The following is a 132,404-nucleotide window of genomic DNA, read 5'->3' on the forward strand; positions in this document are numbered from 1 at the left end:
TAATTATGTAACTATGTAATTATGTAATTTAAAAATGAATGAACACTAAAGAAAAAAACGAAAACCCCGAAAGGACTCGTTCTACAAGCTGAAAAATTAACAACTACAATTAGATTCATAAACTAATTGAGACAAAATGTACGGCGTAGCAACCCCACCCACACGGGAAGGAAGCTACAAGGGCGTAGTAAAACATAGTAAAAGGGTGAACGACCTCAAGAGAGAGAGAGAGAGAGAAAGACCGAAGTCAAACTCGATCGCAACCCATAAAATTAGGCCGTGGTGGCCTAACTGCCGAGGCCTCCACGTAGATATCGTACACTACACACACACATCTGAAAAGGAAACTTACTTATTTCTATACTCAAATATATATACAAACATGAAAACATGTTTACATATATATTGAGTAAAAGAAAAGTAAGCGATTAAGTAAAGACAAAACAGACAATGGCTGCCAAGCGAGGACCAAGACAGAGACGTCTGTCACAGTCCGAGCCAAAAGTGAAAGTGGGTATTCACCTGTGTGTGAGGGGGAGGAGGGGTAGCTAGCTACCACTCCCCTACCCCCCCGCTAACTAGCGCGGGGGTAATACACCCTCGTTAAATTCTAATGGCTCGCCATTTCAGCTACGCTAAAAGTAATAACCCTTTGTAAATAGCGTGGTTTGTATTTCGGTTACGGAACAACTTAGCTATTTACACATATTTGCCCACCAGCCCTGTCCCCCAAGGCAAGTCCTAACTCTAAGTGAAGTGAAGCAGTTCACCGGTGTGTGAGGGGGGAGGGGTAGCTAGCTACCACTCCCCTACCTCCCCTGCTAACTAGCGCGGGGGTAATACACCCTCGTTAAATTCTAATGGCTCGTCCTTTCAGCTACGCCAAAAGTAAACCCCATGTAAATAGCTAAGGTTTGTATGGTTGGAAAAAATACAAATTATCTCTGAATTTGTCATTTTTAAGAAAAACATCATTGGTAATACTAAATCATCATACAATCAATACTTGGTAAGATAGCTGTTGCTGCAAAAGTAACCTAATCACAGATGTGCAAAGGCGTTTGTTTCTTCGCTATGATCAGAGATGAACGTAAACAAAACAACGGGTTCCGATTTTGATGGTGTGCTTTCTCGCTTGGTTAGGAAATGCATGATATAAAATTGCCTTTATTTCGTTAATTTTGGATTTTCGATGATTCAACGAAAGCTAGTCTGTACAGTGATGGTTTTATTATTCACCAGTTGTCTTATACAACAGATATGACTTAAACTTATTATAATTATTACTAATTATAGGTCGTGTGGTAAAGGGAAATATACGGTATTTACAACCTTCCTGGTTGTAATTTTAACCTTATTTCGAGTTATTAAAACTTTAAAACATTTTTAACGTTTTATCTATTTATAACAACAATTTAATATTAGGAAAAATACAGTATAGTAATAGAAAGAAATGAAAATGGGTGGTAAACGCGTTTGAATAGGCAAGTTTCTGTTTGCCATGGCCCTAATGGATTTATTTCTGTTATGTGTTTCAAAATATGCGATAGTCCATTTATGTGGGTCCATTTATCGGCCAAATTCTCGCATAATTCGGGACCCTACTGTAATTACATTTATATTACACCAGCAATGTTGCTACCCTTACATATTGTACTTACCAAATCTGGTTCCTCTCTATCTTCATCAAATGCAATTAAACCAGTCAGCAACTCTAACAAAACCTGATGAGTAAAACGGACAGAAATTATATTTATTTTATTAACCTATTAATGTTTATTATGTTAAGCCATCAAAGATAAAGAAAATCTGGATAATGTTTAATATTTATTAATCCATCAATGAAAATCCAGAAAATTACTGAAATATATATACAACAAATGAAATAATTACACCCTGTATGTCTGTATCACAGAAAAGGTACTAAAATATTTTTTTATTAATGTTAATTTGTATTTTTCTTAGCTATACAAGCTTGGCCTTTAAGGAAAATATCTCTGGAATGGTTGCTGAATTCATTAAAGAGGTAGTTAATGAGAAGTGATAAGTATGTGTGAGGTGCCCCGGCTCATCATCTGTCAGCCCTAAAATTTTGACCTTCAGTTCAGAACAGAGAGGAATGGTTGAGGTAGGAAATTTAACTTTAAAGGACTCATTTTTGTATAGCTAAGAAAAATCACAAATTAATTAAAATTTACTTGTTCCTACGTGTACACAAGCCTTTCGTCTTTTAATACAGGAAGACTCGCTGATTGGTGGGTTGGAAGTCCACTTTGGCCAGAACCAACTTACGTTCATAGGACCTACTCTATCCACGAAGATTGGTACATAATCAAAGGAAGAATCCCTTCCCCAAAAGGGACAACCATCCAAAATAATATACTTGGTATATGTTGATCAATGGGTTGGTATATATTCCACCATTCTCTTACTCGTCTAGCAAGGATTGAGGAGATAATTCTCTAGATTCTATAGTGTGGGACTAAAAAATGTAGCTTACCAGCATCAAGTCAGATAATGTGAGTAATGCATCAACCACTTCATACCGTAGAGAATTATGAAGAGCCAGTCATTCTACCTTTCATTCCAGATTTACATCTGTAAGTTACCATAGACAAGATGTTTACTGTCCCATGTGAGAGCGGGCTTGGATACTCAATTACTTGAGTAGCAACCATAGGACCAAGAACAAGATTTCTTATGAAGATTAAGGTGGGATGTTTACTGCTGACTTTGTTAGCTCTGGTCCTACTTGGTACCTACTTCCAAACCTCAATGTGAGTGACTAGGTAACAGAGACCGAGGGACTCTTATAATCTCTTGTAGCACAAAGATAGTCTTGAGGGTAAGATCCCGGTCTCACATCCTTCTCAAAAGCTCGAACAGGGTACACATGAGAACCTTGAGAATGAGGGTCACGTCCCACTCCAGGGATCTAAAGTCCCAGGGTGGTCAAGACGGCTCGAAGGTGATCGCGAGCATATACAACTCCTTTGAGGAGGGGAGGTCTTTACCCTTCTGTCAAAAGCATATGCTCAAGGCTGAACAGTAACCTTTGACAACAGCAACTAAGACTTGCTTTTCTCGGTGAAGGAAGGTGAGGAAATAAGTGATCTGTGTTAAAGATGCTCTGACATTAGAAGTATCCCTTCTATAACTCCAATCACAGAAGATGGTCCACTTTCCCTGGTAGACAGCTGTAGAGGACCGGTCGCAGGTATTCGGACATCTCTTGTGCAGTGCCTGGCAAAAAATATTTCACTCAAGGAGATACTGGATAGCCTCCAACCAAGTTCCAGCAACATCACAGATTGGTGGTACCTTTGAAGGTGCAGTTGACAGAAGTGTGGAACGTTGGGGTAAATCTCTCAAGAACTTTAGGCAATTTGGACTGTAAGCAACCAAGGTCATCCTAATTCCTGGGGTAATCAACACTGCTGATTTGTGGATGGATCAGGTTGACCAGAGGAAAGGAGTTCACATCCAGGTGATCTTATGGGTGTTCGAAGGCAACTTTGAGCATAGCTTGTGCATCTGGAACAAGAGAACAAGAAACTGGGAAGATTCCTGCTTAGCTGTGACAAACAGGTTGAGCCCCAGAGGACCCCACAAAGCAAGAAGTCTCTCCTTACGCAGGGATGTAGGGACAACTCCGACCCTATAACCCGCCCTTGGTGATTGAGTGAATTTTGCCCAGAATGTAGCTAGCGGACAACTCTACGGCATGGTGCATCCGCTTCATCAGCTAGCAAAGAGGGCACGAGACCATGACCCCTTGCTTTATAATGCAAGCTACTATGGTGGTGTTGCTCATCGACACTGGCGAGTGCATTCTCAAGCATTCTTGAAATGCTTGCATTACTGTACTAGAAAAGATGCTTGCATTGCCAGGATGTTGATATGCAGATCCCTTTTTTCTTCTGACCACTTTCCTGAGACGACCAGGTCGATCATGTGTGACCCAATCCTTCTTTGACACATCTGAGAGCAGCTGGGTATCAAGAAGTTGAGATTAATAGGATTCCCCTCGTGAAGTTTTCCTCGTTTGGCTACCAGGTATGATCGTCACAAGCCTCCTGTCCCACTGGAGCAGGAAGAAATGGGCTCTTTCAATCACCACTGAAGAGATGAGAGATTCAATCACCACAGAAGACGGGTATTTGAAAGTACACATCCTTCTAGTCCACTGAAAGCACAAAGTCTCTTGTCTCTTTGTCTAATGGAACTCTGCACAGAAAGTACTGTTACCATCCTGAATTTTTACAAACTTGTTCAATGGAAAGAGGTCGATAACTGGTCATCAGTACCCAGTTGACTTCACCATGAAGTGTCTAATTTAGAGGCTGGAGATTAATCTTAAATGACATTGAGCGCATTTTTTTTTTTTTCAACATCCCTTCTGTATCTGTCTGAAAGGCCCAGGGTTTTTGGCGATGTTGGAGGATAGGAAGAAATCTGGGGGGATACTCACTACCCAAGGTTCAGCCACTTGTCTGCCAAGTTGCCCAATGGCACAGCATGCAACCCCTACTTTAGAGAGCAGGACAAGGGCCAGTGTTATGCTTTCTCTCTGGACCCCTTCCTGGAAGAACCAGGTTGGGTGGCTCATAAGAGCTGTTTATGAACAAGATTCTTTCAGGAAGTTGTGAGTGGACTTGATCATGGTCTAGGAAAGGCCCCTGAAATCTTCCGCACTTGATCCTGCAGGCATAGCTGAGCCCAAGGGTTTGGTTATGGACCCCTTTGAAGGGGCAGGGCCCTTGAAAGAAACTACTCGGTGGATCAGGGAGTCCTGAGAAGCACTTCTCCACCGCTGCCTGCACGTGAATCCTCGAGAGAGATATAGCCGGTCTCTATCATGAGTTTTGAAGCAACAGAGGTACCGCTGGGTCAACTTGTGTTGAGACATTTTTCTAGACTCCGGGGTTAATAACCCTGTTGACTTGGCAAAGTATGTCACTTCACTGCTTGATCACTTGAAGGGAGGCCATGGCAGACCACCGACTCGGACACTAAGAAGGATGTACCTTCTGGCTCGAGTTTCAACAAGGAGAGTCCCCCATCAGTTAGCAGTTCAGCGAGTTAACCTTGAAGAGATGATAATGTGGCAATAAGGTGCATGGAACCTTCTCTGCCTCTAGAGTGGGGGGTGGGAGCCGATAACTTGTTTGACAGCCTGGAAACAAGAGAATCCTCAGATCTGATCATCAACAACACAATCCAGAGACAAATTAGTTAGATCTGACCAGGGCAGCTCCAGGGATTGCCTCAACCCTTAAGGGGCACCGAAGGGCCTAACAATTACCTACCCGTAGTCACGAAGGAGTGCAAGGATGTTCCCAAAGGAACACACAAACTCGGGATTATTTGTCTCTGTTGTCACCAATTTAAGGTCCCGGGTCCTAGGGCCGATGAATCCTGAGTACCCTCATGCCCAGTTGAAGTACAGGTAGCAGCAGGTTGCTCTGGAGACTCACGCTCCAAGTATGCGACTGCTCTGCCTAAGAGACAGAACTAACAATGTAATCGGGGGTCGGGTTGAAGTAAGTCTGACACATGCTACAGCACAAGGGGCCATTTACCTACACTCGGCACACATGGATGACTGCAAACAATCATGCCCCCCCTACAATAAGCATACAAAGACTGAATTCACAGCCGGTTAAGCCATTAACCAGTTACAATGTCCACCCTTTCCTCGACAAATAAGAATTTCTGGTTTCACATCCAAAATCACAGGTCAAGATAGCATTCAATTAAATAATGAGAAAAATATTTGGTAAGGGTCCAACAGCGCATTCGTACTTGTTGCGGCTAAAGACAAAGAGTGAAAACTTCCAACATCGGCCTGGGTTTTAAATATGTAGGGACTAACTGAAATTTTTACTACTTTCAAAGTGTAAAAATAAATATATTCACTTTATTCTTTGGATAGCATACCATGCCAAAGCTGAAGGTGTCCATCTTAATAGAAACATCTCCCCTAAATGCCTCTGGAGCCATGTAAGCCGGCGTTCCTAACATAGTGGTAGTTTTGACAAGGGTACGTGTGTTATTTCCTGATCCACCTAGTCTCACAAGTCCAAAGTCACCAACCTGGAAAAGAAAATGTTCTCTATCATTTAAGATGATCCATTATGATCACCAAGTGAAATAATTTTAAAAAATTAACTTTCAATAAAACTGTTGAGCTTTACATGGATTTCTCAAATACAGTAGTACAACAAGGTAGGAGATATCTGTATCAATCTATCATGTATATTGTAATGAAAATGGCAAATTCGGAGGTAATTTGTATTTTTCCCAACGATACAAACCTTCGCTATTTATAGGGGTATTACTTTTTGCAAAGCTGAAAGGACGAACCATTAGAATTTAGAGAGGGTTAACTACCCATTCGCTGCTTAGCAGGGGGGGGGGAGGGGTAGCTAGCTACACTCCTCACTCATACACCTGTGACAGCTTCACTTTGGTTGGAGGTAGGAATACAAACTAACGCTATTTATAGGGGTGACTCACCCATTAGGAAGATGGATGTCCCTGCCAATCTGGCTTTCAGGCCTTACCCGGGGTACTACCTATTGTGCAAAGTTTTGTGCAAAAATGAGACCCTAACACCTCGCTAAACCTGCTAAGCATGGTCTGCAACCTACACAAGCTGTGTGTGGTGATGTACTAGCTATGTGACTGTTAAGGTAAAAGTTTTTCCGAGTCTTGTAAGAAATAACTGAAGAGACCGAGACATTCTCAATACCACCTCGCTTAGGTATGGGGGCGCAACAGTACTGGAACAATACTAGGTTACACAAAGGAGCAATGGTTTACCTGCAGAGGTCTGAGGTCAGCTTGTGCAGAGGATCCAGGATGCTATTTCCCCGAAAGGGGAGGATGAAGAGAGCCAGACATTCCTTTTCATTCATTCAGACTAAAATCTGGGTAATCAATGCCCTCAACCTTCTGTTACTTGTCCAAAAAGGAGCATGAGGTACTAAACCAGCTGTTGTGCAGCCAACACAGGACCGATAGAAAACGTATCAAGGTTACTGTGTCTTGCAGGTATTGGGCGGTGAACGTAGTTTGGCGTTTCAATATGCCTACTTGCAATACCTGTGTCACAGAGTAGTTCTTTTGAAGGCCAGAGACATAGCTACACCCCTGACATCGTGGGCTCTGGGACGACGTGCTGGAGGAGGATTGGGATTCATGGCGAGGTCAATGACCCAGCGAATCAATGTGGAGATTATGTTCTTTGTGATCCTCCTCTTGTTTCTACCTGTGTTGACGAACAGTGAGGGCACTCTGGGCTGAGCTGCTGCTGTTCTCTTGAGGCAGCACCTCAAACATCTTACTGGGTGTAATAACAGATGATTTGGGTCGTCAGTTACGGAGTGGAGACTCGTTATCCGGAAGGTGTCGAATCTAGGATCCGAAACCCCCCGGATTGTGAGTCTTGGCAACAAACTCGGGACGAAGCTGAAGCTTACCTCTCCCCATCCCCTCGAATGGGCGACGTTATACGACAGACCATGAAGTTCGCCGACTCGTTTGGCTAAGGCCAAAACGAGCAGGAACACAGTCTTCCAAGTTAGGCGGCAATCTGTTGTCTGTCGTTAATGGTTCGTACGGGGATCCTTTTAGAGACCGAAGAACTCTAACCACGTTCCATGGAGGAGGTCTCACTTCTGAGTGAGAACAGTTAAGTTCATAACTTCGTATGAGGAGGAAAGTTCTAGCGATGAGAAAATCCCCATTCCTTTTAGTTTAAAGGGGAGACTCAAGGTTTAGCAATACATTTAACCACTGAAACCAAAAGATGCATTTCTTCCCTCAATACACGAGGAATTCCACTACTGCTGGAATAGTGGTATCGAGTGGATTGAGACCTCTTCCACGGCACAAACCACAGAAGACGTTCCACTAAGCCTGGTAGAGTGGAGCTGATGACTTTCGCAGTTATCCAGACACCCTCTTCACAACTTGTTGTGAAAGACCTTTCTGAGTGAGGAGATGATGGATAGTCTCCAGGCGTGAAGGCATAGCGAAACTACTGCCTTATGGTAAATGTTGACATATGGTTGTCTGAGTAGATTGTGTAGTGGAGGAAGTTTTCTTGGCGGCTCTATAGGAGCAGCAGAAGGTCTGGGAACCACTCTGCATGATGCCATAGCGGAGCTATGAGGGTCATCGAAAGATTGACCGATGTTCTGGCCTTGGTGCACACTCTTCTCATCAGACAGAACGGTGGGAATACGTAAACATCGATGTTGTCCCACCTTTGTTGGAACGCATCTTGCCAGTAAGCCTTGGGGTCTGGGACTGAAGTTCAGGGCCGTTGTGAACAGATCCACAGTCGGCAAACCCCACAAAGTCAAGACTGTTTTCTACTAGATGACCCAAAGACCATCCGGAACACACTATCTGCGATGCTCTGCTCGGATTGTCGGCGAGCACATTCCTTTTTCCGGAAATGAAGCGAGCTAATAGTCAGACTGAGTAAACTCAATATCTCTACCACTAGATGGGATAGGGGCTGCGAAAAACTACCACCGCCGAGTGACCCGTCAGGAGCAAGTTGAAATCTAGAAGGGCCAGATATACTGACATCATCTCTAGGAGATTTATGTGAAGGTACTTTTTGGACTGACCAAAGGCCTGAGACCGTGTGGTACAACACGTGGGACCCCCCACTTCTGATGCGTCCGAAAATAGCATCAAATCGGGTGGGAGGACAGAAGACCAACACCCTTCAGCAGATTCTTGTCTGCCAACCACTATTTGAGGTCCGTCCTTTCCTCTGGTCCTATAGGGATCAGTGTTCGGGGAATCAAAGCCCCAATTCCAATTGGACTCGAGGCGCCACTGGAGAGATTGAATCCTAAGGCGGGTGTTGAGAACTAGACGGGCCAAGGACGATAGGTGTCCGAGGAAACACAGCCACTTCTGGGCAGGGAGATCTTCTCCTCTAAGAACAGGTCTTGTGACCCTCCTCAGCCTCGCTATTTTGTCGTCTGATGGGAAGGCTTGTGTAGCTTAGTGTCTAATATCATGCCCAGGTATACCAGTCTTTGAGTGGGAAGCAGGAATGGCTTCTTGAGGTTAACCATAATCCCCGATCTTGGCAAAGCCTCTGAAGTTTGTCTCGGTGTTGAAGAAGGGTTGCCACAGAGTCTGCATAGGATCGGCTAGTCGTCCAGGTAACGAAGGAGATGGATGCCAAGCTTGTGTGCCCAGGATGACACCAGGGCAAACACACTTGTGAAGACCTGAGGTGCTGTGGAAAGGCCAAAGCACAGCACCCTGAACTGGTATATTTTGTCGTCTATGTTGAATCTTGAATACTTCCTTGATGACAGATGGACTGGGATGTGGAAGTATGTGTCCTTTAGATCCCATGTACCCATGAAGTCCTGCAGCCTTATCGCTTGTCTGACAGTGTATTCCGTCTCCATGCTGAACGAAGTCTGCTCAACAAAATTGTTCAGAACTGAGAGGTCGATGACTGGTCTCCAGCCTCCAGACGCCTTTTTCACAAGAAAAAGTTGACTGAAGAAGCTTGGGGATACATCAAGGACCTCCTGGAGAGGGCCCTGGTCCAACATGGTCTGAACTTTAGCCCAAAGGGCCTGCCCCTTTGCTGATCCCATCACAAAGGAGTTCACAAATACTGTACTGGATACTTGGTCAGTAGAGGGAGAGATGAGATGAACGGGACATGATACCCTGAACGGGACATGATACCCTGAACGAATTGCGGATACCATCCAAGGATTGGCCCGAGCTGCATCCACCTGAACCAGCACCTTTGTAGGTATCCCTCCACTCGTGGACAGACAGGGGGGATCGCCTAAGGAAAGGGCTTTTTAGGCACCACCTCTCCTTTCACTGCTGTCATCTCTCTGGAGGGGCTGGAGGTCTGCAGGCTCCAATGCCAAGGATCTATGAAGGAGACAGTCCTGGTTGGACTTGCTCCTACAGAACTTTTAGTACCTCCTCTGGTTGACACCGGAAGATGGGAGAAGTTTGGCGAACGAGACTGATCGGTATGACACAGAGTAGTCTGCAAGCTGAGAGGCAGTCTTATGTCGAGCAGCCCTCAATCCCCGGGACCAGGTCAGAGGTGCACTGGACTTCGGAGGCCTTTGGGTGCCTAAGACACTGTCTGGGACCATGTCTTTGCCTTCTTGCGGGGCCATCTCTGGGTCTGGTAACCCATTAAGGGCCCTCATGATGGTCTGAACCTGCTAAATGGCACGTTCCGACTCCCTCTGGTCACTGTCTGAAGCTGGGCTGGCAGCGATATCATTGTCATCCACTGCCAAGACCTCGCCTCGGGGAGGGTCGCAGTCATTAACGGGAAGGCTGATTCAGCTCCTGATGCCCTTCATGGGTCTCTTGAATCCTGGAAGAGGACTCTGGGCACTGTCTTGGCATCCTTTGATTTCATTCTCAGGGAAAACAGAGATTCCAAGACAGGTCTAGGTGTAGCGACCTTCTTGGCAAGGAGACGAGTGGGAACTGAAGGTGAAAACGTGTTCTCTTCCCGGAGGTCTTTCCATCAGTGATAGGAGGGGAGAGTCCAAAACTGACTCTTCCCTCCGAGAGCCTCTTGAGTCGGCAGGTGAGACTTTGGTGGGCAGAAGCAATGATTGATCCACTACCCGTGGAGCCCTGACTGGAGCCAATTTGACCCTTGATGATGGAAGCGTGTCCGGAGTTCCCTTCTTCCTCTACAGTGGAAAAGCAGTCGTTGTCTGTCGTCCTGCATTCGTTGAAACAGAGAAAGTCCGCAAGGAAACCCCGGGGGCTTCCCTGGCCGCGAAGGGAACAATGGGACGAAGCCCTGTGTCACAGCTCTGACCAACACGTTGAACCACGGCTGCTTGCTCATCGAAGAACTATCCGATAGCTCCCCCTGAAGAGATCGAGGTCGAAGGGTTCTTCTGCGGAGTATCTTCCTGCGCAGGAAATTTCGGGATTCTGCACCCCTGAAAACTTGTCCCCTTCCTCCTTCCCCGGGGGTCGCGCTATTATGCATTTGCGGGAAGGGGAATGGGGTCATGATGAACGATCATTGACCACCTCACCTTTTCTAGCGGCTACAACTACCGCCTTTGATGGCTGCAGTTGGTGATTTTTGCTTGCTCGAGGATGTACACTCACCTTAGTGATCGTATGCTGCGAGAGTGACAGCCTCTGATGCATTGGGGAACGTGGAGAAACCTCCTGCCCTAAACGCGTTGATGATCATTGATGTGAAGCCTAGTGAATTGACAATTGTCGAGAGGGAGAGTGTCAGAGTCGACCAGCAATACCACATAAAACGCGGGGTCGATCGTTACCGGTGTGTCGACGACTCTCGAGGCGGCGATTCGCGTGAATCGCTGGGCATGAAGGCTGAGCGATTCACGCACAAGTGGGTGACTGCGTTCCGAAGGAGATTGAAAACGCTCCGAGTAACAGCCGAACGCTGGCTTGTTAAGCGATGAATGGGCGATTCACGAAAAGGTATTGGTCTACGTGATGCTTAAGAACGCTGTCGGATAGGCGATCGCTATCGAGCAGACGAGTTAAGGTGGTGGATAAGCAGACGATTCTCGAGTCCCCAGTGATTCTCACGTATCAGACGATTTACGAGAAGTCAAACTTATAGGCGGTTCACGAGTTGTCGGTTGTTCAAGGAGAACATAAATGAAAAACTGCTGAAAGTTACGTCGGAACAAATGCGACCCTTGTGAGGAGCACATACTCGGGAGGAAAACGTGGACAATCCCTTACACAGGATGAACGAGTCGCTTTTCGTTGGAATGAGGTAGAAGACAGAAGCGATGGTCGGTAACCAGAGGAGTAAGCCTGGGCAGTTTCCTCCTAAGAAGACTGCAGTGGCGAGGAGGTGAGAGATGTCTCTTAGCCGAGAGAGAAGGAGTAGAGGAGGATGGACACGGCAAGGTCTTCTGCCCCCGACACGACAATGGACAACGAGTGTAGAATCAGCAAGCTGACTGTCAGCAAGCCTCTGAAGAGGAGTCTCTCTCAGGCTTTGTTCCCGCCTCCAAAGGACGATCATCAGGGGAAGGAGCGCAGACTTTGGCGGTGGCAGTTGACGAAGCAGAAGATGCAGCCACAGGATCCGCTGGCAGGGCAGCAGAAGCAGGAAGATCTCTGGAAGGACTCCAAAGAGATGTCTCTATGGGTGGTCTCTCGCAAACGAGAGAGGTGATCACCCACTGGAGAGATAGCAGAGAAGATGAAGGGAAGTTCTCAGAAACAGCCCAACACCTGGGGAGGAAAATTCTCCCCTGGAAGGGGAAGTAGTCCAACCCCTGGAGACGAACCTACGGGCAGCGCTATTTGCTTTCCATCAACAAGCCTTGTTCAAGTTGAAGGTGTGCATCGAGCGTGACCTGAGAAAACGTAACCGGGGCTAGTTCCTCGAAGTTAGCGTGTTGATCAGAATCTGCCACAAGCACGAGAACAAGAAAGTGATGGCGCAGTGACAGAAGATTCCCCATGAACGAAGGTGCTGCTAACTGACGAAAAATAAAACAAATTATGTAACAAAAACTCCCTCAGGTCCCTTGGGAGGAGCACCTAGTCCGCGGATGAGAAAGTTATCCACAGAGAGAACAGACAAATTAAGGACTGCGCACTCCCTTCCCCGGCCGACATTGACGGGAGAAGGAGAGCGAGAGCGTAAAAAATTGTAACAAAACAAGAATTACAAATAATAAATTCAGCTGAGAAAAATAACTACTCAGGGGACCCACTCAACCCTCTGGCGGGAAGGGGGTTACCCGCAGAGACGAAGCTAAAAATGATATTTTGATTATAGAATAAATTTTTGAATATACTTACCCGGTGAATATATAATAGCTGACGTCTCCGACGGCTCGACAGATTCCAAAAACTCGCGAGCGATCGCCGTGAAGGTTGCGGGTGTGCCCACCAGTGCCGACTATCGGCCAGATACCGCATATACTTGTAAACATCTCCAGTTCTTCTCAGTCCCCTAGGTCTCTATCGGGGAGGAAGGGAGGGCCTTTAATTTATATATTCACCGGGTAAGTATATTCAAAAATTTATTTTATAATCAAAATATCATTTTTAAATATTAAACTTAGCCGGTGAATATATAATAGCTGATTCACACCCATGGTGGTGGGTAGAGACCAGTATTAATACAATAAAGGCGTATATGCTCAAGAGTTTTTGACAATTATTCAAAAAACAGACTTAAGTATAGGTACCTGGTAAGGAAGCAGACTCTGATTATTACTCTGCCTCATTAGTCCGCTTTCCTCACGAAGCCCAGCCATCCTCTCAGGATGCTGAAAGACTCCCAGGAGCTGTTATATCCAGGGCGAATACCCCTATAACAGGACCTCATCAATACCCTTAATCTTGGCGCTCTCAAGAAACAAAATTTGACCACCCGTCAAATCAAAAAGGATGCGAAAGACTTCCTAGTCTTCCGTACAACCCAAGACAAGATTAAAAACATTTCAAGAGACAGATTAAAAAGGATATTGGAATTAAGGGAATGTAGTGGTAGAACCCTCACCCACTACTGCACTCGCTGCAACGAATGGACCCAGGGTGTAGCAGTCCTCATAAAGAGTCTGGACGTCTTTTAAGTAAAATGAAGCGAACACCGACTTGCTCCTCCAAAAGGTCGCGTCCATAATACTTCGAAGAGACCTGTTTTGCTTAAAGGCACCGAAGTCGCTATCACTCTCACTTCGTGCGTCTTGACCTTAAGCAAACAACGATCTTTCTCATTTAAATGAGAATGTGCCTCCCGGATTAAAAGTCTAATAAAGTACGATAACGCATTTTTAGACATGGGCAATGAGGGCTTCTTAACGGAGCACCATAAGGCCTCAGAACCACTTCGTAATGGTTTAGTTCGAGCTAAGTAAAAAGAGCTCTAACGGGGCACAGCACTCTTTCAACTTCGTTACCTACGATTTCTGACAGACTAGGTATTTCAAAAGATTTAGGCCAAGGACGAGAAGGCAGTTCGTTCTTGGCCAAAAAACCAAGTTGAAGCGAACATGTAGCTTTATTTGTAGAGAAGCCGATGTTCTTACTAAAAGCATGGATCTCACTGACCCTTTTAGCCGAAGCCAAGCACACCAAAAAAAAGCATCTTGAGGGTGAGATCCTTCAGGGAGGCTGAATGCAATGGCTCAAACCTGTCTGACATTAGGAACCTTAGGACCACGTCTAAGTTCCAAGCGGGAGTTGACATACGACGCTCCTTAGAGGTCTCGAAGGACTTAAGGAGATCTTGGAGATCCTTGTTATTTGACAGATCCAAGCCTCTATGTCTGAAAACAGACGCCAACATGCTCCTGTAGCCTTTAGTAGTGGGAGCAGAGAGGGAGCGAACATTTCTCAGATGCAGGAGAAAGTCCGCAATTTGGGCTACAGAGGTACTGGAAGAGGAAATAGAGGAGGACTTGCACCAGTCTCTAAATACCTCCCATTTCGACTGATAGATCCTGATGGTAGAGGATCTTCTAGTCCTCGCGATCGCTCTAGCTGCCTCCTTCGAAAACCCTCGAGCTCAAGAGAGTCTTTCGATAGACTGAAGGCAGTTAGACGAAGCGTGGGGAGGCTTTGATAAAATCTCTTTACGTGAGGCTGTCGCAAGAGATCCATCCGTAACGGCAGACTTCTTGGAACATCTACCAGCCATAGAAGTACCTCTGTGAACCACTCTCTCGCGGGCCAGAGTGGAGCAACCAATGTCAACCTGGTCCCTTCGTGAGAGGTGAACTTCTGCAGCACCTTGTTTAGGATCTTGAAAGGTGGAAAGGCATAAACGTCCAGGTGAGACCAGTCCAGCAGGAAAGCGTCTATGTGGGCTGCCTCTGGATCTGGAACTGGAAAGCAGTAAGTCGAGAGCCTCTTTGTCAGAGAAGTCGCAAAAAGATCTATGGTGGGTTGACCCCATGTCATCCATAGCTTCTCGCACACAGTCTTATGCAACGTCCACTCCATGGAGATGACTTGTCCTCTTCTGCTGAGGCAGTCCGCCAAGACATTCATTTTTCCTTGCACAAATCTCGCCAAAGGAGAGATGTTACTTGCCTTAAATGGAGTTCCTTCTGATCCGTGGATCAAAGACCCGAGCATTCCAGACTGTCCAGTGGAGCTCCCTAACCCAAAACCGAAGCATCTGAATACAACACATGGTTTGGGTTCTTGATCGCAAGAGAAAGACCTTCTCGAAGTCTGATGTTGCTGTCCCACCAAGTCAGACATGTCTAGACTGGGTTGGAGATTGGGAAAGTGACTCTCTCTAAGCCCTTCTCCTTGTTCCAATGGTTTAGGTGAAATTGGAGAGGGCATAGGTTGAGTCTCCTCAGAGAGATAAACTACTCCAGCGATGAAAGAGTTCCCACGAGACTAGTTCAAACTCTTACAGAGCAACTGTTTTCCTCTTGCAAGTGAAGGACTTTTAACAGAGCTTGCTCCATTCTTGTGGGAGACGAAAAGGCCCGAAAAATCAGACACTGTATCTCCATTCCCAAATAAAGAATAGTCTGGGATGGGGTACTGTAAGTTACGACTTCTCTACGTTCACTATGAGACCTAGCTCCTTGGTTAGGTCTAATATCCATTAGAGGCTCTCCAGACAGTGATATAATGACGACGCCCTGATTAGCCAGTCGTCAAAATAAAGGGAGGCTCTGAATCCTCAAAAAATGTAGAAAGCTTGCTACATTTTACAAGGGCCTTGTAAAAACAAGAGGAGCAGGAATGAAGCCGAAGTACAGCGCTCGACATTGGTACATTACTTTCCCGTCCACAAACCTCAGATGTTGTTGAAAGTTTGGATGAATCGGGATGTGGAAGTATGGTCTAGCTCTGAAGCCGACCATAAAATCTTGGAGCGTCTCATGGCCAGGCGACGGGGAGAGTCTATGAGGCTTGAGAAGTCTCCCTGGGCAGAGGCAGGAACTCCCAAGCCGAGAACTTCTCCCGTGTCATACCAGACGCTCGCTCTAGAAGCCAGTTTAAAAGGAGGGAAAGCAAAGGCTGTCTCCCCCAAACTCCTCCTGGTGATCAACCAGTCGCCTAGGAAACGTAAAGCTCTCTTAGAAGAGCGAGAGAGCACTAGCTTAGAAAACGACGGCTTCGAAGTAGCTAGGCCTAGCGTAAACTCTGACGAAGGCGAACGAGGAGCAGCAGTTACAAAATGGACCGGAAAAAGATCCTTAAAAATCAGCATGATTTTTTTAAAGTCCATAGAGGTCTGAGCAGCTTTAGGCTCCTCTCCGTCTGACAAAATCCCCAAAGGAATATCAGTAGGAGGAGGATCAGCAACTTCCTCATCTGAAGGAACCTCATCCGACAATTGTCTAGTCTCATGAAAAGGAGAGACCTGCCGCGGCGGCAATGCTTGACAGGCAATGTCAACAAGCAAAGGAGCAGCAGTAGCAGTAGAGGAAGCGACGTCAGGTCGCTGCTGAAAGGACTGAAAACCTTGTGACTGTCCAACAACAACAACAGGAGTTGATGGACGCTCGATGTCACGTCGGAACTGCATTGACTGCCTAGACTGAGCAGTCAAAACAACCTTCGACTGCGGTGATTGACGCTCAACGTCAAGTCGAGGCAACTGAGCTGGTTGGCAAACGTCCTGAACGTCAACACGAGACTGCGGGAGCGGCTGAACGTCAACACGAGACTGCGGCAGCGGCTGAAAGTCAACACGAGACTGCAGCGAGGGAGGATCCATGTCACGTGACTGACGTGAAAAACTCCTGACATCATGTTTCAAAGTACAAGAAACGTCAGCACTAACGTCAAACGGACGAGTAAATGCTCGTTTGGGCGGCTGACGGCCAGAGTCTCGTTTAGCGTAACGGCGACTCGAAAGCGAAGGTTCATCGTGAACCTGCTCAACGTCATACTTCTCCATAAGGGAGGCAAGCTTAGTCTGCATGTCCTGCAGGACAACCCATTTAGGATCAACGGGAGTCTGAACGGGCCGAGACGACGGTAACGTCTGTGTTGGCAAAACATTGCCTTTACCGCGACCCTCGGACCCCGTGTTACGCTTGCGTTTAATAGGCGAACAGTCTTCCGATGACTGCAAAGGGTCAGAGCTGTCACCATGGCTACAGCCAGGACGCTGGACCTGTCCTGAAGGGACTGACTTTCGCTTAAAGGGTCTAGAAACCTTGCGCCAAGGTTTCTTTTGCGAAAAGTCTTCGGATGACAAGGAGAACACAGTCTCACCCGTCTTATGGTAAGGGCGATCTTGACGAGAAACGTCCGATACCAAAGAGGGAACGTCTGTACGTTGGTTAAAGCCTCTCGTCCCCTTAAGTCCTACGACATTACTCCTCCCTGGTGCATGGGAGCCTGAAAGAGGTCTCGGACTAGGGGAGCGACAAGCACGAACAAACGAACCCTCCGCAACACAGCACATGTTTTCTTGCACTCACTTCACTGATATCGTATTTTTCAATAATTTCACATTAGGCATGAATAAAACTGATATCTACCTGAAGCACGCAATTCTCCCTTACATCAAAAGGTTATAATTGCGAAATGAGTCGTTTAAAGTAAGCACATTAGTACAAAATGAAACACACATGCAAAAATAAAAAAACATATACATATACTGTATATCGAATAAAACGGAAATATATAAAGTTAAAAAGGATCAGTGACTGGGGAGGAGACTAAACTCTAGTTCACTAAAGACTACGTTTTCAATCTCTCACCGTACAGTGCCTTGGGACGAGAATAAAAACTAAAAACGTTTTATCCTTTCTCCCCGTACAGAGACTTGGGACGAGAGTAAAAAACTGAATCGAGAACAACGTTACTCGCTCCCAAACTCCTTACTTGGGACGAGAATAAAGATCGGATCGTTCTCTCTTTCTCTCTCTCTCTCTCTCTTGTCACACACAAGAGAATGGCCCACTCACCCTTCGTCAATAAACAGGTTATTTGACCAAAGGAAAAAACTGAAAGGACTAAGAAATTGAAAATTAACAAGTTCCTTTAAATTAGTATTTAAAACACTTCAGTTTGAAAGAAGAATGAACAAAACGTCAAAATCGATTTACTCTTTCTGCAAAGTGAAACCGTGATTCTCTCTTTCTCTATCATAACGATAGAGCGCAAACTGCGTAGCATAAATAAACCAAACGTTAGTTCATCTTTGAAAAAACAGCACGAAGACTATTCAAAGAATATATTTCTTAAAATATTTTCTAAAAAATATTCATTTCATAACTCTTACAGAGCAAATGATTTAAACTTAACGAAAATAAAAGTTGAATGGGCTCAACGTTGTTTAACTTCGGTTTCCAAGTTAGGACCGCCTACATCTCGGACTAGGGGAGGAATAGGTAAAGGCCGCATATAAACAAAACATAAAATTTATCTTGATGTTTAGTATAAATGGAAAGCTAATCGAAGAGGCCTAATAAAGGCGGGTGAGATATAAAATATATAGAGGAAAATCTATAATTATCAACAATAATTTATAACGTGATAAAATAATTACTAAAAGCCTTAAACACACTTCCGTACACTGAGGGAAGGGTCGGCCATCTTTACTCTATGGAAAAACCAGAGATAAAAAAGCAAGGGCAAAACACTTTTACTCTCCTTTCAAAAGCATTTCTTTTGAAGATAGTATTGAATAATCCAACACGGCGAAAGCAATAAAACCAAAACCAAGTACTTCACCAATTCGGTAGAAAACTCGAGGTCATAAAGCGAGTGGAATCAACTTGTCGATGAAACCGACAGAGAAGAACTGGAGATGTTTACAAGTATATGCGGTATCTGGCCGATAGTCGGCGCTGGTGGGCACACCCGCAACCTTCACGGCGATCGCTCGCGAGTTTTTGGAATCTGTCGAGCCGTCGGAGACGTCAGCTATTATATATTCACCGGCTAAGTTTAATATTTAAAAAGTTAAATTACAAAAGTTATAATTTTACTTAATGAAGAAAACCATTGGGAAGCACAACCCAACCCGCGAACGAGAAAGGTGTTACCCCAGCGGAGTATTCTGCCGGCCGCAGTGAAGACCTTCAGAAAGAGCAAGACCGAAGTGAAGCTCCGAAAGGGCCGCACTCCCTTCCCCCAGCAGATTCCTCTAAGAACACATAGAGAGAAAGGCGACGATAACAGCCGGCTAGAGGAGTATCCAAACAATGACGGTTCCCCTGCGGTGGCGGCCGAGTTGCACGGAAGGCCATCAACCAACGGGATGACTGCAGTCCCAAGGGAGAATGGTCAGAAGGGAAGGTTCTCCATCCTTGAGAACCAGCCATAGTACGCTGTCACACACACAGCACATACACTGAAAAGAACACTTGCAGCATATGCTGTATATAAAAACATTAAGAATATTTTCATATATATAGAAGAAAAACATAAGTTAAAAGACAAAGATTAATGGCAATCAAAATTAGGCGAGGAGGAAGAGCGGTGACAACCACCCAAGCCAAAAGAAAAGTGAAGCTCAGCCACAGGTGTGTGAGTGAGGGGTGTAGCTAGCTATCACCCCTATCCCCCCACTAACTAGTGGATGGGTAGTTAACCCTCCCTAAACTCTTAATGGCTTGTCCTTTCAATACCCCTATAAATAGCATTGGTTTGTATTCCAGTTACGGAGCAATTCATGATTTCAATGGTACAAAAATCTTTTTAGCCTAAACAGTTAAGTTGCCCATACCAATAAACAAAACAGAAGTGCATACACCTCTCTCATATTTAATTTAATGTCTCTAAACTTTTCATTAACAGTAATTTACATGTGGAAAATTCTGAACTCTACCATAACCAACTATGATGGTAATAAAGCACTTAAAACCCTTTAGCCATTCTACATTCAAATTTCTCTTTTGAGTTTTCATGGTGTAAACTCTATAAAACATTTTTAACAGCATTTTAATTGTTCTTTCAAAGATGGGCTGGGCTGGGCTGTCTTTCATTAACCCATATGTGCCTTTTTCTCATAAAATATAATCTTCAACGTAAAATTACTGACGGGAATTTATGTGCAGTTACAGTACAGCCAAGATGAAATATTCTATAAATTACTGATTTTCTTCCGCTAAATTTTTTGAAATAAGATGTCTTCTCACTATGACTCATAACTACAACAGAATATTCCATTGTTACATATATCCATCTGACCAAAAATAAAAGTGGTTTTGATAGAAGAAAATCTTATTTTACAGGAGGTGTTGTGTGATCTCCGGCCAGTGTATCAACATGCAAAGCATGGACTCAATGTGTATATGAGAGACCTTCAAGTTCAGGCACTAGTGAACTTGACACTCCAATGCTAAAACTGTCTAGCTATGGGTGATATGTGATCACCGAGAATCCCCCTACAACTGTAGATAACACTACCTGATCATCAAGTTGGGCCCAGCCACCATCGACTGTCTCAATCCTGTGCATTTACCAAGCAAAGCTCAAATCGAAATCAAAATGTAATTCAATTTCTACATGAATAATAAAAATGTGAGTAAAACTGACTTTACATTTAATGAGACCATTATAATGTATAGTACCGTACTTATGAGAGCCGAGTATAATGTAATACAGTGCACTGTACAAAGAGATAACTACATTAATGATAAGGAGCATGTGATGCAACTTTAATATTTAATACTACTGTATAAAGTTAGATATAATTTACTTACTTTAGGAGTCATATTTTCATCTAAAAGTATGTTGGCACTCTTAATATCTCTGTGTACAAACGGACGCTCCTGGTAGGTGTGAAGGTGAACAATGCCGCGCGCCGATCCTTCTCCTATACGCAGACGTGTTTTCCAATCAAGAGGTGGTCTTCCATCCTGAAAAATTTAACAAACTTATTTACAAGACCAGTGAATAATAGGAGTGAAAAACTAGTTTTCTTAAATAATAGAATATGCTTCAAGGTATGAAAAACTGGTTTATTTTGCAGCATGTCATCAATAAATATAGGTGGGCAAATATATGCTTTGTGCTTACATGTAATATTCAGGTAGTCAGACCTTTATTATGGTTCGAGTAGTGAGAATTGTATTGTATTACACAATAAATGAAACATCCAGACTATAAGACATAGCAGTACTTCTCAGCTTTCAAGTTCTGACAATTGGAACTAAAAATATTATTTAGCTATTTTTCTCACATAATCCAAATAATTATATCAAAGAAACTAGGGAAAATTGTGAGACTTTCAAAATAATTACATCAATGAATGCATTTGAAAAGCCCAGAAAACAATAGCAAAATGCTATGAAGAAATCTGACTACATTAGAAGTACAATATCTGATAACAATATGGGTACAATTTAGTACACAAAATGAATTTCATCCTCCAAAACAATACTGTACTTACAGCACAGGACAAGCAATCTAGAAGACTACCACCTGGCATAAACGCATAAACCAGGCACCATTCAGGACCATCACAAGAGTATCCCTCCAAGGGTACTAAATTTTCATGGTTGCATCTGGAAAAAAAAAAATTCTCATTGATTTCAATTTCTATGAAGTAAAAAATTCTTCTATTTCCCTAATTATCAACTCTGAAATATGTACTTCAACTTTTGGATTCAATACACAAAAGAAAATCAAGTTATTTTCTAGGGCGAACAATTTTTACGAGATAAGAGGTCCCCGTAAGCCAGTAAATCATCATGCCATTCAATATGCCTGTGAGATGAATGATCATAGAAAAGCAGGACTTTATTTATGAATTTGGGCTATATAGCCTCGTGCTGTGAGCAGCTTGTTGCCAACGGAATGCTCTAAAGATCCTAAGCTAATGCCAACATGGCATATCGCGCACCGACAGTACTACCAAACTACAGGATGTAGTATGATGGTCTTAGCTTCCTTTGTCCAACTAGTGATTTATAAAATAGGAAGAGTACACATTATCATCAATACAAAATACATGGTTTACCAAGACCCCTGATTTCAATTTCTAGATTCACAGGGATTCATTATCAAATGAGAGGAAAATAGAGTAAGGATAAAAAGATGGACAGTAATGTATAAAGATATAAAACATATGGAAACTAAATTTTATCAAAGTCTTTTAAGTCTCCTTGGAAGAACTCTCTTGATTCTAGGTATTGTGGGAGTTTACAACAATTATCATAGTATAAAATAATTGATTATGATTACCTGTAATTTTGTCTCCTTTCAGATGTTCATCTTATGCTGATTGTAAGAAAAAAAATTCTACTTACAGGTAGTAAAAAGAACCTGTACCAGTACCTATATATGTGACACCTGAAACCTCTAAGGACTACCTGCATCTCATGGAAGATCTCTTGGATCTGGTTGTAAAATTACATGACAAATCATATATTTTCATCACTAAATACCATATTTACAATGTTACTAAAAGTCTTGACTTCAATAATAATCTATGTGCTTGAAATTGTAAGAATGAATGAGACAGTGATGATGGAGCTAGCTGAAAAAATCTTCAATTAACAGCTTATTAGTTTTGTACAAACGAACAGACGAATGGCACAATATAGGCTAAAGGGTAGTAAAAATTGACTGATATCTTGAGCAATAAGTATTAACCTGCTAAGGACTAGTAAAAAAATTTGAAGCTGATGTGTGCTACTAATCAGCAACCATGCAATTCAGCCAAGCTTTTATTTCTAAATTAGAGAGAATTAAAACCATCATAGCAATAATAAACCACTTAAAAAGCTGATAAAACATGAAGGGCATTACAAGTATGACTGTAATTTTCTATGAGAAATTGCTAAAACCCCAGCAGAGCTTTCGAGTTTCTTCTGAAGTATAGTAGCTTAGTGGCTAACATTTCTGACACACAATTTGTGGGTCAGAAGTGTGAGTCATGTTCACAGCTCCAAAAGGTTTTTACTAATGTTCTTAAGAACATTAGTAAAAACCTTTTGGAGCTGTGAACATGACTCACACTTCTGACCCACAAATTGTGTGTCAGAAATGTTAGCCACTAAGCTACTATACTTCAGAAGAAACTCGAAAGCTCTGCTGGGGTTTTAGCAATTTCTCATAGAAAATTACAGTCATACTTGTAATGTCGCTGTGAGCTTTGTTGGGTGGATTTTGGGAAGCCTAAATATGTACTGATCATATCTATATGATCCTGTCTCTTGCCTTGGCTGTTCAGCAACACTTCATAACCACTAAAATAAATTCAAAACAAACAATAACTCACTTTGAAAGAATTTCAACTTCTGTCTTGAACTGCAACTCTATTCGGGATTCTGATACAGTGCAAGCATGAAGTCTTTTGACTGCCACTTCTTTTTCTCGTCCTCTGTGAGTTATCTTTGCAAAGTACACCTTTCCAAATGCTCCTTCGCCTAGTTTATTGCCACCTTCACTGAAAGGAATATCTGAAAAGTCATTGGTTATAGTCTTCAAACACGAGTAACCAAAGTGAAAAGTGTCACCACTATCCATTCCTTCCAGAAGGTCACTGTCAAAAACAGGAGTCTGTGCTGCTTGAGATACAGGATCCACATCTCTTGAATCTATTAGTCTAGTGGAGTCATCTATAGGTTTGTTGAAATTTCCACCATTAACATTAAATGCCTCGGCAGTGGGTGCGGTCATAGGGATATCTTTGGAACTCACTACATGGGTTCCAAAAACAACATTCTCATGAAACCTCTCGTTTTCTATTGCCCAATTTAATTCCTCAACTGCATTGTGACTTTCATCCCTTGGTAAAGTCTCACCTGCAAAAAATAAAGATTACATAAGATTTAAGGAAGAATAGGTGACCTTAAACTGTGTGTTCCAATAATGTAACTTAAAAAATAAAAGCAGATTATGGAATAAAATAGCTTGCTTCAATTGCTTGTGATACAGTACCGTACTTATTATTAAATAAAATTTGAAAAATGGGAAGAAAAAGTGAAAGAAATTAAGCATTTAGTTTTGGATTTATAAAAGAAAATTATGGTACTTCTTCCTATAGAGCAAAACATTCATGTCTAATTTTAAAAGGCTTCAATTCCTTAAAAACATATGAAGGTTAGGTAAATGGTATGGCATAAAATAAAGCACAAATACAAAAAACAAATTACCATTCATAACGTTAACAGTGAGATAATCCAGAGCTCGATATAGCTTAGTTTTCTGGAGTAAATTTACTAGATCCTGCACTGTTGGCCTCTGTCTCCCGCTGGTTCCCCATTCCTCTAGCAAGACTTGAAAACCCTCGCGGCCTGAGCGGCTACATTCCTCTGTTATTGTTCTTTATAAATGGGCTGTATTTCAGTATACCAACCATGAGAAAAAGTGCACTCAATAAAAAATCATCAAGCAAGTTCTTTAAAATAAAAAGCACACATTACTAAAATAACACAAGACACTACAGTATCTCCAAGTGACAAAGATAGCAATCATCTATTTAGTGAGAATTGTACTGTATTACTTTACAGTTTGATAAAAAAGAAAAACATGCAAAGTCTTTAATATAAACAATAAACATGCATACATGGGTCTCTTCTTAAATACTGATGAGTACAGTAATGGGTGCATTAACAATTCCTATAAGTATGCATATTATAAGGATGATTTTGATTGACAAGACAAGAGAAACCAACAAACAGCATAATGTCTGAAGACACAAAAATAGGAAAGCTTCAGTACCATCAAGTACTGGTGACTGGTCCAAGAATCTTGAGGACCATCCATTAAAGCGCTAACTAAATTCTGATGAAAATATTATGAATGAGAATCAAATAAAATTAAAACTGCAAAATAATACACAAAGGATAAGAAAATGCATTTCATTAAAAGTACAGTACAGAAAATTATTATGAAAAATGGGAATACCTATTCTTTAAATCAAATAGCTATCAGTGGGGCTTAAGGTCATAGAATTTCTACCTCAGAGACAATCTGTATAATAAGAAAACTACAGTAAAAATACCCCTAAAAGGGAAGAGATTATATTATACAGTAAATAGTAATAGTGGTTCTTAATATGAGATTTAACAAAGTATAAAGTGAAAAAATATTATGTGGGAAATTTAAAGACAAAGGGATGAGGAAAAACTGCACAAACGAGGATTGGAACTGTGCTATAATGAAGAAAGTGGAAGGTATATCACAAGAATTTACAGGAAAATGTGGTGTTCATTAAGGATAAGCTACTTATGTTTTACAGTACTCTTCACCTTTGTAGGTAATGTTAAAAGCAATAAAGGAGAACTGAAAGCCGAGTTCTGGAAACTACTGCGTGGAGATGACCAAATATCAACATAATCACAAATACAGTAGATTTCTAATATGGTTCAGTAGAAGGGATAGACGCCTAAAAAACTCAGTCTAGAAGGTAATATGAAAGAGGTAAAGGTGTAGAGAAAGTATTTCACCAGTCCTTTAATATTATTGTATCCAATGTAACAGATAGTATTTCATTAAATTGTTGAGAACCCAAAATGTAAATGGAGTGAAGGATTTATGATGTTAATTACAGTACAAGAAGATTTTAGTGATAAAATGGAGGAAAACAGTTTCTTAAAGAAAGTAGACCATTTCTTGTCTTCTCATGGACATAATATTGGTATTGAGAGGGTTGCTAGAAAAACAAGCACACTGATTTAGTTGGACATTTCTGGACTAAAATTGTATCACTAAACAGATAACTTACATCAGCAATTGAAAATTGGATATTTTGCAATGGTGGGGATACAAGATGCTGTAAATCATGACTGGGGTATATGGTACAGGACGGAGTCATAAAGGAAGCTTCAGCTAACAAATGTAATATTCAAAAGTTGAAATACACTGTATAGACTGAAATATGATATTTTCATAATAAAATAAATTTTTGAATATACTTACCCGCTGGTTATATAATGGCTAAAGTCCCTGACGCCTCGGCAGGAAATTCAAAATCTCCTGCGCAGCTTAGCGCAGATATGCCAGGTGTACCCCAGCGCCCTCGTGGTACAACAAGTAGAACTATACTCAACCAATTCAGATTTTCCATGCCCCATGGTCTCTAGAGGGGAGGAGGGTAGGTCTAAAACTTATATAACCAGCGGGTTATTTTATTATGAAAATATCATTTTTAAATATAAAACTTACCCGCTGGTTATATAATGACTGATTGACACCCATTGGTGGCAGGTCAGAGACAGCTGCATAATTGGAAATTCACTTAAGAGTTACATAAACAACTTAAGCGGTACTAACCTGATAAGGAAGCTGACAGCAATGCTCTGCCTCATTTTGTCTGTTATCCTTAGGAGATCCAGTGATCCACTCGGGGCTAATGATCTCTAGGAGCTGTCAAACGGTACAACCACCTATAACATGACAGGACCTTAACTAATACCCTTGTTCCAGGCGCTCTCTAGGAACAAAATGACCACCTGACTAGGTCAAAGATTGCGGAAGATTGCCGACCAATCTTCCTGTACAATCATAAAAATATAACAGTTCCAAGAGAAGAACAGGGGTACTAAGAATTTAGGGAAATGTAGTGGAGAATGTTTCACCTACTACTGCACTCGTTGTTGCAAGTGATCCCAAAACGTAGACGTCTTCATAAAGAGACTGGACACGGTAAAAGTAATGCAAGGTGAATACAGGATTACCCCTTCACAAGGCTGTATACGCGATGCTTTGCAGAGAACAGTTTAGTTTAAAAGTTACAGAAGTTTCTACAGCTCTAACTTCGTGAGTCTTTACTCTTTCAACATCTTAAGATCTATCACCCAACCGTGTGGAAGAACCTTTGAAATCAAAGTCTATACGAGATGAAAGAATGTTTTAGACATGGATAGCGCAGGCTTCTTGACCGTGCACCCAAGAGTTATGAATAGACTCTTAACTTCTTTGTTCTTGTCCCAATAAAACTTCATCGTTTTAATCAGGCAAAAAACTCTTCTCAGCCCATCACAAACCAAATCCGAGAGAATAGTGATCCCGAAAGATTTAGGCTATGGATGAGAAAGATGTTTGTTAATGACCAAGAATCCAGGTTGCAAGGTACCTATGGCTTAACCAATGTGAAATCCGTGTTCTTGCTAAAAGAGTGAACTTCACTGACTCTCAACTATGGTAGACTTACTCAGAAAGTCTCCAAAGTTAGGCCTTAAAAAGAAACCAAGAGTAAAGGGTCGGATCTGTCACTACCGCGAACGAACCCTAAATTTCAGGCTGGCGCATCTTGCTGATGCCTCCAAGTCCTCTCAAATGATCTGAGAAGCTCTATAAAGTCTCTACTTGATAGATCCAATCTTCTGCGTCTGAAGACAGATGCCCACATACTCCTGTACCCTTTGATGGTCGAGGAGGAAAGAAAATGTGTTTTCTTCTAAGGTCTAAGAAAAAATAGGCCACTTGTGTTAGAGTTACCTAATGAAGAGCTGGCTCTAGCTCTACACCACTCCATAAAACACTCTAATTGGGTTGGAAAACCTTGAGGCAAATGTCCTTTGTACAAGCGAAAGCCTCAGCTGTCTCCTTCGAACAACCCTCTAGATCTTAGGGGTTTTCCGAAATACTGGAGGCAGCTAGACCTAAAGCTTGATGGTTTAACATAAAACGTTCGTGATCCTGACACGGGGAAAAGGACTAAAGACATGCTTCCAGCATGCACCCAGCATGGTCCCAGCATGAGTCCAGTATGGTTCCAGCATGCTGCCTACACTCAACATGTCGTGAGAGAGAATCGGGATCTAGAACCGCCTCCCAAAAACTCGTCCATATCGGTCGCAAGAAACCGATATTAAAGCTAGGCTTGTTGAAAAGAAGCATCAACAACGTGAACCTCATGCTGTGAGGTTAAGACCTGATCATGTGTAATCAGCGAGTGTTCAACAAACTTAAAGCCAAAGCTTGACACGAGGGAGCGTTAGCTGCGAGGCCAGAGAGACGCGAAGGAGAGACAATAGTCTGTTTATACTGCTGTGAGAAAAAGACTTGACTTTATGCGTCTAGCATGCGACCATAATGTCGCATGTGCTTGCATTGCTGTAAGGTGTCAGCGTGCTGTATGCGTTCACCTTGTCGTGTGGATACAGCGCTGTGTGTGTGCCCCGCTTGTAAATTTACAGCGTGCTGCGTGGAGGCGACAGCATCGCGTCCGGTCATTGACAGAAAGACGGAACTGATTGCCGAGAGTTGTCCGCGTGTAGGATGCGTCCGCATGAGTGATAGTCACGCGTCCCGCAGACCGCGAAAATGGGACAACTTGTTGAAAGGATCAACTTTGACTGTCAGCGTCCAACATACGACCAGACTGGCGTCTGCGTCTGTGACTGCGTGATGGAGAGACCAGAACTTGCGTCTGTGTCTGCGTGACGTCTGCCGTAAGAGAGACCAGACTGCTACAAGCACCCGCTCTAACGCTTCTCGTAACACAAGCATATCTCTGCGAGGAAGCATTACTAAGCATAGGAGAACTAAGCCTTCTGACACTAATCGGAAAACCATTTCTTTGATCTATGGTAGTCCTTAGACTCTTTAGGAGAAAATTTTCTCCCCCCTAGAATTGTAAACGCTAAACACAAATGAAATAGACCTCTTTTCGCTCAGACCAAATTTACACTCGCGGGGTAGCGAGTGCGCCAACTCAAGCATGGGCAAAGGCTGGGAGAGAACATCAACCGCAGTCCTGTGAGCGACCTGGGAGAGTCCCTAAGACATTTCAAACGCGCCTTGTGCGCGAACTGAACGTATCCAATGTTGTGAGATACCGTCAACAGTAGTCGCTAGACCTCAGAAGAAAGTAATAGACCTTTCCCCAAACTGGGGGAGGAGAAGAAGTGTGAACAGAAGCAAACTGAGCCCCTTTTCCCCCAAAGAACTATGTGTCTTACACGATTCTGGTGCTGACACGTCGCCTTCTTCCGAAAAGGAAAAACTTCCGGCGAACGTTAGATACTGCAGGATAAGTTAATAGAAAACATACGACTCCTGAAAGGTCTTGGACAAATTGATTGGTGACTACCAAGTCTAGGTTTTGTGTCCGATGAGGACAAAGTCTTTCCTCCTTGAAAGTGAGTCAGAATCCAGAGGAAGAGCTAGGATTGTATGTGACTTGTCTAACTTCCGCTTCTCTCGCGGAAGAAAAAACACACTCGATTGCTTCCTGTTTAAGCATCAAAACACGTCTGCTGCGAAGGTAAGTTCTGTTCGCGTGCATACATGACGAGAAACTTCCTAGTCTGGTAGACAGGGAAAACGTAGAATGTCATTCTCGTCAGGGAACTGCATTCTAATATGCAGAAAACAGTTACAAGATCCATGATACCATAGCGATGACAAACCGATTGCTTCAAGACATTCCAACTTTGCTCTTTTCAAGATACTATGTGACATGGTTGTGATGTTATAGCTCGCCAATCATAGGCGAAGAAAAGAGCATTACAGTACTTCATCATTCCAAAGTGGAGAAAGAACATCTTGAACTGCATCAACAATATCGCTCGGCGGAACAGACGTTTAATGCACAAGGTCCGCGAAGAACCTCAGCCTACCGACCTTCCTTCTCCCAAGGGTTGGAACGTAAGGAAGAGATATAGGACTAGGGGCAAGGTGAAAACGAACAAACACCTTCTCCAGAGCACTGCGCTAAGTTTACGAGTCACTAACAAGAGCGGTTTAAAAACATAATACATTAAATCATAAAGGATCTGCCCGTGGTGGGAGATATACTTTTACGTTCTATTCTCATAAAGGCCTTAATGCCCTTTCTGTTGTTGCAGCTGCAAGCGCTGTATCAATCTCTACAGTAAGGTTCTTTATTTTTCTGAGAATGATTTAATGTTAATTTATTTATTTATTTTACCATTAATTTACTAGGCCATCGTTCCCTAAAGGAGCCCTTTGGGTTAAAGCATCTTGCTTTCCCAACTAGGGTTGTAGCTGGCTAGTAATAAAAATAAAATAAAATGAATAGCGACACCATCAACTCAACTAACGAAAACTCTGAAGTCGGAACGAGGAGGAGCAGGTAAAAAATATGAGGGAAACTTTTTAGAAAAATTCTCATGAGTTTCTGAAATTTATTCCATTCCTTTTACAATCTCTATCCTAGGAAGAGAAGTCTTGATACTTAGGAATCCACTCCTTATGATTCTGAATTCAGACCTCAATACTTAGAGGTTTTAATTCTAGTTCTCACAACCAAGAGTTAGCCCAGCAGGCCTTGGTCCGAGAATATAATCTCTTTCTAGTTAAGATTTATTTCTTAATATAGCGCCTGGAGCAACAATAACTTAACACTAGACGTTCATGGTCAGGTAGACATCAAAGTCTATTGTCATAGGTAGCGAAGCGTCCACCCTGACGCTGAAGCGTCCACACTGATGCTGATGCGGCCACACTACGCTGAAGCGTCCACACTGACGCTGAAGCGTCCACACTGGTGCTGAAGCGTCCATACTGACGCTGAAGTGTCCATATTGACACTGAAAGCGTCCACACTGATGCTGAAGCGTCCACACTGACGTGGCGCTTCGCTCCCGACGTTCCGTTTCCGTTGCCGCACCGTTCCGATGACGCTTCGCCGGCTCTTCTGCCTGGCGAACGTCGGCGCGTCTGAATAGACTGATACTATGTGCTATGAGCAGTCGGTTTGCGTTGAGCAGGTAATCGAAGTAAAGCATCCACTTTCCCCCACCATTGAACATTGCGGTTGGTAGGCCGCCTGTGCGACAACGAGTCCTCATCGTTAAAGACACGTCGCCTGTGCGAACGTATCAAAGACCGGAATCGAGACACCCAACCACACTGTTAACGGCCGGCTGAAAAGACTGCATACATGAAGATAGATGCTGTTTCATGCCTAACTAAAAAGATCAACCTTAGGCAAAACGTATTCAGCATTATCTTCGTTGATCCATAGCGCTTGCCACTGTCGAGAGACGACACCCATCAGATGGAGGTGGCGGCACTGCGTCTGCGCCGCATGAAACGTAACACACGCAGAACGAATCTAATTTTGTTTTCAGCTTAGCGCCTTTGAAAACACTAATACCTCGCTTTATCTATAGCAAGGGTGAGCGTTCTGGTGATTGACAGAAAACGCTCGAGAGGACTTCAGTTCGGGTCTTAAAAGACAGTAACGCCTGGTTACCATCTCGATTCCTTTTGCCGTTCGACTTAACTTCTCCCCTGGGTCCGGGAGCTCGACAGAGGTCTAAGGCTAGGATAACGACAGGTCCGAATAGAAGCACTCTCCACTGAATAAAATTCACTGCACAATTTATCACTAAAAAATTTGCACTTTACTCTTTGGCACAAAGATAGTTTCATAATTACCTGAAAGCCAAAGTATACACTCTCTCAAAGGAAATGAACTCCGTAGGGAGAGACTTATAATTCTGTCACTGGACAATTGTTTGAATGGGAATGCAAAAGTACCGAATCCCATATAAAAGTAACAAAATATTAAATATCAAATATTACCTTCATAGATATAATATTTATAAATTAAAATAAACCCTTAAATTAAGGGGTTCCAATGAAAGATGAATCATCACTCGCATCATTGGAACATCTACAAATAATATACGAACAATTTTAGTATTCTGAAAACCACCAAGGCAACAACGATACATAGAATCGTGCGCTACGACGATTGTAAAGAATACTGCATCGTATAAAATAAACTGAACTGTAACTTCTTTTATTCTCTGACTAAGGAAAAAATACTGAAAGGATCAATCAATTGCAAAATAAAATGTTCCTTTTATAAAGTACAATTTAAAACTTGAGAAGTAAGAAGAAAGTACTATTCATAAAATCACTACAATATATTGTAACATCGTAACGATACTGATTACTGCGTAACAAAAATAAACTGAATGCTAGTTAACCTTTGCAAACAGATCGAAGATTATCTAAAGAAAACTATTAAAAGGATAAATTTTTTTCAAAATAATTCTTTTAATTTAATTTATAACTTAATACTCTAAAAGCATATTCACTTATATTCTTTGTAAAAAGCAAGACAGACTTTTAGCCTACGGAAGAGGCTGTGACGTCATCAATGGTCGAAATGTTTACATTTCGCCCCTATGCTTTCGTGAGGTTTAAAATAGGTTGAAAAACCTTCTAACCCTACCTTTTAAGTTATAAATACGTGCTCACAGATCAAATAAAACAAATATGCGAAAGCCAAAACTCAAAAACGTTAATACATCACCAAATAACGTCCAAACAGAGTAAGAAAACGAGAGAGAATTTCCAATAGTACAGCCAGCTATGGTGGCAGAAAAAATCTGAATTGGTTGAGTATAGTTCTACCTGTTGTACCGCGAGGGCGCTGGGGTACACCTGGCATATCTGTGCTAAGCTGAGCAAGAGATTTTGAATTTCCTGCCGAGGCGTCAGGGACTTTAGCCATTATATAACCAGCTGGTAAGTTTTATATTTAAAAATCAGTATATACTGTAGATGTTTAGGACATTTTGGAAAAGGAACTTCCCGTCAGAGAAATAGAATATAAAAATATGACTACCAATTGTGAATGGCAATATAGTGTTGATAATGACCTTGATCAGATGGGAATTCAAGCAGTATCGGGGGATATTGAGGAACAAGAGGACTAATTGGTAAGGGACCTGTGGTAGTGGTTCTAATACGCCCGTTATTATACCGACACTATTAGAGTGAGTGAGCTGGGTTTATTCCTAGCATTCCATGCATCCATTTTTCTCTCGTATATTTAGCAGTATTTATACCTTAGAAATGGTGCTATAAGGAGCATTTTACTGGGTGACGCAGGTCTCTCCCCCAGAAAGATTTTTCCCTTGTCAAAATCCCTTAATAGATCAAAGCAGAGAGAGGTCATTAGATATCCCACTTGGCAAAGAGGATACATTAAGGTATAACATTAATAATGCTTACAATCCTTCCTACTAGCAAACATTAACAACTAGTATTTTATAACAGCATCAAATTTCTCAATACTCTTTCACAAGCACACAACAAACAACATATTTAATTTGTGTGAAATTAAGTCACCAATAAAGCTATAACTGCAACAACATGAAGGATTCATTTTATAATATATTCCTTATCCCTTACTTCCTAAATTGAAGACAAATATTCTAATATATTTGGAAGAATAAAAGTGTAGGATAATACAGGGGGTTTCAAAAACATGTCTGAAAGAAAAGCATGAAAAAATTTATGATCACAGACTCACCTTTATGTAAATGAAATAAACTGTCATAATATATTTGGAATAAAAATAATGATGATAACTGTGCATGGACAAGATGCTTTGAGCCTTTCTACATTTTTTAATGTGCTACATAGCCAAAGACTAACATTAATATTCAGTACAGTACATCTAAATTATAACATTTAAAGAATGGGGATCTAAGTATGTACTACAGTACAGTATACTACCATCAAATTACAAAATCATTCCAATGTACAGCACAGTAAAGGAAGTGAACTTACTTAATATCGTCCCAAGTATATTTCTTAGGATACTGATCTCCAGCTGGAATAGGATCTCCTGGTTTCCATGGACTACTTGGGACGAGACCCATAATTTGTTTCCAACCAGGATTACTCTCCAGGATGCGTGACAGCATTATTATGGCATTCACCGGTAAAAAACGCAGTTCTTGTGACGCTTGCACTTCCCCAGTGCTGCTGTTGCTAGGAGCTATGGCTTGCATTCTTCTGCAAAAATTAATAAAGCAGTTAATATTTTTCACAATACGTATTTATACATTTTTCCTGTAAAATTCAGATCATCCTTTTGCGAAGATATAAATGTTTAATTGCATTTCAACAACAAAATGTAGAAGGCATACAAGATTCTCAAATTTGATACATAGTACTTAAAACTGGCAAATATTTTTTCTAACAACAGCCATTTTTCACATTTTCACCATTTCTTTCATAACTAAATTCACTCCAAAATTCTTCAGCCCAGTTACATTAGTAAAGCAAAAGTTTTAATACTTTTGCTAACTTATTTTCTTAAGGCCACTGTGATAGGTTAACCCTGTTTACTACCCCTACGTAGAATACTAAAGAAATGCTAAAATGATTTGACACTAAAACCATGCAGTGATAGGTTATCATTTTCACTATCCTCATAAACATTCTTTATACTGTAATATAATCCCAACCATTACTTGAAGCAGTAAAAATTTAAAAGGTCATCCTAACTCAGTCTATTATGAAGAGATATGGCTTCAGCAACATGCTCCTCCAACTTCTACTTAGTGATTCAGTTGCTTTCTTTATATTAAAAAAGATGACATACTGTATACTGAAGCTGTTTTAGACGAACACCTACTATAGTCCATTTCTTTTAGCGATGCATATTTGCACCGACTCGCGGCGGTGCCCTATTAGCTCGGAAAAGTTTCCTGATCGCTGATTGGTTAGAATTATCTTGTCCAACCAATCAGGGATCCGGAAACTTTTCCGAGCTAAAAGGACACCGCTGCGAGTCGTGCAAATCTGCCTTGCTAAAAGAAATGGACTGTAGTTGAGTTGAATCCCTTTTGGTTCACTTGGTAGCTTTTTTCAATGTTCTAGTTGAATATTTTCTTTTGAGAAGATATAGAATTTGTAGAAAATGTAGCAATGAAGGTAGGCTTGGTTAGCAATCATGCAAGACATTGCATCTTGAGCAAAATTGGGGATGGGTGAAAGAATATAGACTTGGCCTATTTTATCTCCTAATTCTCTGGTACAGTATTTTGCGTGGAAACCCTTTAACTATTGTCATAGAAACTAGACTAATCGTTTTCTTTATCAAACTGCACAACCCCCAGGTTCTTACATTTGTTCATTGAAATTGTTAAGAGCAATACACATCACATCATATAAAGGGGAAACAAAAACACAAGTGATTTGCACACAAATTATAACACACAAACCACAAACTTTTATCAGGAGAATAATTTTACCCAAGCTTAGTCTACACTTTACACCAGTCTTGGCATATTTTAATTTTCATAACTTATAACCAAGTACAGTATCCCCCACTCAGCACACTGCTAATTCCTATTACACGCTAGCCTATGAATTCTAACCAAACAAATCCTAGGAAATTATAATCCATATTGTAATTAGAATAAGTAACCTGACCAATGTTTCGTTAGACCATGTAGTGGGTGATCGTGTTAAATTTGATAAAGTTGCAGAATAATTGAACACTACAAGTGGGAGGAAAATCATAGACCTTATTTATGAAGGATACAGTACTGTACATCCTAACCTAAGTTGCTGGCTTTTAACCTGAATGGAAGGGCAACCCTTATTGTGGCCTCCAACGTACCTTGACTCAGCCTCTAAAATTAGAAAATACATTTTTGTTATTAAGGCAAATAGTTCCTATTGTATGATGTACATAACTAACTAGCAGTTTCGCCAAGCCTCCCTGATTTACTTCGAGTGTAAATGATGATTTTTTAATTGTATGCCACGTTACCAATTGTAAAAATCTGGATAAAATTATAGTAAAGAACAATATTCCAAATGGTGTATTTACTGTATATGAAATTTATTTTATTCTAATGGAAATATTTGGCAGAGACCCATATTTATTTCATATAGATATTTTAAAATTCTAAAAATTATGACTTAAAAAAAAACATATTTTAAAAGGGAATAAAAACAAAAGGTTACGACCTAACCTAACATAGTACTTGTATCCATACCTATAAGGGATAAGACCCATGATACCCCATCAGATCTCCACATCCTTAGCTTACCTTAAAGAAGGTTATCCGTCTTTCCTTCGTAGTTTTACCAATCCTAAAACTTGATAATAAGTTTTACTGCCAATTATCTTTATCAAATGCATGCAAAACACCTATAAACACTGGTAACACCTCTTATTCCCTCAAAATGAGAAATATCCACAAGTTTGAAATGATTCCATTAAGAACATCCTCATTAAATAAGTATCAAACGTAGAACTGTTTCAATTAGTTGGCAGCAGAGCTAGCATATGTAGGTGGGGAGGTATGCAATTGGACAAGAAAAAATGCCACACAACAGTTTAAACATAACTGATTGGAAATTACATATGGATACCAGTTCTATTAGTGAAGATAATGGGCAATCAAAGTCGGGATAGAAACACCACCTATTAGTACTTTCATAAAATGTGATGGGGAGCTTCTTGTGGGATAGGCCAAAATCAAATAATAATAGTAGTAGGTTTATGCTTACATTTTGTGTGTAAGAGTAAGTCTTAGTTTCTTTATTATTCATTTCCTCATGTTTCTATGCGATGTGCAACACCAATCTGGTCGTTTTTTGCCGTTTTTTGTCGTTAATACTTGAAAAACGGGTGCGCCCTTTTCCTGGACATTTACCATAAATTTATATATTTTGGTTATCAACTACATTTAAAAGACCATTCAATATACAGTTATTGTTGTTCCTCTGAGGGTCAAAAATACCTCCAAAATGAAGACTCACATGACTGGCATGTGCAGCTCACCCAAATACTGCCTGCCAGAACAGAGAAGCAAGGAGAATATTTAACTGTGACCCATGCAGATGATATGCATAGTATTTCCATGTACAGTTTGCCTGAACAGAGGAAGAATGAGATAATGTTTATTTGCGAGCAAATCCATCTGCGGGATGCGATATGAATTATAGGAAATTATATAGAGTCCTTGTAATTCGTGGGGACAGACTGAAAAACCATATTTTACAAACAGACACAAGAACATCACCTAACCTAACCTTGGAGCCATATCTTTACCTACATTCACCCCAATTATCAAAGTGTACTTAATTTTGCATCACATACATGAACAATGCAGTTTTCCAACTGGTTATCTTGTGTTTATTAATCATTTCTGACCATTAATATTGCTGCAAATCATTTGTTTTTGGAGTTTCCTTACCCAAAATGCCAGTTGAAGTCTTTGTATATCAGAGGACAGTTCCTCCAGCGAGCATAATATTTGAACACCAACTAACCTAAAGACCCCCCCACCTTACCTACAAGCCATGTCCTTACCTACTTATGGAGCCTTTGTAATTTATGGGGACACGCCGAGAAAAATGGACAACAACTAAACCAAACTCCCCCCCCCCTAACCTGACCTACAAGCCGTGTCCTTACCTTCCTAATGACCTAACGAGGGGTGGGGCTAACGCCCCCCTGCGACCCCCCAACCACTGTCGCTATTATACAAACCCCACAAACCCAACCTAACCGAACCTAGTAGTTCCCAGATCACAACCCCGATCCCCTTCTTGAGCTAAACTTAGAAAATATAAAATAACTTCATATTATGGTTTATCGGATCATAGTAAAGCACATCTTCCCCATAAGGAAAAACGATTGGGCTAGTAATAAGAAAGATATCGCCCTGTCCTGATAAACTACATTCACCCCCGACTTACTTAAGAGGGGGGGGGACTAACGTCCCATTGCGACCCCCCTTACACTGCCGTATTCTTAATCACCCGTCATTATACATATAGGTGGCCGCTATCATACAAATACCTCGGCCAGTTTCCCACGGGTCATCATACCTATTATTATATAGTTGCATAAATTATTACCGTTTGCCCGTAACATTCGTAGTCAGAAATGAATAAAACAGGAGATAAATATTTGGTTAGAAACAGAAGTATCAAACGGAGCCTTTGCATGTCAGCAGCCAGTTCCTCCCTTCTGGATTAAAAATGGACATCAACTTACCTCCACCTTTCCCCTCATAACCTAACCAACAAACCGTGTCTTTATCTACTTACCTACTTGGGGGGGGGCGCCTAACGCCCCCTCCCCCTTACACTGCCATATTCTAAGTTAGCCGTAATCATACATGCAGGTGGCCGCTATCATACATACACCCCCTAATATGATTCATTATTTAAATCGTAATATACCTCAGCAATAATACCAGCAGTTCATAAAAATCTGCACCAAATCGAGCTTAAAATATAAATGAAGAGTGAATATAGTTAAAACTTACAAAGGACAACTACTACGGGACACCTTCGGACTACGGTTGTTAACTTGTTTATCAACGAAAATGTTCAATGTAAACAAATAAACATCACCTCAGATTAGTTGGCTGTAAATTGCACTGAGGTTATTTTCAATTGTCAAAATAGATATTACTTCAGGTCACCGTGTGTGTAGCTCATTAAACTCATTTATTTTTCACCTATCAATGAGATATTTATATAGTAAAATATTAATTAGGGCACCTTCACACAAATTATAATCCATGTGGTTTATTTACTTTGATTAGATGAGTCTAGAATAAACTTCTTTTTGGTAACAGACATAGTAAAAGATGCTTTTACCCAATTATACTAACCTTTTAATAGAAACTGAAAGTTTCTCGAGATGTTTGCTTTCCCATCATTATTTTACCCTAACATCTTATTGATATTGAGTTAATTTCTATAATAACAACGGTAGTTCGGTCTGTGATCCAACATCTTTGTTGTCTGGATGTCCTGTATTTCCTTCACACCCCTGCTCAGTGACTACATCACCCCCCCCCCCCCCCCAGTGTTCTTTCATTTTCAAGCAATTTCTGTTCCAACATATTATCATTGTCATCTCCATTTTGTTTTCTTTTTTTTCTCTCTCTCTCCCTCTCTTTTTGTTTGCTAATATGTATGGTATCATCATTGCTAAGCGTTAATTCTAATGTGACTTTGTTACCCAAACCTTAGATCTCTGTGGTCAACCTGCTAATTGATGTTTATATATCACTGATTTCTCATTTTTTTTTTTTACCGATGTCAAAAGTGAAGATCACTGTACCCTTATTGTAACTCTGTATATGGCTTCTGCTGAAATAAAGATTATTATTATTATTATTATTATTTAGTTATGAATTTCCATTTGGGCCAGACTGAGATATTTATATATATATTGTAAATCTATTTGATTTTTTTCAAATGAAAGGTGGGAAGAGAAAACTAAAAGAATTGAATGCAGTTGGGGTTTGATTTTATTTCAAGGATTTCATTGACAGGACCAGGATGGGCCCAGGAACTGTGCAGCTTAGGGCTAAAATGTGACCGAAGGGACACCACATTAAGCTAGTCACAGTGCACAGAGTATAGCACAGTGCACACCAACAGTCACAGATCCTTTAGTTTAGGTTACTCAGAATGTATGCAATACAGGAGAGTAATAGTTTTATGCATCTCTGGCCCTCCTCATAGTTGACCCAAACCATTCCTTTTTGTTTCCTCGCTCATTAGGAGCATCCCAGAATGTAGGAGGGCAATGGAAACTCAAAGGGAATTTGAGGTTTAGTTTACACCATGCACTGAAGGTAGATATTCATTTATTACACCAAAACAACCTGGAAAATTACATAGATTATAGTTATGAGGGACAGAGGTTATTGATTGGAGGAAACCAATTTGTACAACAAACCCTTGAAACCAAGGGGGCCAGATTGCTCTCCTTACTTTAGGGATGGGCTTTGACTCCTGCAACTGCAATTTGTCTCCGTATCTGGAGTAAAACCCGCGAGTTCCACAGAGGTAAAAGTTAGAGGTTGAACAGCAAAATGGAAATTGGGAAGAAAAAACTTAGTAGATGGATATCGTACAGAGGAAGTGGAGCTAGGGGCTCAAGGAATGCTCCTAAGACCTATGCATAATGCCTAGTGCACTGGTAGCAAGGGTCTAGGCGTATGAAATTCCCAATTACTTTCAATACTCTCGCAAATATATTTTATTCAAAAGGCAGCCATCCATCAATGATGTGATCATAAAAAAATGGCTTTAGTATAAAAGCATATGGAAACAACAGCATAGAAATGTAAGTTTCAAGTAGTTCAAAGAAATAGGTAATGATACTTGATAAAAAAACATCAAACATCTACACGGTACTTGAGAATACAATATTGGAAGATGTCATCGCCACCTTTCCCAATATCAACCAAAAGCAAGAAATTCTGCATTTTCACATTTTCGTCTTTGTATATGCAAGTCATTTGTCTCTTCAGTGTTTAATGAAATTAACCTATAAAGCTTGGTACTGAAGCTACTCGGTATTTAAGTGCACCCTCAAGTTAAAGACGTAAAAGTAAAAAATGTTGAACAGCAAGAATTAAGAATGCGGGAACAGAAGTAAATACAGCGGTACCTCTACATACGAATTTAATCCGTTCCACAACCGACTTCGGATGTAGAAAATGTTCGGATGTAGAAACGAATTTTCCCATAAGAATACATTGAAATAGGATTAATCCGTGGTTGAGCCCAAAAACCTATGATAACTCCTTAATAAATTACTACACATAATTACACATGACAATATGCACTCTGAATTAAATAATAGACATGTAAAAAAGAATAATTATCAAGAAATAATAAATAAGAAACGGGTTTTTAGCGTCACTTTACCTTAGAAAGTCCAGCGCAGGTGTTGGTCTTGCTACGCAGAGGGGAGACGGACGGGTGGCGAGGAGGTATAGAGGTTGACTACGATAAACGTACACTACCGTAACTTATTCTAACTTACACTAAGTGAACTTTAACATAACTTAGCTTATTTATTTTTTTTTATTTTTATATTTTATATCTTTTTTTACATTTTCTTTTTTTCTTTTTGATGATTAATTTTAATCACTTTCACTCTACTCTTGAAATTGATTGAATTTTTTTCTCTTCAATCTTTGCCGATTTCTTTGTTTCACTTTCTTTTGCTTCACTCTTTGCCGTTTTCTTTGAACCACTTCCTTCCTCTTCATCACGAGTTCGCTTCGTAGTTTTTTTAAAGAAGCTATCGATAGAAAGTTGCTTGGTACAACTTTTCAGAATGTTTCGAAAACAAGTTAGGGAAACATCATCAAACTGCGCAACTACACGACAAACCTGCAATTTCTTTGGATGGTATTTGTCGATGAAGTCGACCGCGTCTTGATATTTTCCTAACACCTCTTTTATTTGCGCCGAACCTAACACATGTTCTACCTCCTCGATCCCTTCCTTGTCATCACTCGTGTGCTCAGACATAGCATGCAGTTCCTTGAGCTCCTCTGTAGTAAGTTCGTCGTGATGTTCTATTGCAAGTTCACTCACACTCATGCTTTTCAATAATTCCTTGCTTTAATTCTAAAGAAAGCATTTCCTTACTCCTTTTCTCACCACTACCACTACCACTTGCGAAACTAAGCCTTTTAGGACCCATGATTTACGTAAAATACCGTAAAAGGATGAACGTAAAAAATCACGATTAAATCACAGTTAATAGCAGAACGTACAGGGCACAACCACACGAAGCCAACGAGAACAGAGTAATGTCCCAAGCCATGCTAATTGAGGGTCCCTCCGAGGTAGAAATGCTGCCTTCTACCGGCGGAAATAAAAAATACATCCGGCGCTATGAGTACCATCTACGTGCACAGGTATTGTTTACTTCGGGTGTCGAAAAAAAATTCGGGTGTAGAGTAGGAACGTGTTCGACTTGTACTTCGAGTGTCGAAAAATTCGGATACAACCGGTACAACGAAAATTGCTTACTTCGTGTGTCGAAATAAAATTCGGGTGTAGAGTCGAAAAATTGCTCGAATTTTACTTCGGATGTAGATACGTTCGTGTGTAGAGGTTCCACTGTAATATACAGTACAGTAGTATAATGAAAATGCACAGGTCATTAACTTCTTACAGGGCACTTGGTACTTACCATTCAATATGGAACATGGTAAATCCACCAGCAGTTTTCTATTTCTTATAGCAAACTTGACTTTGGTGAGAAACTAAACTATCTTACCACTTATTACGGGAGTTTCTACCTATCTAACCAATAGCTTTTTTTCATCTTTTCCATTTGATATATAGGATATTTTTCTGACAAATTGGTGACGGTTAAAAGAAAATATGACAACATATCACCTTAATTAGAACTCATAGTGATTAGGATTGAATTGCATTAACAAATTTTCCCAACAGAACACAGCCCTGGGGCTAGGAGGATTTTCAGTTCCAATCTTTGAGGTTTTCCATTGAAATCTGTTGAATTACCAACTACAGTAGTGACGCTGTGCAATGCCATAGTATAATTATTACCTTGTAAATAAAAAAATCAATATGTTAATCAAGAGAAGAGACAGAATCAAATACTTTGAACGTCATCGAAAGGGTAAACTTTCAAAAAGTAGAATAACTAAAATCTGTATTGTCTTTAGAAATCAATTTCTTTATAGTTATACAACTAAGATCAGGAATTTCCTAGATATGACAAAACATTGATTTTAAAAACACAAGATACATATAACTTTTATTGATACACATGAACATACATATACATAATACATATGTACAGCAACTTCAAATTATAAATCTGGATTCTTGAGTCAACTATGATAATAAAACAATCAAGCAACAAAGGTTAAGCTACCACCTGAGCTTTTTATTGTTTCTTAACACACAACAACCAAGGATAGTGTTTAACAAGGGCATGAGAGAGAGAGAGAGAGAGAGAGAGAGAGAGAGAGAGAGAGAGAGAGAGAGAGAGAGAGAGAGAGAGAGAGAGTTTTGCTTTTCATTCACAGTGGTGAAACAGATTATTACAATTTCTACGTGATAAGCTATTTCAAGGCTCATACAATTTTACCGTCATTACCATATGATGGCGTCTAAGCATAAATGCCTTACTATGTTTGGTAACACCCTCCCACATTCAATTACTGTACAGTAATTTCATAAGTACATAAATTTTTTTTACTGCATTTCAATTGTCATCAATGTGCTGTAAATTATTTAAAAAAAAGGTTCAATAATCATATGATTATAAGATAATTTACGATACAGAATAGAGTATTGCAACATATACATTCTGAAACACCATATAGAAATAGCCCATAAAACTAATCCATGCCCTAAATATTAGGATCTAAATGTTTTAGAACCTAGTAAGCAATATCAGTATTGAGCCAAGTAATTTAAGATCTTGTATACTAGATATTAAAAATAAGTGACACTATTTTGCATTAGTAAACCCAGCTAGATTAACTTTTAGGTTTTATTATCATACTGTATTACATAAAGGAGCTTTTCATCTTTTTACTTTGCTATTTATGAAAATATGAGCTTTGAAGCTCACCAAAGGCTTTTAATACTTTTGAAAACAATATGGACAAAAATAATTAAAATTGAGTTTTGAAATGAACAGCTCCTCATACATGTTTTGTAAAGTACTTGAAATCTTAAATGTCATCAATGCCAAACAAAGCTTGACATACACATCACACGTTGATTTTGCTTCATATAAGCAGTTTGTATTTCAATATACCCGCTTTCTGAAAGCAACTGCTCAGCAGGACATAAGGTACTGTACCTTGAGATTTTTAATCAAACAAGTGATATGAACAGCTAAGAGTGCAAGCAAGATTTTAAAGTAGAAAGAATTTCTTTTACAGCAGACCAAACACAGGAATATTTTGAACCATGTGCTTGGGATTAGCTATTTATATCTTTTATTACAATATGTATGCAAACCACAAATAACACATTGAGTACATTACAGTAGTACTGTACTGATCAGAGAATTTTAAATAAATTTTTTTCTTTGCCATATTCAAACAAAAAGGGACTAACAAAGACCCTGCTATTATAACCTTTAGTGTTCTCCACAGCACTGATGATAAAGTCGGAATACATTTAAATCCATACAACACATCAAATTATTTTCAATCTAAAATACATGTATACCATTTCCATTAAAGATTTCATATTGGAAAAGTTCTGATTTAGGAGTTGACCTATACTCTGTAGTGTAAACACTTCTGCACTGAAGATGACATATTAAAATTCTCATAAATACTTATATGAGACCTGGTAATACTGATTAGGACATCATACAATACAAACCGATTTTTCAATTCACAGAATTATCCTCAAATTACAATTGTTTGGAATCATAACTCGCCCTCCTTAATTACTGCATATACCCAGGCACAGTACAAAACAAAGCAAAATACCTGTACTTGAAGAGAGATTATGATACAACACTATGAAACATGACAATGAAGATTAATATGCTACACTGTTAGGAAAATGTGCTTCCAAGGCATAAAGTAATTACTGTACATCCAACATTTATTGTCAAATTACCATATGAAAATAATTATAGAAATTCAATGCTCTTGTAATATATAATTTACTTATTTACATTTTCTTTGTCATGTGTCGAGTTTATATACATATGTACAAATACATTTACCTTACAGTAAGGAGAAACCTAACACAATTTGCTTTACCAAGCAGTAACTTGCATAATGATTATTCTAACAATTTCTTCCCCCTCAGGTATAAAAGAATAGAAAAAGCTGTAGTTGGAATGACAATAAATCAATAACAATGCCCATATCACTATCACTTACGACAACTATCTTTTGTCATAAGCAGCTAGTCATCAGTGCCATCACAATCGTGCAAATAGCAAAATCATTGTAGGAGGTACCATCCACAACGTTAACTTACGAGGCAAACTGTCTGAAAGGTTGAAGGTTCTTTGCAGTGTTATTTCAGTGCCAGCTACATTGCTTTTGGTCATTCAGTTTTCAATCTTTCCACTTGATTACTTCCAACTAATTTGTCAATCTTTAATATTGTCTTGCACTTCTTCAACTACCTAGCTTGACAACAGACCTTTCATTCTAGCCCCATGTAAGCTAGGAGACATAACTCTGTGACATTGTTAAATACTTTACAACATTAACGGAGGCAAGAAAGGAAGACTATTAGCAACACTATGTAAAGGAAAAGTCTGTCCACATGTAACCTAATCCACAAAAATCTTGTCAAGACTTTCTAATCCTTAGGAAACTAAGCAAGACTAGATTCCATCTGGAATCAAACCGAACAAACACTTTCTTAATCCTACTTTTACCTCACTAGAGGCAACTTATTTTCAACACTAAAATCCTGTACATTACAATAACTCATTCAGGATACACTATTATCTCTCTACCATTAAATTTCTTCACATGAACTGACCACTATAAAACTAAGAAATTGGTGATAAAACTACTTGACAGAAATTAGGATACTTTCCCTCATATGTATAGTTTACTAGCAGGCTCCCAGGAAGATTAACAAATATATGGTATGCATGCTATATCACAGGTACACTGGTCAAAACTATTTCTACTGGATAATCAAATATGGCACATTCAAACCATTCAATCTCAGAGATAAGACAAACTGTTGTAACCTGTGAAAAATAAGAGCCATCTAGTTAGAACTAAATCTCAAAATAATGGCAAGCAAAAGTGCAAGTCAGAATCTACTACAAAAAGTCAATTGTAACCTGGCCAATTAACCCTTTTACCCCCAGGCTATTTGGAAATTTCCAACCCTTAACCCCCAGGGTTTTTTTTTTTTTTTCAAGCACATTTTGCAGTATATCTTTTAAAATTGCTCTAACAGCCTTAATTTTTGTCATAGAGAGGTCAGGTTGGTCTCATTCTCTTGGAAAATGTCTGAAGTTTCTCAAAAAATTATCAAAAATATGCAAAAAAAAATTCAAATAGCAGTTTTTTCCAAAGACGTACTGGTACGTCCAAGGGGGTAAAGGGATGAGTTTTGTGAAATATACCAATACGTCCTTTGGGGTTAAAAGGGTTATAATATAAATATACTTTTGAATTGCTTTGAAAACAAAATTAAGTTTTAATTTGAATTCCTATATTTCACTCCTTCTTGATATCCTTATATTATCATCTTTCTATATGTAAACTATCTCGATAAGATCTGGAAACCATTAAGAAATGAGGACTAGTGAAACAACTATGTTATTCCCAATGAGGGAAAACCCTGAAGTTAGAAAATAGTATTTCAATGAACATTAAAATACTGTAATGTGACTAAATAGTTTTCACTTATCTGGAACCATACTCCTCTTTACCTTGCATTTAAAAAAAATGATTATATGAAAAATTAACAATTCTTAGCTGCTATCAAATTTCTGCATCCTTGAATTTTCAAGTACAGTAGTATCACATTGAGCGGATTTTAATCAGACAGCTTGTCGGAGTCTCCTCATTATAATTTTCCCAACAATTTTCCTTTCATATACAATTTGGCATTTTAGCATTTCATTGCAAGAAAACACACCTAAAGCTACAACCAGTATAACCTATAGTTACATTTCATAATTCTATACCATTTGAAGAAAAATACATGTGGCATTATGGAATCATAAGCTACCTTTTAATACCACATTGAAACATAATTCATTTCTTATGGCTATTGAGAGGAAACACTGTTTTCCCTTCTATCACATCCAATCTTCATGATGTTAGGTACAAATGATAAACTCGGGTGACTTTGCTACTAGAAAATGTGTAGTTGCGAGGCAAAAGAGCTGTGCAAAACTTTGCAATGTAATAAGGTGGAATATTCAAGCTAAGCAATTAACCTGCTCATACCAAACTTTACTTGAAGTATTTTGCAAAGCAAAAAAATTGCTGACAGCGATACCACATGAGAGAATGTATAGCGAGTGAAGTTATGATTGTAAAAAATTAAACCGTGTATGATATAATGTAGTAGTCAAAATAGTCAGCATAAGGAAAATGTTGCTCGTAACAGTTTTTTTCTTTCAGAGAAATGTATATATAGTCTAAATGACAAGACAAAAGCATCAGGCACACTAACCTATCAGTATAAAAGTCTTCTTGGTTTTTTAAAACTAAAGATGCACTATGCTTCATGTCTACATTATAGCTTAATCACCATTAAAAAATCTACTAAGGGTAGAAAATAACCCATTTTGAGTCAAAATGGGTTAGTTGATACATTAAATTATGCATTATATAAAAATGTAAAGCCCTCTACTGAAGGCGATTCCCACAACAAAAACCAGGAAATATCAGTTGCTCAAAAGACATTATCAAAGTTTTCTTGATAAAAAGAGTAATTATTCTATCATCACTTCTCTTCCCCATGTATACAATAATCACTGGAAGTGCTCTGTCCATGATGGGGTTTCACAAAAGAGAATATTTTTCTTGTATCAAACTTCTTTTTCAACAAAGAAATTTTACACATTGTAAATTTTTCATATGACTTCAATCTAGACCAACTTTCCATCCATCAATAATCAACTAAGCGTATTCTTCCTATGCGGCCACTGGGATCTCTGAAATTCAATGAGAAAAATACCAGTCAAATAATGTACGTTTATAAGACTCAATTCTATTTATTCTTTATGGGAAAAGCTAAAGTAAGGTAGGAGAAAGGAAGAAGAGTTAAGGGATTGACCTAAAAAGGATTTGAGGATGAAAGGTTAGAATTTAGAGAAAAATAACTAAAATCTATCATTTCCATAATAACCTGTGAATAGAAAATGCTGTTAACTCCAAATGTCAATTTCACAACCTCTGAATAGAACCGATAGTTTATTCTCCCACTGCCATTTCCTCCCCTTGATCTGTGGAACTACCATGGCAGGAGATATAGAAGGCAGCAAACCCAAAAAATTCACTGATATAATGTATCACCATTAGTTCATGTCTAATTCATACAGTAGTATGAAAAACAATGGGCCACGAACACTACCCTGAGGAACTCTAAACACTACATTCTTATACTTGTTATGGTGCCCATCAACAACTACTCTTTGTAATCTATTACTTAAAAATTCAATAATGATGTTAAGAAAAGACCCACCCACTCTTAAATGTTTAAATTTGAAAGCATGGGTTTCATGATTAACACAGTCAAAGGCAACACTAAAATTAAGGGCCATCACAAGAACTTTCCCACCATAATCAAGGGATTTCCAGCATAACATGGGAGATTGTAAGAAGGATATCACAAGTGCCAAGGTCTTTACAAAAACCAAACTGTAGACTAGGGAACAGATTACTATCTTCGGCATATCTATTCAGACGTTTTGTCAAGACATTCAAAAACTTTAGATAATATGGATTATGAAAATTAGCCAGTAATCACCAGGATTACAACTATCTCAAACACTATTACCAAATGGAGTAATTTTACTAATTCTCAATGCACAAAGAGAATCTCTTCTTGCTAAATTGTGAAAAATAAGACAAATTAGGAGCTAAGAAATCAGCAGTCTTAATAAAAAATAAAGTAGATATACCATTTAGGTCTACACCTCCATAAGCATCAAGGACCATGAGTGTTTTAATGATCACAGAAAACCGTTATTATCTAATTGTAATATATAACGTAATTATTGGGAAAATAAAAAAAATACTGACTGGTTGATTAAATTATCTTACTAATTTGCCTATATCACCAATTTTATCAATCTTGAGGAAATAGACATCAACAATATAATGTAGGCACTACATACAGAAAACTCAGCAGTCGATATCCAACCCAGATTTTAAACACACGATACCTTTACTCATAAGCTGTTCAGTGCACAATAACAATATGAATGAGACCATAACATGTGAGAATTAACCTATAACAGATATGTCAGGAGATAAATCATTACCCAACAAACATGTAACATATCTCCTAAAGGCAAGCATTTAATACTGTAATCCCAAATGTTATGGTAAACAATACATACGATATGTAGGGATATCTTCGTATGAATAATACTGATGAGTTAGATTAAAGGAGTTCATATTCTTGGCATGACACAAAATATTAACGTCAAGAGATGTTATCACTCTCTTATTAGACATTTTATGATAAGCCTATGGCAATCACTTCACAAGCACTAGTTGGTATCATGAAAGCAATGTGATCATAATCATTAAGGCTTATCCAATTTCTTTTACTTGCATCTGGATATTTTCATTTTTGCCAAGTTGTGGAATGAATTATCTTCCTGATCAGAAAGTTGAATTGGTAAAATTTCAAAAGTTCAAACTTGCTGCAAATGTTTCTATGTAGAACAGGCTGACATAAGTCTTTTTATAGTTTACATATGTAAGACCTACTTCAATGTTGCTATTTAAATTGTTCATTACTTCTCTTGTAGTTTTTTATTTCCTCATTTCCTTTCCTCACTGGGCTATCTATTTTTCCCTGTTTGAGCCCTTAGCCTTATAGCATCTTCTTTTCTAACTAGGGTTGTAGCGTAATAATAATAATTAACTAATTTAAAAAAGCAGTTAAGCAAGCATCCTTGCCAGAAACTACCACTGTATTTTTATAGGTAAAAATTGACGAAGATTGTAAAACATCATCAATCAAATCTAAAACTGAAATTTAATCAGAAAATGTAGCAACAACAGAAAGATCTAAGCTATCTTAACCATACATTGCATCATGGTGCCTACTATGGATGAAGTTTCACAATTTCTAGAAGGCATAAAATTACAATTGTGGTCTAATTAGACTTGCTCAATTGTTGCATATTTTTCTTTTACCCTGACTTTAGTTATTTTAAGATATGATTTCATCTTTTTTTTTTCTTTTCATCAAGGTCTACACATTACATTAAAGGGCAGCAAATGGATAAAAATGACAAATTCGGAGATAATTTGTATTTTTCCTAACCATACAAACCTTAGCTATTTACATTGGGTTTACCTTTTAGCGTAGCTGAAATGACGAGCCAATAGTTTTTAACGAGGGTTAATTACCCCCGCGCTAGTTAGCGGGGGTAGGGGAAGGGATAGCTTGCTACCCCTCCCCCCCACACACCGGTGATTTGCTTCACTTAGAGGTAGGACTTGACTTGGGGGCCAGGGTTGGCGGGCAAATATGTGTAAATAGCTAAGGTTTGTATGGTTAGGAAAAATACAAATTACAGTATCTCCGAATTTGTCTTTTGTTCCGTAACCGAAATACAAACCACGCTATTTACATTGGGTGACTTACCCCTTAGGAAGGGAGGAAAGTCCGCAGCCTTACTGACTTCGGCTTTGCCCGGGGACTCCATCATTCAGTGAGTAGCACTTGAGAGAAGGAGCCCCTGCACCTCACAAGTTCCTTGCATAGCCAGGAACGAGTGGCCTACATAAGTTGTGTGTGGAGGAAGGTGTGACTCGTCCTATGAAGTTGACCTTGAGACCTTTAGATAGGAATCTAGGATAGGACGTTCCCAATACCACCTCGTCAGGGTATGGGAGACGCAACAGTATTAAGCTTAATACTAGGAGCACAAGGAAGCATGGGTTACCTGCAGAGGTCGAGGTCAGTTATGCGAGGACCAGGATGCTGCTTCCCCAAGAGAGGGGAGAATGAAGAAAGAAGTAAGGGTCAGACATACTCTTTCATTCACGCAGACTAAAACCGGGTAACAACGCCCTCAACCTACTGCTACTTGTCCATAAAGGAGCCTGAGGTTAGACCAGCTGTTGTGCAGCCACCACAGGGCCGATAGAAAACGTACCGAGGCTCCTGTGGGTCACGTCTTGCAGGTAGTGGGGTGTGAAGGTCGTCTGACGCTTCCAGACCCCAGCTTGAAGCACCTGCGTCACAGAGAAGTTTCTCTTGAAGGCCAGGGACGTAGCAACACCCCTGACATCGTGTGCCCTAGGGCGACGTGACGGAGGAGGGTCTGGATTCAAGGCATGGTGGATAACCCTTCGAATCCAAGCTGAGATGGTGTTCCTGGTGACCCTCCTCTTCGTCCTGCCGGTGCTCACAAACAATGCTCGCACTTGAGGACGGACTGCAGCCGTTCTCTTCAAGTAGTACCTCAGACATCTCACTGGACATAGTAGCAGCTGGTCTGGGTCGCTTGTTAAAGAGCGGAGACTCGCGATCCTGAAAGAGTCGAACCGAGGATCCGGCACTCCAGGATTCTGAGTCTTGGCTACAAACTCAGGGACGAACCTGAACGTTACCTCCTCCCATCCCCTTGAATGGGCGATGTCGTATGAGAGACCATGAAGTTCACTAAACCGCTTGGCCGAAGCCAAAGCGAGCAGGAAAGCCGTCTTCCAAGACAGGTGGCGATAGGAGGCCTGGCGTAATGGTTCGAAGGGAGGTCTCTTAAGAGCCCTGAGGACCCAAACCACGTTCCAAGGAGGAGGTCTCACTTCCGACTGGGGGCAGGTAAACATATAGCTACGTATGAGTAGAGAGAGTTCTAGTGAGGAAGAAATGTCCACGCCTTTCCGCCTGAAAGCCAAGCTTAAGGCTGAGCGATAGCCTTTCACTGCCGAGACAGAAAGGCACATTTCCTCCCGCAGATATACGAGAGAGTCCGCTATTGCTGGAATAGTGGCATCGAGTGGAGAGATACCCCCCCCACGACACCAACCACAAAAGACTCTCCACTTCGCCTGGTAGACTCCCTCAGAGGACCTTCGCAGGTGCCGAGACATTTTCTCCGCAACCTGTTGCGAAAAGCCTCTCTCCGCGAGGAGACGCTGGATAGTCTCCAGGCGTGAAGCCGAAGCGAGGCCACGGCCTTGTGAGGGACGTTGGAGTGGGGTTGTCTGAGAAGCTCGTGTCGTGGAGGAAGTTCCCTCGGGAGCTCCGTCAGGAGCTGCAGAAGGTCCGGGAACCATTCCGCGTGATGCCATAGCGGAGCTACCAGAGTCATCGAACAGTTGACCGATAGTCTTGTCCTGTTGAGCACCCTTCTCATCAGACAGAACGGTGGGAAGGCGTACACGTCGATGTTGTCCCACCGTTGCTGAAAGCATCTTGCCAGAGTGCCTTGGGGTCTGGGACTGGGGAGCAGTACAGAGGCAGCTTGAAATTCAACGCTGTCGCGAACAGGTCCACGGTCGGGGAACCCCACAAAGTCAGGACTTTGTTGGCTATCTGAGGATCCAAAGACCACTCGGTACTCACTATCTGCGAGGCCCTGCTCAGACTGTCGGCGAGCACATTCCTCTTGCCAGGAATGAAGCGAGCTGATAGTATTATCGAGTGGACTTCGGTCCACCTCAGAATCTCTACTGCAAGATGGGATAGCTGCTGCGAAAAAGTGCCTCCCTGCTTGTTGATATAAGCCACTACCGTGGTGTTGTCGCTCATCACCACCACGGAGTGACCCGCCAGGGTCCGTTGGAACTGTTGAAGAGCCAGAAAGAAGGCCTTCAACTCTAGCAGGTTGATGTGCAGGCACTTTTCTGCCTCTGACCAAAGGCCTGAGGTCCTCTGGTTCAGAACGTGCGCCCCCCACCCTTCTTTTGACGCGTCCAAAAACAGAGTCAATTCCGGGGGGAGGACGAGAAGACTCACTCCCTTCCGCAGGTTCTCGTCGACCAGCCACCACCGCAAGTCCGTCCGTTCCAAAGATCCTATCGGGACCAGAATGTCCGGGGTATCGGATCCTTGATTCCACCGGGACTTGAGCCGCCACTGCAGGGATCTCATCCTGAGGCGGCTGTTTAGAACGAGACGAGCCAGGGAGGACAGGTGACCTAAGAGACGCAACCACGACTGGGCGGGGAGCTCTTCTTGCCTGAGGAAGGGTTCCGCCACCCTTCTCAGCCTTGCTATCCTGTCGTCTGATGGAAAGGCTTTGTGGAGATTGGTGTCTATCAGCATGCCTAGATAAACCAATCGTTGGGACGGCTGCAGAGAGGACTTCTCGAGGTTTACCACGATCCCCAGATCCTGGCAAAGACCTAGAAGCCTGTCTCGGTGCCGAAGTAGGGTCAACTCCGAGTCTGCTAGGATCAGCCAGTTGTCCAGATAACGAAGGAGACGAATGCCGTTCCTGTGCGCTCAAGATGAAATCAGGGTGAACACTCTGGTGAACACCTGAGGAGCTGTGGAGAGACCGAAACACAGCACCTTGAACTGGTAGATCTTGTCGTCTAGGCAGAATCTCAAGTACTTCCTGGAAGACGGATGGATTGGGATCTGGAAGTACGCGTCCTTTAGATCCAGTGTGCACATGAAGTCTTGTGGTCTCACCGCAAGTCTGACCGTGTCCGCTGTCTCCATGCTGAACCGGGTTTGCTTGACAAACCCGTTCAGAGCTGAGAGGTCGATGACAGGTCTCCAGCCTCCAGACGCCTTCTTTACAAGAAAGAGTCGACTGAAGAAGCCTGGGGAGCCGTCGACAACCTCCTGGAGAGCACCCTTCTTGAGCATGGTCTCGACTTCAGCCCGAAGGGCCAGCCCCTTTGCCGGACCCGTGGCATAGGAGCTCAACGACACTGGATTCGCTGTCAGGGGAGGTTGAGATGTTGTGAATGGAACGCGATAGCCTTGGCCGATCACCGAAACCGTCCAAGCATCGGCCCCGTGTTGCTGCCACCTGCGGACGCAATGCTGAAGGCATCCCCCCAAAGGTGGACACGCAGGGGGACTTGCCGCCCCTCTTGACCTTGGCTGGAAAGGGCTGGGGCTTAGACACCACTTTCTTAACTGCCGGTGCCTGCTTCGGAGCCTTATGAGGCTGCTGCTGCTGTTGCGGCGGAGCTGGAGGCTTATAGGGCCGAGCTGTAAGGGCCCTGTGGAGGAGGGAGTCGGTGCTAGATTTCCTCCACCTCTCAGCCGTTCGCTCCATATCCTGTGGCTCGAACAGATTCTCCTCAAAAAGGGAAGCATGTCTGAGCCTACAGACATCCACGGCGGGGACCTTCGGGTGGAACCTCTCGGTCACCGCATCGCGCCGCTTCAACACCGAGTTGGCCCACAGGGTGGTGACCTGGTGCGCCAGGAACTCGATGGAGCGGGTGCCCGAGAGTAAGGAGGTCTCCAGGGCCTTCTTATTGGTCTCCTTAGACAAGTCCTCCGAGCGCAATAGGATGCCCAGAGTTCCTAGCCATATATCCAACCACGAAGTGGCCTGCATGGCGCACTTCGCGACCTTCTCATGGCTCAGGATCTCCGACGCCGAGAACGACACCTGCCGGGCAGAGAGCTTCTCGAGGGGAACTCCCTTAGCCAGCTCCTCCATGGAGTGATGGAGAGGAAGAGCGAGACTGGACTCACCCAAGATCTCAAAATACCTCCTCTGCTGGAGACGAGGAGGAGGGATGAGTTTGTTCCCGGCAGAGGAACGACTGGAGGAGGCAAGAATCGCGAGCTGGGCGTTGGCCCTGGCTCTGGCACTCTTCAGACCCCGAGACCAGGGCAGAGCCGCACTGGACTTAGGGGCTTTCTGAACGTCGAACACTTCGTCCAAGACTGTGTCCTTGCTTTCTCGGGGGGCGATCACGGGGTCCATGAACCCGTTGAGTTGCCTCATCAGGCTCAGGACCTGCCAGAAGGCATGTTCAGATTCCTGCTGATCTCCTCCTTGCGAGCTGGCAGCTAAGTCTCCTGTCCCCGGAATCTCTTCCTGGGGCGAAGCGTGGACGTTCCCCCGGGGAGCTGCGGGTTCCTGGCGAATCCTTGAAGACGATTTCGGGATGGTCTTGGAGTCCTTGGGTTCCCTCCTGGGAGGGATACAGGATCCCAACAAAGAGGTTCGAAGAGCCCCTTCTGCACGAGACGATTCTTCTCCATGAAGAGAAGGCTTCCCCCTTGGTGCTGAGGGTAAGACTATCGCTTCACTGGACTCACCCGAGGACGGAAAAGCCCCGTCCACGGGAGGAGAAAACGCTTGCGCAGGGGAAGGGGCCTTCCAGACAGACCTCCTAGGAACCAACTTCTCCCTGGGGGAAGTCACCACGAAGTCCACTCCTCTCTTTCTCTTCAGCGTAGGTGAGGCAGCCGTTGGTTTGTTGCCCTGATCGGCGAGTGCTGGCTTCATTACCCTCACTAACGCTCGCATCAGAGGACCAAACCAAGTCTGTTGTTCCACGGACACAGAGTCCGAAATCCTCGCTGGAGGAAAAGGGATCGGCGATCCTTCGGGCGTGCAGGCGAGTGGGCGTGAAGGCGTACAGGCGAACGAGCGCGTGGGCGAGCCGGTGAACGAATGCGTTGGCGCGATGGCGAGGGAATGCGTTGCCGCGTGGGCGAGTGAGAACGTTCCGAAGATCGCTGGCGACGTTGGTCAGGAGACCTGTAGCGCGAGGGAGAGCGATTGCGAGCAGGCGATCGGTGGTGCGCTGGCGAACGCTGGTGCCCAGGCGAGCGATGGCGCGTTGGCGAGCTAGCAGAGGGCGAACCATGTCCTTCCAGAACCTCTGGGCGACGGCGCGTTGGAGAACGCATGCGTGCAGGCGATAAGTCACGCGGGCGATCCGGAGATCGCCGATGTTCAGGTGATCGCTGACGCGTAGGAGAATGCTGACAAGCAGGCGATTGTTGAATCGTCTGTGATCGCTGGCGAGCAAGAGGGCGACGCGTGGAATCCTGTGAAGGAACAGTCGGCGCGGCGCGTTCACGAACAGGAAGCGCGTAGGCGCGTGGGCGAACATGTGCTTTAGAAACACGCGCTGGAGAACGCGGGCGATGTTGTGCAGGAACAAGCTGAGGATCGCGAGAGCGCTCAGGAGACTGATGGCGCGCAGGGCGCACAACAGGAAGAGCGCTGACGAACAGGAGAGTGCTGACGAGCAGGAGAGCGCCTGTGCGCTAACACTGCAGAAGGGCGAGCAGGGGAATGCTGGTGCGCTGGGCGCTCTTCAGGAACAACAGGTTGAAGGATGTCCTCAGGAGAGCGCTGGCGAGAAGAAGGGCGAACATCAGGAGAGCGCCGGCGAATAGGTGAGCGCTGACGAGCAGGAGAGCGCCTGTGCGCTAACACTGCACGTGTAAGGGAAGAATCCCTTTGCCCCGAAGGGACCGTTGCCCATCGAGTGACGAGGTCAGGTTGCTGAACATTTGCCCCAGAAGGTGAAGGTCTAGCAGGCGTAGGAGACCGATCCCCAGAGAGGTCTAATGAAGCTGGAGCTGCAGGCTGTTTACGGCGAGGAGAGTCCCCTTCGGAGGAAGGAGATCCAAAAAGGCGCCTCTTAACACCCTTATAAGGAGACGGGAGGCCCTTGCGACGCAGCAGACGGTGAGCCTTACGGCGAAGGCGGCCACGAGGAAGATCATCAGGACCATCAGTCCTCCGAAGGGGAGTCTGAGTCAAGGCACTCCCCTTAGAGGGAAGCTGGACAGCAGAAGAGCCCGTAGGACTCCCTTCCCCCTTCGAAGGATGTACGGAAGGGGGAGGAGAGCCGTCAGCACCAACATCCCCAACTGCACCTGCAGAGGATTGCCCCGCCCCGTGGGAGGCCTCTGCCACCACGACGTCGACGATAGACAGAGGGTCTACCTCTGCTATCACCGGCGACTGCTTAACAGCGGCCCCCAACTGGACAAGGTCAATCAGGGAAACCCTGGAGGGCAAGCCCTTAAGCCCCGGGGAAGCCCAAATCTGTAAAAGATCATCATTAGACAGTGATTCATCAATAACCTCCCCCGGAGGAGGAGGGGGAACCGCCCCGCTATGGGAGGCGACACTCTCTCCCCCCACCCAAGGTCGGGAAACAGAGCTAGGGCCTGCGCTACCACTCGGCCGACTCTCCTTAGGAGCCGAACTAGGGGGAGCTTCGGAGGAGGTTTGGGCGGCGAAAGAAGAGTCCCGAGAACCTTCCTCCTTCAAGGCAACCCCAGAAGGAGAACGGTCTCTCTTGGACTTCTTCTTACGCCGGTGGCCAAACCTCTCCCACTGGGAGGCAGACCACTCCCTGCACTCACTACACATTTTCCTGATCACACCGTCAGCCTCGACACTGCGGGCAAAGGGTGTGAGGATCCGTATCCGTGGCCGACATAAAGGTACCACAAGGGCGGCCAGCAATTCCAGGGCACGTACGCATAGCAATAATAAAGGTGGTCAACTTCTAACACACACACACACTGTAGAGAAAAAGCAGAAAAAAGATTAAAGGCTGTCAACGAGGACGATGGACAGACACGTCTGTTCATCACCGGAGCCAAAAGTGAAGTGAAGCAAATCACCGGTGTGTGTGTGTGTGTGTGGGGGGGGGGGGGGGGGGTAGCAAGCTACCCTTCCCCTACCCCCTGCTATCTAGCGCGGGGGTAATTAACCCTCGTTAAAAACTATTGGCTCGTCATTTCAGCTACGCTAAAAGGTAAACCCAATGTAAATAGCGTGGTTTGTATTTCGGTTACGGAACAAATAAACTGTAAAGCTAAGACAAAAAACAAGTGAGGATCAACAGTGTTCAAACACTTGTCCTACATTAAAGACAAAACCTTGGTGGACATACCAGAGTAATATAAAAAAGTATATTACGGTAATATAAAACAAGCCAGAACTGACAGCATACACACAAAAACCATCAATAATAAAGCATAGAAATAGCAGTCCGGCACAAATTCTTTGCTGGGTCCGCCACCTTCATCTCCAACCATGACAGTAGCAAATAGGGTGGCAGTCCCTTGGAGGGAGAGGAAGAAATGGTGGCAGGAGAAAGCTTTACTGTTTTCAATCAGAGGTCATCAAGTTGGCACTTGCAATTAATAGCATTTTCTATTCATAATAAGATTCAAAGAGAAGTAGGATGAGAAGTCCACATTGTAATGTGTAATTCTTGATTACAAAGATTTTTTTATCTGTGATGTTAAAGTCCTTATCATATACATAAAAATTCGATCCACAAAGAATGTAAGGTTTCTGATTTGAACTTATTTTTGTAGCTATTATTTTCATTACCAAACTTATTTCCATAATTATAACTTACATAACTATGAATTCAATCCACAAATAATGTCAAGTTTCTGATTTGAACTTATTTTTGCAGCTATAATTTCCATTACCAAACCTGTTTCCATAATTATAATTAACATGACAATGAATTCAATCCCCAAATAATGTCAGGATTCTGATTTACCCTATTTTTGTATCTATAATATCCATTACCATGAATCTAATCAACAAATTTAACTGTAGCAGGTTTCCTTCTGATTATGGACAACTACAGCAAATGCTAAGGCATAAGTAGTACAGTGATACCTCGGTAGTCGAACGACTCTATACTCGAACAATTCGGAGTTCGACCAAAATTTTCGAGAAATTTTTGCTGCGGTGCTCGACCAAAAATTCGGTACTCGACCAGCCGAACACGTGACGACCGCATGGGCTTTGTGATGATCGCGCCATCTCGGCCACTCTCGCTTGTTCGGGAAGCATCAGTTCTCTCGAGAGCGTCACTCAGACAACGCGCGATCAGCATTCGTTGTGATTTAGTGATTTTCAGTGCTTTTAATTGCTTTTTTAGCTTTCATAATGAGTCCCAAGAAAGTAATGAGTGTTAAGGGGAAGGAGAAGAGGAAAACAGTGCGAACAACGATCGAGTTGAAGAAGGAAATTATAGCGAAATATGAGAATGGTGTACGAGTGTCCGATTTAGCGGTAGAATACGGAATGGCGAAGTCGACCATTTCTACGTTTTTAAAGCATAAAGAAATGATTAAGAAGGCGAATGTTGCAACGGGAGTTACGGCGGTAACTAAGCAAAGGCCACAAGTGATTGAGGAGATGGAAAAGTTGCTTTTAATATTTATTAAAGAAAAACAGTTGGCCGGGGAAAGTGTTAGTGAAGCGTTCATTTGTGAAAAAGCGTTGCATATCTATGAAGAATTAGTGAAGAAAAGTCCGAGTACCAGTGAAAGTGATTCATTTACATTTAAAGCGAGCAGGGGTTGGTTTGAAAAGTTTCGTAATAGAACAGGTATTCATCGTGTTACTAGGCATGGGGAGGCAGCTAGTTCGGATCAAATTGCAGCCGATAAATACGTGGGGGAATTCGATCGGTACATAAATGAACAAAATTTGATCGCACAACAAGTCTTTAATTGTGATGAGACTGGGTTATTTTGGAAGAAAATGCCAGCCAATACGTACATTACCAAGGACGAGACGAAGATGCCAGGTCACAAGCCAATGAAAGATAGGCTAACATTGTTGCTGTGTGCAAATGCAAGTGGCGATTGCAAGATCAAACCCTTGTTAGTGTACCACTCGGACAACCCCCGGGTGTTCAAACGAAATAATATTTGTAAAAGTGCACTACCAGTTATGTGGCGCTCGAACACTAAATCTTGGGTCACAAGACAATTCTTTACTGAGTGGATAAACGAAGTGTTTGCCCCCCAGGTTAAGGCTTACCTCATTGAAAAGAGCTTGCCAATGAAATGTCTTCTGGTTATGGACAATGCTCCTGCACATCCTCCAGGTCTCGAGGATGACTTGAAAGAAGAATACAGCTTTATCAAAATCAAATTCTTGCCCCCCAATACTACTCCCATACTCCAGCCCATGGACCAACAGGTCATTTCAAACTTCAAAAAACTCTATACCAAGGCCCTTTTCAGAAAGTGTTTTGAAGTGACCAGTGACACGAAGTTGACCCTAAAGGAATTCTGGAAGGAACACTTCAGCATCCTCAACTCTGTTAACATGATTGACCAAGCTTGGCGAGGTGTGACCTATAGGACATTGAACTCTGCCTGGCGTAAGCTGTGGCCATCATGTGTCACAGAGAGGGAGTTTGAAGGTTTCCAACCAGAGGCGGGTCCAAGCACTGCTACCCCTGTAATTTCTGATGACACTGATGTCGTTGAGGAAATTGTTGTCATGGGCAGGAGTTTGGGGCTTGAGGTCGACAAGGATGATATTGATGAGCTTGTAGAAAGCCATTCTACCGAGTTGACTGTGGAGGAATTGTTGCACCTGCAACAACAACAGCAGCAGGATCTGATTGTGGAGCAGGAATCTTCAGAAGAGGATGAGGTAAGGGAGGATGTTCCAAGTTCTCTCATCAATGAAATTTGTTCCAAGTGGGCAGATGTGCAGGCTTTTGCTGAAAAATACCACCCAGAAATTGCAGTAGCAAACCGGGCAGTGCATATGTTTAATGATAGTGTCATGTATCATTTTCGAAGAATACTGCAGAGGAGGAAGAAACAATTAACAATAGACCAGTTTTTCACAAAAGAAAAGAAAGCTGCTACATCAAAGCCTGTTTCTCCTCCAAAGAAGAGACAAAGAAGAGAAGAAACCCCTGAAATAGATCTGCCCACCCTTTCATTGGAGAGAGAAACAACTCCTGAAGGAGAACTACCCCGCCACATCATGGAAGGGGACTCTCCTTCCAAGCAGTAACCTCCCCCTTCCATCCTCTCCACATCCATCCCTGTATGCCATCGAACCGCTGCTCAAAGGTATGTTCACTACAGTACAGAAAATGGTTTAAAATTGTTTTATTTTAGTACAGTAAATGGTTTAAAATTGTTTTATAGGATTTTCTGACCAATTTCATACACATTTAGATAATTATTGTTGTTTAGGTACACGTTTTATTAATATTTTGGGCCTGTTCGAGTGCTTGGGAACGGAATAGAATATATACCATTATTTCTTATGGGGAAAAAAAATTCGGTACTCGAACAAATCGGAGGTCGAACACGGATCTCGAACGGATTATGGTCGAGTACCGAGGTATCACTGTATGCAGATCTGCTATACTACTGTACACTAATTTGTGAATATTCTTGGTAACAAGTGGAGAACTTGAAACCTTCCACCACCAAAAACCCATATTTGCATTCAAAATTTCCAAGTCTGTTATATACAATGACTTCATTATAAATGGGTTGACCAGCAGTACTAAATTCCATCTCGCCATATTTTTTTAATTAACTAATTATGGTCCAACTAACTTTTAAGCTCTATTCTATTTTCATTATCAACCATTTCTAACAATTAGTATCTATATGCCAATTACCTTCTCTGTGGTCAAAACTACTAGAGTCAATGATAAAGATTAACAACAACAAATCAAGTAAGAACATTGGCCCTGTACTGTACAAGTTTATCACTAACCTGTCCTCTGCTCCTGAACTTTGACTTGCAGGCTGATGTTTACTTTGCTGAGAATAATCCCGGTTATAGTCACGGTGACTTTCCCTCGAACTTTGGTTGTCTCGATGGTGGTAGCTTCGGTGCTGATAATCCCTGTGTGAAGTATTTTGATGATCTCTGTAGCTGTCACCTCGATCACGCTCAGAACGCTCTTCCTTTGGCCTTTCGTACTCTCTACTTGTTTTTCTTCTAATGCCGCCACTACTGCTGCTATTACTGATTCTACCACCAGAAATGTAATCGCGACCACGACTCCTACTACGACTACGTCGATTACTGTAGTGGTCTCTTTCTCGGTCCCTAAAATAGTCAGAAATAACAAACCAGTTAAAAATCATATCTATTTTCATCCTTGATATTTTGACTCATATTCCAATTTTTGGGGATGCGTAGACCACGTAAGACCCTATCATTATGTGAAGTGAGATTGTCTGCTTATGGTTGTCAAGATTTGCATCCAATTTTAATAAGTTTACTAATGTTAAACAAACATGAAATGGAAAGGTAAAAAATTCAGCCTCAAAGTTTACATAACCTATATACAGTTAAGGAAAAAAAATCACATCCTTAAATCTATAATAAAAATAAGTTAATGAGATAATATAAGTTTTTCTTAATTGTATCAAAACTTGTATGTATTCATATAACTTGGCTTCCTATCCATGTCATATGAATACATATTAAGTATTTGGAAATCAAATCGCCTGAAATTTCATATAAAAATCATACTATATATCAGTTTAGTGAGATCGATGTTACTCTATGGACATGAGTCATGGTATGACAATGAAACAATCCCCAATAGATTTAGTAGATTTGAGAACAAAGCCCTCAGGACAGGATTAGAAATGAAACTATAAGAAAGAGTACTCGGGTGCCTTATGTGGATGAGATCATGATGAGGGGTAGATGAGATGGTTTGGGCATGCTCTTCGCACTCCCCAAGAGAGATTAGTTCACCAAATGTTCAGCTAGGCTCTATTAGGCACTAGAAGAGCTGGAAGACCCAGAACTACATGGCTGAGGACTATGAAGTGCCAAGTAGGAGATAATGAATGAAGAAGTATTGAATTAAAAGCTCAAGATAGAGGTGACTGGCGAAATCTAACCGAGGCCCTTTGTGTCAATAGGTGGAAGAGGAGATGATGATGATGATAACTTGGTATTTTCAATGTATTCTGGTCATTCATCTACTAGAATTTTTTTTTCTTCCTTAAAATCTGCATTTTGAGTAATTGCCTAAATAAATGGTTTAATTCTTTTTAATTACTTGAAAACTACATTTTTCAAATTGATTATTTTACAGTATGTACTTCTTTCCAGTAGGAAATTACTCAGGAACTTTCATATAATCAAGTTCAAACTATTTTGTTTTGGAAATTGAAAAAAAATTGGAGGTACTGACTATGGATTTAAAATGACAAATTCAAAGATAATTTGTATTTTTCCTAACCATACAAACCTTAGCTATTTACAAAGGGTATTACTTTTAGCGTAGCTGAAATGGCGAGCCATTAGAATTTAACGAGGGTGTATTACCCCCGCGCTAGTTAGCGGGGGGGTAGGGGAGTGGTAGCTAGCTACCCCTTCTCCCCCTCACACACAGGTGAATACTCACTTTCACTTAGAGGTAGGACTTGTCTTGGGGGACAGGGCTGGCGGGCAAATATGTGTAAATAGCTAAGGTTTGTATGGTTAGGAAAAATACAAATTATCTTCGAATTTGTCATTTGTTCCGTAACCGAAATACAAACCACGCTATTTACAAAGGGTGACTTATCCCTTAGGAAGGGTGGAAAGTCCCCAGCCATACTGGCTTTGGCTTTACCCGGGGACTCAGAATTCGAGTGAGTCGCACTCGAGAAAAGGAGTCCCTGCACCTCACAAGTTCCTTGCTCCGCAAGGAACCATGTGGCCTACGTAAGCTTGTGTGTGAAGGAAGAAGTGTGACTCGTCCTAGGCAGTTGACCTGGAGTTCCAGAAGGAACTCTGGGTTAGGACGTTCCCAATACCACCTCGTCAGGGTATGGGGGACGCGACAGTATTGACTCAATACTCGGAACACAAGGAAGCATGGTTTACCTGCAGAGGTTCGAGGTCAGCTATGCAGAGACCAGGATGCTGCTTCCCCGTAGAGGGGATGATGAAGAAAGAAGTAAGGGCCAGACATACTTCTTTCGTTCATGCAGACTAAAACCTGATAACAATGCCCTCAACCTTCTGCTACCTGTCCAAAAGGGAGCCTGAGGTTAGACCAGCTGTTGTGTAGCCACCACAGAGCGATAGAAAACGTATCGAGACTCCTGTGGGTCACGCCCTGCAGGAAGCGAGCTGCGAAGGTCATCAGACGCTTCCAGACTCCAGCTTGTAGCACCTGCGTCACAGAGTAGTATTACTCGAAGGCAAGGGACGTTGCGATGTATCCAACATCGTGCTGTAGGGCGACGTGACGGGGGAGGGTCTGAAGACAGGACGAGATGAATGTCCTTGAGTCCGGGCTGAAGAGGTATACTGGTGACTCTCCCCCCATGTCCTCCTTGTGTTCCCAAATCAGCTGCAACTGAGGACAAACTGCAGCTGTTCCCAGCGCTAACCTCTCGATTCCTTACTGGCAAGAAAGAGAAGGTCTTGGGACATCAGACACAGAATGGAGACTCGAAATCTTGAATGAATCGGACCGAAGGGCCGGGACCCTCAGATTCTGAGTCTAGCCAACAACTCAGGAGCGAGCCTGAATGTTGCCTTCCCCTCTTCCTTAGAAAGGGGGGAGTAGTAAGAGACCAAGAAGATTGCTTACACACTGGCCGTGGCCAGAGTGAGCAGAAGACCCAAGGCGGAATACAATCCGAGGCCTGTCGTAAAAGGGGTCTTGAGAAGATCTCTTAAAGGACTAAAAGTCCGAGCCATGCTCCAAGTTGGAGGTCTTCCTCCGACTAGGGCAGGGACGATCGTAGTTTCGCATGAGCGAGGATAGATCCAGCGGGCAGGAAAGTTATCCCTTTAAGCCTGAAGGTCAGGGAAAGGCTGAGCGACAGGCTTCATTGCCGAGAGCGGAAAGGAGTTTCCTCCCGCCGAAAGGCAATAAGACTGTTATTGCTGGAGAAGAGGCCTCAAGGGAAGGGGTATATCTCCCACGGCACCAACCACCTTAGACTCTTCACTTTGCCTGGGAGACCCCTGTGGATGACTATCGCAGATGACGCGACCTCCGTAACGCGACTGTAGCGGGTTGTCTCTTCTAGAGGAGGAAGCGTGGTGTCTCCAGGCATGAAGCCGAAGCGACGTCCCGGTTCGGGAGAGATGTCGCAGTGTGGTTGCTTGAGTAGTCTGCGCCGTGGGAGAAGCTCTCCCGGGAGTTCCGTCAGGGGAAGCAGAGGGTCCAGAAACCGTTCTGCGCGTAGTCCCAGTGGAGCTCTCCCATTGAAAGGTTGACAGACAATCTGGTCTTGTTGAGGCCCATTGTCCGCAGACAAAAAAAAGGAGGGAAGACGCAGGCGTCGAAGTTGTCCCACCATCACCGGAATGCATCTTGCCAGTGTCTCGGGGACTGAGACTGGGGGGAAGACTAGCGGAAGCTTGAGGTTCCAAGCTGTCGCGATCAGGTCCCCCAGACCAGCACTTGCTGGTTACCCAAGGTCAAAGACCCCTAGGTACACTCTCTCTATGAGGCTCTGCTCGGATAGTCTGAGAGAAACATTCCCCTGCCTGGAATGAGAGAGCCGATGGTGGTATTGAGAGAATCTCAATCATCCCGGTATCTCTACTGCAAGATGTGAAGGTGTGAAAATGCGTCCCCTGCTGGTTAGAATGAAGTCGACGCGCAACGGGGACACTCGGCAGTAGCTGTAGGATCTGAAGAGGGGCCAGACTAAGGTCCCTAAGCCTGCCTGAATGATGGAGAGGTATCCTTCAGGTCTTGACCATAGGCCTGGACCGGAACATGCCCCCCCCCCCTTTCCTTTGACGAGTCCGAGAACCGCATCAAGAATGTGGGGAAAGGACGAGAATATCCACTACCATCAAGAGGCTCCATAGGTCAACACCCATTGCAGGTCTAATAGTTCCGCTGGTCCCATAGGGCCAGGGAGTCCAGTTAAACATTGCCTGAAGCCACCGGAACTTGGATCGCCCCACATGGAACTTATCCTGAGGCGACCGTTCGGACTATAGACGGGTCAATGAGGAAAGAAGAACTAGGAAACGTTTCAAGGTAGGGCTGAAAGCTCTGCTTGACTGAGAACAGGTACTGCGACTCTCCTCAGTCTTGCCACAGTCAACCGAAAGGAAGGCTCGGAGGATGTGGTAACAGAATCTGGCGTCCCCAGGTGGTCACCCATCCAAGTACCAACGTTGCTTAACCTCGCTGGATGGACGAGAAGCGGGGTTTCCAATGTGGTAAGGCGGTTGACTCAATATCATGGCCAGATACTCCAGATGTTGAGGCAGAGGAAGAGAAGGCTCTAAGCAAAATACCATGAGCCCACACTCATGGTAAGCATCCGGAAGCTTGTCCCGGCGCTGAAGAAGGTCGAAACCTGAGCCTACGGGAGTTGACCAGCCCTCCAAACAGCAGAGGGGGCGGAAGCCTGCCCCTGAGCGGCCAAGAGGAAGGCAGGGAGAGTTCTCTGGGGAAACAAACCTGCTATGCCACGGCGGGATAGCCACACTGCATCATAAGCAGGAATACTTGCAGTCTAGGCTGAATTCGACGAGCACCCTGGAAGATGGATGGAATGGAAACTGAAAGTACCCGTCCTTCCGATCCAGGGTTTTTAAGGAGTCCTGTCGCCTCGTTACCAGTCTGATCGATTCTGCTGGCCGAAGTTTGTTCGACAAACTTGATCTGGGCTGAGAGGTCGACTATGGACATCCCCTCTCAGATCCTTCCTTACAAGAAAGGATCGACTGAGGGGGCCGGGGGTGAAGCCGTCGATGATCCTAAGGAAGACCTTCGCCTAAGGTATGGATCATTCTGCCCAACCGGGCAATTCTGCTGACGCTATGGCATAGAGGTTCAGAGACACTGAATTCGCTGACAGAGACGGCAGGCGCGATATCCTTGGCTACTCACAGAGAATATGCGGGAATGGGCATCGGGAAGGTGTCATTCGGATGAGTAACCTTAAGCATCCTCCCAGCGAAAAACCTGCAATCCTAGAGTTCGTGAACTCCTTTTAGGACTATGCCCCCCCGGGGGAGTCTCCCGTGCCATCTGTTCCTGACAGGAGAAAACTGCAATTGGACACCTTGTCCCAGTTGTCGTAGCCGATAACTTAGGCCGACGTGGTTGAAAGAAAAGGCGCTGGAGCCCTGCAGAGTCTGGAAGAAAGCGCCTTGGAGGAGTGAAACCGGAAGTCGATTTACTCCGCACAGCAGCTGTCTAAGTCTCTGTCCTTGGGCACAAACAAACTCTTCTCAAGGATGGAAGGGTGTCTGAGGTCGTCGACCTCCACAGATGAGACACCCGAAGGAAGCCCTCAGTCAGCGCGTCCAGATGGTACAACATCGAGCTTGTCCGCAAGTTAGATACTAACGACGAAAGGCCAAGGTGCCTGAGCTCGAGAGGAGGAAAGTACCCTTGATCTTCCTGTAGCTTCCTTGAACCAAACCTCGGGCCGTAACCGAGGAGGGAAAGAACCTGGTAAGCTCCCAGAGGAAGAGGTAAGCAGTCACCCCTTGTCCGATGGAGAAATCTCGAACGGAAAGCCCCCCCCCCCCCCCCCCCCCAAAAATCCTTCCAGGGAATGACGGGGAAGGGCTAACCCAGGTTCAGGAATAGAGGAGTGTTGTTCAGATCTCTCTTAAGTTTCTCCTATTCTGCAAGACCATGCTCTGTGTTTACGGGGTGAGACAGTGTTCTGGAAATACGCTCCAGAAGAACTCGCCAGGCTGGTCATGCTGCGAAAACCCCATTGGGAATCGTGGTCGCAATTGCCCTGGAGCTCGCGCGACGGGAATTCCTGGTGGTCGGCGGGCGATAACCCATAGACGAACAATGGATACTGCAAGAAATAAGCCGACATTTGTGCGAAGAAACACTGTAGGTTCGCGCGACGGAACATCATCCGTCTGTGCGATGGAAAAAAACTGTTGGTTCGCGCGTGGGCGAACATTGGAGAGCATGAGCGTAGACGTGCAGGCACGTGGGCGTGTGGGCGCGCGGGCGAGTGGTCGTGCGGTTGCACGGGCGAGCGGTCGCGCGGTTGCACGGGCGAGCGTTCGCGCGGTTGCACGGGCGAGCGTTCGCGCGGGCGAGCGGGCGAGCGGTCGCGCGGGCGAGCGGTCGCGCGGGCGAGTGGTCGTGCGGTCGCACGGGCGAGCGGTCGCGCGGTTGCACGGGCGAGCGTTCGCGCGGTTGCGCGGGCGAGCGTTCGCGCGGTTGCACGGGCGAGCGTTCGCGCGGTCGCGCGGGCGAGCGGTCGCGCGGGCGCGCAGGCGAGCGGTCGCGAGGGTGGGCAGGTGGATGAGAGCGAGTCCGAGGCGGCGAACGCAAGCGTTAGCGCGATGGCGAGGAAACGCGCTGCCGCGTGGGCGAGGAGGACTGCTGGCGATATGGATCAACAAGCGATCGGTGGTGAGCGCTAACTCACAGGTTGGCGATGGCGCGTTGTGATATGCCGACGCGATGGTCGAGCAGTATGCGCAGGTGAGCGATCGTGCGATGGCGAGCAGTATGCGAAGGTGAGCGATCGCGAGCAGTGATCAGCATGGGCAGGGTCGCGCGATGGTGGTCAGCATGCCAGGGTCTCGCGATGGCGATCAGCATGCGCAGGTTGGTGGTCGCGCGATGGCGAACAGCCTCTGCAGGTGGGCGATCGCGTGATGGCGATCAGCATACGCAGTTGAGGGTCGCGCGATGGTGATCAGCATGCGCAGGGTTGAGCGATGGTGATCAGCATCCGCAGGTGTGCGGTCGCGCGATGGCGATCAGCATCCGCAGTTGAGGGTCGTGCGATGGCGATCAGCATCCGCAGTTGAGGGTCGCGCGATGGCGATCAGCATCCGCAGGTGAGGGTCGCGCGATGGCGATCAGCATCCGCAGGTGAGGGTCGCGCGATGGCGATCAGCATCCGCCGTTGAGGGTCGCGCGATGGCGATCAGCATCCGCAGTTGAGGGTAGCGCGATGGTGATCAGCATCCGCAGTTGAGGGTCGCGCGATGGCGATCAGCATCCGCAGTTTGAGGGTCGCGCGATGGCGATCAGCATCCGCAGTTTGAGGGTCGCGCGATGGCGATCAGCATCCGCAGTTGAGGGTTGTGCGATGGCGATCAGCATCCGTAGTTGAGGGTCGCGCGATGGTGATCAGCATGCGCAGGTGAGCTAGTAGCTGGCGAACCATGTTCCTTCAGAAGTGTTGGAGAACGTTGGCGCGCCGGCTGTAACACACGTGGGCGATCCGGAGATCGCTGGCGGGCTGATGATCGCTGGCGAGCTGATGATCGCTGGCGAGCTGATGATCGCTGACGAGCAGAAGTCTACGCCTGGAAGCCTGCGCAAAGAAGAAGAGTCCTTGACCCCGACCTGAACCGAAGTTCTAGATCGCGAGGGCGAACGTGGGCGCACAGGGCGCGTAACAGGAACCAACAGGAACCGCAGGGAAGATCATCTTGAAAGCGCTGACGAACAGGAGAGCGCTGATGAGCAGAAGGGCGCGCAGGGAAACCCTGACACGCAAGGGAAGAACCCCAGTGGGGGCAACCCTTTGCCCCCAAGGGATCGTTGTCCGCCGGGAGACTGATGTCCGTCGGAAGACCGCTGTCCGTCGGGCAGACCGTTGTCCGTCGGGAAGACCGTTGCCCGTCGGAAGACGAGATCAGACTGCTGTCCATCTGCACCAAGGCGGAAGATCGAGAAAAAGGAGTTGTAGGCTGCAAACGGAGATCCAAAAAGGCGCCTCAAGCACCCTTATAGGGAGATGAGAGGCCCTTACGATGAGGCGGACGGTGGGCCTTACGGCGAGGGAGGCCAACAGCAACAGCAACAGAAGAAACCTCCGAAGAGGAGTCTCTATGAGTGTACTCTCTCGCGAACGAAAGAGAAACACTTCGTGGAAGAGACTGGTCAGCCAGTGACCTAAAAGGAGCAATCCTCCGAAGAGGAGCTCCTGCAGTTGCCCAGCCCCTTGAGCGAAACTGCAGGTGCGACCGCTCAGCACCAAGAGCGTAGTCGCACGGAAAAACTGGACAGGAAAAACTTCCCTCGGAAGGAAAGTTATCCGCCCAAGGAGGCAAGCCTCCTGACTGTTCTAAAATGAACTGGAGAGCTGTCCGTCGACACGGGAGTACTACCAGTAGAAGGAGACACGCCCCTGACGAAAATACAAGGGGGGAGGCAGCAACAGCCGAATCCCCAGGACTCCACCAGACAGCTCACACTGTTGCTATATTACAGAAACGAACTATATCGGTAACTGTAAAAAAATAAAACAAATAATATTAGTACACATTCATTCCCCCGGGAAGGCTCCGAAGAGGAATCCCGAGGAAAAGGAACAAGAATTACACAACAGGCACGTGCCCTCACAACCACTTACACTCGCGGAAGGAGAGCTGTAACCAAAACAGAATTATAACAATTATAATTATGTAACTATGTAATTATGTAATTTAAAAATGAATGAACACTAAAGAAAGAACGAAAACCCCGAAAGGAATCGTTCTAAACAAAAAACAACTACAATTAGATTCATAACTAATTGATACAAACGTACGGCGTAGCAACCCCCCACACGGAAAGGAAGCTAGGCTACAAGGGCGTAGTAACACGTAGTAAAAGGGTGAACGACCTCAAGAGAGAGAGAGAGAGAGAGAGAGAAAGACATAAGTCAAACTCGATCGCCACCCATAAAATACGCCGTGGTGGCCTAACTGCCGAGGCCTCCACGTAGATATCGTACACTACACACACACATCTGAAAAGGAAACTTACTTATTTCTATACTCAAATATATATACAAACATGAAAACATGTTTACATATATATTGAGTAAATGAAAAGTAAGCGATTAAGTAAAGACAAAACAGACAATGGCTGCCAAGCGAGGACCAAGACAGAGACGTCTGTCACAGTCCGAGCCAAAAGTGAAAGTGGGTATTCACCTGTGTGTGAGGGGGAGGAGGGGTAGCTAGCTACCACTCCCCTACCCCCCCCGCTAACTAGCGCGGGGGTAATACACCCTCGTTAAATTCTAATGGCTCGCCATTTCAGCTACGCTAAAAGTAATACCCTTTGTAAATAGCGTGGTTTGTATTTCGGTTACGGAACAAAGTTACTTTTGCAGTAGATATAATTTATACTATAGAATAATAAAATTATTATAAAGTATCAGTGTTGTGATGACATATTTTGTATGAATACTTTGGTTACTCATACATTTTGCCAAAATTCATGAACCAAGTTTCCTGACTTCAAAATACTGCAAGACTAAATTATAGATATTTTTTGAATTTTTAGGGGTTAATTGTCAACTGGGGGTTAGGGGAATTGCTAGATAGTAAGAAAAAGAAAATCCTTATCTAATGCTATCAGAAAAAGACCTGAGCTATAATTCTCTAAGATGATGTTTATTTAAACATAAAACTATTCAAAACATTAAAATAATTTCAGCTCTAAAGGTTTTTGGCAAACTCCTACTATGACTTTTCTATTCATGAAGATTGCATATAGCAATAAACACTAAACTGCTTTAATTTAAACTAAAACCATAGACTAAAATGTTCATAACTTTAATATGTTCATGGTTAGAATTAAAACAATTTCTTTCTTAGTACAAACAATATTCAATGATGGAGACTCACCAACGACTTGCTGGACTATGGGACCTTGATCTTCTTTTAACTACTTCTCTGTATCTCTGCGAAGACAGGGAATCTTTGTGTGAGGAATCCCACTGACGACCCGAGTGTTCGCGGGTGTATTCAGCAATATTACGTTCTCTGTTACGAGGTCCCTCGACTCCCCATCTGCCAGAGTTAGTCTGGAAAATAAAATCAAATATAAAAAGGAATCCACAAAAATTTTCTATTATCACACAAAGACCTTTCAAGTAAGATTCATGGTGGTTACTAGGTTATCAGGACAAGTAGAACGTTTTTTTTAAAACAAGTTTTATTTTAAACAAATCAGTTTTTGGTACTTTACAGTATATTATTTTGGCAGTTAGGGTGATCCTGAAATAAGAAGGGGCCCCAAATTTAGGGACATTTTCAGTTTTATCTCTTATCTAAAGTATAGGACAACTTAACCCTTTTACCCCCTAAAGACGTACTGGTACGTTTCACAAAACTTATCCCTTTACCCCCTTGGACGTACCGGTACGTCCTTGCAAAAAACTGCTATTTAAATTTTTTTTGCATATTTCTTATAATACTTCGCGCATTTTCCAAGAGAATGAGACCAAAATATACTGCAAAATGTGCTTGAAAAAAAATAACCCCTGGGGGTTAAGGGTTGGAAAGTTCCAAATAGCCTGGGGATAAAAGGGTTAAAACTACAAAACCCTCTGCACATAGAATGTTTTAAGAAATGGCATAAATACAGATAAAAGTTAATCTTATCTAAAATAGAAAGATAAAAAGCCAGAGATACCTAGACTTTCCATATCAAATACCACTAAAGGGTAAATCGCTAATATAACTTGGCATTTATTTACGAGCTTATGTACCTAACTTGCACAATAGAGAATAAAATAACTTCAATTAATTTAAATAGCAATCACTCTTTCAGCTGACAATTAAGTAATTCAGTATTTCAAAACAACGATACATTGGTTTAAAAAGCTGTAGACAAAAATATTTGTTTGTCTGTATACTTACTGGTTTTTGAGAAAGAGGTGATTTTGATCTTGACCTCGACTCATGTCGTGACCTAGTTTTCTGCTGAGACCTTGACCTCTGCCTGGATCTTGATCTCTGTCGAGAAGGTGAGCGTGATCTCGAGGGAGAATTAGATCGGGAACGAGAGCCAGATCGAGACCGAGAACCGACACTACTGGAATCTTCACCTTGAAGTCGGTGGCGTTTTTCTCGTTCTCTGTTGAAACAAAAATATTTGTAAACGTACAGCAATATTGACAATGTAATATTCATAATATGGGGAAGAATACTTTTAGTGTGATGTTTATGTTATTGATGTATAGAACTTCTAAACTCATAAAATAGAAAGAATAAAGTGATGAAAATACAAAAGGCTATTTGTGGTACTGTACTGTGGTTTACTAATTTTCATAAACTGGTAAAAAGATGGATTTTTCAAAGTTTCAGGTCAAATCTTCCATTAACCTATAAAAGTAGGTTATCTACAAACAGAAAAATAATATACATAAAGTATAAAGACTGACAAACTTGGTAAATATACATATAGTTTCATAACTGTACCAAGCTGAGGTATGTTTTCAATTCCTCTCAGTTATTGTTACATCTATAAAAATACACTAAATCTATAAATTTTTCATATGAATTTATTTTAAAAATTTCTCTATGACGAGGGGAGTGAAGAAAAACAAAAATCAGCCGCTAAAGTCTATCCTGATATGTAAGGGGGATTTACCTTGATATCAGTTCCACATGTTTGGGGAAGGAGATTACCTTGATGATGTCTTCCCCTGTGATGACTTGGATATTACTGTACTTGTAGTTATTGAAAGGAATGTTAGATTTGGTTTTGGATTTATGAATTTGGGCCATGTGGCTCAAGGTGGAACATGGAAGACCCTTCAATGCTGAGGGGCAACTGGGGAAAACTTAACAGTTATACTGTGAGGCTATGTTGAGAAGTTGGACAGTATGATGGAAGATAAGAAGCGCCAGAATATAGTAAGAATTGTGGCCTGCATTAGGGTTGCTGAAATGGCTTAGCGGAAGTGCACCCTGGGTTCTCTATCAGGATATTGTTCTGTATCTATGAACTATTCTATTTTATGCTTAGATATGTAATAGTTTTTTTGTGATGGTTATAGCACAGTGAGGTATTTCTTTACATAGGTTATAGGTTGTGAGAGCAAATGATGATGCACAAGCAATCTCAGAAGGGTTATGCTACAAACTGGGTTGGGTTAGGGAGCATCAGACATCAGTTCTAGGATTGTGAAGGAATAAGGCATTCCCATTTAATTTGGCCGGTTGGTAAACTTGGACTAAAGCCCTCTTTGATTTGTAAGTGTAAAATTCTATAAACAGCCTACACAAAATACATGTCTCATTACCTGCATACTCAGCACTTTACCATGTAGCATGGTCTATAATTGGTATACAGTGCTTGACATCACAAACATAATGGGCATGGTGCTGTGTCTTTTGACAGGCTGCTCACAGTATCCATGTAAGTACTCGCAACAATTTGCCATAATTTTGTCAATACTAATGGATAAGATCAAATTAGGACATAAGGACCTTTCCCTGATGCTTCATCATAACATTTTTACTATATTGATTAGGAAAGACAAATATTTGCAATTTCTTACTAAAGTGCGGGTTCAAATTTGTCTGTATTAAAGGTAGCCTTTTTCTCTGTGCACTAGGGTAGCCTATTATGCGACTCCCTTCTAAACTGACCATGTTTTCTCATGAGTCTGGTATGGTAGTGACACATGAATTATCTGCAAATACAGGTGAGCTCCACATTATCAATATCATTAATCTAGAGATAAAAGAGAATAGAACCAGGAAGTTTCTTGTGAAGCAACTGATATAACAGGATTTTTTGGGGGAAAAACTTTGTTAGATGATACTTCAAGCATTCAAGAGGTATAGGTTCCACCAGGACCAATAGAGTAAGCTGAATATATATTTGATGCGATAATAAATTCACCTATAACGTCTGTTTAAGGATGTAAATTTGGTAGCTTTAGGAGGCTCCTGGATGATTAAAATTGTACAAAATAATTTAGGGAGCGTATTTAAGCCTTCCCTCATGATATTAAAACAAAATAATATTGACAGTTCTTGGCAAATTATTTGTCATATTTACGAAATGAGAAATTTTTCTTCCTCAAACTGATTTTAATACAGTTTCTATCACAGTACTATCTAAACGAAATGACCACATACAGATTGTCTTCCTTATCCGGGGAGGTTACATTCAAGCCCATCCTCTGATAAGGAATTCCTTGAATAATAGACCATAATCTCTAGGGATAAAAACTTTTTGTAGTGCTTGTAAATACACCCTACAGCACTGTAAATTTACTTTGAATTTATAAATATAAAACGACTACAGCCCTGGAATGTACATTAACAATCTTTCCCTCAACTTACCAACAGTCAACATTAAACATACTGTATATGAATTCTAGAATACATCTTTCTCCTACCTAGCATTAAGAAAATCAAAGTATATCATTTAGTGCTGAATTTCCAACATAAAACTATCCAGTATATTAATATCAAAATTGAAACCTATCAATAACATATACTATCAGTTTAAAAACCCACAGGTAAGTTAATTATTTACTGCCAAGGATTTTGTTTCAAATAAAGCTCTAATATGGAATATGCTCAAAACTACCACAAATTATTTGCAATGGACCCTAAAAATTCAGGTTAACTTTATAACCAGTCTTTTCACTTGGTTGGAAGGAAGCTCTTCCATGGGGCACGTACAGGGAGGACAGACTGACCGACGCCTGCAAACTCATTGAATTAGGCACAACCTGTACCACACAGTATCAAGACAATACCAATGAAAATTCTCAAAAGGGCTCTACATCAGTGGTTCCCAACCTTTTTTTCTGTCATTTTCCCCCTGCACCCATTTCAACCATCCAGATTTCCCCCTTCATGCCCCGCCCAGCCCTCAAGCCCACTCGCCTGCCTCAGAAATGGGTATGACACTCCAATTTTCCCCTTGAATATCATGTCTGTGAGAACTGATATGATCATATCACAATTGAATGGCTAACAACAAATTGCCGCACGTACTATGAGGACATTTTCCGCTTGTTTTAGTTAGTAGGCAGTGTAATTATTTCCCCCCTGGAAGCTTCAAATTTACCCCCAGGGGGAAATTTCCCCCAGATTGGGAACCACTGCTCTACATTCATGCAGTATATGTTTATGGAACATAGGATCATACAAAAATAAATAGCAAAATATTGTAACAGTATTCTACATGAAAAAAGGTAATGTTTTGGAATTAAGTCAATTATTATTATCCATTATAAGTTTCAATAGTTTTCTTTTGAAATACTGTAATTTTTGGTTATAAAACAAGGGGGGGGGGGGTGTAGTTGGAATTTTTTAAAATGTCTCAAAATCAGATCTCTTATTTGCCAGTGTAAAATTGTATTTCTTTACAGACAGCTCTTTTAAAGATATTGGATGATAAAACTATATATCCTAATCTCTACTCACCATGTTTTTTCAGTGAAGAAGTGATTTTCTCCATATAAATTTTTCAAAATGGTATCAAATAGTCAACTGTAAAGAGGCGAATCCGCAGATAAGGATGGCGGACTGTACTACTGATTTCTAGTATCCAAAAACCATGACTAAAATTAAATCTTTAAAATCTACCTTGAAAGATTAGCTGAATTCTTACTAAAAATAATTAAGTAAATAATTTAATAGGATAAACTCACCTTCGACGCAATCTGATGGCCATTTCTCTCAATTCCTCTTCTCTATCTTGACGCTCCTGTTCGGCTTTTTCTGCACGTTCTCTTTCAAGACGCTTATCCGCCTTGACTGTGGGTTGTGTCATGTTCATAATAAATTGTGAAATAAGATATTTCAAATATCACCTTGCGTAAACTATTTGAGCAAAACAGATGAAATTATTAAAGAAAATCTAAACCTATTCTTCCATTTTTATTAAATATGAAAAAATCTTTAACTATATAACCTGAACTTACTAAATGAGAAAAAACAACTAAAATAATTTCTGCAACATATACCTAAATTACTTCCTAGCCTAAGAATGTAAATTTTGAAAAGCACTAATAATGAACATTTTATTAGTGAGTGAAAATGAGAGAATATACTTTTAATTCATAATCAAAATGAAATGCTGTAATATACAAGAATGGTACAAAAAGAGATTAGAATAACATGAGTAAAGTATAAGTTGGTAAAAGAGAAATAGAAATTTAAATTCTCCCTGAAGATTTAAAAAAAAAAAAAAAACCATCACATACACCACAATACCCTAGCAGGCTAAATATACTAAATTGTTGACATAAAACAAAACTATGGTAGCGTGTCCCATGTATCAACATCAATAACATACATACCACGTACTCTTTTAGCAAGCTTCCCAACACACACATACTATCTCCTATTTTTTGAGGTCCTATTAATTTTGCTCCCTTCAAAACCTTTCCACTTATTTTTACACACATCAGCAACTTAATTTCATTATTGAGACCCTTCCTCAGTCCATATTTGATGTGCAATCTAGGATCAAAAAGGAAAATTCAACTTGATGTGACTGAGATACCTTCAGACATTTATCCTCAACAAGATGTAAAAAACATCAGCTATTCACTCCTGAACAGCGAGTTAATTTGTCACTATTTTTATTCCTATTGTTAATTATTTTGTACTCCCATTTTTATGTTAGGGGTTACAATTTTCAGTTTATAAAACATAAAAATCTTTAAAAATTAGTGTATATAAGTATTTTTGGACATGTGGAATGGGTCAAGTGGTCTTCCTGTATTTCTTATGGGAAAGTGTTTCAGATTGAGCTTGCTCCTGGAAAGGATTATGCTCGTATACCAAGATACCACTGAAATTCTAACAAGACAAAAATCAGCGGGAAAGGATAGGAAACCAAGGAAAAGGTCCCAGATGAAGCCCAGACTACATGGAAACCCAAACAGAAAGAGACCAAGACAAAACAGGAGCAAATGTTCATTCCACACCTGTCCCCAAAAAGGGAAAACCTGGTGTAAAATCGTAGATGATGAGAAATATATAAAAAATCTACATGTGTGGAGAATTCTGAACAACAACGAAATTGGTATACATTAAAACCCCAAATAAGATCTATAAAATACACATGACTCGTACATAACAACAAGCACTTTCATCTCCGAGACATATAATACACCTAGAACCTCTGACTTATGTTTCACTCACGACTGTAATCTGATTACAGACCATATCTTTTAAATGTCATGCACTCTAACTTATAGATGGCTAAATTAATATATTCAGCTGCATACTTCCAACGATAAAATAAACCACTGCAGACTATTTTGCATTTTGTTGAATAAGTTGTAAATTATTAATAGGATAGAGTAATTGGTAATAACAGAGCAATTTGTCAATTTTGCTGAAAACCCCTGTGAAATTGATGGAATTTTAGTCAAACAGAACTGATAAATAAATAACAAAAATTATGGTTAGCAATGGTTGATCTACTGGGGACCAATATAATCCATTAAGTTCACTATGTCACACACAAAAACCTTAGGCAAATCCAAAACTACCAATGAGCATTACAATAAATCAGTAATAACTATGCTAAGTTTCAAGGAAGTCATAAACATAAAACAGTAACATCTACTTTAAATGTTTAAATTTTGTTTGGGTTACCCCATTAGTCCTGCAGCATTTGACCAGCAGACCATGTAAAAATTCTGAAAAGCATACCTTGTATGACATTTATAACATGAAATGAGAGAATATATACTACATTGTACTTATAAATAGGAGTGTTAAAATCCACTCACACTGCTTTCTGAGAAGAGCTTGCATCTTCTTTTTTAATCTTTCTTGGGGCGTCAATTTGGCTGCAGCCTGCAACAAAAAGTCAGCTTAGAAGAAACCTTTTAAGATAAGTCTTAATTAAAACCTGAATATCCTTTGCACCTGACTGCTAATAAAAAAATAAGTGATAAAAAAAAAAAGAGGGGCAAAACCTTCCAGCATATTCCTATGCAGAAACATGAAATCTAGGTTAACGACTCTTTTACCTTGTGAGGGAAACGTTCGAGAAGTATGTATTCTTTACAATAAATTAACTACTGAACAATTCACATCAGTCTCACACAGGTTTAAATTTAGAGTATGATTACTGTGCACTATTGGCAGTCATTAAACACTTATTTTCGATGTAAAAATTAGATAGATTTATCACATAAGAGGGTACCAATTACATTGCATCTTGTGTGGGCAACTGTTAACGGTGCAGAAGGTTCTTTGAAGCTTCTGTCCAAGCCCAAATATATTTCCTTCTGCCTTTTTATTTTCTTACATTACCTTTTGTTTCTTCTCACCTAGTTGAGCAACTTCTTCCCTTTAAATTTGCCTTTATTCAAATCACACCCCTTATTCATTTGCAAAGGTGGGTCCAAATACTTTTACAATAGCTGGATGCCAGTCCTGATAGGGTATTTGTTGACTTTGTAAAAAAGTTATAAAAATAAAAGGACAGGTTCAAAAATTGAATCAGTCCCTACCGATCCAAGACATGAAGCACTTCGGAAAATTTATCCCAAGATTTATTACCTTTAATTAACCTCGTTCCCAGCGACATTACTGTACACCTGGAGTGCACTGCGCAGCACAATAATTATCATAGGTGGAATTGCGAATAAAATCTTGTTTAAAGGACCACATTTGGCCATTCAAACATATGATTCAATACTTTATTTATTACCAACAACCCACATTTAATTATGATATTTAACCTGCCCCTACACTTTTTATATCTTAAATGAAAAATTTGGACCGCAACCTTGCTAATTTCTAAGTGTCTTCAAAAACTTTTGTCTTCACATATCCAATACTAACCCATCCTCCACAGTAATCTGGCTAGTATAGCTAGTCTTTACCTACCACCTAGATAGGATGATTCTAGTTACATGGTACTTAAAACCATAGAACAGACAGGGGGTACAAAAAAAGAATATTCAACTGCAAAGAATGGCAGCAAAATAAATACTGGTCCTAGAGCCAATCCAATACATCACTTACATTTAACAATTATATGGTACACTTAAAAAGTTATAAATTTTCATCATACATACCTGAGTAGTTTCTAGTAATACTAAGGCCTTTTTAAAAGCAAACAGTGCCTTATGGGATGCATAATGCAATGTAACTGTGTACAGCAGAAAACTGTCACCTCTGTGAGACTTTACCCGTAAAACTTCAACACTGCATTTTATCAATTTGATTACGAATCTTCTAGATGACCACATAAAAGCACAGTAACTTCAAATTACTCATTATACAGTCCTTTAATGGCATTTTTGAAGATCTAAAGATATTTAATGCAAAACTTCATGCACAAGTGACCCTTATAAGGATATAAATGACCTCAAAGCGAATATCAAACTTCTCTCACCACCTATAAATTCTATAATTAAAAATATCAGATTCCCAAAACAGAAAACTAGAAAAAAATTTTTACCTACATCATCTTGTTTATAGAAAAACAGTGAGGCAGTTAATTATCATTTATACTCAACACCAAAATAGCCCTAAAATCTGAAAGAACTTGGCCTTTAACCTTTTTCAAGTTCCTTTCTCCCGCACTACAAAAACCAATTTTTTTAAACCTTAACAACAAAAACACAGAGATCTTTTACCATTACAGTATACTGTTAAGTAGAATGACTTTCACTGCAGTATCACAAACAAAAAGTATCCAATAAATGATTTCCATACTCAGAATCAAAATCTTGTTCAAATAACAAACCTCATTTCTAGTACAATCTTACTAGACAAAACCTGCCTGAAAACCCATTGCCAATTAATGAATAGGTATTTCCTTTTTCAACATTCACCACTGAAGCAAATGCAAAAAAATGAGGCTTGTAAGAACCTGGAACAAAACTGTTAAAAGCTTAAAAACTACTTATTTTGCATATTTATCACTAAATTTTTCAAATACCATGCAAGGAATGTTCAAATTATAAAGCATGCTGATGTATTCATGAATTTTAAAAGGGATAAGCAGCCCCATGTTAAGATCACCAAGCATGTAAAGACAACTTTGTGAAAGTTTGGCCTTCCCAATAAAAAGAAATAAATGTGAGAGACTAGGACTAATTAACATAGACAACAAAAACAGGTTCTTACTGACTTTGGCGGCAGAGGACCCATTACCCACAGTTGATGAGGCCACCCTGTAAATAATGCACACATTATTATTTGTTAAGACTCGGTTGACTTGCATGAAGTATAGTCCATTTCTTTTATCGAGGCATATTTGCACCGACTCGCAGGGGTGCCTTTTAGCTCGGAAAAGTTTCCTGATCGCTGATTGGTTAGAATTATCTTGTCCAACCAATCAGCGATCAGGAAACTTTTCCCAGCTAAAAGGGCACCCCTACGAGTCGGTGCAAATATGTCTCGATAAAAGAAATTGACTATAGTTGTTCTCTAATGAGAAGCAACAACTGCTGCAAGACGTAATTTGAAAGAATTAGTCAGCAAGGTAACAAAAGACTAAATAAAACGGACAGAGTACGACAGATGGAACCAACTGTACTCTGCAAAGTACCTTCACTGCATTCCATAGTGTACTGTACAAGGCAAAATGTAGGGAGTATTTTTTATGGAATACAAATAACACTTAAAATTAGTTGGTTTCCCTTTGCCAGAAACTGCATTGCAATATGTGTCTTACTTTTCATTTATATTATAGTCCCTCCCAGCTTAGCTGTCCCACTTCAACATTGTCTTCCCATAATTTTTAATTCCACAAATCCTGTGGAAATTTGACTTGCTTGTCTCATGAAACTAAATAAATATATGCATCACTGTAAAATCAAATACTGTAAAATGTGCAAAAAAAAACTCACATATTGTTAGATTTGACACCGGCACTGTTTTGTGGTTGTGTTGCATTTGTACTTGAAGCTTTAGAGTCTTCTGTCTCTGATTCAGAGGCAGTTTCTGAGTGGCTCTCTGTACCACGTCGTCCATAATAACGACGGCATGGCGGAGAAGGCAGTTTCACAGGGGGGTCTGGAGAGACCCTGAGACCAATACGAGGTGCTGTAGTTACAGCAGTACTGTTATTGCCCTGTCATAGGAATAGTAAATTAATCACAACTCTTTTTAACGGTAACTGTCAAATGGTATAACAGTATAAAAATTCATCCAAATCAAAGGAGAAACCAACACATTACGATTTGATACATCCAAATCAAAGGAAAAACCAATACATTACGATTTGATAACTAAGTGAAATAAATATAAACCAACATACACTAAAACTATGTAATGAATTAAACAACTTGATCAACAAAGGAGTATTTGCACCTTAGATGAACAGTAGAAATTCCTGACAGCTGAGCAATTACAGATCTGCTATTTGCATTACATTTTTTCTCAGAAAATACAGCATAAATATGATTAAGTCATTAACACTGCTTTAGTGACCATTATAGAATTCTACAGACATTTAAAACTTCTACAGATATTTTTCCTTTAATTTCAACATCTTTTTAAATATTTCCCATTTGTTAGCTAAAACACATAATGAGTACTGTATGACTTGGTCAAAACCCATAAGCCTCTCAAACTAAGATCATACAAGTTTGTTTGCTTTTTACGAAACATATGAGAATACAAGTTTGATGTGTTTGTAATCATCTCATCCATATTTCCTTTGAATACAGCTAAATGACAAAAGAATAAGATCTAAAATGTGAGTAACTATTGATGCAAAACCACAAAATATAAAATAATTCATTAGAACCCTTCCAACACACATGTATAAAGAATGTGTTAAGAAATGACAAATATGAACTTTTCTCTCTTATATTGATTGAGAGATCAAAAGGAAATCAATTTGGAAATCCTCCTAATTCAATTCATCAATTTTCTAATTTGGTGTAAATCCCAAAACTTTATGAATAAAAACATCTATATTTCAAATTCAAGAGTGAGAAAAAATATAATAATTTTGAAAGTAATTTGTATTTTTCCTAGCATACAAACCTGAAGCTATTTATAGGGATATTACTTTCATAGTAGCTGAAAGACGAGCCATGATCATTTTTAGTGAGGGATGACTACCCATTCCGCTAATTAGCGGGTAGGGGTGGGGTAGACTGGCTACCCAGCTCACTCACACCTCTCGGCTGAGTAACCACTTTGCTTTAAGGCAGGACTTCTCGGGGGACAGGGTGGAGGGCCAATTTGTGTAAATAGCTTCAGGTTTGTATGCTAGGTAAAATACAAATTACTTCCAAATTTGTTATTTGTTCTGGTGCAAATACAAACCCTCCGCTATTGATAAGGGTGAATTACTCTTAAGAGGGAGGAAGTCCTCACCAACGGGCCCTGGTCATGACCCAGGGTTCTCTCTATTTCGATCTGTGATCGATTGTAGAAAGAACCCTACCCTCGCTAAATTAAAATGCCGATATGAGGTAATGCACTAATAGCAGCCTGCAGAAACTTGTGTGTGAGTGAAACTAGCAGTGTGGATCGTCTTTAACATAAGAACTCGAGTACAAGACCTAAAGTTCTTAAGAATTACCCAATACCCTCCCTCAACGAGGTACTGGGGATGTAACAAAGTATTATTCTGTACTTCGGAGCTACAAGGGAAATGAGTCTTACCTGCAGCGAGGTGATGTCAGCTATGCTGAGGCTTGCGGAGCTGTTTTCCCCAGAGGGGAGAAGGTGAAAGGAAGAAAGGAACCAGTCATTCTTACTCCTTCACCCCAGATTAACCTGCGTCACATCAGCCCTCAACCCTCTACTACTTGTCCATCAAGGAGCTTGAAGTGTTTAGTCCATTTGTTGTGCGACAACCACAGGACCAATGGAAAAGGTCTCCATGTTCCTGTGTGTTACGTCCTTGCAGGTAGTGGGCAGTGAAGGTCGATTGACGCTTCCACACGCACACTTGCAGTTTCTTGAACGCCAGGGACGTAGTAATGCCACCGACGTCATGAGCTCTGAGTCATAGGATGGAGGAGGGTCTGGATTGAGAGAAAACTCAATTGCCTTCCAATCCAGGGGGGAAAGGAAATCTTTGTGACTCTCCTCTTGACCTTCCACGTGCTGGTCAACAGAGTTGACACACGGGCGCGAGCTGCTGTCGCTCTCTTAAGGTAACGCCACAGACTCCTCACAGGGCAAAACTCCAGTTGGATTGGGTCTTCGGAAGGAGAGCCCAGAGGCTCAGTGTAACCAGTGTAGCGAGATCCCGAAGGGTCAGCGCAACGGGAAACTGAGGTTTCCCTGCTACGAGAGCCTGAGGACTCAACGTGATGAGAGGTACGAGAACCAGAGGGCTCAACGAGACAATAGGCACGAGAGCCAGAGGACTCAGCGTAACCAAGGTTGCGAGATCCTGAAGGGTCAACGCAACGGGAAACCGAAGATTCCCTGCCACAAGAGCCTAAGGGCTCAACGTGACATGAGTCCGAGGACTGTCATGAGAGTAGAACTCAGCACGACGAGGGTCATGAGAACCGACAGGTTCAGCGCGACCGCGCAAACCCAAAGGATTTGCATGACGAGGAGGAGAAGACTCCCAGTTACGAGAACCCGAAGGTTCAGCGTAGCGTCCGGCACGAGAGATCACAGGCTTACCGTAACCGGGATTTCCTAACCCCGAAAGATCAGGGCAACAGGAAACCGAGGTTTCTCTGCCACGAGAGACCGAGGGCTCAACGAACCAGTGTTGAGAGACCCAAGGGTTAGGGCAACGGCAAACCAAGGTTTCCCTGTCACGAGCCCGAAGGATCAACGTGACAAGAGGCACAAGAGCCCGAGGGCTCAGCGTAACCAGGGTTGCGATAGCCCAAAGGATCAACAAAACAGGAAACCAAGGTTTCCCCGTCATGAGAACCCGAAGCATCAACGTGACGAGAGACATGAGAGCCTGGGGGCTCAATGTAACCAGGGTTACGAGACCCCGAAGGAATAACATAACAGGAGACCAAGATCTCCCTGTCACGAGAACCCGAAGGTTCAGCATGACTGATGGCACAAGAGTCAGAAGGCTCAACATAACCATCGTTACAAGAGCCCGAAGGCTCAACATAACCATCGTTACAAGAGCCCGAAGGCTCAACGTAACTGGAATCCGAAGTTTCAGCGCGACGGAGACCTGAAGGACTCCCATAGGTTCCCGATCACGACAGCTCAAAGGATGATCGTCACGAGATCCTGAAGGGTTAATGTGAGGAGAAACAGCAGGTTCAAAGGGATGACTCCTCACAGCCCTAGGAGGAGAACGTCCAAAATGGAGAGGTCACAAACTCTTCCACCCTACGAGCCTCCGGAGAGGAACGTAAAGCTGACTCTGCCCGAGGGAGAGACTGCTTCAACTCGAGAGCTATCTCCCCCGAAGGGAAGGTTTGTTCTCCTGAAGAACATCGCTAAGGCAAGGTACTACCTCCGTGCCTGGAGGAGAACAGTAAGCATACAGGGACCGCAATGACCCGTGGCGGTCTTCTTTCGGGAACGAGAGACGTGTTCCCACGAAGGGAAACCTGCCTCGGAATGTGCTCTGCCATTACCCCTGGTGGATCAGCAACTTCCTCAGCGTCGGATACAGACTCGAGGTCTGACCGACAGGCTGTAGCACCTGCGACAACCAGCAGCTCTGCCACAAAAGTTGAACACAAGCTTTCTCTCGCGAACAAAAGGAAAGTTCTCCCGAAGGAGAACATCACCTAGAACATGCTATCACCCAGCCCTATGGGAAAAAAGCTTAGCCATACAACATATGTTGGACACTGAACAATCTCTCTCGCGAACGAGAGAGAATTCCTTCTGAAGGAGGACATCTCTCTCACAAACAAGAGAGAAGTCCTTCTGAAGGAGGACATCTCTCTTGCGAACAAAAGAGAAGTCCTTCCGAAGGAGGACATCGCCTAGGACAAGTTTTCTCCCAGTTCTATGGGAGAAAGCGTAGGCATATGGCATGTGTTGGTCTCTAAACGATCTCTCTCACGAACAAGAGAGAAGTCCTCCCGAAAGAGGAACTAGCCTAGGACTTTGCTTTCCCCCAGCCCCAAGGGAGAGAAGCACAGTCTTCGGCGACGAGAGAGCAGAAGCTGATCTTTGTCAAGCTGTCAGCAATTCTTCCCGAAAGAGGGTAAGGTTGCTGAATGGCTGAAGAAGGGAAGCTCTCCCTCGGAAGGGAAAGAAGCCCAACTAAGAGGAAGGTTAACTATCCCTCGTAAGGGAAGGTTCCCATAAACAAGCCTTGTTCAAGTTGAAGGTCAGCAATGAGTGCTACCTCGTAAGGTGAGGTAGCCCAGGACATTGACTGGAGAGGCTGAATCCATCGGACTTGCTTTTTATGTTGGCTGCTATCTGAGAAAAAATAAAAGATGTGATGGATTACAAGTCATAATTCTGCAGCAAAAAAATTAACTACTGTACTCAGGGAATAACTCAACCTTTTTTGGAAGAGAATTCCTCGCGAGGGAGCGGACAAATTAAAAGTTAAGGACTCGCTCCGCCAGCAGAGGAAGGCATTTGCCCATCGCCGGCAATAGGAGTGGAAATGAGAGTTGAAAAGTTGAATTATAAGCAGTTATAAATTTTAACTTAAGTGCTGAATAAACCAACAGAAGCACCACCAAACCCACGAACGGGAAAGGAGTAACCCTGCTGGGAAACTGCCAGCCACCCACACTGGGGAAATGGCGGAAAACCCCGGATACGATGTCAAAAAAACTGCAACTGTAGAGAAAGTTATAAATATTAAAAAATATGAGTATGATAAAAGATATAATGTATGTACAGTATATATATACGAGACTTATGACAAATGCTACATGACGATTCGGCTTTACGACAATTTTTTTTTTAGGGTGAGGTGATGACGTCATAAGTCGGAAATAGTATGCTAATAGGACAAATATTTTCTTGTATAAAAATAAACCAATTCATCTTGGTAAATTATCATTTTTTTTTATTGATAATATACAGTATACATTTTCAGTAAAATGTACATCAAGAAAAGTTTTAATATCTGTCGAGTTCATATCATCTGTCTCGTGACATCATAATACGGCAGAAAGCAACCTGGCAATAAAGTTATTTCCTTCCAAAAGGCTAACGATTAGTGTTAGTATTCCCATTATCGAAATATCAAGTAATGTTACAAAGTATTTTGTGGGTCTGTATCGGTTGTTATGAGTACTACGTAGCATAAATTTGACTCTACGCTCGTTTTATTTAATCTCTGATACAGGAATTGATTGATATTTATCTAAAGAAAAGTACACTCATGGGACAAATATTTTCTAAAAAAAAATAATATACTTCCTTTTTCATTATGAAAATCAAATACTTTTGCTTGGTAAGATGACAAATTCAAAGATAATTTGTATTTTTCCTAACCATACAAACCTTAGCTATTTACATTGGGTTTACCTTTTAGAGCAGCTGAAATGACGAGCCAAGAGTTTTAACAAGGGTTAATTACCCCCGTGCTAGTTGGCGGGGGGTAGGGGAAGGGTAGCTTGCTACCCCTCCCCCCCCCACACACCAGTGACTTTCTTCACTTCACTTAGAGGTAGGACTTGACTTGGGGGTCAGGGATGGCGGGCACATATGTGTAAATAGCTAAGGTTTGTATGGTTAGGAAAAATACAAATTATCTTCGAATTTGTCATTTGTTCCGTAATCGAAATACAAACCACGCTATTTAAATTGGGTGACTTACCCCTTAGCAAGGGTGGAAAGTCCCCAGCCTTACTGACTTCGGCTTGCCTGGGGGCTCAATCCCTCAGTGAGTGGCACTAGAGAAAAGGAGCCCCTGTACCTCACAAGTTCCTAGCATCGCTAGGAACGAGTGGCCTACATAAGCAGTGTGTGGAGGAGAGTGTGACTCGTCCTATGAAGTTGACCTTGAGACCTTTAGATAGGAATCTAGGATAGGACGTTCCCAATACCACCTCGTCAGGGTATGGGGGACGCAACAGTATTAAGCTTAATACTAGGAGCACAAGGAAGCATGGGTTACCTGCAGAGGTCGAGGTCAGCTATGCGAGGACCAGGATGCTGCTTCCCCAAGAGAGGGGAGAATGAAGAAAGAAGTAAGGGCCAGACATACTCTTTCATTCACGCAGACTAAAACCGGGTAACAACGCCCTCAACCTACTGCTACTTGTCCATAAAGGAGCCTGAGGTTAGACCAGCTGTTGTGCAGCCACCACAGGGCCGATAAAAAACGTATCAAGGCTCCTGTGGGTCACGTCCTGCAGGTAGTGGGCTGTGAAGGTCGTCTGACGCTTCCAAACCCCAGCTTGAAGCACCTGCGTCACAGAGGAGTTTCTCTTGAAGGCCAGGGACGTAGCAACACCCCTGACATCGTGTGCCCGAGGGCGACGTGACGGAGGAGGGTCTGGATTCAAGGCATGGTGGATAACCCTTCAAATCCAAGCTGAGATGGTGTTCCTGGTGACCCTCCTCTTAGTCCTGCCTGTGCTCACAAACAAAGCTCGCACTTGAGGACGGACTGCAGCCGTTCTCTTCAAGTAGTGCCTCAGACACCTCACTGGACATAGTAGCAGCTGGTCTGGGTCGCTTGTTACACAACGGAGACTCGCGATCCTGGAAGAGTCGAAGCGAGGATCCGGCACTCCAGGATTCTGAGTCTTGGCAACAAACTCAGGGACGAACCTGAACGTTACCTCCCCCCATCCCCTTGAATGGGCGATGTCGTACGAGAGACCATGAAGTTCAATAACTCGCTTGGCCGAAGCCAAAGCGAGTAGGAAAGCCGTCTTCCAAGACAGGTGGCGATCGGAGGCCTGGCGTAATGGTTCGAAGGGAGGTCTCTTAAGAGACCTGAGGACTCGAACCACGTTCCAAGGAGGTGGTCTCACTTCTGACTGGGGGCAGGTAAGCTCATAGCTACGTATGAGTAAAGAGAGTTCTAGCGATGAAGAAATATCCACGCCCTTCAGTCTGAAGGCCAAGCTTCAGGCTGAGCAATAGCCTTTCACTGCCGAGACAGAAAGGCGCATTTCTTCCCGCAGATAAACGAGGAAGTCCTCTATTGCTGGAATAGTAGCATCGAGTGGAGAGATACCCCTCCCACGACACCAACCACAAAAGACTCTCCACTTTGCTTGGTAGACTCCCTCAGAGGACCTTCGCAGGTGCCGAGACATTCTCTCCGCAACCTGTTGCGATAAGCCTCTCTCCGCGAGGAGACGCTGGATAGTCTCCAGGCGTGAAGCCGAAGCGAGGCTACGGCCCTGTGAGGGACGCCGGAGTGGGGTTGTCTGAGAAGCTCGTGTCGTGGAGGAAGCTCCCTCGGGAGCTCCGTCAGGAGCTGCAGAAGGTCCGGGAACCATTCTGCGTGATGCCATAGCGGAGCTACCAGAGTCATCGAACAGTTGACCGATAGTCTGGTCCTGTTGAGCACCCTTCTCATCAGACAGAACGGTGGGAAGGCGTACACGTCGATGTTGTCCCACCGTTGCTGGAAAGCATCTTGCCAGAGTGCCTTGGGGTCCGGGACTGGGGAGCAGTACAGGGGCAGCTTGAAGTTCAATGCTGTCGCGAACAAGTCCACAGTCGGGGAACCCCACAAAGTCAGGACTTTGTTGGCTATCTGAGGATCCAAAGACCACTCGGTACTCACTATCTGCGAGGCCCTGCTCAGACTGTCGGGGAGCACATTCCTCTTGCCAGGAATGAAGCGAGCTGAGAGTGTTATCGAGTGGATTTCGGTCCACCTCAGAGTCTCTACTACAAGATGGGATAGCTGCTGCGAAAAAGTGCCTCCCTGCTTGTTGATATAAGCAACTACAGTGGTGTTGTCGCTCATCACCACCACGGAGTGACCCGCCAGGGACCGTTGGAACTGCTGAAGAGCCAGAAAGACGGCCTTCAATTCTAACAGGTTGATGTGTAGGCACTTTTCTGAATCTGACCAAAGGCCTGAGGCCCTCTGGTTCAGAACGTGCGCCCCCCACCCTTCTTTTGACGCGTCCGAAAACAGAGTCAATTCCGGGGGGAGGACGAGAAGACTCGCTCCCTTCCGCAGGTTCTCGTCGACCAGCCACCATCGCAAGTCCGTCTGTTCCAGAGACCCCATTGGGATCAGAATGTCCGGAGAATCGGATCCTTGATTCCACCGGGACTTGAGCCGCCATTGAAGGGATCTCATCCTGAGGCGGCTGTTTGGAACCAGACGAGCCAGGGAGGATAGGTGACCTAAGAGACGCAACCACGACTGGGCGGGGAGCTCTTCTCGCCTGAGGAAGGGTTCCGCCACCCTCCTCAGCCTTGCTATCCGGTCGTCTGATGGAAAGGCTTTGTGGAGATTGGTGTCTATTAGCATGCCTAGATAAACCAGTCGTTGGGAAGGCTGCAGAGAGGACTTCTCAAGGTTTACCACGATCCCCAGATCCTGGCAAAGATCCAGAAGCCTGTCTCGGTGCCGAAGAAGGGTCGACTCCGAGTCTGCTAGGATTAGCCAATCGTCCAGATAACGAAGGAGACGAATGCCGTTCCTGTGCGCCCTAGATGAAATCAGGGTGAACACTCTGGTGAACACCTGAGGAGCTGTGGAGAGACCGAAACACAGCACCTTGAACTGGTAGATCTTGTCGTCTAGGCAGAATCTCGGGTACTTCCTGGAAGACGGATGGATTGGGATCTGGAAGTACGCGTCCTTTAGATCCAGTGTGCACATGAAGTCTTGTGGTCTCACCGCAAGTCTGACCGTGTCTGCTGTCTCCATGCTGAACCGGGTTTGCTTGACAAACCCGTTCAGAGCTGAGAGGTCGATGACAGGTCTCCAGCCTCCAGACGCCTTCTTTACAAGAAAGAGTCGACTGAAGAAGCCTGGGGAGACGTCGACGACCTCCTGGAGAGCACCCTTCTCGAGCATGGTCTCGACTTCGGCCCGAAGGGCCAGCCCCTTTGCCGATCCCGTGGCATAGGAGCTTAACGACACTGGATTCGCTGTCAGGGGAAGTTGAGATGTTGTGAACGGGACGCGATAGCCTTGGCCGATCACTGAGACCGTCCAAGCATCGGCCCCGTGTTGCTGCCACCTGCGGACGCAACACTGAAGGCATCCCCCCACAGGTGGACACGCAGGAGGACTGCCACCCCTAGGGTTTGCGGAAGCGGCCGCCACCCCTAGGAGTCTTGCCTCCCCTGGAGGACTTACCGCCCCTCTTGACCTTGGCTGGAAAGGGCTGGGGCTTAGACACCACCTTCTTAACTGCCGGTGCCTGCTTTGGAGCCTTACGAGGCTGCTGCTGCGGAGCTGGAGGCTTATAGGGCCGAGCTGTAAGGGCCCTATGGAGGAGGGAGTCCGTGCTGGATTTCCTCTACCTCTCAGCCGTTCGCTCCATGTCCTGAGGCTCAAACAGGTTCTCCCCCAGAAGGGAAGCATGTCGGAGCCTACACACATCCACGGCGGGGACCTTCGCATGGAACCTCTCGGCTACAGCATCGCGCCGCTTCAACACCGAGTTGGCCCACAGGGTGGTAACCTGGTGCGCCAAAAACTCGATGGAGCGGGTGCCCGAGAGTAAGAAGGTCTCCAGGGCCTTCCTATTGGTCTCCTTGGACAAATCCTCCGAGCGCAATAGGATGCCCAGAGTTCCTAGCCAAAAGTCCAGCCACGAAGTGGCCTGCATGGCACACTTAGCGACCTTTTCTTGGCTAAGGATCTCTGCTGCCGAGAACGACACCTGCCGGGCAGAGAGCTTCTCAAGGGGAACTCCCTTCGCCAGCTCCTCCACGGAGTGATGGAGGGGAAGAGCGAGGCTGGACTCACCCAAGATCTCGAAATACCTCCTCTGCTGAAGACGAGGAGGAGGGATGAGCTTGTTCCCGGCAGAGGCAAGAATCGCGAGCTGAGCGTTGGCCCTAGCTCTGGCACTCTTCAGACCCCGAGACCAGGGCAGAGCCGCACTGGACTCAGGGGCCTTCCGAACGTCAAACACTTCATCTAAGATAGTGTCTTTCCTTTCACGGGGGGCGATCACGGGGTCCATAAGCCCGTTAAGTTGCCTTATCAGGCTCAGGACCTGCCAGAAGGCATGTTCGGATTCCTGCTGATCTCCTCCTTGCGGACTGGCAGCCAAGTCTCCTGTCCCAGGAATCTCTTCCTGGGGTGAAGCGTGGACGTTCCCCCGGGGAGCCGCGGGTTCCTGGCGAATCCTCGAAGATGATTTCGGGACAGTCTTGGAGTCCTTGGATTCCCTCCTGGGAGGAATACAGGATCCCAACAAAGAGGTTCGAGGAGCCCCTTCCTCACGAGACGATTCTCCTCCATGAAGCGAAGTCTCCCCCCTTGGTGCCGAGGGGAAGACTACCGCTTCACTGGACTCACCCGAGGACGGAAAAGCCTCGTCCACGGGAGAAGGAGAAAGCACTCGAGCAGGAGAAGGGGGCTTCGCGACAGACCTCTTGGGAACCAACTTCGCCCTGGGGGAAGTCACCACGAAGTCCACTACTCTCTTTCTCTTCAGCGTAGGAGAGACAGCCGTTGGTTTGTCTGATCGGCGAGTGCTGGCTTCATAACCCTCACTAACGCCCGCATCAGAGGACCAAACCAAGTCTGTTGCTCCAAGGACACAGAGTCAGAAATCCTCGCTGGAGGGAAAGGGATCGGGCGATCCTTTGGAGTGGACACCACAGTACCTGCCTGAAAAGAAGGTGGGGAAGAATGATGCACTAACCTCTCCGCAGTGTCTTCCTTGTCCTGCACTACAATCCTGCGTTTGGATGGAGGCGATCCCGAGCGCTGTCTAGGAACACGCGTTCCTGCTGCTACCACTGGCTGCGAAATTCGCCGCGAACGATGGTCGCGCGAGGGCGAACGGTCGTGCGGGCGCGCAGGTGGATGATCGAGCGGTCGCGCAGGTGAATGATCGCGCGGGCGCGCAGGCGAGTGGGCACGAGGGTGTACAGGTGAACGAGCGCATGTCCTAGTCGGCGAACGAATGCGTTGGCGCGATGGCAAGGGAACGCGTTGTCGAGTGGGCAAGGAAGATCGCTGGCGGTGTAGATCAGCAGGCGATCGGTGGTGAGCTGGCGAGCGCTGACGCGCAGGTGGGCGATGGCGCGTTGTCGCATGGTGACACGTTGGCGAGCGATAGCGCGCAGGTGAATGATCGCCCGATGGCGAGCTAGTAGATGGCGAACCATGTCCTTTCAGAACCTCTGGTCGACGAAGCGTTGGAGAACGCGTGTGCGCAGGTTGTAAATCACGCGGGCGGTCCGGAGATCGCCGATAAACAGGTGATCGTTGACGCATAGGAGAACGCTGATGAACAGGCGATACTAGCATCGTCTGTGAACGCTAGTGAGAAGGAGGGCGACGCGTGAGATCCTGTGAAGGAACAGGTGGCGTGGCGCGTTCACGAACAGGAACAGGATCGTAGGCGCGTGGGCGAACATGTGCTTTTGAAACACGCGCTGGAGAACGCGGACGCTGTTGCGTAGACACAGGATGAGAGAGCTCAGGAGACTGATGGCGCGCAGGGTGTCCAACAGGGACTGCAGGATGGTCAGAGACCACAGGAGAGCGCTGGCGAGCAGGAGGGCGATGATCCTCAAAAGAGCGCTGACGCTCAGAAGAGCGCTGACGAGCAGGAGAGCGCCTGTGCGCTAACACTGCAGAAGGGCGAGCAGAAGAATGCTGGCGCGCTAAGCGCTCTTCAGGAACCACAGGATGTAGGAAGTCCTCAGGAGAGCGCTGACGAGGAGGGCGAACATCAGGAGAGCGCCGGCGAACAGGTGAGCGCTGACGAGCAGGAGAGCATTGACGAGCAGGAGAGCGCTGACGAGCAGGAGAGCGCTGACGATCAGGAGAGCGCTGACGAGCAGGAGAGCGCCTGTGCGCTAGCACTGCGCGTGAAAGGGAAGAATCCCTTTACCCAGAAGGGACCGTTGCCCGTCAGGTGACGAGTTCCCCAGAAGGTGAAGATCTAGCAGGAGATGGAGAACGGTCTGCAGAGAGGTCCAAAGGAGCAGGATCTGTAGGCTGAGTACGACAAGGAGAGTCCCCTTCGGAGGAAGAAGATCCAAAAAGGCGCCTCTTAACCCCCTTATAAGGGGAAGGGAGGCCCTTGCGACGCAGCGGACGGTGAGCCTTACGGCGGAGGCGGCCACGGGGAAGATCATCAGGACCATCAGTCCTCCGAAGGGGAGTCTCAGTCAAGGCACTTCCCTTAGAGGGAAGCTGAACAGCAGAAGAGCCCGTAGGACTCACTTCCCCCTTCGAAGGATGTACGGAAGGGGGAGGAGAGCCGTCAGCACCATCATCCTCAACTGCACCTGCAGAGAATTGCCCCACCCCGCCGGAGGCCTCTGCCACCACGACTTTGACGATAGACAGAGGGTCTACCTCTGCTACCGCCGGCGACTGCTTAACGGCGGCCCCCAACGAGACAAGGTCAATCAAGGCGACCCTGGAGGGCAAGCCCTTAAGCCCCAGGGAAGCCCAAATCTGTAAGAGATCATCATTAGACAATGAGTTATCAATAACCTCCCCCGGAGGAGGAGGGGGAACCGCCCCCGCTATAGGAGGCGACGCCCTCTCCCCCCACCTAAGGTCGGGAAACAGAACTAGGGCCTGTGCTACCACTCGGCCGACTCTCCTTAGGAGCCGGACGAGGGGGAGCTTCGGAGGAGGTTTGGGCGGCGAAAGAAGAGTCCCGAGAACCTTCCTCCTTCAAGGCAACCCCCAAAGGAGAACAATCTCTCTTGGACTTCTTCTTACGCCGGCAGCCAAACCTCTCCCACTGGGAGGCAGACCACTCCCTACACTCACTACACGTTTTCCTGGTCACACTGTCGCCCTCGACACTGAGGACAAAGGGTGTGAGGGTCCGTATCTAAGGCCGACATAAAGGTCCCACAAGGGCAGCCGGCAACACCAGGGCACGTACGCATAGTAAAGATAGTAATAAACGGTAAGCCAACTTCAAACAAACACACAAGCTGTAGTAAAGAAAAAGCAGAAAAAAAGATTAAAGGCTGTCAACGAGGACGATGAACAGACACGTCTGTTCACTGCTGAGCCAAAAGTGAAGTGAAGCAAGTCACCGGTGGGTGTGCGTGTGTGTGGGGGGGGGGAGAGGTAGCAAGCTACCCTTCCCCTACCCCCCTTAACTAGCGCGGGGGTAATTAACCCTCGGTAAAACTATTGGCTCGTCATTTCAGCTGCGCTAAAAGGTAAACCCAATGTAAATAGCGTGGTTTGTATTTCGGTTACGGAACAATTAGTATTTTCTTTAATTTCTTGCAAGAAAAAAGAAAAGGGATTCACATATTTTGCAAGTCATTCTTTGTAGTTTATGTCACGTACCTTGTGACATCATGTTCTGGCGGAAGCGCGCTGGCAAAAAGAATTATTTCCTTTCGGCGTGGTACCAAATAATCTTATTACAGTATTCCCATCATCGAAACACCGAGTAACAATATCAAGTGTTTTAGTGGTCTGTATCAGTAGCTGAGAACAGTACTACAAACAATAAATTCAAGAAAAAATAAGTCTGTTGACATTATATTTCTGGTGGAAGGCGAGTGGCAAATCAAATGATTTCCTTTCGATGTGTTACTAATATTCGCATAATCAAAATATCGAGTAATGATACAAAGATTTTCTAATATTGTCCAAAGAAATTTGAAGATTCAACAGTGAATTAAAACCAAAAATATGAGAGAGAGAGAGAGAGAGAGAGAGAGGAGAGAGAGGAGAGAGAGAGAGAGAGAGAGAGAGAGGAATTAGGTACATATTTCCCACACATGGGGTCATCAGAGGAGACGTGACCTGCTTGCACCAGGACTCCGTCTCCCGTACACACTCCCGCCCCTCCCTCAGGCCCCTCACTTGCCTGGAACGACGCCACAACCCCACTATCCTGAAGCTCAGACTCTTGGGGAAGGGCCGCGGGCCTCTTCCCCGCAACGGACTTACCTCATCCCCTACTCTGGGTAGGGTAGGGGAGGGTGGAAGGGAAGCTCGGTCCAAGAACGCCCGGCGAAGCAAGGGAGGAAGGAACGCTTGGCTCCTTAGGCAACTTCTTCGCCGCCGCATTCTTCTTGGTGCTATACCGCACCCACTGCACCTCATTCCAGGACTCGCACTCCGGACACGTGGTGGAAGGGGAACAAACACTGCCCCTGCACGAGAAACACAAGGAGTGCGGGTCAACTTCGGGTTTCGAGAGGAACTCTCCACACGATTTACCAGCCATAGGCCCAGGACAACGGCGGGGATGCTCCATGAGGCAGGAGAAAGCATCACGAGACACAAGAACGCACAGGGAAAGCACAAAGGGACCACATGGGTACCGCGTGAGACACAAAGGGGTCGGGGACACACACAGTCACACTGGGATTAGGAGAGCGGCGAGATGATATCGCGACGTGACCAGAGAACTTACTGAAGGTCGAGACCTGAGCAAGCATGCTCTCTGACCAGGGGTTAGCCTCAGGGCGCGTATCACTCCGCCTGAGGTTACCCCTCATAGAAAATGGGTTTAGGGTAAACTACACAAAACTCTGGTCGGATGGGAAGGAGATCCCAGATACTCCTAAGAAAGTAGTTCGAAGTAAGTACTTCGTGTTGGAACAAATATATATATGTAAATTAAAGGAATAAAATAAACAGAACTTTACGGGAGAGAAAATCAGCATATCCGTCCTCTCCCTAGCCAAAACATAATGAGGTTACTCAGCCGAGAGGTGTGAGTGAGTGGAGTAGCTCGACTACCTGACCCCGACGTGCTAACTAGCGGAAGGGGTAGTTATCCCTCACTAGAAATGATCATGGTTTGTCTTTCAACTACGCCGTAAGTGATATCCCTATAAATAGCGGAGGGTTTGTATTTGCGCCGGAACAAAAGTTAAATATACAAGTACCTGGTAATATTCATTATAAAGACGTTCCCCAACTTTCAAACATTTGGAGATACAAGTACAATTCCAAAATAAATAAATATTGTAACAGTACAATATCATATCATTTAATACAGTAAGCAAACCAACATTTGTAATAACCAGAAATTTATTTCATATGAAACCCAACTATTTATTGACATTTGTAGCTGTAAATCATAGGCATGAGACTCAGATCTTAAGCTTACACTAGGACAAAATTTAACAAAATTTGACTTAAAAAGCTTCTTACAACTTTCAAGTTTGTAAATTGAGGACCTTCTGTAAGTTTAGTCTTAACACACTTGATTGTACACAGCATTCACAAAAAACTAATCGATAATCTCAGATGTAACATGCGGCTACCCTTTGAATGCAGATACATGTACTTACTTTGGGAGAGGGACTCTTCTTATTTACACTTTTTGCTCTTGAATTGGATCTAGAACGGCTATACGACCTCCTGTGAGATACTCCCGCATGCCTCCTCCAGCTGACACCATGCCTGCAGAAGCAAGAAATGAGGAACAACCGATAACGAGACAGTATCAGGCTTAACATCCACACCATCGTCATCATAAACGTCTTAGTCATATTTTTCCTTTGTTGGGTTAGATGTAAAAGGGCTCCCTCAACTCCAAGTCTTATGTATTGTATATGTTTTGCTCAAATTCTAGAGTTATTCTTTGTCTTAGTACTTACATACTTATCACTTATTTGACTAAATGCTCCTTGCTGCTTTTCATGAGTTAATCATTTTAATCTTTTGAGTACTCAACCTATTTTCTAACCTGTGAACATCACATCTCTCAATAACTATTCGTTGTAAGGGGATCCTCTCTTCCCTACACCCAGTTTGTCGTTAATGAAGTATTCAAACAAACCATAGAATAGCCAAGTTCATCTGCTGTGATGAATTCAAGCAACGACTTTGGAAACCAACTATAAATATAATTACATAAATAACATGTTCCTTATTTCCCTAAAATAATGACCATAAAATTACAAAAATTTCATGCTCCTTACTTTCTTGAATATGCAAGTCCAATGGCTCAAACTAACAAAGATCTCCTTACCTTTCCCGAGATCTTGATCGTGAACGAGACCTACTGCAAGACCTAGTTCGACGGGATCGGCGGGTGCGAGACCTGGACCTGGAGTGACGAGAGCGAGAACGGGAATATCGGGATCTCTGTCGACGACGGGACAAATTGGTGGAACCGCTTCGTGACCTTGATCTGCGGTATAAAAGATTTAGGAAAACAAATTAATAATAAATATGAAACCTTTGGTCATTGACATAGCATGAATAAATGTTAGTAAACCCTGTACTAAATTAAGAAAGAAAAATGTATCAGTCACGAACATACACTTTATCGCAAACACCTAAAGATTCAGTTGTATTAACCTATTTTTGAAGTGGAAGCGCTATAAATTACATCCCTATCTACCTTATAAAATTATAGCAAGTCACCTGATGAATTTACATGCTAAATAAAATGCCCTCATCTTCTTTAATATATGCTTTCGCAAGAGCCATTAGAGAGAATCTACAAAAACTTGGCATATGATTATGACAATGATTTATCTAAACATCCATTATGCTAGCCGAAGAAATCACAACAAAAGTCCATTATGTCATCCCCTCCCAACTTACCATCATAACATTGCTGGGATGATTCATGGGCTAAATCCATCATAATATTTTCCCAGTTCTCACTCATCAAGCACAAGATTTTACAATAAAAAAAATTCTAATTCACATGCTTTTATAACTTCACAAGATATGACTGACCAAGAAACTAACCTAACGACTCAACGTATCACGCTTTTACCACTCATGAGAAATGCTTGCTGTGGATAGCTTTAACCAGTCTGATTGTTCTTGGCAAGTTCAAATAGACATCCTTATTGCCACATTAAATTAAGTTACTTTAGCTTTTTCAAAATTAGTTACATAACAGCCAAGATAAAACAAATGGCTGAAATATCCTGGCACATTAGACTAGCGCTGTTCATGACCAGTAGTCAGGAAGACTTAAAGTCTGTGTATTTGGCTGAAGAGACAAAAGAGGGAGCCACGCCAGGGGGATTTAGCCACCGCCTGGGGGAGATACCGACCGGCTTCGAGACACGTGGCGGCGTTTCTTTGAAGAGGAAGAGGAATGGCCTGAAGATGTTCCGTGACTGCCGCTAGGACCGGAGCTGCCAGAGCGCTGATTCATGCTCTCTCTCGACTTTTGATCCCAGCGATTCTTGCGCCGATCGCGAGCTGATCGCTGTTCCTTGGGTAATATAATGACACCTGTAACTCCTTCGTCATCTGTTCCGGCCCCATCAGATTCCCCACCAAAGCTAGTGATAAATTTTATGGTACCAGCAGCGGTGGTGTTGGGGAAGTGTTTTAGAACGAGACGATGACCTTCGATAGGGTGCGTAAGTGGGGCTCGCCCTAGCGATAACTGAAAAGAAAACACATTCCCAAAAATTAAAGTGTATTATTGCACTGTAACAGTAATGAAATTTAAATACATAACCTAGTACGTATATAATGACACACTAGTAAGACAAAAATATAATCTTATTCAACTGAATGAGTCCACAACACATCTTCAAACATAATTCACATAATATTGAATTATGTTCTAGATCTGTCAATTCTAGCATACCTTGGAGGACTAAATTTCCGATCCATATGTTTCTTTTTCAAAGCACGCCTTTCCTTCCGTGATTTGCGACCCTGGAACATTAGATAGCATTATTAAAAGAGTTCCAAAAACATCAAAAGGTAACAAAAAGGTTAAACTGTAAAAACAGTCACTGTGTCCAAACTTCACTGAACAATAAATCCACCCGATACTGACTGAATACATAGCCTTTTCATCTTCATGTTCCTTTGCTACCCTCAATTCCTCAGCTTCCTGAAGATCACGACTTATGAGCGACATAAAATCCTCTTGGTTGAGGCCGTATTCTACTCCTGAAAGATTCATCTCCTGCTGTTGTGTGTTGGAGAGCGACATCACATCCACTGTTAAATCTGTAGAAAGAATAAAATCCATTTATCATCATATTATTAGAATTACTTCTGAAAAAAACAATTATCATGATAGTATTATTTGAATTACTTCTGAAAAATACATAAAATATCCTCTACAAATGACATCATTGATTAAATCTAAATGCAACAAAAGTAGCCAAAAATTTAGTAGAAAAATCCAGTCATCATTTTCACTTTTACAACAAATATGCCCCTGGCGATGGGGATAAAGAAAGATGACACGGTAGGTTTACTCCACTGTCTCCAGCACTCATAAGGTGATTTGTTTACAGTGCGATACATATCATACTTTACACTGTAATAAATTAACTATTCTAACACATTATAATAGTCTTATCTTTACTGCTCAAGAATTATCAATGATTAAAAATATTTCTAGTGTGCATTATTCTTCATTTTAGTATACCTTTTATTCATAAATATGAAACTGTACTGCTGAAATTTAGATACTAAAACCAATATTGCAGACTATGATAAACATTTTTTCCCCAAAACATTCGCTCAGCTCCCTTAAAAAAAATATAATTGAAACATAAAAATTATACATAATACAAGGAGCTAATCCAAGTTATGAAGCCCAATTTACAGATATAAATAATAGAAAATAAATCAAGAGAACCACTGCTTGGTATAACTCGCCTAAATCAATATCACTGTCGCTATCATCATCTGATCCTTCGGCGACAACTTCCTCCGCACCATCTACCAAAGGATCAGCATTGGCCGAGCCAGGCCTTTCCTCATTCTCTTCCTCCAGTTCTTCCGTATATGTGAATGCAATTGCAGCTTTTTTGGGTGCCAATGCTTTTTTCTCTTCTTCAATTGCTTTATTAACTATCGGGCCAAATTGCTCTTCCAGTCGAATCTGATGCAGGAACTTCTCTTCTTTAACTGAAACATAAATTGTCACATTTAAGAAGGCGATACCTACAAATAACAAACCTTTAACTACACGCTAATCTCTGGGAATCAAAATCAAGGTAATATTTTAAGCAATTCCCAGAAAAACATCTTAAAAGAAATTTGAAATGAGATTAAAGTACTTAAAGCAGCCTTTTATAAACAATTTCTTTAAATAATGAACCTTTGTCTACGAGCTAATTGATAGGAATTAAAGTCAAGGTAATATTTCAAGCAAATTTCCTGAAGAACACCTTAAAACAAAATTGCAGTACTTACACAGCCTTTTATAAATACAATTTGACATGGAAGAATGAAATGCAGAAGATATTATCCTCATTAAAAACAGTAAAAAACATCTACTTACTCCCAAGAAAATCATTTTGAATGAGAATCCTATAGCGTTCATAATTTGCTTGGCGCTCCTCCCAATCCTCCTCTGGAGTAAGTTTAGGTGAGGTGATGGAAGTTGGTGGCAAGTCATCCAAATGAGCCCTAACATCAAAACGGTCTATCATGGAATCTGCATCGCCTCGCCAAGGCATCCTTAAGAGAGAAAGTTCATGGATTTAAAAAGGGTAATAGACTCACTAATAAATTAAATTGCATCGTAAAATATAAAATCAAAAAAGTAATTGAGATTTTTCTTAGCTATACAAAACTGATACGAAATATGTTTTCAGGGGGAGTTGGACCCGATGTTAAATTAATCAACAAGGTAGTTAATGACAGGTGGCGAGTACTGGTGAGGAGCCACGGGCCCCACAGCCTGTCAGAAGCTCTTCACTTTTTACCTTTGGCTCAGGACTGAGATTAGTAGTCAAAGTGGGAAGTTCAACCTTAAAGGACTCTGGTATGTATAGCTACAAAAAATACAAATTATTCCAAAAAGTTATTTGTTTCTAAGTGTAAACAAAACTTTTGTCATTCAAAATGGAGAGAAACCCTGATTGGTGGGTCAAAAGTCCCCCTAAAACCAATATCACCAGGTCTTTTTCTTCCCTGGAAGTGTTAATCAGCATGGTCTCATATGGGAGCAAAGGAGAGGGCTTAAGGATGAATCCATTACCCCGAAGGAGATAGCAGATCGGAATAATATATCTGGCATATGACGATCAACAGGTTGGTATATATCCCACCATCCTCCATCTACATTATAACAAATGGAGCTCAGAAATGTAGCTTATCAGCATTATATCAGATCCAGTGAATAACACTTTGACTGTTTTGTGGTGGAGGATTTATTTTTGCTTTATTTTTATTTTGTTTTGCCAAATCCTGTGTGTGTGTGTGTGTGTGAGAGAGAGAGAGAGAGAGAGAGAGAGAGAGAGAGAGAGAGATATTGTGTTAGCGAGCGAAAGTAGTTAGTGTAACGATCGTTTGTGGTGAGGAAGACTGTTGGTATAAATGAGATTGTTTGTTTACGTGTTTTAGTTAGGTTACGACAGTGGTGAATGTTTCGGAGCGAATGCTTTTTTATTTGACTGCAGCATAAGGCAGTTGTGTGAGAGCTGGATTATATATATATTTTTTCGACCAGCGTGGAAGTGTTTTTTGATTTTCAAAGTAAGTACAGTTTTGTTTATCTTTGCTTGTCGTGATTGTGAATGATAGGAACAATTTATTATTTATCTTTGATTATAGTGCGATAGTTCAGTTAGCTAGAAGTGTTCGTAAGTGTTTTTCTTTTTTATTTTGGCAGGCTGCGATTCCTCCTTTGGAGAGACCGAATTTTGAAAGTGGATGTATTGTTGATGACCTGGCCTGTATTAAGATTTTGTTTGTACTGCTCATTTGATTGCTCAACTGTTGACGACCTGGCCTGTGATTGATTTTGGTATTAAGACTGCTCTTTGGATTGACGATTGTTGATGACCGGCCCGTTTACTTCCGATTGATGATGATGATGATGATGATGGTGGTGCTAATAATAACCACGACCCCAATCAGGGAAGTAGTTGTGGCGAATTGCCACCCAATGAACTGCTGAACACAAAGTTGTGTGCCGTAAAGACAGTCCGGCTTGTGTGTGGCGACCGTGTTGGTGTACCATAATATTTATACAAGAAATTCATATATATATTTATTTTTGGTGTTGGTGTGTGGTATAATTTAAGTTTGTTAGGATTTTTTGCGTTTATTTGAATGGTATTTATCTTTAGTGTTAAGTTTTGATTAGTTTAAGGTGTTAAGTTTTGATTGGTTTAAAGTATTTATTTTGAATGTGGATGGTTTATGATTTATTTTAAGTTTTAAGAATTATAGTTTTAAGGTTATGTTTTGTTTTGTTTTGTCCTTTTGTCCAAGAGTCTGGTTGTAGATTACGTAAGGGGAAAGTTTGTTTTGTGGAGACCATTGTCAGTAAGTGTGATTCAGGGTGTGGGGGTTGTCCTTGCAACATCCCGCCACATTATTTTGGCGCCCGAACAGGGACTGCTGAGGTGGGATAGAAGCTGGACTGTTGGACGAAGGACGGAATTAGGTTAAGAATTTAGGATTAAGGTTGATGAAAAATGGAAGAGCAGAACAAGTTACTGAAGGAGGAATTGCGGCTGAGTAAGGAGCGTGAGGAGAGGTTGCTAATAGAGAATGAGAGGTTGAACTGGGAGAATGCGGCGATGCAGAAGGAGCTTAGGGAGTTAAAGGGGACAGTAGAGAGAGTGGAAGAATGTGTTGAGATGAGGATGCGAGAGAATGAAGAACGAATGGAGAAACGAATGGAAGATATGATGGGGCAAGTCATGGGGATGATGAAAACTATAATGGGTGAAGGTGCAGTCGGAGGAGTGTCCTCAGCTTCGGGTAATGGGTTGGTAGTGAAAGAGAAGGTTAAGGTAGGTGATAATGGGAAAGGAAGTGATAGTGATAGTAGTAATAGTGATGGTGATATTGAAGATAAGGGAATTAGGCATAGTAAGGATGAACAGAAAGGGGAGAGGAAAGATGAAAGGAAAGGTAAAAGTGATGTGAAGAAAGAGAAGAAAAAGTATCAGGCTGATAGCAAGGACGATCGTGAATGGGTGAAAGTGGTAAGTAAGAAAAAGGGTAAGAAGGGAATGGTTAAGGATAGGAATTTAAGTGTGGAAGTGGATTCATTATATTCGAATGAGGAAGAAGGTAACAAGGGAGTAGACAGTGATGATAGCAGTGAGAATGAACGTGATGTGTGTAAGACTGTGTTTATGAGAGAGGTACCTCGGTGTGAAAGGTTCAATGAGCATAGCAGTAGGGATGTAAATGATTTTTTCAAGGAGTATGAGAGGTATTGTCAGGATAAGTATGGTGATAGTAAAAGAGTTTGGGCTAGGGAGTTAGGAGAATATTTGACTGGGTATTTGTTGACGATGTATGGAGTGATAATGAGTGTAGGGGACGTTGATTATGAAAGTGTGAAAACGAGAATAATTGAGCAGGTAAAACGTATGAAAGGGAGTGTTAAGTATAAGCGTAAGAATGATTTTGATGAGGCAAGGATGAATGCAGGAGAAGCTATATCAATGTACGTATGTAGGTTGGAAACTTTAGCTAGGAAGAAGTATGGGGATGAAGGTATAAATGAGAATAAGGAGTTAATGAGGAAGTTTTTGGCAACAGTACCTGAGAATGTGTGTGAATTTATTAATTTGAAACGCAAAGAGAAAATGAGGTGGACGCAAGAGAGATTGACATGGGATGATATACTAGAGATAGTTGAGGATTATGAGTTAGATAGGTGCATGAAAGAAAGTAAATCTGTGAGTGTAAGAACTGGAATGGAAGAAAGTGTAATAGAATTTGGTAGTTATAAGGACGCAATTTTGAGAGGACCAATGAGGGTAGCTGATAATGTAGTAGATAGGAGTGTTAGGGCGAGTAATGTGGGAATACCTGTAAGGACAAATGAAGGGTTTAGGCAAGGGAATCAGGTTTGGAGGGATAGGAGTGCTAGTGCGCCGCAAGATAGGTCAGGTAGTTGTATCCGTGAAGAGAAGTGTTATAGATGTGGGAAAGTAGGACATAAGAAGAATGAATGTAGATGGGCTCTTGGTGCTTGTTTTGGATGTGGTGAGGTAGGGCATAGAATTAGCGAGTGCACGAAAGAGAAAGGGGTAAAATGTTATCGGTGTGGTATGACAGGGCACATAGCGAGTGGATGTCGGAGTAATCGTATGAATGTGATTTGTGGTAATTGTGGTAAGGATGGTCATTATGCTAGAATGTGCAAGGAGCCGCGGAGTAAGTGTACTGAATGTGGTGCAGATGGGCATGTAGCTAGGGTATGTAGGAAGAAGGGAGTCAATCAGCCAGGATGTTCGGGAAACTAGAGTGTAAGAGGATTCAGCTGGGTGAGTCCTCCTGTGTGTGTGGAAGGAATAGGATTAATGTTTGTGAGAATGGGATGAGTAATTGGTTGGAAATGAGCAAGTATGAATCTAGTATGCATGAAAAGTTAGGGCTGGAAAATAAACAATTAGTGTTAGTTGAATATAGGAAAAAGAAGCGTTTGAAAGCTTTAAGTAAAGATGAAAGAAGGGGAAATTTTATAAGTAAAAGTGAGAATAGAAATAAGTATGACAAGGGTGTAAATGTGCAAGTGTGTATGGAAGATAAATGTGTTAATACAGATGAATCATGGCTGAGTATGAATGATACCTATAGTGTGTGTGGCTTTTCCTTAGGTGATGTAAAAGAAAGGATGACGAATGCGAGAGTGAGAGATAGGAGAATGATTAGTAGTATGAATGAATCTTTTACTAAAGTTGAGAATGTTTTTGATGAAATGGATGAACTGTTTACAGAAATGAGTGTAATTATAGGGCCAGATGAGAACGAGGTAGATATGATTGTACATGATATATTAGATGATAGGGATTTAGATAGGAATAGTGTTAATGTAGCTAATGATTGTGATAAGGAAGAAGTGAATGAGAGAGTATATGGAGGCCCAGTTACTCGGAGTAGAGGTCCCGTTCCCGACTGCGACTGGGTTATGGAAAAAAATAATGTAAGTGTTGTGTGAGAAGGATTTGGCAAAGTAAGGGGGGAGGAATGTGGAGGATTTATTTTTGCTTTATTTTTATTTTGTTTTGCCAAATCCTGTGTGTGTGTGTGTGTGAGAGAGAGAGAGAGAGAGAGAGAGAGAGAGAGAGAGAGATATTGTGTTAGCGAGCGAAAGTAGTTAGTGTAACGATCGTTTGTGGTGAGGAAGACTGTTGGTATAAATGAGATTGTTTGTTTACATGTTTTAGTTAGGTTACGACAGTGGTGAATGTTTCGGAGCGAATGCTTTTTTATTTGACTGCAGCATAAGGCAGTTGTGTGAGAGCTGGATTATATATATATTTTTTCGACCAGCGTGGAAGTGTTTTTTGATTTTCAAAGTAAGTACAGTTTTGTTTATCTTTGCTTGTCGTGATTGTGAATGATAGGAACAATTTATTATTTATCTTTGATTATAGTGCGATAGTTCAGTTAGCTAGAAGTGTTCGTAAGTGTTTTTCTTTTTTATTTTGGCAGGCTGCGATTCCTCCTTTGGAGAGACCGAATTTTGAAAGTGGATGTATTGTTGATGACCTGGCCTGTATTAAGATTTTGTTTGTACTGCTCATTTGATTGCTCAACTGTTGACGACCTGGCCTGTGATTGATTTTGGTATTAAGACTGCTCTTTGGATTGACGATTGTTGATGACCGGCCCGTTTACTTCCGATTGATGATGATGATGATGATGATGGTGGTGCTAATAATAACCACGACCCCAATCAGGGAAGTAGTTGTGGCGAATTGCCACCCAATGAACTGCTGAACACAAAGTTGTGTGCCGTAAAGACAGTCCGGCTTGTGTGTGGCGACCGTGTTGGTGTACCATAATATTTATACAAGAAATTCATATATATATTTATTTTTGGTGTTGGTGTGTGGTATAATTTAAGTTTGTTAGGATTTTTTGCGTTTATTTGAATGGTATTTATCTTTAGTGTTAAGTTTTGATTAGTTTAAGGTGTTAAGTTTTGATTGGTTTAAAGTATTTATTTTGAATGTGGATGGTTTATGATTTATTTTAAGTTTTAAGAATTATAGTTTTAAGGTTATGTTTTGTTTTGTTTTGTCCTTTTGTCCAAGAGTCTGGTTGTAGATTACGTAAGGGGAAAGTTTGTTTTGTGGAGACCATTGTCAGTAAGTGTGATTCAGGGTGTGGGGGTTGTCCTTGCAACATCCCGCCACATTGTCCCCTAGAGAGGGGCAGATAGAATAAAGGAGAAGATCCATTCATTTTACCTTCATTCCAGACTTACATCTATACGTTACTATAGACAAGCTCAGCTTGCTATACATCTACATGAGCAGCCACTAAAGTACATAGCCCAAAGGTAACAAGGGACTTTTAGTATACTGTACTCTCAAATATTTAGGGCTATGAAGATGGTCTGGCATTACACACCCCAACCATCAACATCTGGCCAGCTGAAAGGTTCCTATTGAAGGTATGGGAGGGGCCTGTACACCTGATTTCGCAAGCTCAGGCACTAGCTGTCATTTTGACCCTCTCAGCAGTTGAGACGTATGTTTAACATATCATCTCATGAAGTCAGAAAGAGACTGTGTTCCTTTACACCTCTTTCCTAGTCCTGATGGTGCTAAGGAAGAGTAGGTGACACTCTGGTCTGAGGTGTCGTGCCTTTATTAGATAGTGCCAAAGAGCCATCAGAGGATACAAAAGCATCTCCACTTGATTACCTTCCAACATTTCAGTAGAGAGAGAATAGAGGACTTGAACCTGCAGCTGTGCCCCGACAGGTTCTAGTTTTGGCCATGTACCTAGCACAAAACTTAGGGAGACCTCTTTCCACACCTTCGCATGGGAGGCTAATGCAGAGAGACAGTGCTCCCCACCTATTTCCTTTACCAATGGTAATGCAGTAAAACACAGTCTTGAGAGTCAGAACTCAAGGACTTAAATGGGTATTTGCAAAAGCATTGACAAAGAGGCTTGTGTTACATACAGAGGGCCTGGTGTGAGCAAGACTGAAGCTCCTCAAAAGTATACACAACTCCTAGGAGGAGGAGAGGTCTATACCATTCAGTCAAAAGTCCGCTCTCAAGGCAGAGTGGTAGCCTTGACAGCAGCAACTAAGAGGAACTTCTCTTGACAAAGGAAGACGAAGAAATCCGCGATCTGCACTAAAGACACTGCAATCTGAGAAGTATCCCTTCTAGGACAAATGTTGAATGTGGCTCCCTTTTTATGGTAGACAAATGTACAAGACTAATGTATGCAACCAGACATCTCTGGAAGCACCTCGCAAAAACCTTTTGCTCAGAGATGCTGGAAGACTCCAACCATGACATTCCAGTGACTTAAAGGATTGGTGGTACCTCAGGAGTGGATGATACAGTTGGAGATACCACTCAGCATGTGACCATCTGGGAGAGTCCAGAGTCCTTTTGAGTCCTGGCATAATCAACACTTGGTTGATTAGATGATAGATCAGGCTGAAGGGAGGAAAAGTGACTTCGAACTCAGCCCAGTAGGGCAAAACATGGGGAACTTCCTGTTTACCTGTATGGCATACAGATCAATCCCCAGTAACCCCCACATAATTAGAACCCTATCCATCAAACACACATTCACCACTGGCATCATCACTGCAGACAACACACCTGCTACAAAACAGGAAGCAAAGACCTACACTTGGCACCCAGGAATGATTACGAACAAGCATGCCCTCTTCAAGAAACTCAAGAGAAAATGTGGATCTACAGATTGTTTAGCCAAAAAACCAGCTGCAACATCCACACTTTCCAAGACAAGTAAAAATTTCTTGTTTCACATCCATGATTACAAGCAACAGCCAGCCTTCACTTCCTGTAGAAAAAGGAAGATGATTCGGTAAGGGAAGAACAGCCAGTCCATACTCATTGCAGGCAAAAACAAAAGTGCAGAGCTTCTGACAGATGAGGGGTGGGGCTCCTTACTCACATCCATCAGCTGTTGTTAACTACCCTGTTACCAAACTCAACAGCCATTCGAGCTCCTGCTGTAAACATTTTCCCTATTTTAAAGGACAAAAGGTTTGCATTGACATCAAAACCAGACCTAAATTTGTGATAAAACTTGTGCCACATATTGCCTTAAAAAGAAAATGTATAGTATGAAAGAAAATGGATTTTAGAATTCTATTTTCTGGTCATCAAATGGATGCAACCAACTAAAACAACACAGAAATACATAAAAATAAATGAGTAATTACACTAGCTTATAGTATTCTGTGTTATCAACTATTGATTAACCTATTAAAAATAACTTAATCATGATATTTTAATTATAAAATACATTTTTGAATATACTTACCCGGTGAATATATAATAGCTGCAACTCTGCGGCTCGACAGAAAACACACTCAAAAACTCGCGAGCGATCGCTATGAAGGTTGCGGGTGTGCCCACCAGCGCCACTATCGGCCAGATACCACTCTTGCATGTAAACAAACCCTTCAATTCTTCTCGTTCCGCTGCGTCTCTATTGGGGAGGAAGGGAGGGCCTTTAATTTATATATTCACCGGGTAAGTATATTCAAAAATTTATTTTTTAATTAAAATATCATTTTTAAATATTTAACTTAGCCGGTGAATATATAATAGCTGATTCACACCCAAGGCGGTGGGTAGAGACCAGAGTTAATTAAGTTTACAGCGTATAAGCTAAGAGTTTTTGACAGTTATCAATATAACAAAACCAAAATATATAGGTACCTGGTAAGGAAGTTGACTTAGACGATTACTCTGCCTTATAAGTCTGTCTTCCTCACGAAGCCCAGCAATCCTCTTAGGATGCTGAAAGACTCCCAGGAGCTGAAGTATCAAGGGCTGCAACCCATACAACAGGACCTCATCAAACCCTTAATCTGGGCGCTCTCAAGAAATGACTTTGACCACCCGCCAAATCAACCAGGATGCGAAAGGCTTCTTACCCTTCCGTACAACCCAAAAAAACAATATTAAAAACATTTCAAGAGACAGATTAAAAAGGATATTGGAATTAGGGTAATGTAGTGGTAGAACCCTCACCCACTACTGCACTCGCTGCAACGAATGGACCCAGTGTGTAGCAGTCCTCGTAAAGAGTCTGGACATCTTTTAAGTAAAATGACGCGAACACTGACTTGCTTCTCCAAAAAGTCGCGTCCATAATACTTTGCAGAGATTTATTTTGCTTGAAGGCCACGGAGGTTGCTATATCTCTAACTTCGTGCGTCTTAACCTTAAGCAAACATCGGTCTTTCTCATTCAAGTGAGAATGAGCTTCTCGTATTAAAAAAATCTGATAAAATATGACAAAGCATTCTTTGACATAGGCAATGAAGGTTTCTTAACTGAGCACCATAATGCCTCAGATTTACCTCGTAATGACTTAGTACGAGCTAAATCGAACTTAAGAGCTCTAACAGGACATAATACTCTTTCCAGTTCGTTGCCTACGATCTCTGATAAGCAAGGAATATCAAAAGATTTAGGCCAAGGACGAGAAGGCAGTTCATTTTTTGGCCAGGAAACCAAGTTGAAGTGAACAAGTGGCTTTTTTCTGTAGAAAAGCCGATGTTCTTACTGAAGGCATGAAGTTCACTGACCCTTTTAGCCGAAGCCAAGCACACTAGGAAAAGTGTCTTGAGGGTGAGATCCTTCAGGGAGGCTGAATGTAATGGCTCAAACCTGTCTGACATGAGGAACCTTAGGACCACGTCTAAGTTCCATCCAGGAGTTGCCAAACGACGTTCCTTAGAGGTCTCGAAAGACTTAAGGAGATCTTGGAGATCTTTATTGTTGGAAAGATCTAAGCCTCTATGTCGAAAGACCAAAGCCAACATGCTCCTGTAGCCCTTAATCGTGGGAGCTGAAAGGGAGTGAACCTTTCTCAGATGTAAAAGAAAATCTGCGATTTGGGCTACAGAGGTACTGGACGAGGACACAGATGCTGACTTGCACCAGTCTCGAAAGCCTTCCCACTTCGACTGGTATACTCTAAGGGTAGAAGCTCTCCTAGCTCTTGCAATCGCACTGGCTGCCTCCTTCGAAAAGCCTCTAGCTCTTGAGAGTCTTTCGATAGTCTGAAGGAAGTCAGACGAAGAGCGGGGAGGCTTTGATGGACATTCTTTACGTGGGGCTGACGTAAGAGATCTACCGTTAGAGGAAGACTTCTTGGAAAGTCTACCAGCCATTGAAGTACCTCGGTGCACCACTCTCTCGCGGGCCAGAGGGTAGCAACCAACGTCAACCTTGTCCCTTCGTGAAAGGCGAACTTCTGCAGTACCTTGTTGACTATCTTGAATGGTGGGAATGCATACAAGTCCAGAAAAGACCAATCCAGTAGAAACGCGTCTATGTAGATTGCTTCTGTATCTAGGACTGGAGAGCAATAGATTGGTAACCTTTTGGTCAACGAGGAGGCAAAGAGGTCTATGGTGGGTTGACCCCAAGTAGCCCAAAGACTCTTGCCCACGTCCTTGTGGAGGGTCCATTCCGTGGGTATCACCTGACCCCTCCGACTGAGAGAGTCTGCCAAGACGTTCAAGTCCCCCTGGATGAATCTCGTCAACAGGGAGATGCCTCGAATTCTTGACCATAAGAGAAGGTCCCTTGCGATCTCGAGCAGCGTGAAGGAGTGTGTGCCTCCTTGCTTGGAGATGTACGCCAAAGTTGTGGTGTTGTCTGAGTTGACCTCTACCACTTAGTTTCGAAGAAGCTTTCTAATATCATCAAGGCCAAGTGGACTGCTAATAGCTCCTTGCCGTTGATGTGCATGCTCTTCTGACTTGAGGTCCACAGACCCGAGCATTCCCGACCGTCCAGGGTCGCACCCCAACCCAAATCCGACGCGTCTGAGGACAACAAGTGGTTTGGGTTCTTGACTGCTAGGGATAGTCCCTCTCGCAGACTGATATTGCTGTCCCACCCTTTCAGGCATGCCTTTACTGGTTCGGAGACTGGGAATGATACCGTCTCTAATGTCTTGTCCTAGTTCCAGTGAGAGGCTAGATGGAACCGGAGAGGCAGAAGGTGTAGTCTCCCTAGTGAGACAAACTGCTCCAGGAATGAGAGAGTCCCTACGAGACTGTTCCAACTCCTGACTGAATAAACGTTTCGTTTCAGCATTAGTTGGACTTCGAGCAGGGCTTGACTGCGAATCTCCATCCCCAAATATAGAATAATCTGGGATGGGATCAGTTGGGACTTTTAGGTTGACCCAAAGTCCCAACTCCCTGGCCAGACTCAACGTCCAATGTAGATCCTGCAGACAGCGAAGACTGGACGATGCTCTGAGAAGCCAGTCGTCCAAGTACAGGGAGGCTCGGATCCCCGATAGATGGAGGGATTTTGCCACATTCCTCATGAGCCTCGTAAACACGAGAGGCGCAGGACTGAGGCCAAAGCACAGGGCTCGAAACTGGTACCCCACATTCCTGTAAACAAACCTCAGAAACGGTTGGGAATCCGGGTGTATAGGAATGTGGAAGTATGCCTCCTGAAGGTCGAGAGAGACCATCCAGTCGCCTTCCATAAATGCTGTCAAGACAGCCTGGTAGACTTCATCGTGAAGTTTGTCTTGACAATGAACACATTGAGCGCACTTGCCTCTTACGTACTCCTGCAGTGAACATGGCTGCCAAATCATTGGAGCCATCCCTGAGGGACTTGTTCCTGCAGAGAACGTGGCTGTCAGATCATTGGAGCCATCCCTGAAAGCATTGTTTATGCATGACATAATTGTACAGCAAAACTTCAAAGGCTCGAAAATAGCTCTGAAGTCGACCTGTAAAATCTTGGAGCGTCTCATGGCCAGGCGCCAGGGAGAGTCTATGAGGTTTGAGAAGTCTATCTGGGCAGAGGCAGGAACTCCCAAGCCGAGAACTTCTCTCGTGTCATATCAGACTCTCGCTCTATAAGCCAGCTTAAAAGAAGGGAAAGCAAAGGCTGTCTCCCCCAAACTCCTCCTGGTGATAAACCAGTCGCCTAGCAAACGTAAAGCTCTCTTAGAAGAGCGAGAGAGCACTAGCTTATAAAACAACGGCTTCGAAGTAGCTAGGCCTAGTGTAAGCTCTGACGTTTAGGCGAACGAGGAGCAGCAGTTACAAAAAGATCCGGACAAAGATCCTTAAAAATCAGCATGATTTATTTAAAGTCCATAGAGGGCTAAGCAGCTTTAGGCTCCTCTCCATCAGACAGAGTCCTCAAGGGAATATCAGTAGGAGGGGGAACAGCAACTTCCTCATCTGAAGGAACCTTGTCCGACAATAGCCGAGTCTCAAGCAAGGGAGAGACCTACCGTGGTGGCAATGCTTTACAAGCAGAGTCCACACGCACTGGTGCATTAGTAGCGGACCAGGACGCAACGTCATGTAACTGCTTGACAGTCTGTGAACTGTCAACAACAACAGGTGTGTGAGGACGCACAGCGTCCACTCGAGACTGCTTTGACCGCCTAGACTGAGCAGTCAAAACAACTCTAGAATGCGGAGGTTGACGCTCAGCGTCAAAACAAGTCAACTCCGATTGTTGGCGAACGTCCTGAACGTCAACAGGAGCATCAGCAAGTGGCCTAACGTCCAAATGTGGCTGAAAATCCACACGAGACCGCATCGAGTGTGGTTCTAAACAACCTGACTGACGTGCCTTGGCTACGCCAACGTCAACAGGACGCACAAAGGAACGTTAGGGTGGCTGAAGGCCAGGATCTCGATGAGATAAACGGCTAGGCTCAACGGACTTGTCGGCAGAATAGTCTTCCATAAGGGAGGCAAGCTTATTCTGCATGTCTTGCCGTACAACCCATTTAGGATCAACGGGAATGGTTGCGGTAAGAGACGAGGGTAACGTCTGTGACTGCAAAACCTTGCCTACAAAAAGACTCTCGGAGTCTGTGTTACGCTTTTGTTTAGGCGGCGAGCAGTCTTCCGATGACTGCATAGGGTCAGAGCTGTCCTAATAGTTAAAACCAGGATGCTGGACCTGTCCTGAAAGGACTGACTTTCGCTTAAAGGGCCTCGAAACCTTGTTCCACGGTTTCTTATGCGAAAAGCCTTCGGATGACGAGGAGAAAATCGTCTCTCTCGCCTTATGGTAGGGGTGATCTTGCTAAGATACACCTGATACCATAGAGGGAACGTCTGTTCGCTGATCAAGGCCTCTCGAACCCATAAGTCGTACGACATTACTTCTCCCCTGGGCTTGGGAGCTTGCAAGAGGTCCCGGACTAGGCGAACGACAGGCACGAACAGAAGAACCCTCGGTCGCAACACTGATAACACTTTGCGCAATATCCCTTTATCACTACGATTTTCTGTTTTGCACTTATTTCACTGAAATCGAATTTTTTAACAATTCACATTAGGTATGAATAAAACTGATTTCTACCTGAAGCACGCAATTCTACCCTCATCAAAAGGTTGTAATTGCGAAATCAATCGTATAATGTAAGCACATTAATACCAGCAAAAAACAGTAAACATATTTTAAGATAAAAAAATCAGTGGCTGGGGAAGAGACTAAACACTAGTTCATTCAAAACTACGTTTTCAATCTCTCACCGTACAGTGCCTTGGGACGAGAATAAAAAACTAAAAAACGTTTTATCCTTTCTCCCCGTACAGAGACTAGGGACGAGAGTAACTCGAGAACAACGTTACTCGCTTGGGACGAGATAAAGATCGGAACGTTCTCTCTCCTCTCTCTCTCTCCGTCTCTATCTCTCTCTCTCTCTCTCTCTCTTGATTTCGCACCGAAGAGAAGAGCCCACTTACCTTTCGTCAATAAACAGGTTATTTGACTAAAGGAAAAAACTGAAAGGTTTTTCAATTAAAAGTTCCTTTAAAATAGTCTTTAAAACATTTAAGCTTTGAAAGAAAAAAGAACAAAACGTCAGAATCGATTCACTCTTTCTGCAAAGTGAAACCGTGATACTCTCTCTCTCTATCGTAACGATAGAGCGCAAACTGCGTAGCATAAATAAACTAAACGTTAGTTCATCTTTGAAACAGTACGAAGACTATTCAAAGAAAAAAAAACTATCATAAAATATTTACTAAAAATATTTAATTTAATAAGTTTTAAATCATTAGCTCTGTAAAAGTTATTTACGATTGAAAAGGGCTCAACGTTGTTTAACTTCGGTTTCCAAGTTAGGACTGCCTACTCTCAGGAAAGGTCGCATATAAACAAATCATTAAAATTTATTTTGATGTTTATTATAAATGGAAAGCTAATCGAAGAGGCCTAATAAAGGCGGTTGAGATATAAAATATATAGAGGAAAATCTATAATTAATTTATAACGTGATAAGATAATTGCTAAAAGCCTAAAACACACTTCCGTCTAAGGGAAGGGTCGGCCATTTAAAAGTCAAAGAAAGTCCATACTCTCTCTCTTGTCATCAAAAATTAAATCTATCCAAAAACGAGTTCAAGATTTAAGATGAAGATAAAACACCTGCACTGCGAAAGCTCAAACCAAAATGAAGTACTTCACCAAATATGTTGAGAAAACTCCAGGTTCTACAGCGAGTATTGATACGTCTTGTCGTCAACGTCGACAGAGAAGAATTGAAGGGTTTGTTTACATGCAAGAGTGGTATCTGGCCGATAGTGGCGCTGGTGGGCACACCCGCAACCTTCATAGCGATCGCTCGCGAGTTTTTGAGTGTGTTTTCTGTCGAGCCGCAGAGTTGCAGATATTATATATTCACCGGCTAAGTTAAATATTTAAAAATTATATTTCAAATACTTCGACACCTTTGCTTACTGTTGGTATTCTTTTTTTAACTGCTAATATAAAAGAATGTTGCTTTGAAAATTTTTCTTGCAGTTTTTGCCATATCACAAAATGGAAGCCGATGTGGCAAATACTTAACTGTGACCACGGACAAATTAAGTAAAATTATTCAATCCTTTCTTATCAACAAATACAAAACTATAGCCTGAAGAAAAGATTTACAGATATTTTCATGCTAATCATTATGGCAGCATTAACAGACTTACTAAATGGAAAGATTTATCAGATGCCCCTCAACTCACAAACATTCTGAGATACAAACAAATAAAACTGAAATTATACATACATACATACATACATACATATACCAAGGCACTTCCCCCCAATTTTGGGGGGTAGCCGACATCAACAAATGAAACAAAACAAAAAGGGGACCTCTACTCTCTACGTTCCTCCCAGCCTGACAAGGGACTCAACCGAGTTCAGCTGGTACTGCTAGGGTGTCACAGCCCACCCTCCCACATTATCCACCACAGATGAAGCTTCATAATGCTGAATCCCTTGCTGCTGCTACCTCCGCGGTCATCTAAGGCACCGGAGGAAGCAGCAGGGCCTACCGGAACTGCGTCACAATCGCTTGCCATTCATTCCTATTTCTAGCACGCTCTCTTGCCTCTCTCATATCTATCCTCCTATCACCCAGAGCTTTCTTCACTCCATCCATCCACCCAAACCTTGGCCTTCCTCTTGTACTTCTCCCATCAACTCTCGCATTCATCACCTTCTTTAGCAGACAGCCATTTTCCATTCTCTCAACATGGCCAAACCACCTCAACACATTCATATCCACTCTAGCTGCTAACTCATTTCTTACACCCGTTCTCACCCTCACACTTCGTTCCTGACCCTATCTACTCGAGATACACCTCAAATATTGTATCGAAAGGACATAATGAAATACATGTAAAACAGTAATATATAACTTGTTCCACGGTTTCTTATGCAAAAAGCCTTCGGATGACGAGGAGAAAATCGTCTCTCTCGCCTTATGGTAGGGGTGATCTTGGTAAGATACACCCGATACTATAGAGGGAACGTCTGTTCGCTGATCAAGGCCTCTCGAACCCATAAATTGTACGACATTACTTCTCCCCTGGGCTTGGGAGCTTGCAAGAGGTCCCGGACTAGGCGAACGACAGGCACGAACAGACGAACCCTCGGTCGCAACACTGATAACACTTTGCGCAATATCACTTTATCACTACGATTTTCTGTTTTGCACTTATTTCACTGAAATCGAATTTTTTAACAATTCACATAGGTATGAATAAAACTGATTTCTACCTGAAGCACGCAATTCTACCCTCATCAAAAGGTTGTAATTGCGAAATCAGTCGTATAATGTAAGCACATTAATACCAGCAAAAAACAGTAAACATATTTTAAGATAAAAAAAATAATTCAGTGGCTGGGGAAGAGACTAAACACTAGTTCATTCAAAACTACGTTTTCAATCTCTCACCGTACATGCCTTGGGACGAGAATAAAAAACTAAAAACGTTTTATCCTTTCTCCCCGTACAGAGACTAGGGACGAGAGTAACTCGAGAACAACGTTACCCGCTTGGGACGAGATAAAGATCGGAACGTTTTCTCTCCTCTCTCTCCCTCCGTCTCTGTCTGTCTCTCTCTCTCTCTCTCTCTCTCTCTCTCTCTCTCTCTCTCTCGATTTCGCACCTAAGAGAAGAGCCCACTTACGTTTCGTCAAAAAAACAGGTTATTTGACCAAAGGAAAAAACTGAAAGGTTTTTCAATTAAAAAGTTCCTTTAAAATAGAATTTAAAACATTTAAGCTTTGAAAGAAGAATGAACAAAACGTCAGAATCGATTTACTCTTTCTGCAAAGTGAAACCGTGATACTCTCTCTCTCTATCGTAACGATAGAGCGCAAACTGCGTAGCATAAATAAACTAAACGTTAGTTCATCTTTGAAACAGTACGAAGACTATTCAAAGAAAATCTTTCATAAAATATCTATTAAAAAATATTCATTTAATAAGTTTTAAATCATTAGCTCTGTAAAAGCTATTTACGATTGAAAGGGCTCAAAGTTGTTTAACTTCGGTTTCCAAGTTAGGACCGCCTACTCTCAGGAAAGGTCGCATATAAACAAATCATTAAAATTTATTTTGATGTTTATTATAAATGGAAAGCTAATCGAAGAGGCCTAATAAAGGCGGTTGAGATATAAAATATATAGAGGAAAATCTATAATTAATTTATAACGTGCTAAGATAATTGCTAAAAGCCTAAACACACTTCCGTACTGAGGGAAGGGTCGGCCATTTAAAAGTCAAGGAAAGTCCAAAAAACAATCCAAAGTCATCAAAAATTAAATCTATCCAAAAACGAGTTCAAGATTTAAGTTGAAGATAAAACACCTGTACTGCGAAAGCTCAAACCAAAATGAAGTACTTCACCAAATATGTTAAGAAAACTCCAGGTTCTACAGCGAGTATGAATACGTCTTGTCGTCAACGTCGACAGAGAAGAATTGAAGGTTTTGTTTACATACAAGAGTGGTATCTGGCCGACAGTTGGCGCTGGTGGGCACACCCGCAACCTTCATAGCGATCACTCGCGAGTTTTTTGAGTGTGTTTTCTGTCGAGCCGCAGAGTTGCAGCTATTATATATTCACCGGCTAAGTTAAATATTTAAAAAGCACTCGATAACAATGGCCAAATAACTTACATGCTTCCAGGAGCTTCGGCTGCATAGGCAACAGCTGGATCCAGGTGAATCTTGACTGGCCGTCCATGTAACTGAATAAACTGTGTTGGATCCTGCTTCTGCAATAATATATTAGATAATAAAGACAGTAACAAAAATCAATCCCTAATTAAATTTGTAAAGGATGAAGTTTTAGTCTGTATACAGGACTGCACAGTACTATTCTTCTAGATATGTTTAAGTTCAACCTCCTCTTTTAACCCTTTTACCCCCAAAAGACGTACTGGTACGTTTCACAAAAAGCCATCCCTTTACCCCCATGGACGTACCGGTACGTCCTTGCAAAAAAATGCTATAATTTTTTTTTTTTTTCATATTTTTGATACTTTTTTGAGAAAATTCAGGCATTTTCCAATTTTCCAAGAGAATGAGACCAACCTGACCTCTCTATGACAAAAATTAATCCTGTTAGAGCAATTTAAATAAAATATACTGCAAGTTGTGCTGGGAAAAAAATAACCCCTCGGGGTTAAGGGTTGAAAATTTCCAAATAGCCTGGGGGTAAAAGGGTTAACATCTATAACTATAGTAATACAAACCAATCAAGATCAATCCAATCAAATATAGTAAGTTTCATAACAATCATATAATACTGTGTGGTACTGTACTTCTAATCATATTTAAGTTTTATCCATTCTTGATAACATACGAAATAAAAAAGTTTTTACATTCTTGAAACAATAGAAAAGGAATATTTTGGTTATAAAAATTCATACTAAATTTGTAAACAAAATAAACTAAATAAATTTTTATCAAATTCATCATAGTGTTCCAGTTAATACAAAATTCTTTAGTTGTAAACATACTATACAGTATATACTGTACTGTAAATATGTATGATAAAGCAAGCAATACAGTTTATGTAAATAACATCATCTACGTTATTTATAACCATTCATAGTCTTGTCCAGTACAAAATTTACGTAAGGTATCATTAATTTGAATAAATCAGTTAAGTGTTACTGTAATTATCTAACACATCTAGAACTTCTGATGAATGTGGAATTCCAACGAAAGTTAAATTGACATTCTATGTTATAGGAATCTCAATTAATACTCTGAAACAATTAAAAATATGCCATATTTAGAACAGGAAAATATTATTTAAAAATATTCTGAATTAAAGGCATTCCAGATCATATGGAATCTAGCTGCATACATACAACACTCAGCTTACTAGTTTAGCACTAAAGAGCAGCTCTAAAAGAATGAAACTTACCAGGAAACAAAACCGAGGGTTGTGAACGGGTGATTTTCCCATAACAAGAACATTCTACACGATTGATCAACTCCCTTCCCAAGGCAAAGTTATGAACTTGTACTTCTGACCAAAGGAAACACAATCAACCAAAAACTTACAATTTTTTCATAGTATTCTCGTCTCCTTTCGGCTCGCCGCTTATAATCTACGAGCATGCCCCGTATCTTCCTCTCTTGCTTTCTCGCCTCGTGCCACATTGTGTCTGGCATCTAGAAGACCTGGAAATAGAATTAACAAAGTTGAATAAAAATCTACTCCAGTCTTACTTTTATGGTCAGTCTCCATGAATGGAATTATTTTCCAAGTCAATATTTTGAAATTCATTTAAAAAAAAAGTACAGTAAAGGAATTGTTATTGAGCATATCTATCTCTTCAGGAGAATCAATGATTGATGCTTTCAGCAACCATAAAAAAAAGAAAAAAACTAGAGCAGCAACTCCTCTCGCTAAAGAGGAATGACATTGCACCTCTGAGCGAGTTAGCAATCCACATGATTATCAGACAATTTAAAAGCTCCACGCCATGGTTCATCAAATGCATCCACTTAGAGAACACATGAGAAAGAAAGTAAATAAAGTCAAATATCTTTATAATTATTGAATTTAAAATGTGTACATAGAAAAAACTGTCTCAAACCTCATTAAATTATTTGTAACCTATAGTCAACATCATATGAAATACTTCTCAGGTACTACAGGTAAATATTTACTTCACCAGTAACCATAAACATCACTACCACACATTCCTTAACCTGACCTAGGGTTGCCACCCATAAGTAAAATTCAGATTTGTTCTGCATTAGAGTGAGAAGTTGCATTCTATAGAGAACCAACAGAGAACATCATTTGTTCTGTATTTGGTTGTCTAAACATCATCATCTCCTCCTCCTACATCTATTGACGCAAAGGGCCTCGGTTATATTTCGCCAGTCATTTATCTAGAGCTTTTAAATCAATAATTCTCCATTCAGCATCATCTACTTCACGCTTCATAGTCCTCAGCCATGTAGGCTTGGGTCTCCCAACTCTTCTAGTACCTTGTGGAGCCCCGTTGAGAGTTTGGTGAACTAATCTCTCTTGGGGAGTGCGAAGAGTATGACCAAACCATCTCCATCTACCCCTCACCATGATCTCATCTATTATTCAAAATTTACAAAAGCTTATTTTTCACTCAATCTTCCCGGACTGCAAAATTATGCATTGTCAATACAGTAGTTGCCTTCCAACCAAGTGACCTCATTAACATGTTGTCTGTACTGTCTTACATAATGAGAGCTTCATGCAAAGCCAGCGGACCGACTCCATCAAGCTCACCTATTCCAAACTTGAACAGAGTTGTGCTGACTTTTTGAAACCCGCCGAGAAGGATAAAACTTTAATTCTCTCAATAAGGAACAATACAATATATTCATGGAAAAAGTGGGAAGATGATATTCAAAGTCTATTTTACTAATTCACTAAAAATGGTCCCATGTTATTTTCCAATAACTATTATAGTTTAGCAGCAGATATAAATCCTACATTCTATTTTGCATCAAACTAAAAGAATAAAATAAACTTGATAGTATACATATATTATTTCAATGTCTATGTCACAGCTTGTCATTTAGTTTTGAATTTCTAATGACTTGTCAGCTCACTTCACTGACAACTTGAGAAGTGATCTTACAGTCCCCATCAAATATGAAATATGTCCTTAGAATGCCCTAGAAATGGGACATTTGAAAATTTGCGGCTAATGTAGTTTATTGGGACAGGGTAAACTAAGAATAGGTAGTCTAAGGGGGGGGGGGGGGGTCCTCATGCTCCACTGGTAGGTAAAAATATGGATCCTAGGTTAGGTTAAGTAGGGAACCCTAAGTTAGGCGGTGTTCTCGTGTTTGTAAAGTGTGTTTTTGGTCTGTCCCAATAAACTGCAAAGGCTCCCTCTGTTTGACATTATATTTCCTCCTTATGCTACTATTATACATTTGGGCTGTATGTATGATAGCAGTCCGCTGTATGCATAATGAAGGCTAACTAAGAATACAGGGCGTATGTATGAATATGGCTAACTTGGAATACGGCAGTGTAAGAGGGGTCGCAGGGGGGCATTAGCCAACCCCCTGTTAGGTAAGTAGGTAAAGACATGGCTTGTAGGTTAGGTTAAATGGGCTAAGTTTAGGTTACATTGCCCTGTAATACACTACAATAAAACCGAACTGACCGCTGATATACAAAGGCTCTGCCTCAGCTTGAGGTGGCAACCCAAAACCTAACCTAACCTAGGGTGCTGTGTCCTTTACTATGGTGGGGGAGAAACCGCATTTGGTTAACAAATCGGCATGCAAATATATTCAACAAACTACCCTTACATATATGGAAAAAACCCTATAAATAGATTAGAAACTTATTCATTCATTCTGGGTTATATGACCGGGCGTATCACCTCAGTGCGGCAGTCGCGGTATTGCCAGCTTAGGCCTACCGGTACAGACATTTTGAGGCCTACTGCAAGAAAGCAAGTCATTTACGTACCTAAAAATAACCCATATTAAATAATCAAAATGTCAAAACTATTTTTTCTATTAAAACTGATGATTCAACTACGAATAAAGGAGGCATTGCAGTATGCAGTCGAGGCCTAAAGAAAAAATCTCGCTGCAGCATTATTGTAACAATAGGATAACTGTAAATAAGCAATTACCTTTCTCTACTTGCAGGGATTTAATATCTGAACGCTAATCAGCGCATGATCTTATCTACGGACATTCACAGAAACTGGTTGTAACTGTGAAATGGTAATAAATATGACACTAAACCAAAGTGATAATGGAGTCTGCCATTTGTAGTGACACTATATTTCCACTGCTCAGAGTGATAGAGGATTTTATAGGATTTTTGTAATGATTCTCATAAGTAATACTGCAGTGACTTACGGTGATAACAAACTAATAAGAATGTGATGGTCGAAGATAATTTTCAATAAGTAAATTAATGGAAATGGTGTGATTATTATCTTTAAATAGTATATAATAGACATACAAATTGTGAGTTATGGCAAGAGATTCCTAAACAAAGACGTGAAAAAAAAAATTGTCATTGGAGATATATAAGCTAAAAGATAATTTGAATTTCTATAAATGAAGATTATGGTAGGAATTAAAAAAAAACTTATAGGGAGATTAAGAATAAATTAATTACAAACTACAGTATAAATATGCCAGGTGATAACCCAAAACATAGCTATTGAAATTAAAAGGCAAATATAACAACGGACCCTTTAAAGCTGCAAAAACCTTTAACTGTTAAGAGAAAAACAAATTTGTATGAAAGAATATAAACAAGTTGAAAAGAAACCTAGTTCAGTCAATAAAAAGAGGCAAGTGTCATTTCTTTGTGCAGTTTCGAGTGCCAGATTAGAAACAATACCCTATTTTGAGAGAGGTGTTAGCAACACAGTTTATGTGAACATATTCTGCAATGCACACACACACACACACACACACACACACACACATATATATATATATATATATATATATATATATATATATATATATATATATATATATATATATATATATATATAGATAGATAGATAGATAGATAGATTATCTACTTCGTGGTCAGAAATCTGGGTACACGAAGTAGATAATCTCACTGAGAAAGTTGACAGTCTAGTGAAGAATAATTATTTTGAACCAATTCGGTTAACACTTCAAACACTTACGGCACACAGAAATGAGAAAATGACAAATGCTGAAAAAAAAGTTAAGGGAAGAAAATCTAGTAGTAATCAGATCAACACAAGGTTTATAAAGCACTCAAAGATATACCAATTATTTATACGAGAACTACTTAAAATAGAAATGCTGTAAATTTCGCTGATGTCAGCATTTGAAACGAAGTAGTAAAGAAAACGAAGGCGGTTGTTGAACCCTAAAAAGAATTACACGCAATATAATTAGTTATGAGAAAGGATTAATGAGGTGGAATCATTTAAATATTTAGGAACTATGGTCTCTAATACAAGATCTTTATAATTTGATTTTAATGAAATATTGAAAAAGAGTAAATCAGACAATATCAAGGTTAAGTAAAATTTGGAAATCAAATCGCCCGAAATTATAAATAAAAATCAGGCTATATATAAGTTTAGTGAGATCGGTGTTACTATATGGACATGAGTTGTGGTATGACAATGAAACAATATCCAACAGAATTTGTAGATATGAAAACAAAGCTCTCAGATGGATATTGGGAGTTAAATAGCAAGACAGGATTAGGAATGAAACTATATGAGAGATTACTCGAGTGCCATATGTGGATAAGATCATAGTGAGGGGTAGATGGAGATGGTTTGGGCTTGCTCTTCGCACTCCCAAGAGAGGATAGTTCACCAAACGTTCAGCTGGGCTCCACAAGGCACTAGAAGAGTTGGAAAACCAAGGACTACATGGCTGAGGACTATGAAGCGCGAAGTAGATGATGATGACTGGAGAAGGATAGATTGAAAGCTCTAGATAGAGACGACTGGCGGAATCTACCCGAGGCCCTTTATGTCAATAGGTGTAGGAGGAGATGATGAGGAATTAGTGATCAGGAACGCTTTGATTCATAGGAACAGTTTTTGGATCATATTCAGATTGTAGAGATCATTCTTTCATTCAAGACATCTGCGTCGGGTGGGGCTACACACCCCATGATGAAATGCGATTCTGAAATGCGAAAGGCTATCCATGATAACGGCGGCAAAGCTGTTTCGATGAGCTACGTATAGCATTTTATTATTATTATTATTATTATTATTATTATTATTATTATTATTATTATTATTACTACTATTGATTATTAATTAATAATAATAATAATAATAATAATAATAATTATTATTATTATTATTATTATTATTATTATTATTATTATTATTACTTGCTGATCAACAACCCTAGTTGGAAAAGCGGGATGCTATAAGCCCAGGGGCTCCAACAAGGAAAGTAGCCCAGTGAGGAAAGGAAACAAGAAAAACTAAAATATTTTAGGAACAGTAACAACATTTAAATGAATATCTCCTTTATAACTAGAAAAAAAAACTAACAAAACAAGAGGAAGATAAATAAGATAGAACAGTGTGCCCAAGTGTACCCTCAAGTAAGATAACTCACCCAAGACAGTGAATGACCATGGTACAGAGGCTAAGACACTACCCTAGACTAGAGAACAATGGTTTGATTTTGGAGTTTCCTTCTCCTAGAAGAGCTGCTTACCATAGCTAAAGAGTCTCTTCTACCCTTACCAAGAGGAAAGTAGCCACTGAACAATTGCAATGCAGTAGTTAACCCCTTGGGTGAAGAAGAATTGTTTGGTAATAGTGTTATCAGGGGTATGAGGTCAGAGTAAAATATGTAAAGAATTGGCCAGACTGTTCGGTGTGTGTGTGTGTGTGTGTGTGTGTGTGTGTGTGTGTGTGTGTGTGTGTGTGTGTGTGTGTGTGTGTGTGTGTGTGTGTGTGTAAGCAAAAGGAAAAGGAACCATGAATAGAGAGAAGGATCCAATATAGTATTGATTGGCCAGTCAAAACTCTCTAGCGGTAGTATCTCAACGGATGGTTGGTACCCTGGCCAACCTACTACCTACAAATATTGCACCATATATATATATATATATATATATATATATATATATATATATATATATATATGTGTGTGTGTGTGTGTGTGTGTGTATGTGTGTTTGTGTCTTGTTTTTCTTCATCTTGTTTTGTTAAAGACTTATTAGATTATATAGGAAATATTTATTTTAATGTTGTTACCCTTCTTAAAAATTTTATTTTTCCTTGTTTCATTTCCTCGCTGAACTATTTTCCCCGTTGGAGCCCCTGGGGTTATAGCATCCTGCTTTTCCAACTAGGGTTGTAGCTTAGCAAGTAATAATAATATATATATATATATATATATATATATATATATATATATATATATATATATATATATATATATATATATATATATATATATATATATACTAATGTAATATGAATCGTTGGATATCACCTTAGATTGATTGATTGATTGATTGAATATAAAATTTAGGCCTTAAGCCAAACACTGGGGTATCAAAGGCCATTAAGGGCTATATAATGCAAATGAATCAATCATGCCCGTACTCTCACATTTGGTATCATTTTAACTTCTAAAACCAATCACACAACTTCCATATAATAATATCTAAATGCAAGTAAGGAGGGATTAAAAGGATTGAAGAAATAAATTAATAAAATTATATAAACCAATACTCTGCATAAATGTTTTTCAAGTTCAGGGTATTACAATTCTCCCCCAGTAAACAAAGCATTGCTTTTCTTAAGGAATAGCTGGAAGAATATTATATTCAATCAATTAGTGTGATATCCAACGATTCATATTACATTTATATATTTATTTATATATTTATTTATATATATACTGTGTATATATATATATATATATATATATATATATATATATATATATATGGTGCAATATTTGTAGGTAGAAGGTTGGTCAGGGTACCAACCACCCGTTGAGATACTACCGCTAGAGAGTTATGGGGTATTTTGACTGGCCAGACAGTACTGTGATTAGCTGTTATTACCAGGATTGACTGATCTAACTCCATCTATCACAATCTACCCAAGGTGTAACTTAATAAATTACAAAACATAATAAACAGAGGAGCAAGATTGATGCAACGCCTCCCACTTCGAGAAAGAAATATCCCTGTGTTGATTATCATTATTACCTGCTAAGCTACAACCCTAGTAGGAAAACTGGGATGTTATAAGCCCAAGGGCTCCAACAGGGAAAACAGCCCGGTGTGGAAAGGAAAAAGGGAAGACTAAAAGAGAAGCTTAAGAACAATAATAACATTAAAATAAATCTTTCATATTATTATTATTATTATTATTATTATTATTATTATTATTACTTGCTATGCTACAACCCTAGCTGGAAAACTGAGATGCTATAAGCCCAATGGCTCCAACAGGGAAAATAGCCCAGTGAGGAAAGGAAATAGGGGAAAACTACAAGAGAAGCTTAAGAACAATAATAACATTAAAATAAATCTTTCATATGATTATTATTATTATTATTATTATTATTACCTGCTAAGCTACAACCCTAGTTGGAAAACTGGGATGCTATAAGCCCAAGGGCTCCAACAGAAAATAACAGCACAGTGAGGAAAGGAAATAGGGGAAAACTACAAGAGAAGCTTAAAAACAATAATAACATTAAAATAAATCTTTCATATGATTATTATTATTATTATTATTATTATTATTACCTGCTAAGCTACAACCCTAGTTGGAAAACTGGGATGCTATAAGCCCAAGGGCTCCAACAGAGAAAACAGCCCATTGAGGAAAGGAAATAGGGGAAAACTACGAGAAGTTTAAAAACAATAATAACTTTAAAATAAATCTTTCATATATAAACCATAATAATTGAAAATAACAAGAGGATAAAAACTTCAAAATAACAAGAGGAAGAGAAACAAGAGAGTATAGTGTTTAAGATATGTACAGTGATTCATCAAGTCTGAATGTTGAGGAGGTTAAGTTTTGTCTTTGGTTAGATAAATTGCTCTTCGTCATAGATTCTTTCTAATACCTTGGTGCAATTTAGACTTCTTGATGGTATAAACTTTATGCTATAGTGCTATAATAATAGTACAATATAAGTTCAGTTTGAGATCCATTTTTTTTCTCATCAACGATTGTACAAAATATATTGCATTCATATATTGTAATTTGGGCTACAAGTGTTCTTTTGTAAATTATTGTATAGTTGTGCTCAATAAAATATCTATATATCTATCTATCTATCTACTTTCATGAGTCGTAGTGCCATAGCCTCTGTACCATGGTCTTCCACTGTTTTGGGTTAGAGTTCTCTTGCTTGAGGGTACACTCAGGCACACTATTCTATATAATTTCTCTTCCTCTTATTTTGTTAACGTTTTTATAGTTTGTATAGGAAATATTTATTTTAATGTTGTTACTGTTCTTAAAATATTTGATTTTTCTTTGTTTCCTTTCCTCACTGGGCTACTTTCCCTGCTGAGGCCCCTGGGCTTGTAGCATCCTGCTTTTCCAACTGGGGTTGTAGCTTAGCAAGTCATAATAATAATAATAATAATAATAATAATAATAATAATAATAATAATAATAATAATAATAACAAAAACTAACTTTACTTTGACGGTTGTTTTTCGGTCCCATACAGCAGGGGAACCTCACTCTCTACAGGACCTCCACTGTCGTTTTACCTTGTTCGTTCAAAGTATTCAACATTTAATATCACGTATAGCTCCCTAATTGTTAAATCGTCACTGTCGAAGGACTCACAGAATAAGAAAGTCTTCAGTTTCCTCTTGAAGACTATACACTTGCTTACCATGCTAGGCGGTATATCTTAGCAATCCATGTTTGCCAAGGGTTATATAAGCGGATGATCAACTTCGTGGAGTAACGAGAACTTTGGGTGTTGAGGAAATGGCCCCTTGAAGTCACTGGCAGCAGGGTGACGGATTGAGTTTAGGGCGATATATAAGCTGTCTCTTCGGCTTCTACTCTTGACGCCTGGCGGATGATCTTGAAACCAGTATGGAATGGCAAGGGTTAATTGCCTTAGTTAGATAGGCACTACGCAGCACAAGGAACTGGCTATCCTTTGACGAATGTAGCCAATGAATGCTCTGGGGCCCTTTGCGTCAATAGGCGTAGGAGATGATGTTACACTTGCTGCGTTTCAATGTCCAACTAAGGTTACAAGGTACGGAGTGGTAGGCGTCAGTACACCTGTAGTTATGCTATACGTGGCTGGTTTGTCCATATTATAGTATGCGAAGGCCGATGTCTGTCCGCATTCGGTTCAGCCAGGCGGTAAAGTTAAAATTAAATAATTATAAAAGACAAAACTGGGCAAGATCCAAACTGAAGATATGTTTTGATTAATATTTTAACACATCTCCTTGATGAACAGTTTTTTTTATTACTTCAATAGACAAAAATTAGTCTTAAAAATAACGAAATAATTTTTTTTACATTAAAAACATAATATTCAATTTGATAAGTGAAAAAATTTAGGTGTATATATATATATATATATATATATATATATATATATATATATATATATATATATATATATACTAAAAATAATAAGGAGGATAAAATACTGTATAAAATTATTCGATTTGACGTCAAATATCTATAGTTTACAGCTGCATTTAAAATTAGCAGACAACAATGAATATGCAAAAAATAGGCGCTAATAATAAAATTAGCAAACTGCAAATTAAGATTGCAAAATAATTGGCACAATTTGCAAGTGGAGTTAATTTCCCGTAGACTATTATTCAAACAAAATTAATGTATACAATATCCATTATTATTATTATTATTATTATTATTATTATTATTATTATTATTATTACGAGTTAATCTACAACCCTAGTTGGAAAAGCATGATGTTATAAGCCCAAAGGCTCCAACAGGGAATAATAGCCTAGAGAGAAAAGGAAATGAACAAATAAACAAGAGAAGTAATGAACAATTATGATAAAATATTCTAAGAACAGTAACATCATTAAATTAGATAGTTTATATATAAACTATAAACACTGAAAAAGAAAAAAAAATAACAAGAGGAAGAGGAAAGATGATTACTCTTAATAGATTTTTCAAAATGGTGGAGGGTGATGGAAATGGAGATACAGGGAACGAGAAGGAGATGGAGACCAAAGCTAAGGCGGATGGACTATCAAGGATGACCTTCGATCAAAGGGATTAACAGGTAATGAAGAGTGGGATAAAGGTAGATGGAGAAAGCTGGTCAGAAACACCGACCGCACATAAAAGTGGGAAAAGATGCAGACAAAGAAGAAGGTGGAGTAATTTCGAAATTATTTCTAATGTGGTAGAATCTAGTGTCAAGTAGATAAAAGAAGTTAAAAAGGTTAACATTAGTAGCAACTGGCAGTGCAACTTAACTACTGAAGACCAAATGAACACAGAATGAATGGTCATAGTTCACTAGTTAAGGAACACTGTAGGCAGAAAAAATTGACACCTTTTCAATTATAGATATCACTTGGCGAAAATATTAATATAAATGAATATTTTTCTTAAAAAAACGCCCATCAAAGAAACAAAGGAAATATAAATAAATCACTATATTTCGACCAATACACATTGGCCCTCTTCAAGCTGTAAAGTAAATTATTTTTTAGACTATTGGGTCGAAATATAGTGATTTATTTATATTTCCTTTGTTTCTTTTAAGGACATTTTTTGAAGAAAAGTTATACTGTTCGATTACAGTTATATGTAAGATAAAGATTGCCAAGATAACTCGTATTGAGTATGATAATAATAGGGAAGTGGGGAATATGGGGAAAGGAAGAGTACCCCTGGATACAATCCAGTTTAGAGCTCGAAGGCAGGTACTCGGGATGGGAAAGATTAAGGAAAAAGGGAGAAAGAGAAGTACAGGAGAAGAATAAAAGAGAGGGGCAGACCCTCTTGCGATATTAGGGATTGTAATGCATATTACAGAGTTGCTTCACTGTTAAGATAAATGAATACATTACTCGTATGTCTATAATGCTGACTGATAATCATCAAAAGTTCAAACTTGCAGATATTGTTTTTATGTTGAACAGACTGATTTTAGTCTCTCTTTTTTATAGTTTAAATATGAAATATATCTTAATGTTCTTAATGCTCTTAAAATGTTTTATTTTAATTGTTCATTACTTCTCTTGTAGTTTATTTATTTCCTTGTTCCCTTTCCTCACTAGGATATTTTTCCCTGATGGAGCCCTAGGGCATATAGCATCAGGCTTTTCCAATTAGGGTTCTAACTTAGCTAACAACAACAACAACAACAACAACAATAATAATAATAATAATAATAATAATAATAATAATAATAATAATAATAATAATAATAAATCGACACTGATTAGTTCACGGAAGGAAAAATTACACGGTTGAAATTACTATGATCATTTGTTGTCTTCCCGTCATATTTCGCTCGTTAAAAAACCATAATTAATCAATTGAATTAAAATCTAAAATGCCGTTGAAGCATGCGCATCATCGTCACGTCTTACCTTTTACCTAAAAGTTATTACTTACTTTACTTTAAATTTAAGGGTTGTTACTTTAAGTGTAAGGGTTGTTTCCCTGGCCCTATCTTACATGGTAACCCTGCACTGTGGTGGCGGAGGTGGGAACGTCCCTGACAGGTGAACGCCAGACTGGGGTTCAAGTCCTATTCAAACTCGTTAGTATCTTTGGTCGCTGTAACTTCACCATCCTTGTGAGCTAAGGATGGTGGTTTAGGGGAGCCTATAGGTCTATCTGCTGAGTTATCAGCAGCCATTGCCTGGCCCTCCTTGGTCCTAGCTTGGGTGGAGAGGAGGCTTGGGCGCTGATTATATGTATATGGAATCAGTCTCTAGGGCATTGTCCTGCTCGATAGCACAATGTAACTGTCCCTTGCCTCTGCCATTCATGAGCGGCCTTTAAATCTTTAAACTACATGACATACAAGATTTGTTTGTTGCATACATTCTTAGGTACTTAAAACATATACCGCATTAATTTTCAAATTCTTCTGATCGAAGCCTTCAGAAAACAAGTCTTTAAATTCTTCTTGAAAGTCTTAACATCTTCAGTCCTTATGTCTACTGGGAGGTTGTTCTATAGACTTGAGTGGCATATTTTAAAGTTCTAGAACCGACAGTAAAGGAGGAACTTCTTGACTTCAATAACGTTTAATCATCTGTAACTATTCTCGTGTCGACACGATTCGTTGGCTGCACGATGTATAGCAATTGTGTCATATATTTTGGACGTTATGTTCTGATAACTTGACGAGTCATTACATATCTTTTACTCTTGTTTATCTTTTTAAGTTTTTATAGGTTATTAAAAGCGAAGGTGGATGGACTGTATCAAGGATGACCTTCGATCAAAGGGATTAACCGGTGATGAAGTGTGAGACAGAGGTAATTGAGAAAGCTGGTCAGAAACATCGACCCCACATAAAAGTGGGAAAAGATGTAGACAAAGAAGAAAGTTATACATGGAAGATTTATTGTTTTTACTGTTCTTAAAATATTTGATTTTAATTGTTAATTACTTTTCATATAGTTTATTTATTTCCTTATTTCCTTCCCTCACTGGCTATAATAATAATAATAATAATAATAATAATAATAATAATAATAATAATAATAATAATAATAATAATAATAATCTTTATTTCGGCAAAAGCCATATACAGAGTTACAATAATAATAATCTTTATTTCGGCAAAAGCCATATACAGAGTTACAATAAGGGTACAGTGATCTTACACTTTTGACATCGGTAAAAAAAAAAAGATGAGATATGCAATAATATCAGTGAAATATTATAAACATCAATTAGCAGGTTGACCACAGAGTTCTAAGGTCTGGGTAACAAAATCACAATAGAATTAACGCTTAACAATGATGATAACACGCATAACAGCAAACAAAAAGAGAGGGAGAAAGAAAAAAAATGGAGATGACAATGATAAATATGTTGGAACAGAAATTGCTTGAATAATGAAAGAACACTGGGGAGAAAAAGAAAAAAAAATCTAGTCACTGAGCAGGTGGTGTGAAGGAAATACAGGACATCCAGACAACAAAGATGTAACATAATAAACACGTTATCATAACATTACTGGGTATCATACCAAAGTTATTTAGTGATGAAGCTTTGGCATAGCCACACTATCAAATATTAGAGAATAGGCAGCCAATTTAATTCAATTAGTATATAGATAATTCTTGACAGTAAGAAGTATAAAATCCGACTATAAGAAGCCACGTGCCCCCAAAAGTAATTAGTCCACGGCCAATGTTTCCTCAGATAACCTTTGAATTCGGATGCCTTCAGGGGGAAAAAAGTCGTTAGGAAATTGAAATATGAAACTCATATACCAGCGGTCTAGATCGTCAATCTACCTGACCCTCAGCGACAGGGTCAATGGGCGTAACGAAGCTGCCGCCCACAAATTAACTCCTTTGGGGGGCTGGATTTAGTGGATCAGGTAGCATCCATCCACGAGCCCTCCTCTGGATTGATTAGGATTGTAAGGGTCCTGACTAAAGCAGGCCATACACCCAGAGGATTGGCTAGATGATTTGATCGCGATTGGCGCCAATCCTTAAGGTGTATGAGGAGTAAACAAGCCAATCCCGTCGCGATTGGCGCCAATCCTTAAGGTGTATGGGGGGTAAACAAGCCAATCCCGTCGCGATTGGCACCAATCCTTAAGGTGTATGGGGGGTAAACAAGTCAATCCCGTCGCGATTGGCGCCAATCCTTAAGGTGTATGGGGGGTAAACAAGCCAATCCCGTCGCGATTGGTGCCAATCCTTAAGGTGTATGGGGGGGGGGGTAAATAAGCCAATCCCGTCGCGATTGGTGCCAATCCTTAAGGTGTATGGGGGGTAAACAAGCCAATCCCGTCGCGATTGGTGCCAATCCTTAAGGTGTATGGGGGGTAAACAAGCCAATCCCGTCGCGATTAGCGCCAATCCTTAAGGTGTATGGGGGGGGGGGGGTAAACAAGCCAATCCCGTCGTGATTGGCAGCATGGCCCGCCAGTTTCGTGCGTGGTTGACTCATCTATTTTGACAAGTACAGTATTCCATACTTCGTCACTTGATCGGAGCACTTTTTACATTATAAAGATAAACTGATTGCATTTCACAAATTTGTAATATTATGCATTTCATTGCTCTTTATTTATGGATTTCCCCTCACATTTTCATTCACCAAGTTATGATTTCCTTAAATTTCCTCTCCTTTTTCATAGTATATTTTATTTTTAAAACCACACAGTATTCTGCCTTATTCGTGCAATAGTATCTTGTATTCTGGTAATAAATAGATACTGAAACAAAAGGAAAAGTTAATATTCAGTTTAAGTTTTATGAATTCTCTTCATAGGAAAAAAAGGTGTAAAATATGGATAGAGAATAAATTAAGTAGCTACTGATAATTCTATTAACTTGCGTATATCTCTCTCACATTTTCTCTCTGCCTACATAAACGCAATCGTTTTCAAATTTCTATAAATCAACGCGAAAGTAAGTATGCCTAATTAAAATTGCAGTAGTGCTTCGGCATGATATAAT

The 132,404-nt window shown here is 41.8% G+C and overlaps 2 protein-coding genes and 1 long non-coding RNA gene across 4 annotated transcripts in view; 1 reads left to right on the top strand and 2 right to left on the bottom strand.

Moving 5' to 3' along the window:
- LOC137660209 (uncharacterized) overlaps nucleotides 1-20,488 on the top strand; it is a 60,625-nt gene extending 40,137 nt beyond the window's left edge. Inside the window, exons 4-5 of one of the 2 annotated variants that reach the window (XR_011047656.1) lie at nucleotides 1,966-2,128; nucleotides 20,223-20,488. This is a non-coding gene — a long non-coding RNA (uncharacterized lncRNA). The remainder of the gene's footprint in view (nucleotides 1-1,965; nucleotides 2,129-20,222) is intronic. The other variant, XR_011047657.1, reaches the window with a different exon arrangement.
- LOC137660208 (interleukin-1 receptor-associated kinase 4-like) overlaps nucleotides 1-38,059 on the bottom strand; it is a 59,053-nt gene extending 20,994 nt beyond the window's left edge. Inside the window, exons 1-8 of the mRNA XM_068394923.1 lie at nucleotides 37,956-38,059; nucleotides 33,445-33,672; nucleotides 24,093-24,262; nucleotides 23,216-23,741; nucleotides 21,383-21,497; nucleotides 20,694-20,849; nucleotides 5,941-6,096; nucleotides 1,662-1,724 (exon numbers count right to left, since the gene is read on the bottom strand). Of these exons, the coding sequence (XP_068251024.1) occupies nucleotides 1,662-1,724; nucleotides 5,941-6,096; nucleotides 20,694-20,849; nucleotides 21,383-21,497; nucleotides 23,216-23,741; nucleotides 24,093-24,262; nucleotides 33,445-33,668 (1,410 nt within the window). The 5' untranslated portion in view covers nucleotides 33,669-33,672; nucleotides 37,956-38,059. The remainder of the gene's footprint in view (nucleotides 1-1,661; nucleotides 1,725-5,940; nucleotides 6,097-20,693; nucleotides 20,850-21,382; nucleotides 21,498-23,215; nucleotides 23,742-24,092; nucleotides 24,263-33,444; nucleotides 33,673-37,955) is intronic.
- A 5,204-nt stretch (nucleotides 38,060-43,263) lies between these two features.
- On the bottom strand, nucleotides 43,264-121,037 carry LOC137660210 (CLK4-associating serine/arginine rich protein-like). The gene is given in 19 exon segments (XM_068394924.1): nucleotides 43,264-47,104; nucleotides 60,605-60,943; nucleotides 70,442-70,620; nucleotides 71,459-71,675; nucleotides 75,220-75,325; nucleotides 77,317-77,383; nucleotides 79,677-79,719; nucleotides 80,398-80,621; nucleotides 95,834-95,945; nucleotides 96,517-96,678; nucleotides 97,562-97,840; nucleotides 97,842-97,898; nucleotides 98,104-98,180; nucleotides 98,305-98,480; nucleotides 99,141-99,392; nucleotides 99,769-99,947; nucleotides 116,894-116,991; nucleotides 118,292-118,411; nucleotides 120,880-121,037. Coding segments are annotated over 18 exon segments (2,724 nt in total). The 5' UTR covers nucleotides 118,403-118,411; nucleotides 120,880-121,037; the 3' UTR covers nucleotides 43,264-47,058.
- Nucleotides 121,038-132,404: the final 11,367 nt, after the last annotated feature.

Source organism: Palaemon carinicauda, chromosome 20 (assembly GCF_036898095.1).
Source record: "Palaemon carinicauda isolate YSFRI2023 chromosome 20, ASM3689809v2, whole genome shotgun sequence".
NCBI lineage: Eukaryota > Metazoa > Arthropoda > Malacostraca > Decapoda > Palaemonidae > Palaemon > Palaemon carinicauda.